This window comes from Pelecanus crispus, chromosome 10, assembly GCF_030463565.1.
Source record: "Pelecanus crispus isolate bPelCri1 chromosome 10, bPelCri1.pri, whole genome shotgun sequence".
Taxonomy (NCBI): domain Eukaryota; kingdom Metazoa; phylum Chordata; class Aves; order Pelecaniformes; family Pelecanidae; genus Pelecanus; species Pelecanus crispus.
The window spans coordinates 20,163,099-20,307,277 of NC_134652.1; the positions used below are offsets into that span (position 1 = coordinate 20,163,099).

Genomic DNA, 144,179 nt, shown 5'->3' on the forward strand with positions numbered 1-144,179 from the left:
GTTCTCTCATATAAAGGTGTGTGGGTGTATTATGATGCTACGAAATGCATAAACGAGGGGCATCTATAAACTCCCTCATTAAAACATTCAGCATCTAAGCGCTGCTACCACCTGAACTGCTGCTTAGGACTGAAATTATCCTGTGAGTCCTACAGGCATTTTAACAGAGGACTTTTAACCTGACAATGATTTAGGTTTTGTGATAAAGGAAAACTAATCAGTTCACAAGGTTACAGCTGAATTTCTGCACCTAACCCACTGGCACAAAAGTCAGATGTTAACCACCCTGGGCAGTGAGGATTACCCAAGTGTGGTGAGATCAGGCTGCCTTGGGAGAGGTTAGACTTTGACACAATGGGATACTGGGGGGAGTATTTGCTACAGGAGAGACAGCATGCTGCTCCATAAACAAGCTAGGGTAGCTTCACCTGGTATGATGAGGTGCTCTGGCATCCATCTTTGAGAAACAGTTTGGGAGACTTTCAACAGTAAAGAGGCACCGATAGGCTGATCAGAGGCTTAATTCAGATGCAATGTTTCCTCTGCTAGGAGAACCTGCTTTGCAATTGTATATCAGATGATGTCAGATATAAGGTGCAGACTGCTTCTGTAAATTGCTGTGTTTCCCCTGTATTTGATAGATTATAGAGTTAAGAAGTATAAAGCTAATTGGTTTACATTACAGATACTCCCCCAAAAGAGTTGATAATTCCTCCAGTGTTCAGGAGAGAGCCAGAATGTGACAGCCTTCCACACCTCAGTCCCACTTGGGCCTTCAGTGGAAGAAGGCACGTCCCCTCCCTGCATGGAAAAGCGTAAGCAGCATGCAGGACGACAGCCATTTCGGACATTCCCTCACTAACAGGAGTCATTGTGCAGACTTTTTGTGCCCTTTAGAGAAAGGTACACAGCAACAGGCTGAAATCCTCAAGGGATCAGTGGAGAAAACACAGAACGAAACCGATAGTATAGGTCTTCTGCAAATCCAAAAGCACTCAATTGACTGGTTGAAGAAGAGGCAACAAAACTGATTTCACACTATGGAGAAAAATCATGCACTGTTTGTGCCTTCAAACTGCCATTCTTTTTGATAAAAAGACTGTCTACCGTTCCTTGCATTTGTGTTTGGTTTGAATTGTGCCTTGTCTGTTTAAATTACATGTGAGGAAAATTTCACTTAATTCTCTGATCCCCATTTCCAACAGCACCAAGACCATGTCAGAGGTAGGGACAACACTAACAAGAAAAATAGAATTTGCAATAGGGCACCATGGAATGAATGAAAGAAGTTTTTTTTCCTTTCCCTGCACATGAACATGTATGATGCTGACAAGACGTTCAAGACTCCTTTGTAACCAGCTTTGGCTAAACACTCCATAGGACAGTGTCCATAGTTCTGACATTAGGGCCAGCAGAAGTCTGCATGAGGAATATCACACCAACGTTCACTTTCTTTCTCTCACAGGGGGAACACTTCTCCTGTGGCAGGTTCAAATCTAATTATTTTCCAGGAAAAAACCCAGTTGTACCGAAATTGTTGACGTAAGGCCAACTCAGTTCCAGGATTCTCAAATTCAGTAGTAAACAGTGAAATACCATAAAATGGGTATTCTAGATGTTACCAAAAAAAAAAAAAAAAGCATTAAGTTTGGAAAGAATCTATAATTTTCAGACTCTTAAAGTAAACTATAACACGTAGTTACAGCCCCTTTCTAATCAGGTATACCTGATTTTGACTTCAGGCTGCTTCTTCCTATCCTCCATGACATAGAGGGAAATTCTCCTGAAGATCTAATTATAGCATATAGTGTAGCAGCTATAATTAAATGAGAGGAAGCTTGATCTGTGCTCCGTGACACTGGGTTATTTAAAAGATTTGTGAGTAATTGGCTTAACTGAGAACAGCTGTAAAATTATGCTAACAAATCAGACAGAGCAAAGGTTTGGCTAGCGTAATAGAATTTTGAGTTTAAAAGTATTTTTCTTCCCCAAAATGTGCACACACATACACTTTAGCTTATTTACCTTTTTTTTTATGCTGAAACATCCCAAAAGGTAAAAAGGAGTTCCATAAAATCTGAATTTAAAGAAAATTCCAATAAATCTTACCCACAAGCTTCCTCAGATTAACTCCTTTCGACACATCAACATTTTCCAAGAATCTTTTCTTCCACTCATTAATGGAAATCAGGACACCAAACTCTGTGAATGAGAAAGTTTAACTAAGAGTTGGGACTCTCCTAGATTTTTCAAAAGTAGCCTCATGTGTTTTTTCTAGGAGTTTTAATTAACACAGTTAAAATAAACCCAAATACTGCCAAAGATAACAAATGATGCTATACTATACCACACTTTTTATCTGTTTTTTGAATCAAAGATAGATTTTTCTCCTGTGTTTTTATAAGTTTTCTAAGAGAAAGATATTTACCAAGGTGTACACCTCAGCACACATCAGATTGTAAGGGAATTCAAGCTAAAAAAATGTTTCACACATAAATTCTGTGAAGATAAAGTAAGCTGCAAATCCTTTACCAGTGCAGGGCTTTGCATCATCATTTTATTTGCATAATTTAACAGAAGCTCCTAAAAGGGAGATCAAATGGGCTAGGATGAAAGCAGAGCCATATGATCTCCTCTGGAGTATTTTTGCTTGCAGAGTTAAGATAAGTGACCAAGGTCCACATTAGGGACAGTTGTTAGATCCACGTGAGTCCTTAATTTAGCATTGTTCCACAAACATTAATATATTTGCCTTTTAAGTCCTCAGCTCAAGTAAACCAGCAACCATCAGTATCTGGGTAGAGTAGACAATCCTTGGCTTAACCTTGGAGTAAGGCTGTAGTAAGGTACTTCAGCTGTCCTTTCCACAGCTCCAGCTACCTGTTGGTACAACTAAGGGGAAGCAAAGCCTGTAACCAGGTAGAAGAAGGGGTATATCTGTATCCCCAAACACTGTAATAGAACAACCGCTCAGCCAAGTGTTATCAGGCAGTGTCAGAAGGAGGTTCCTTGCTTTGCTTACACTTTCAACATACTTCAACTAAAGCAAAAACTGCATTTGAAAGAAAGGCTTTTCTTTGCAGAGTTTAATGCAATTTCTCCCTCCTTCTGTGTGGTCGTGTAAAGGGTAGCTCAGGAGACAGCTCTTGATTTACAGCCAGTATAAATCAAAGAAGGGGCCACCGACGGGCTGCACACAATCTAATTTGTCTGGGATCCCCAGAAGAGTTTGCCAAACACTGGAAGATTAGCAGTTCTCACTTACCCTAGTGACAAGAATGTGCCGTCAGCACTGATAAATATTCAGACTATCAGCTGCTGACTGCTTGCTGTGTTTCCACAGAACTGTGCAGATTAACTCCAGGGGGACTGAGAGGGACACAAGCTTAAGCTATATAAATTTGGAGATTTCAGCATGCTGCAGGGACTGAGCAAGCCACAGGTCTAAGAATTCAGGGAGACTTCTCCTCAAAACAGTTATGAAGGGCAGTACAAATCCTGCGCTCTCACAATAAACTGCCTGAAGAATATTCAGAGTATCCGTTACCACAAACCTACAGTTTTAATTTGTTAATAGTTACATTTCTATGTATATAATGTTTCTGTAGGCCTACGAATATATCAACGTTTACCTGAAGAATGTAAGAACAGATGCTGTTGTCTACCTCCACCTCAGAAACAGTGTTATAGGAGTATCAGCTGTTCCAAGTAAGCCAGGAGCACATTAGCTCTTCAGAAACATTAACTTTATTAACCACTTCAGCACTGAGCACTTTTTAGCATCCAGTTAGAATTCTTGTCCATAATTCCAACCCTCTTCCCATAACTCCTGAGACACCAAGGGCACAACTAGTCATCCACCACCAAGAAATTAACAGGGAAAACTTTTGTTGCCTTTTTTACATGAAACTGTAACTGAAATTCTAGTATGAGTCAATTCAGATATCTAGATAGAGACATACAGGCAGAAAAATAAAACCAGAGCTGAAAAATTAAGCTTAGCTTGGCAAAAAGGGAAAGGGTACAGGTAATAGGCAGATCATATAATAACTTTCCAGGGCAAGGTTATTTCCACTGTCTTTCAACATAGTTAATGCATGCTAAGAAAAGTCTGGTAACACTGCAGAGGGAAGTGTTAGTTTTCACAGAAAACATGACTGGTACAGGGTAATCCCCACATTCCTCCTCCACTCTGGCTTTTTCATTCTCTTTACATTACATACCATTTGCTTCCTCGCCAGACTAGATAGATTTGGCTAGATGTGCCTTTGCTGCTGACTGTAATTGTCTTTGTGAAACTCCAACCTTAACTCAGAAGCAGAGCTCAGTACTGATGAGCAGAAGAAAACACCTTGAGTTTCTTCCCCTGCACTCCTGGCTGTGCCCCTCTCTTCTCTTCTATCACCTGGGGCCCTGTCACCAGCTGATCCTCCTCGCTAAACCAGCAGAAACCCACATCTCATGCAACAGCACCCACAGCAGACTGTTAGTGGAAATGTCTTGTATCTCAGGTGTGACAAATCAAGATTTGCTTTGCAGGAGCACACTACAGCTGCCCAGAAATATCCATAGTGAGCTAGCTATAAGTTCTGTGTTTGAAAGCAGAGACAGCTTGTAATGTTGCTCCATCACTCATCTTCAGCTGATGCTGTTCACTGAGGTGGAATCTTGTAGACCAAGACTGTGACATTAGTAAGACAAGTGACCAGAACTATAATTAATAGAATAACCTTGCTCTGTCCTAGAAGAGTCTGGTGACAACATTTGCTGAGAACTGATCTTTTTTCTAATGAAAAAAAATTACCTAAAGTTTTATCTGCTAATATTGGAAAACTATGCCTGGAACACATCTTGCAACAATTCTTTTTTATTCTCTCTACAGAGGAAAATTATGCTCCGGTTTACACAAAGTAAAAATTCACCTCTTCATCAAGAGAATTTTTATGTTCATTTATAGATTTTATTTACTGTTATGTATCCCTGGAGAGCCTGGAATCTCATAGTTAAAAACAGATGAAAATTACTTTCTTAGCTTTTTTCTCACAAGCACATAAATCTCATTCCGTGTAGCAAACATTTGTCCCTAAAGAAAATACATTTAAACTTCCCCAGAGATTACAAAAGCTCTGCTAAAGCAAGAAGCTATTCTATCACATCCAAAATGGCATCTAAGCCCATCCCAGTCCCCTGTGAAGTGGCCAATGCTTCTCACACCCTCTGAGTTTGGCCAGTGCCCCTGTTGTACCACAGGGCAAGACACTGCCTCGGAGCTGAGATCCCTGCCCCTTCTCCCCCTTTCTAGCCCACAGTGTCAGGCAAGGGATTACAGTCCTCTGAGAAGAAAGATGCTGGCAATCACCTCCAAATCAATCACCAGCGTGTCTGGTCGCAGCAAGAGCCAGTAACAAGCTACCGACTGCTATCACTGTTAAATATTTACGTCAGCTATGCCTGCTGAAGTCCAGGCTGAGAGAAAGCACAGGGTACCTACCATTCATCAGCACAGTTGAGCTGATGGACAGGCTCAAGGTCCCATGGACCACTCCTCCTGCTCCACACAGGCTCTGCACCCAGCCGCATCCTCCCACTCTTCATGCTCCTACTGCAGCTGCAGTAGTTGTCCTCACCAAGCCGGTCCCCCTTCCTCAAACCATAGAAGGATCTATTTGCTTTGTTCCTGGGGCAGTTTTCTGTGGCTCCCCAAATGGTCTGTTGGGTGCTGGTATCAGCACTAGAAATTGGAGCAAAAAAAGGGACAACAGGGGTACAGGACTTCTGTGTCTGACAGCAACAGACCACTAGATCAGCTCATCTTCATCACTGAATCCTACCCTCTAGCACCATCAAGCAGAGTGACCATGAAGCATGCATTGGATCAGCAGAGGAGTTGTACCTCTTTCTCACTCAAGGACTTGTTGTTCAGCCATTAAAGAATGAGAGATGACACCTGGCCAGTGAAGAGACATTTACACTTCTAAGAAAATGTCAGGGACATTCATTCCCATGTCAGGGAAAAACCTACAACCAGTTCCTGAATAATGGAGATTCAGCAACTTCTGGTTTAATTATCATAGAATCATAGAATCGTTTAGGTCTTCCTTTAAGATCATCCAGTCCAACTATTAACCTAACACTACCAAGTCCACCACTAAACCAATTAAGGGTAGAGTAACAATTAATTTCATGTTTTCTGGCTTGGTGGCTGGATTATTTTTTAATGAAAGTAAAAGCTAGGAATCACTAAGGTTGGAAAGGATCTCTAAGATCATCAGTCCAACCGTCAACCCAACACCACCACACCTACTAAACTATGTCCCAAAGTGCCACGTCTACACGTTTTTTGAACACTTCCAGGGATGGGGACTCCACCACCTCTCTAGGCAGCCTGTTCCAATGCTTGACTACTCTTTCAGTAAAGAAATTTCTCCTACTATCCAATCTAAACCTCCTGTGATGCAGCTTGAGGCCATTTCTTCTCATCCTATTACTAGTTACTTGGGAGAAGAGACCAACACCCACCTCACTACAACCTCCTTTCAGGTAGCTGTAGAGAGCGAGGGAGACCTTATCTCCCCTCTGCTTCCTCTTCTCCAGGCTAAACAACCCCAGTTCCCTCAGCCGCTCCTCATAAGATTTGTGCTCCAGACCCTTCACCAGCCTTGTTGCCCTTCTCTGAACACGCTCCAGCAACTCAATGTCTTTCTTGTAGTGAGGGGCCTGAAAGCAAACACAGTATTCCAGGTGCGGCCTCACCAGTGCCGAGTACAGGGGGACAATCACCTCCCTGCTCCTGCTGGCCACACTATTCCTGATACAAGCCAGGATGCTGTTGGCCTTCTTGGCCACCTGGGCACACTGCTGGCTCATGTTCAGCCGGCTGTCTGCCAACACCCCCAGGTCCTTTTCGGCCAGGCAGCTTTCCAGCCACTCTTCCCCAAGCCTGTAGCGCTGCATGGGGTTGTTGTGACCCAAGTGCAGGACCTGGCACTTGGCCTTGTTAAACCTCATACAGTTGGCCTCAGCTCATCAATCCAGCCTGTCCAGGTCCCTCTGCAGGGCCATCCTACCCTCGAGCAGATCGACACTCCCACCCAGTTTGGTGTCACCTGCAAACTTACTGAGGGTGCTCTCAATCCCCTCATCCAGATCACTGATAAAGATATTAAACAAGACTGGCCCCAAAACTGAGCCCTGGGGAACAGCACTTGTGACCAGCTGCCAACTGGATTTAACTCCATTCACCACAACTCTCTGGGCTCAGCCACCCAGCCAGTTTTTTACCCAGTGAAGAGTACACCTGCCTAAGCCATGAGCCACCAGCTTCCCTAGGAGAACGCTGTGGGAGACGGTGTCAAAGGCTTTACTAAAGTCCAGGTAGATGACATCCACAGCCTTTCCTTCATCCACCAGGCAGATCAAGCAGGACCTGCCTTTCATGAACTCATGCTGGCTGGACCTGATCCCCTGGTTGACCTGAACATGCCTCTCAATGTCAAGATGAACAGCTCCATAATCTTCCCTGGTACCAAGGTCAGGCTGACAGGCCTGTAGTTCCCTGGATCCTCCTTTCAGCCCTTCTTGTAGATGGATGTCACACTGGCAAGCCTCCAGTCATCTGGGACCTCCCCTGTTAACCAGGACTGCTAACAGATGATGGAGAGTGGCTTGATAAGTTCCTCCGCCAGCTCCCTCAGTACTCTTGGATGGATCCCATCCAGCCCCATAAACTTCTGAGTGTCCTGGTGGCATAGCATGTTATTAACTGCTTCCTCCTGGATTATGGGGGCTTCATTCTGCTCTCTGCCCCTGTCTTCCAGCTCAGGGGGCTGAATACCCTGGGCATAACTGGTCTGACTATTAAAGGCTGAGGCAAAGAAAGCATTAAGTACCTCAGCCTTTTCCTCATCCTTGGTGGCAAAGGTCTCCCCCACATCCAATAAAGGATGGAGATTCTCCTTGGCTCACTTTTTGTTGATTATGAGTAGGTCAGGCCTGTCTTTTCTATTTTGGATGTCTTATTTACATTTTACCTTAACTTTGCTTGACTTAGTAATTTCAATGCAGCTGAATAACACAAAGCCATTCCCCAACCATGGATCTGATAAATTTATGAAGTGGCCACAATAGGGCACAAAACCTCTAAATTCTCATGCAGGACCAGGATTACAAACAGAAGAGATGTCACTTATTAGACTAACTTGTACAAAGGGAAGAATTAGACAAGTCTTTAAACATGTAAGCCCTCCTTGATCTTATAAGGACAATTACATCCTTAGACCACCATGGCTACCACAAATCTTGTATGTTGGATGGTATATGTGCTATATACATACCTCCATGCCATGATATAGCATGGAAGATAAAAAAAAAAAAAAATTGTTTTATGAAGAGGTAACTAAAAAGTAGGGCCTGAGTCTGTGTGGGCACAAGCTTGTCTGATCTTTCCAGAAATATCTGTCAGTCTAAAAAAATATCTCAAAGGTATTACGTCTATTTGCAGATCTTGTTCTGGCTGTGTCTTAGGTCCTTCATAGCTACAGCAAAATAGCACCAGTTTTAGCACAGGCTCCAGTTCCCCCAGAACATAACACGCTGTGAAGACCTGAAGCAGGTGGAGCTGGGGCACGATGGTGACCAGGAGAGAGAGAGAGAGGCCTCTTGCCCCAAACAGGGATAACCACAGGAGAACACAGGGAACGAGCAGAGATCCAAAAAACATGACCTTTCAAGAAAGGCTGAACATCACAGAACACAAAAGGCCGTCTTTAAATATGGGAAAGTAGTTATAAAAGGGTTATATCCTATGAGGACAGAATAAGGAGTAATGAACTGATATTGCAGCCGGGAGATCTAGAGGGCAGGGAAATCTAAGGGTAAAGAGAATGAGCTCGTGGACTAGAGATTTCCGGAAAGATCTGGACTCCCACTCGGGAGGGCTTTGACACTGGATGGGGCTACTGTCTGTCAGAGATGCAGCAGAGAGCAACCTGATTCTTGGAAAACTCATCCAGTCCAACCTTATTCCAGTCTCTTATTCCTATAGCTTTTTCTTTTGTCTTACTTCTAGTTCGATGTGCTGCCATTCTTCAAGCCATTTTGACTCCACTCAGTAACCCTTTCCCTAACTTTTCATGGAGATAATCCACCCTGTTTTGCCTTAATTTTCTACTGTTAAGTTTACTGAAACACTCAAAATACAAAAACCACATGAAAGGCATTTGAAGTCAGCAAGATGAAAACAAATGTGAAATGTTTATGTTTTCTGAAGTTTGTGTTGTTGAAAAGGGAAAAATAAATTTCACAGAGCTATGCAATGTAGGACATTTTCTGAAAATTGTTTCCTGCAAAGGTTGACTGCAGCTACAGTTAAAGTTAAAAATTAGCTTTTTCCTTTCCAGAGGTATGCTATTCTTTTGTGCTTTTGTTGTACCCCTCTAACAGAGATCACCCCTGAATAGCCTGCAGACACTGCTAATCTCTATTACAGGAAAATTACACCATTGGCTGTAGAAAATCTTGTTGCTGATGGGCAATAGATAATACCACCTCAGATTTTTAGCCTCAAGTTCCTACCTTTCCTAGTTTCATGGATAAATTCCCAGCTTTCAGGTAATGGCTTTGACAGAACACAGATCAGACCAGGGAGAAGTAGGAATTCAGACGTCTGCCACGCTGGCTTTTGTTCTCACTGGCTCCATGATGGAGCTCCATGAGGTTTCTTTGATCCTGTTAGTGCTGACACCATAACTGTGAGCAGGAGAAAGTTGACACGAACTTGTGGAGACAGACTTGTAGACCTGCTTTTTGTCAAGAACTTTGTGATGGTCACTAAAGGCAGGAGGCTAGAAATGCGGCAGTTTTAAGTCATTTGTTTTGCATCCCTTCTTTGTTTGGAGAGCTACAAAGCAGCACTGCAGAGACTAAGCACCCATTGATGAAAGACTATTTAAATCACCTGAGGTGGTCTAACATTTATGCTTCTGCTAATTTTGAGCCTATGCTCTTAGTAGCAGCTGCTAACAGCTTTTCCAGCTCCTCATTTAAACAAAATCAACCTGTCAGCATTTGCCTGTCAATGAATCTCTGATAACACTAGCAAGTAATTCAGTACTTTAGGAGTTTTTGTTTGATCAGTGTCCATGAAATGGTAACTTTTTTTTGTTGTTTTGGTATACTCTAAGCCAGAAATTTCTTTCTTTTCATTCAGAACTCAGAGGTTATAGCTCAAAGTATTTGTTTCTGAATACAGTCCTTCATGAAGCCACAAGGCTAAATTCTGCTTGCAGGCAAATTTCCACGGAAGCCAACACAGTCACATACAAATGCATTTAAGGACAGGTTTTGGTACACTGTAGTTAACAGAGAAGTCAGTCAGGACAGCTTGAATAATGTAGCAGCTAATAGAGACATTTTATTTATCACCAGGCAATTGTTCCAATTCAATTTACAAATTAAATCACCTTCTAAGATGGGATAGGATGCTCTAACAAAAAGGTATGTATGTTCCCAACATAATGACATAGTCTCCTCTTTCTGCTTTCATCCTCAGTGTACACATCTTTGAATCACAGCATTGGAAAGCAAAGCTGTGAGGTATGAAAAAATATTTCTATTATCTGAAGTTTTAAAACTGGTACATTCTCATACCAGTATTCTCTGCAATTCTCTGCAATTCCAGCATGCTAGTTTGTTATCCAAGTACCTGATGTTCTGCAGTGGCTCAGTTCTGAATGTATTTTTAGGGTTTTGTGCATCACTGCACATCATGAGCTCTTCCAAATCATCTGCCATTAGGCTTTCTATTACATGGACTCATGTTTCAAGAGTCTTCAGTTAATGAAAGAAAAACTGACAGTAACTAAGAGAAAACTATGTCAAAAAAGAAAGGTAAAATGAAAGGTAGTTTTGAAATTCTCTGCCCACAGTTTTAATTTAATTCACTGTTGTCTGTGTGGCAATAAATGAATTCATTTTCAGTCATTTGAATGTTGACATTAAAAAAATACTATTTAGTGACTCCTTGCATCTGGAACGCAGTTTTTAATTTAAACAATAAGATTTTGTTAACTAATAGAGTTTACAAAACCTGGAAAATTATACGTTAAAAAGATGTGAGAAGTGTTATTGTGCTTTTCTCTAGCAGTAGGATCTCTGTCAATAAAGTCAAAAACAAAACCCAAATTGATATTTTGGTTCCCTATGTGGGCTGGAAGAAAAAGACAGAAGAAAAAGTGAATTAATGTTACATAAAAAGGGAACTGGAAGTCATCAGCCCATTCCAACTGTAGTAAACAGGACCCTCAAGTGCTGTTTTACTGCAGATGATATTTTATTGAACCACAAAACCAAAATACTGATGAAGAGCATAAATCTTTATAAGAGAACAAAAAGAGCTGTGGAATAATGCCACCTCTACTTCGAAAGCTGAGACATGTTAGGAAAGAGAAAGCAAGGCGGGGAAGAAGGAAGGGTAGAGATATCTACCAAGACACTTCTTTCCTCTCAAGACAGCATGACTTCAGTACTTCATAGGCGTCTTCCCTTCTCCCCGTCTACAAGAGCAGAACAGCTTTAACACTGTGGAATTAGTTAGCCTCTGTGCAGCAATTAAAGATGCTAGTTAAAAAAAACATTAGCCCTGGCTGGGAGCTGTGTTTGGCAAGACACCCACTCCTTAAGGCACAGGACAGGTCAAAAGAGGCAGGGCTCAGCAAATGTAGTTATTCAGGCTGGGCAAGCATATGGGTCTGGGGGCACTGCTGCAGCTCTGAGCAGGCAGTAGGTACCGCTTAGTGACCTAAGTTCATCGGTATAGCTATAGCCTAGTTAAACACGGGCTGACCCCTCTCATAGTCCAAAACCAATCCAGGGACCTCATGAATCAAATATTCAGCTGGCAAAAATACAGGTACTGGCCATGGTGTAGCTACATGAATTTATGTAAGTTGAAGTCCCATGCCCAGGAAAGAGTATAAGTAAAAAGCTGAGATTCAAGGCTAATTCTGGACATTCTTCCCAATGGCTTAAAAGAGAAATGACTAAATGCCTTTACTTGGGGTTTGCATGCACCAAAATAATCTTTTCCAAGTCAACGTCACCACTGAGTAGCATACAGTTTGTAGCGTACTTACTTTAGCAGCTCATAGCACCCTGTCCGTAAAGCTTTCTCTCTCCGTCTCTGCAAGTCATTTGGACTCCTCTTCCTTTTTACTACCCTCCTCCCTGCTCCTCTAAGTTCCTGCTTTAACAGGACTCACGCTTGATTGACTTCTGCCTTCATGCTGTTTTGGTTTCTTCACCACAGAGAGACAGGTCTGTTGCTTCCTTGGCCTTTGCTATGTAATTTACAGAGAAAAGCAGAAAAATAGGTCACACCATCTTCAGCTTTAGATACTTGGGATCAACTTGCCCACCTTTGAAAGGGAGAGCTATTGTCCATTCCCACAGAGTCACCCTCCCCGCACTGATGGCGAGCTGCAACATACTCCAGGGGAGCAGGAGACAACACAGGTGATTTCTTCAAGCCTTAAATCTCATCCTAAACCACCATAGCTCTCCAGTGTTAGCGGAAAAACTAACATTAGAGGTCTGCTATTTAAATTACAATGGGCTGTAAACTGTTAACAGTTTAGGAGCATTTACCAGATCATTCAGCTGCCCCTGCTGCCAGGAAGCAGGCAAGGATGCACAACCAGAACTGGTTTCTGTGTCACCTGTCCTAATTTAACTTGCCATGGACTAATTTTTCAGCAGTTGAACAACTGGTGTCCCCATGGGAAAACCTTGACAAGAGAAGAAACATTCCAATCTCTTCCTCTAACAGTTCGTATGAGCTTAGTGGTACTTCTGTAAAAAAAAAAAAAAACCCACATGTCAGCCAGCAAAGTTGAATAAAGTGCAACCCTAGTACCGGTTCTAAATCCAAGACTGGTCCAGATGAGCGATCTGCAGACAGCATATACAGCAACGCTCTCAGGAAAATTGTCAAAAAAAATGAAATGGGCTTCTTAATGCTGCTCCATCAGCACTTTGGAAATCTGTATTTTATGAATTTCCTCAAATAACACAACTACTATGCATTTCGTTAAAATCTTAATGCAAGAAATGGGCCCTCACTGACGACGCTAAGATAAAGTAACATTCAATAGGAAAAGCTATCTGAAGATCCAGCTCCCAGTATCAGATTGGAAGATAGGCTTCAATCTTACTTCAATTTCTTGCCGATAGAAGCACAATTGCTGATACAAACTCAAGAGCTATTAATATAGTTAAAACCGTAAGTAGTTGCACACTCCCATCAAGCTGTAAAGCAGCACAAAGTATCATTCTTGTGACTAAACCAGGCACCATACCCTTGAATTCCACATAGGAGTTACTCATATGGTCTGGATTATGAGGGAGAATGTGAGAGTAAAACTGCATAAAACCAGTGTACAGCACAGCACTTTTAATCTCTAGGAAATGGAGAACAAATGGAATGATGGACATTAAAAAACATACGTGTAACATCAAGGCTTAACAGGTAACCATAAAAGTGGCATGAGACACAAAACAAAAGTCAGAAGAATGAAAGGCAGAGAGACAGAGGGAAGTATTAATACTTCTGAAAAACATTCAAAAGAGATATATGTAGACAGCATTCAATGCAAAGTATAATCTTTAATACAGCATTCTTATCTAGATTGAAATACCCCATGATTAAGGAGCCCTCTTTTCTCCCTGACTTCAATCTTGTTTGTTGGAGAGGTGAGGGCATCTCTAACCATACCAGGTAGTGTCCATCTTGCTTTTTATCTGTAGAGCATTGACCTATAAACAAAATATTTTCCCTAGTGGCTATAACATCAAAGCAATGCAGAGATGAGAAAGATGAGAAAGGTAGTTTTATACAAGTTTTTGAACTGTTTTTCCCAAAGTAAAAATTAAGTTTCAAAATTCTTTGGGAATGAAATATTATAAGTGTGTTTAAGTCAAGCAAAACATTTCATTTCTCTAAATCACAAATAATAAGCAAACATGGCTTACACATATCTCTATATATCTTGTACAGGACATAGATTTCTGTGTCCCAGAACACTGAAATGTTTAAGTTATGAAGAATTTAGTATTTTGGCAATATCTATATAAGAGAAATTTCCTCTTTCATCAGCTGTATTTATTGCATTAGCAAACAGGAGTCACTCCTTAAATGAAATTCACCTTCAGGGTTTTCCTTTGAAAAGCTGTCATGAGAGTTGGAGAGACTGACTGTACTTGCTATTTCATTTTTTTATTACTCATTTGCATCACTAGAGTCTGACTATGTTTATGACGTTTAATTTACAAGGAAGAGAAAACTTCCTTTGTGTGAAACTGTCCAAGAGATTTCCTGCTGGGAACTTGGTGTTCCAGCTTTACTTAAGCAGTGTCTGCCGGAGCAAGCACTTCACTGGGCCTTTTTGCATAAGCAAGAAGTTTAACAGTCAATATTAGTGATGAGAGCATCTATCTAATCATCTTAGCATTATTAATAGACACTAGAGGAAATTAATGCCATGTGGCATTTCACACATTGATATCATATGCTTAAAAAGATTACCTAAATTAAGCGCAAAGCATTTTCTCCAGAATTTGTTTCAAAATGTTTGAAATTATTCAAATTTATTATTTGGATAATATGTTTTAGCGGGCTAAACTGCTTGGAAAGAAAGATATCCAAAGCATCTTGCATGCAGACTTTCCACAAAGTAATCACTTCCCTAATTTCAGAATTAGTCATCGAACCACTGAAAGCAAACAAACCAAGACTGTTTCTCAGTGGCTGTAGAGTGCTTAGTGCTCCAAAAGCTGCATACGAGGTGATTTATGCTTCATAAGGGTGTGTAATCACTTAAATAGGTGATTGGAGAGTAGACTCTTTCTCCTGACCTCCCATCACAGTTAAGGAAAGACAGAAACACTTTAATGAGAGAGAAGCTGGAATGTATCTGAGTGAAGCATTTCCTGGAATGTTCCTGTTGGTTTTTCCTAAGAGGAATGCACCATATTTAGGTACCCACATGAGCCTCACATTTAATGATACCAGATCAGGGCTAGTGAGCTTCCTCCCCGTCAAGAGAGAAATAAGTGACTTTTTCAAATGCCTGTGAGCACAGAGATGTCTCTGTAAAACCACTTTACTCAAGAATTCATTCATCACCTTTACTTCAACACCTGGCTATGCTCAAAGCATAAGATTGCTTCAAAGCCACTTTTCAAAGACTTCCGTATTACAGAAGCAATGTGCTCCTTCTGTGGGGAGCAAAGGCACAAGCTTTTTCATCTTTTCTCCGAATGTCTCTTCCTCATCAACATCTCAAATCCTGAATGCAAAGATACAGATAAGACATGTCCAAATTGGCATGGGTCATAAAGCCAGATTTTCTCATGGGAGAAAGGGTGGATGCCAACCTGTGCAGCATCTCAGCTGTCACTGAAATCTATTCCCACAGATGATCACAAAGCTTTCTTCCAATAAGGAAACACTTGGATCTGTGATCGTAACATCTATTTCAGAGGAGGAGGTTGTGACCTCATGTGTGTGGAGCAAAGTCTGAGACCTCCAAACGCTTCTGGCATTTAGAACTCAAATCTCAGTTCCATGCAAGTTACTGACGCGGTCTAAATAATTCATTAAAAATGTGAAAAGTAACATCATATTAAATGCTCAGAGGCTGGTGTAGCAGGTAGTAAGTGCAGGTAACCATTCCACTTAAAACTGGGCAATGGGGAGCTCAGAGACTCTGTAGAAACGATAAGCCAGCGAGTTTATCTGTTCCTCAGCTGACCACTACACAGCACCCACGGCCTGGCTCCGGATGACAACACTGTCACATCCCAGAGGGCTGCAGAGAGAGAGGAGCCAGCACTGTCTAGTTTGCTAGGAACATCTGGTAGTAAGAGAGCAGTACTGAAAAGAAGTTCTGTAGTAACAGCGTCTCTTGCCCTCGTCACCTTGCAAAGCCTCAGCTCAGATGGAGCCCACTGACAACACGGTGTCTTAAAAAATTTTCAATAGCTTTGTAAGACAGCCTATTAAGTCACAGCAGTTAAATGTCAGAGGTTGTCAAACTGATAAAACTGCTGTGTTAAATGTTACAGTTAAAAAAAAAAGTGAAGCAATTTATTTTCCCTGCCTGTTGTGCATTATGAAAATGCACACAAATAAGTCTGAGACTCACCAAACACTAAGTGACATTTTATAAAAGGCCAATTTCTTAGCAGCAAAGCAAAAGATCAGTAAAGTATATGCACTACTCTTTTTTTTTTTTTTTTTTTTGGTCAAGTGGAAGCTAGAAAATCCAGCTGTTCTCATGATAAAAATGGTATTTAAAAAAAAAAAATAGTGCTTCTATGATGTAATTGCGTATTATGAAATGTTTGATACAGATGAAAGCTCTGTTAACATCTCTTGTTCCAAGTTGTTCACTCTCACCCCTATGATGCCTTTGCCTCTAATGTCACATGGTCTATAACTTGCAGATTTCAGGAATGAAAATATTTGCTCAAGTAATTTGCAGATTGCAGTTAGAGTTAGCTTCAATGGCCTCACCGATCATTTTAAGCTATAGTGTTTCATTTTGCAAACTGGTCCTGAGGCATTCTGCTGTCTACTGCAAGCATTTGCCCAGGTCTCATTAACACTGGAAGGAAATAACATTTTTTTTATCTGATCAGATTCCTTTTTTCTAGGTGCTTTTGCCTCCCATGTTAATATTAGGGTTTTTTTTCCTTTCCAAAGCTATCCTAAAACCCAAACCAAAATAAGTAACATGGGATAGTTTTAGTACACACATTTCCCTGTGGAGTAAGACATTGCATGCATCCCCTTAGAGTAAGTAGAATAGAACTTTTAAAACCAGTTTCTGCCAAAGTTCAGTGTTGTCTTGTAACTGTTATATGTGGAACAGGTTAAAAAGTAGTAAGGACAATGATTTCAAACACGTCTACTTCTATAAATTCCTTGTTTAGGTGCTTGTGTAGGAGCTGCCTGTCTCTCCTGGGAGTCACAAATGTTGTGTTCCTCTCAAGATCAGTACTAACCTCCACACTGGCATCTACATGCAGAGGTATCTGACTTACACCAAGCAGTTAAGATTCCAAAGTTCAAGTTTTTAATCAGGTAATTAAATATAAACACATAATTTCTGTGATTTTTTTTCACCAATCATTTTCTCCAGAACACAAACCTGGATATCACGAGTCTACAAGCAAGGAAAAAACACATCTGTACAGCAACAAATACTGTGATTCTGTCTTCAGAAAATAAAGCCATATCATTCTATTGCCAGCTGCTTTTAAGGCAATTCACTCCTTTCAAACGCTCTCAAGTACTCACTCATGTCAGCTTCCTTCCACATTTCTATCCTTCAAGCAGTTGAATCCATAGGAACTGCTGGACCTGTGAGATTGCATGGGGACATACTGCCAGCCAAGAACGTTTCAACGGGCTTATCTGACTACATCCAAAGTTTTAAAGGTCACCGAGGGGAGGATTAGTATTTGGAATTTTGCACAGAACCTGTGCAACCATTTTTACTGTTGCTTTGAGGCATTAACACAACAGAGCAGAGATACTATTTAAGGGCTATTGACCACAGATGACAAGGAAAGAACATCTAAATCTTCCTTGAGTAGTCATGCACACAGAAGCATAGCTAGATAGCTTTGTCCAAACACACTCAGTCAGAATTACCTATTTTATATGAGGTCTCCAAGATGATGAAGTATACCTACTCATAAGGTACAATACTTCAAGGAGCTCTAAAACAGACATGCTGTTGAATGTAGAGGTGTTTTATCTACACTTGCTGCCTCTCCTTTATCCAGAGGGGTTTTTTTTAGCCAGAATTTTCTATTTTCTCCAAGCTGACGTGAAACAGCACTAATGCATCAACATTAGCAATTCATCTACGATTAAAAGAACTTCTTTTACAAAGCAAAACACACTTTAAACACTTTGAACTGAAAGAGGTGCAAGCTCTTTTTACCCAATTTTTCTAGTTATTTAATGAATTAAAAAAGCTGGTCTTCCAGTTAAAATAAAAAAAAAAACCCCTGTCTGTTCCCAGATAAGAGTTTCAGAACTTATCTTTCAGCAGCAATTTAAGAGTACATGGACACTTCAGTACACAGCAGGAAAGGTACAATTTGGCATTTTTATGTCATAAAATAAGCTAAAGCTTGCTTCTCAGAAGATTCCTTATTCTCATAGATCATTCAAAAATAAAACGATGTTATAGCACTTACATGAAATGCATTCTAAGTCCCTATAGCAGAACACTGGTTTTGTTTAGTGTCAACACCTCGGGGGGGGGGGGGGGGGGGAAGTCGAACACCAATATAAAAATCTAGAAATATTAAATCCAGCAACTTTAGAAGCAAACTATTCCTTAACGAATCTGATCTCATACTTTTTCTTAAGCCTTGGAGGACCTCTAGTTCTGCCTAATGAATTTTTCAATGGAAATATCTTATCTTTGTTAAAAGTAAAAAGTATAAAACAAACTCCTGTAAAATGTTAGTGTGCAGCAATGGATGAACAGGTTACAGAAGACATTAGTGCATATAAACCAATACTTCAGAGTCCTGACCCAAGAAACAAAATCCTGTATGACAGGGCTGTATGCTGTCTGCTTTTGTGCATAGGTAGTGTCATTGTAGCAGGAAAAAGAAAAAAAAAAATCTGGAGGACTAGGACTTTGCCAAGAGCATATAGTCCAGCAGGGCCCCGCTCTGAAGTTTTAATCCCATTTAGCCAAGCTTCATAAAAAGTGGGTTGGTTTAAAACAAAGTAAAACCTTTCTGCCCCCCCAGCACCTCCCAGCTGAAGTTCTCGGTGTCGAGATTCGAGATCTCAAGCAGTGTCACAGCGCCATCTCCTGGGGATTTTGCTGTGGTAGGCGAGACACTCACATTAACGGGCTCTGTAGAGACCCAAGTAGGCATGCTTTAATAAAGTATTGTTAGTTTTCTTCTCCCACAGCGCTAATCAAGTTTCAAGAACGTTCAAGTACTTGCATTATCCACATAAAGCTACCCTATCGCTGAAAAGTCACCCCAAAAATATTCTGCTGCCTTTTCTCACTTTAACTCCAGAAACACTGTGACTTCATGAACTGTCTGATCAGATGGTGCCACTGTTCCTCCTTGTTTTCTTTTGCTAAAGTGAAAAGCTTGACCTATATGAAGTAGTGTCATCATATTTTCCTTCTAGAAGCCTTCATTATGTCTGTAATTGGAGCGCCATGAGGATGTCAAGAGAAAAAGCGTTCTCCCCAAATGAGCTGAAGTTGAACAAGGAATAGTCTTTTCAAGATGAAGCTTAACCATTGGAAAAGTTGGGGCAGCTTGACAGACAGTTATCCCTCACAGCATGACATGCTCAAAAGGAACTATTCAAAGACAATGGTGTTGCTGTATAAGGCACTTCGCAGAATTCAGGTGTTACACCAGAAATAGAACCCTTTCATACTATGGAAGAGTTTCCTTCCTTGTGTGGTAAAACAAAATGCCAGACAAGCGAGGCCAAGTCTTGAAAGTCTGTTATTAAAGTTATAAGGATCTAAGCTTATTCTTCTGGGAAAGGGAAACTTCATTTTACATATCAGAAGTTTTCAATGCATAGAAAAGAATGATACTGAACTAGGTTGTCCTATTTCAGATAGTTTCAGAAAGTAGATTTACTCAAATTGGGTGGGGGGCGGGGCATGCAAAACAGTGGAAGTCACTGTTGCTACCCCAGGAGACTTCCCTTTGTGGGATTTCAGTTCTCTCAGGACATCAGCACTGCGTGACCCAATTTCATGTACAGAAGCTCTTACTCCCCTCTTCAGTCAATGATGCACACTGATAGATCCATCACACAACATTGTTGGGGTAGAACCTTCCTACAGCCAAGAAAGTTCTGAAGAGACAAAGGGAAATTTAAGTATTACCAGATGTCTTCTCCATGTCAAAATGTAGACCAAATTTCCATTAAAGGGTGCTTATCTTAGTCTTTGCTAGGTAAAGACTTGAGCTCTCCTCCGTTAATGGACTAAAACTATTCTCTTTGCTCTGCAGGCTAATTTATGAACCCTACACTTAAGTAAGAATAAAATAACGAGGAGGCATATTCATGCTCAGCTTTTAGTTAGCTACAGGACTTATCAGGAAGAGTCAGAAGGCAAAAGGGAAATGATGCCCTAAAACACTTTTGCGCTTCATTGTCCAGAAGAGCTGAAAGAGAGGACAATACCAAGCTAGCCTCAGTCTTGACCAGGAAAAAAAGTATTTCCCATTACTTCCAAAGAACTGAAAGTGAACATCTTTACACGTGATAGTACCAAGAAACCTTCTTTCTTGGATTTTCTTTTCCCCTTCATATCACACCCATGTTCTTCCTGCTCAGGAAACAATTGATAATCCTGACATAGACAAAGGAGGTACAGAAAGTATGACCCACTTTCTGGGCTACCAACATACAGGTTCAAACTCCAAGAGCTGTAGGAAGTACAGAAATCACAATCCCTCGACCATATCAAAGGGAGCATGCTTTATTTCTGTATGTATTAAAAATCTGTAACCATGGAGTTTGATAACTAAGCCTACACCTATGAAGCAAGTTAATTCAGTGCAGTTCTTGCAATTGCAAAGGCTTCCTTAGGGACAAAAAACTAGAATAAGTGAAATAGACAAAGTTTTTGGGTATGTATATATAGCTACACTAATGCACAGATTGTATTGAAAACACCCATTCAACTGACTTCCAGAAAAGACAGGTTTTCATATAGCCTCCAGATAGCTCAGCAACACTGATAAAATTTTAGTAAATGCAAGAACTTAGAAAAATTGGCAATACAGAAAGAAGTACGGTAGCATTCCTGAGCATCATAGTGGCTTGACTAAGTTGAGAGATTCTACATCCTAGTTAGTTGCACAGATTGGTAAATTGCAATTTACCAGAGTAATTACAATAAACTGTTAAATGTTTTGTCACTTGTTATTTATCCATGAAATCAGAAAGAAACCTAAGTTATTTGAAACTATGAAATTTTGTATTTGATAGGAAGAACAAACACTATCAGCAATTTCAGATGCATCAAATGGCTGAAAATATTTCTATTACTTTCCACACATTTGAATCAATAAAGAAATCATACATGCAACAATCAAATAATTCAGCATCTTTCCAATCCTGCATTTACCTTGCAAATGTTTTTTGGTTAAATAAGAACTATAAGGCCATTTGATGATTTAATGATAAGCAATCAAACTGTCATTCAAGGCAACATGATGGCATATGAATTTCACTGCAAGTGCAAGGTTATACACAATGAAAGGAACAATCCAGCTAAACAGGCACATGCTGATGGGTTCTAAAATTAGCTGAAACTATTCAGAAAAAAACAAGCTATGGGTCAAGATGAACAGCTGAGAACATCTGCTAAAAATGGAAAAAAACAGACAAATTGTTAAGAGAAAGACAAAGAATAAATATTCCAAGTACTGTCCCATTGCTTAGGACTATTACGTGACTTCAGCTTGTATATTTATTGTCTCCAACTATGAGACTTCTGTAAAGCGAGCAACTTGCACCTATATGAGGTAAGAATCTTCACTGCTGTGCTCTTCCATAGCCCTGAAAGAGATCAACCAGTGTCCTGGTTTTGGCTGGGATAGAGTTAATTTTCTTCCTAGTAGCAGGCATAGTGCTGTGTTTTGGATTTAGTAGGAGAAGAATGCTGATAACACACTGATGTTTTTAGTTGTTGCTAAGGACTGCTTATGCTAGTCAAGGACTTTTCAGCTTCCCATGCTCTGCCAGGTGCACAAGAAACTGGGAGGGGGCACAGCCAGAATAGTTGATCCAAACTGCCCAAAGGGCTATTCCATGCCATATGACGTCATGCTCAGTATATAAACTGGGGGGAGTTGGCCAGGGAGCAGCAATCATTGCTCAGGAGCTGTCTGGGTATGGGTTGGCGGGTGGTGAGCAATTGCATTGTGCATCACTTGCTTTGTATATTATTATTATTATTATTATATTGTTATTATCATCATTACTATTTTACTTTATTTCAATTATTAAACTGTTCTTATCTCAACCCAGGAGTGTTTCTCACTCTTCCTCCTCTGATTCTCTCCCCCATCCCACTGGGGCAAGGGGAGTGAGCAAGCGGCTGCGTGGTGCTTAGTTGCTGGCTGGGGCTAAACCACAACAACCAGATACCTGGACTACAGATAACAGAAAACAGAAGATCTGGGGAAGGACAAAGGGGCTCAAAGTATAAAATCTTACCTGTAAAGAGATATTAAATGACAGTGCATTTATTTTTATTTAGAATTATCTGACCATCACCTGGATTTTACATTTTTCTATTAGAATGAAGAGAGGGAAGAAACAAGATGGCAATACCAAGCATGAACTAATAAAAAGGAAATCTGAGTTCTCATTCATACAGACAGAAGATGAAGCCAAAAAGATGAAGCAATGGAAGAGCTGAACGATTTGTCAGTCAGGTTCACTTTGCCACTTTCAAGTTAGAAAGAACACAACATCAGTCTTTCTTTGTTAAGGACAAGATAAGGAGGAGTATAGGGGTACAACTCTGTCTTACAGTTGGGAAACCAGAGAAGTAACTTAGCATGAGAATCTGATCTTACAAGTCAGGACCTACAGAACTGAACTATGCATTATCCTTATGAAGAGACATTTAATGCTCAGACAATCTACTGGAGAACAGCAGAGAAAACCATATAGGAGTTTGTTGCCACTAAACTGACTCACAGCGTTGTTATCCACATTTAAGCTATAGTCATGTAACAATTCAAGGAAAACTACTTCTCCTAAGAAGTGACTAATGACTATCTTCATATTGATTTGCATTTTTAGCTTTAATAACAAATATGATACCTTTAAACTGCAACAGGCATTTAAAGTCACTTTTTTCTTTCAAGAAAAAAGACAATTTTAATCTCATGTTTGTGTCAGTGAGTCTGATATTTTTTTTCTTCTATCTAACAAAAGACAATACAGAGCAGCAGTCTGAGAAAACAAACATACACTTATAACTGTTACATCATGGAATAATTTCTGAAGGACAGTAAGGTTGCAGCTGTACTATCAAAAATGAGTAGCACTTATCTGGCTGTATAAGCAAACTATCATTGCCTCTACAGACCAACTGGTTGTTGCTGATGAACCAGTATGGTGTGGAGGAAGGGGAAAAAAAAAAATCTCAAACTGGATGTTGACAGAGAACTTCTGAAAAATTTTTGTGGTCAGGCCAAAACTAAACCTCAAAAGGCAATCTTGTAAACAAGATACTCTTCCTATGGTGCTAAACACTACGTATGTGCAAAACAGATTGATAAAGAAATCTTTGAACAAAAAGGTATCATAGAATTGTAGATACAATGGGTGAAACAGACCATAATGAAGTAATAATCAAAATAATCCAATAGTCCAAGTAAAAACAATATATGGTTGGCACTAATTCAAGAAAATAAAAATAAGAAAGCTGCATAAAGCAAGAAGTTAGAGTAAATGATCACTTGCTGGGATTGTCTTGCTTCATCCATGTCAAGAACAGGTCATTGTCAAAGTAATTTCAGCTCTGAAAGACGACCAGTGTTGTTGTTCAAACAATGCAAAATCCTATGAAACACAGTCACTGCCTGTGACTTAGGTAAACGCTACATCGATGAGTAAACACTTAAACCACTTTTGGTTTCAGTCACTGATAAGCTGAAACCTTACTACATAAAATGTAGCTGTTCTAGTTGAGCAAGCTGGATGCTTAGAATAAAATGTCAAATGTCTATCCGAGAGTGGGTCACTTCTAATAGCAGATTTTAATTATTTATGGATATTATAATCCCCAAAGAAAGAATATTATGCTTATAAATTACTTCATTTAGAAGAGTAAATAGAATACAGTTAAAATCACACAAGTGATGAAAATCATCTTATTTCTCCACATAGTGCTAATTCCTTAATTTTGCCCCTTCACAGAATTTTTAAACATCTTTTTAAAGAACTTAAGGACATACAAGTTTTGATATGTACTCTTTTTTTCCACTCCAGTTATGGTAGGTATACTGGCCACCTGAAAAAAGCAACTTAAACCATTCCACACAGGCATAGCTCCTACTGCACAATGGGTAAATTACGAACACTTCCACAGACGCAATTAAAAACCAAAAAATTCAGACACAAGCTTTCTTGAACAGTATTTCAGCTTTAATGGAGTCAGAACTGGAAGCCATCAGAACAATTCTATACATCTATATACAGATTTCGGAGCGCCACTAATCTATTACTTCCTATATACAACCAGCTGAAATTATACAAAGGAAACATGCCCGAACTAGGAAACAAACATGCTTTTGCAAGATTATTTAGCTGTTCTTGATCGTAGACGTCGCTTGATGATTAGATGATCACTTTCCTTCTCTTTTTGTTCTATAAAGATCTGAAAAAAACCAATTATTTCAAGAGTTACTCAGCATTTCTTCAGAGACCAATGACATGCACTTTTAGATCCGTGTAACCAACAATATGTTTTTTCCCAGAAGCTGTTTTCAGAATGAAATTTGCCTATTGTCTTTTAGTCAGAGGTCTCTCCGGGATAGAGACCATTTTAGTGCATCACAATAAGCAACAAATACTGGGAACATACAAAATTATGTTTTTGTTAAACAAATACTGAAACCCACAGAAAAATGTGATCTGAAAGCAGGTCTTGCTTAAAATCTCTAATACTCATTTTGTGAAACAGAAAGTGTTCAGAAAACATATTTTTAGCTTAAATTCCTTTAGCTTTCTCCAATTTTCCTGGGATTCAGTCTTTCACTTTTCCTTTCACTTCCAAGCTTCTTAGCTTCTTTTGCTCTGCATTTCTGTCATTTTCTTCATCCTCCTATGGACAGCATTTTGGTTTCTGCCACATCTGTTCGTACAATTTACAGAAAATTCAACAGGATATCTCAGTATGGGCAAACGCTCACCATAGTGAAGGGAAGAAAGGATTGAACATAATGAAGAGATGTACTTCCAACTGAGCAAGAGTACACTCAGCACTATAGTTACTGTTCAAAGTCATAAAGTTGGATTTCAAAAACAATACATCAAGCCCTGGCCTATAAGACCCTTTATAGGCTGGCTTAGACAGGGCAACACAATTTGAGCACACCCAGAAGGCTATCTAACTGTGCTTTGGAAAAGCATGGATGTATCCACATCCTAAAGTAACCCAAATATCAGCTGGGCATAAATGGAATCGGAAATTACCTTAGGTGCTCACTTGCCCTGCAAAGTTAATCATACATGCAGACCCTTATCTTTCATATTTCAATCATGCTATTCCAAATCTATGGATCCCTTAATGGTCTCTATTTCTATTCTCCCTTTATGCTACACTTAAATGAACACCAACTACTGGAAAAAAAATTACGACTCAATTGCTGTAGTAGAGGAAAAAGGAATCCTCCACATACCACAGCTAAGATATCTATGAATCCAAATTTAAAGATATCTCCATGATTGCTGTATCACCTATACAGTAAGTCAGCAGTCAAACACAGAGAAGATAGGTGAGAAAACGGAGAAAATTAAGTAAAGCAGCAGGAAGACCAAAAGGAATGGTTAGGTAGAATCAAGAAATAAGTCAGTACTTTCAAATCGCTTCTGCAACTTGATCAGACGTTCAGGTTTGTTCCACCCCCTAATAGTTTACTTGAAGCCAAGATTACAGAAATACATTACAGTGGACGGAACAGTAACCTGTAGTCACTTACAGAAGAAGCAGGGATATCCAGAGGGCAAGAAATGTCAGTTGAATACAGCTTTCTCTTAGCTCGTTTTGGCTTGAGCTCATTTTCTTTGATACTTTCTGGTTCTGCAGACTTGGGAGAGCTTATTGTCGCAATCAGCTGCTTTGCTGGAAGAAAAATTTTACCGTAAATCAATGTCTTGCTGGTTTTGTGAGCCTCAAAATTAATGAATAAAGCAAGCTTTATTAAAAACAGTTTAAAAATGAAACAGATGTAGCCCGACATTTAAGTATAAAAATTCAGAAGTGGTATTTGACTACCACTTTTCTATAGCTGGAAGCAGTTTTCTATAGCTTCAGATGCAAAAACTTAAAGGACACATTTAAATAGCACATTAAAAATCAATTAGGATTCAGATTTCACTAGAAGTTTAACACTTCAACAGGAGTTGAACAACAGGCTTCACTTTGTGCTGCCAAAAGTACAGCATAGAGTCAATTTTCTCTATACACTTGTATAGCTTTATCAAACTAGTACTAGATCTATAAAAAGATGAGCACATGCATATTATGAGCTCGAAAGAAAGAAGAAATCCTGAACAATACTAAGTTATAAAAAAGAGGAAAAAAATACAGGACATGTAATAAAGGTTACAAACTAGAACTCATTTGCTCAAATTAAGTATTTTCAGGGTGAAGTTTTGAGTAGTCTGAATTTGGATTCCATTGATAATGATGTGTTGTCCCCATGGAACCAATCTGACAAACCTGGAAAATTTTAAACATTCCACTGTCCTCATCTATATTGTCTTACAGCAGATAAGTAAGATGTACTCTGTAGCACGTTAAGTTTTCAAGTTGGTACAGAGATCTTAATTTTAACTGTCCACAACTGAATAATGACGGACCTTGTTTTAACCAACCAAATCATAGCATCTTTTAGAATTTAATGCTGGTGATTCTTTGTGCTGTCTGCTAATTTTAATCTTTATTTTTAAAAACACAGTAACTCAGAGATCATGCCTTACTGGAGGAAAGAATGAAAATATATTCTTCAGTGGAAAGTCCTAGCAGTTAATCTTCCCAAGGCTAAGCTTAAACTTAATAAAATCCACTAATTGCTTCATAGTCAGTTTATTGAAGTCTTCCAAATATTTTCATGAGACATTGGCTTTTAGATTCTGTAGAACTAATCTTCCCATCCCACATACGTACATCAAAAATCATTAATACAGTTTCCACAGAAACAAAGCAGGGGAGGCGGGGGAGGGAGAAGAGGGATTGCTTATAGAACAAGGTAAGATTTGGAGTTTGGATTCAGCTCTTTTTTTTGGGGGGGTGGGGGGGGTGGGGTGGTTTTTTTTGAGCAGTAGGGCAAGTTTCTGAAGTTGCTTTTAACTGTTTTACTGTAAGCAAGAACTCAGACATTTGGACCTTAACAATTATCATTGCTTTTATGATAAATTTATATGCACATATTCCATACCACGTCCCTTCATTCCACCTGGTTTACTTTTCACACTTAACCTAAACTTTAGAACCATGTGGTCCTTGCAATCAAGACAGCCTTTTCTACTCTGCAAGATTCAATATAGCAGGCCTCAGAGTTCAGACCCCATTATTTCATAAATGAAAGAACAACTTAATGCAGCGAACATGTAATTTAACAACATATATATTAATAGATTACAGTAGAAAAAAAGCCATTCTACAATGCCCAGACAATATGGAATAAACCTTATTTATTCTGTACAAACCTCTAGAGTGAATAATATTAGGAGAACTTTGAAAAAAATCTCCAATTTTTTGTAGTGTTCCATCTTTCTTTTTAGCTGACTTTTTACTTGAAGTAGATTCTTGCTTTCTTAAGGGGTATTCTTTTCTAAATGACCGTGTAGTAGATATCTGTGCAGAAATACAAGATCATTTTGGGGGTTGAAAATTGACTTATCTTCAAGTTTAATTCCTGTTTACTTGGCTTCAGTGTTATTTTCAAGCTGACATTTTGAGCTTTGCTACTGACACCTCTGTTCATTACACTAATGATACTACCACAGCAAGCAATGTAGACAATCTCATTTTATACCCAGAAGAAAAAAAAATTGTCAAAGTTTCACACAATACATTTAAGGGCACAAGTAATATAGAAAACAAATTGGTTTTTTTTGTTTTGTGTTTTTTTTTTTTAAAGTAGATTCAAAGTTGTAGAGTATTCCATTAGACAAGCTGTTCTAGTTATAAATAAAACAGGAGGGAACTGATGGGGAAAATAAATCTAGTACCCACCCTCTGAACCTGTCCAGGTTATTACTAAGGCCAAAAATCATCTTTTCATAATTGTCATATAGATGACAGGAAGCTTAGTTTTACTTCAAAAGTATTGCCTGTAATATCACATATGCTAATAGTATGTTCAAACCAGTCTTCATAACTATTCAATATGCAACATGCTTCCCTTTGAATCATTGTACACCGCAGCTAGTACACATTCTCGGCAAATACAGACTTATTTCTCTTTGCTTAGCTTATAGAGTTTAGTAGGAAGACAACATAAGTACTTAAGAATCCTATTCAAGTACGTAGATAAGGATATGATACTGCTGCATAAGAACATTTGCTCCTTTCACAAGTCCACCTTTACAGAAAAGGCCAAACTAACTTCAAAAATAGAACAAAACCAAACCATTTTCTTGTTGTTTGTAGAAGGTGAATCAGACATAGCAGGTTTTGCATTTTTCTTGTTCTCAGTTTTCACAAAATCCTAAGAAAATAAATATGACAAATTTTAACTAGAATTCTTCTGGAAAGGACAGCAACTATTTATATTACAGAAGCAGCCACTGTTTAAGTGCTATGACTAACAGTACAGAGGCATTGGCTAATGCTGAATAGAGGTAACTATTCAAATGCAAATTAATGCTAAACAAACTTGTGGAAGGGAACTAGAAGTTACCTGTATTCAAACCATTCTGACATTTACTATTTTCTTCCCTCCATTATTTCGTATGCTTTTGGCTTTAAGATATTTGACAAGCAAACACAAAAGTTGAGATTAACTCAATAAATCTAAGTGTAAATTCAGATTTATGGTGACAACTATAAAAACAGGTTGGTAGCATAGTACCATTGTTAAGCTGTCATTAAAAGAAGTCTTCTATTTTGTGAAGCGGTACCAAGAGGTTTCAGATAACTGATAGCCATACCAACTGATAACAGTGTCAGAAAAGGGAAAGAGGATTTTTTTGATTTGTTTAATTAAAAGGGAGTCTCTGCAAAATATTTAGTTTTGCTTGTTTATAAAAAAACAAGGGGGTTTTGTTTTCTTTTTCAAAAATTTGAGATGAGCAGTACGTGTTTTTTTTAGCACCACAGGTTTCCCCTCAGTCCTTAGTTTTAGTGCTGACAATGTGCTTTTCAGTTTCAGGAAATTTAAAAAAACAAATTGTGTCTTCAGTAGACTTGTGGCAGTTAAAGTTACTGAATCATTTCATAATCTATTTCTGTTTGGCATATGTAACATGAAAATAATATTTAAGAGTAACGTTCAGGTGAATAAGAGAGCAATAAGATACTTTTAAATTTAGTTCCTTGTTATTGAAAAGTTACTTAGCTAAATGATATCCCATAAGGGTATGAACATGGACTACTACACTACGAAAGGATTTAAATGGATTGGTAAAACAGTCTTCTCTAAAAACTTGGATAACGATGTTAGATGAAATATATTCATCTGCAGGTAAGGTTCAGTACTTTTTCAGCGCCTTCAAAAGGGTGGTTATTTTTACACCTACTTTTCCAGCAGCCTGAGAGAATACTACTCTAAGAAAATTGCTTCAAGACACAAGAAGTTTAAGTCAACTCTATACGTTATTCCAGAATGAAGTGTTGAATTCCAGATGAATTAACTTACACAGCTTTTAACAGTTACATTTGCAATCCAGGTTTAACAAAATTAGTTTATTGAAGTACTGTTGAACACTAATCACTGAAGTGATTATTTCCCTTAACTATTTTACTAGGACATTTAAAAAAAAAATCACTTGGGAATGCTTGAATGAGAAACACTAGAAAAGCATCAGATATTTCACTCTCCAGCAGAGATAAGCTCACTCACTGAAACACATCACTTACCACCTAGCCAAATCATCCACAGGTCATCTCCCTCATACCCACCTGTCACCTTCAAAAGTCATTATAAGCATAGAGATTCATAAACCCCCTAAGTAGGATTACAAGTATGTAAGTACCACCACAATGTGGTCTTAGCGGTTCACAGCCTTTCCAAGTGTCTTAGAGATAGCTGGTGCTAAGGCTCATAAAAATGCAGAGGAAAGGAAGATGCAGTTCAGATAGGAGCAGTGAAGATTTTTACCACCTTGAACTGCTGTGGTGCCTTAGTCTCACATGTAAACACTACAGCACATTAAGTAGGCTGGAGCATATAACCTAGCACAACTGAAGGGAAGGGAGTAAAGAGGAATTAAGGTCTACAGAAAACAAGGAAGTTCAGGTGCTGGTGCAATTAGTTTTGTATAGTCCCTTTAAGTACAAAGAGATCAAAGAAAACACAGGCTGGAGAAATAGTCAGAGGAAGTGGTCTTGAAACTCTGAAAAGCATTGATTAAGCCCAAGGGCTTAGCTTGTAATTGCCTATTAGAAGAGATTATAACTGATACCAATTATTGCCTAAACCAAAAGCAGCAATTCTATAGAACTGGTCTGTAATCCCACAGATCAGAGCTGGACACAGGAGCAAATGGTACCAGCAGGGAGAGTGAAATGCAAAAGGCAAAGAGAAAGTGCAAATCAGGGGCAAGGAGCCAGAGTCTGGATAAATTGAAGTCTACGTTGTTATTCAACACAGCCCAGAGATCCACCACGGGGGGTGAGGAAGGGGGAAGAGGTTTAAATATACCCTAGATACATCCTGAGGATCTCAGTGAGAATCAGAAGATAAAAAGGATTTTAACAAATTATTAGAGTAATACATTGAAAAACTGCACAACATATTTTGTTGGTTGGTCTAGGTCATACCTCATCCATCTCTTCACTCTTCCTTTTCTTTCTTGGCTTGAGCATTTTAACTGTGACTGGTAAGGTGCTGCCCTGGTGCTTCACCTCCATCTTATTGGGTTGCAGAGGTGTGAACTGGATTTCCATCTCTGGTTTTGGGAACCGACTAGTTTTTCCATTTTCTGTGGACACTTCAGAAGAGTCAAGGACAATTTCTGAATGGTCCTGCAAGCATATGGAAATTTTAAGAAAACAAGTTTTAAAATAATTTGAGTTAAAACAACTATAATACATGTCCCTCCCCAGTGGATTGCAAAGCAAGCATACCATTTTCCAGCTGTTAGCTTTCAGAACACTTAATAGAAGTGAAGAAATCTACTTCAACTATAGTAGAGTTTAACTCTTTTTTTTAAAAACTTTTTTGTTATATTTTAAGAAGTTAACATTTCTATCTATGATCACAGAACTTAAAAGTTTTCCTTGCTGAACTCAGCCTGATATTTTGTTTCCAAGTCATTTTCCTCAAGCGCAGAGACAGCTAGTCACAGCTTTCACAGCTAGCAGTAGTGGAATTGACATGATTTTCTTCATCTTAACTCTGCTGCTCCTTAGGAACTAGGCAGTAATAGGAGCTTTTGAGAGAAAAGTATAATCTTTCTCTTGCTTATATTTAGGGAGCTTTCCCTTCCTCTTCGACACTAGAGAAGTTAATTGTGTAAGTAACAAGGTCCTTCTGGCAAGCTACAAGCCAAATTCAACCTATGAGAGACTTCTACAGCAGTGTCTGTTCTCTAGAGGAAGAGCAGGCATTCAGGCAGCACCATTGCCCACAAGGTGAAGACCTTGTCTTGTACCTGCTTACAGCCAAACCGCAAGAACTGCATAGTGAGAGTGGGATGGAAAGCTCAGTTTGCTTGGTGCAAACTTGCTCTTCTTCCCCAGCAGCACTTACCTTCCACCACCAGCCCAACCCTGTTTTTCTTAGTAAAATCAGCAAGAAAGTCAGAGCTGTGGTCTCCCCAGCTCCTGCATCTCTGTGGCAGCAGTTCGGCTGCTGTCTAGCATACAAAAATTAATTCAGCAGCTGTTTGAATGAAACATGGAAGATGGGCTGCTGGGGTTGGGGGCGAGAAATGTCCCATGGCTGCTACTACTGCTGCTAGTAGGGTCTCAAACAGACTAGCTACTGTTGCTTCTTATGCTGGGTCTCAAAAGGAAAGTGATCAAAGCTCATGGAAAACCAAGATGTAGTCACCTTCTTCAACAGGCTCTGCTGTGATTTTGAGTAGGAATACCAGTACCAATGCATTCCCAAGAATGGAGTTGGCTAATAAAAACATTTTTCTTTATAACTGCAGCTTCATGAAAGATTTAGCAATCAGAAAGTTACATAGGAATGGTTAGCGTCATTAGCTAACAAAGCTACACACAGGAATCCTGCAGTAGAAGAAAGCAAATCCAATTTGCCCTGCTATTGCTCATCCATTTAAAAGGGTTTATGTATATTTTGCAGGTGACTTCAGTTGAAGTCAGATATAGTTATTCACATGATTATGTTATACAGCTTTTATTTCTACAAAAAGCCACTAAACCAGGTAATCTGATCACTAAGAAAGGGATTTGCAGAATAAAACTTTAGAATTCTTCAGGCAACAGGACATATTTGCTTCCCTATTCTGCATTTAGCAAAATCCATACAACTGCATAAAATTTTCAAATTTAAAGTTTTATACCAACCTCACTTAATGAAGAGGCACTGCTAGAACACTGAGATAGTGAATAATTCTCTTTAACTTCATCATATCTTCCTGGAATACTTTGTCCAGCTATAGGATTAGTCTTGCTTTGTTTTTCCATAAACTGTAAATATTTAGAATTAGTAAAGATTATGCTAGCCTGTAAACCTCAAAATATTTTGAGTTTTCTAAAGTTACAACATAAAAGCTCAAGCACATACAGCTAATGGACACCTGGGCTGAAAGACAACACAAGTTTAAGTCAGCAACATCTATTCACGATGTGATCATAAGATGTGCCCTGCTGGGTCTCACTGACAGTCCATCCAGTTCAATATTCTGCCTCCAAAAGTGGCAAAGGGAGATGCTATTTAGGGATAATGTGTGATCCTGGCCACCCTGTCATCTGTTCCCCCCATAATATCCCAGCACTCTCAGCTGTTGCATTAGAAGTGTCAGAAGGCACACTTCTGCCTAATCCTTAGAGTATCCATTTATGAATACGTTTATGGATTTCTACTACAAATTTTTCTAACCCCTGCTGACAGTACCTGTTTCTACCACCTCCAGATCACCAGCTACTAGGAAGAAAATTAACTCCATCCCAGCCAAAACCAGGACAACAGGAAAGAGGTAAAGAGATACATTTTGGTGTTGCAGAACTAAACTGAATACGAGGAGAAGTGCATCTTCTAGCAGACAGGAGAAGGACTGTTAGGAAATCCATGTTCAGTCCTGTTCATTATTAACTAGCAATGGAGCCACATAGCATTAATTCAGTTTAACACGAGAACTACCTCATTAAATACTGTTCAAGTAGCACGCAAGGGTTCAGTTAGAATCAGTAGTCTCAATACCATCCTCAATACCATACTAACCAAACTGAGATGACACCACAAATACTGTGTCTTCAAATCTCTAGAACCTGGATTAGTTCACTACTTTTTCCCTCAGGTATTGAAGTTCTATAATGTAGAGAGAGGTTGTATTCTATTAACTAAAGTACTTTTTTTCTGAGAGTGAGCATGAAAGAGGGAGAGAGAAAGAATGAAGAACTTGGAACCAAAGATAAAGTATAAAGAACTACTAACTTTTGAGAGATTCCCAATGTTGCTGAAATATATACTGAGAAAACAACAGAAGTTATTAACAACATATCATCAGTACAAACTTTCTATAAATATAACAAACATACCTCTTTGTTTACAGACGGATCTATTTTATCTTTTCCTTCAGGTAAAGGTACTTCTGCCAAAGACTGAAGACTCTCATGGTTAATGCGTCGTTTCAATTCCTTTATAAAGTAATCTTTTTCAGCCAGCTGTTTTCTTAGTTCTTCTGTATCAGTTTCCTTATCCTAGTAAACATAGCAAAAATTGCCACAAATTGCAGGATTGGCAAGAGAAATTAACATATACATGAGCATAATCACGATTATGGTAGCATCAGTTTTAGAATTGCAGGCTAAAACAGCTAGCTAGCCAACAAAAAGACAATAGTTTCATGTATGAGTGGCAACTATTTAAAGTGAAGAAAAGTCACATAATAGCCTGGGAAGATGCAATGCAAAATTTTTTATTTTACTCTACTTATGTAGAGTTATAAGAAGTCCACCTCCCATTTGTTCACTAAGTCCTTTGTGCTGTGAAAAAGGCAGCAAATTTGACAGCTGTTTCAGATTTCCAGATTTGTAATCAAAGGATGAAGCAGACTTGAGTGTTTATTTGAACTACTAAGTATTTTGAAACTTCAGTTACTGTTACAAAATCAGTTTCAAAAGAAATAAAGCTTTTTTTAAATTAGCTGCAAACAGTTTCAATACGACAAGTATTTAAGAACAAAAAAATAGAGCCAAAATGCAAAAAGCAAGTATAGTGTTTTGTAGAATTAATGGATAACAACAAGAGAGGAACAACAAGGAACAAGACAGAGGACGAACCTTTACTGAATCCTTTAGTGCAGCCTGTTTCAGTTCCGCTATTTCTTTATCTTTTTGTGTAGTGTTAGAAGCTAAAGTCTTGAGTTGTACTTCTAAAGCTTCTACTAATTTATCTCTTTCTTCACGCCACTTTTGAAGATTGCTGTCCTTTTCTACCAGCTGTGCAGCAAGTCTTTCCTAAATGGGGAAAAAATAGTGTATAGAAGTGGTGTTCAATTCTAACTTATCCGAACTGTTCTGATAGTTTGGTTTCACACAGATAGTACTATTTTATGGCCTTAGTAAACTTGAGAGCCTGTGTACATCTTAAAAAGCTCACACAGAACTAGTTTCACTACAAATATGCAAAAGCAAACCATGCTTCAAGCAAACCACACTTCAATTAGAAAATGTGTATCTATATTCACACTCTTGGTGAAGAGAATTTTTGTTAAGAACTACCAGCTCTGTTTGCTTGCATTCTGATTTTATTACTAACAAGTCTCAGGCAAACAAAGTCACAGACCAAGTGAAAGTAGTCCTAAGACCATAACATCCTCCTGTACTGATTGCAGGCCCAGAAAGTCATTGTTAACTACTTCTAGATGCAAATATAGTTTTAGATTGTACAGATTCATATAATTTCACATGCTTAAGAAATTACAACCTTGATGCAGTCGAGCAAACAGGCAGGGTATCTACCTTATTATCAGTCACTCTACTTTGAAAGTGATATAGGAGCAAAACCACTAACAACTGGTTTTGACCAAGTGTTTTTAATCTATACCTGGAAAGAAGCTTTTTTTTTTGTTAACTTCTGCTTGCTTTTTCTCTTCCTTCTAAAGACTCAAAAGCTTTTTTTTTTTTTTTTTTTTTTTTTTAAGAAAAGCCAAGCAACAAATCTTGTTTTTCAAATAATGCTCATAATTGAGCTGGCCCTGCCCAATCAAAACTTTTACATACTGTAGAAGGAGATAAACTCCCCGTAGTGCAAATAAAAAATATTCTGGGAAAGACAGCCTGGGTTACTTCCCCTTTGGGCAAAGGCAAACTCATTCATGGGATTGCTGTTGCTCAAGGACCTGGGTGCACTTGGTGGGTGATGTGAAAGGATGGGAAAGTCCGATGTGTACCTCAAGGAGATTGATTTTGGGTGAAAATAGCCAATGAACTGAATTGTATGACGTTTAATTGCTATATAATACTGTATGTCATCTCTTTTATGGTTGCTATATGCCACATCAATGGTATTAAAGTAAGAAATTGCCCAGCTTAATGAAGAATGAACTTCGATGAAACTGAGCAAAGTGCAGTAGCGTTGGAACCAGAGCTGGCTTCAGCACACAACAATCTAAGACCGCACACCATCTCTCCTGCTTTGAAAGACTGTGATGACAAATGGAACACAAAGTCATGGGCTAAATGAACTCAATGGACATTTTAGAGGGATGGCCCATAGATAAAGGGAATGATATCTGTGTTTAGATATCAAGACAGGGAAAGTGGTGGTGATTAATTAGAATGCATTGGAAAGGGTAGGACCTGTGCATGACATAGATGGTATAGAATAAGGGGTGGATACTGTCCTGGTTTTGGCTGGGATAGAGTTAATTTTCTTCCTAGTAGCGGGCATAGTGCTGTGTTTTTCATTTAGTATGAGAAGAATGTTAATAACACACTGATATTTCAGTTGTTGCTAAGCAGTGCTTACACTGGTCAAGGACTTTTCAGCTTCCCATGCTCTGCCAGGTGCACAAGAAACTGGGAGGGGGCACAGCCAGAATAGTTGATCCAAACTGCCCAAAGGGCTATTCCATACCATATGACGTCATGCTGTGGGGAGTTGGCCGGGGGGCAGCGATCGCCGCTTGGGAACTGGCTGGGCATCGGTTGGCAAGTGGTGAGCAATTACATTGTGCATCACTTGCTTTGTATATTATTATTACTATTATATTGTTGTTGTTGTTATCATTACTATTTTACTTCATTTTATTTCAATTATTAAACTGTTCTTATCTCAACCCAGGAGTGTTTCTCACTCTTACTCCTCCGATTCTCTCCCCCATCCCATCGGGGTAGGGGGAGCGAGCAAGCAGCTGCACAGTGCTTAGTTGCTGGCTGGGGTTAAACCACAACAGCTTCATTGAGTAGCAATTCATTTAAGTGTAGGTTACTTACTGGTGTTTTACACACAAGATGAAGTTTGAAGAATTCTTAGTGAGGTGGTGATAGGATAGAAAGGAACAGACGTGTTAACTTCTATTATGTACTAAGCTTTTTCATTTTGTGACCCTCCTATTCTTCCCTCTTCATATTGAGAAGATCTCATCTGGGCTTTGCCATGTGATAAAGTGAGGGGACTTTGACAAAGGCCAGCTACCCTCAAATGCCCACACTATTATCACTTGACGTGATATTTGCTCTGTACTAAAGACTTACACTACAGGACTCTGCTGAGAGCTCCAATCACTTACAATTTCTGCTTGTTGCTCTACATGACGTTCTCTCTCCTCCGCAAATTTTCTCATTTCTCTGTTGCGATGGCTCTCAGCTTCTTTTACTTGATTTATGAGTCTCATTTTTTCCTCCAGCCACCTCTTTCTATCAGTTTGATACTTTGCCTCATTTTCCTATTTTAATGAAACCAGAAATAAATCCATAGGTAGAGATTAAGCAAAAAAACCCCCAAACTTAAAATCCAGATGACCATTAAATGAATTCATTTCAAAAAGATAACAAAAATACTAGCACAGCTGTACTCCAGCACATTCCCAACTGTGAGTATTACATTCTTATTTGTTCTTCTCTATTGAAAAAAAATTAATAATTTTCAGCACTTATTCAGACTGCCATGTCTTCATGGAACAGAATTTTTTTTCCTCTACAAATGCTCTGGGTAAGTCACAAACACTATAAAAGTTACACCAAAAGTAATGGTAAAGAGACCCTTTTAACTTAGAAATTCCCAATCTTTTATGCTGCCTTACAGAACATGTTAGAAAACTTACTTCTACTTCAAGACTGAAGGGCAAAGAATGCAGTACAGTTTGAATGGTAGGCAGAGATAGAGTGTACCTAGGAACGCCACTTCAATCTACAGCAACTTTGCCTCCTTTTCTATCACAAATCAAACCTCCTGTCAGACATTCTCCCACACAAGACAGGGCACCTGAAAAGCTGCTTAGAAAAAAGTCTACTTTCTAATCCAAGGAGAATTAGAGGTAAGTCCTCAGCTGAACAGGAAGGGCTTATGGGTCATACAGCAAGCACAAGATCTTGAAAGAGTTTGATTTAGTTGCCCAAGCAACTGACAGGAAAGAGGTTTGGAATGGATATCATGAGTTGGATTAAGACAACTGTAAGAGGAGCCCAGCTACAGAAGCACCGCCCATGGTAGCATAACATAGAGAAGGGTGCACCCCATTATGAGGCATCAGTGATACCATATATTACAAAGACACTGCATCTAGAATTTGCTGCACTGGTGCACTGCAGCTTTTAGAGGAGGTTTCCTTCACCAGTGTAGAAACTTGCCATATCATGCCCTAGCTCTTGAGGATAGCAACACAAGAATATTTAGACTCCTAAATGGAAGTTATGACTTTAAAACTAAGTACGAATTATATCACCGTATTTTACCTTCAGTTCTTTTTGCAGCTTTATTAATTCCTCATTTTCATTTATGTTTTTCTCCTCATTTTTGCTCATCTTTTGCTGCCAGTCACTATCACTCTGGTTACTCAGCGCTCTATATTTCTGCTTCCACGCTTCCAGTTCTAGTCAGCACACAAAATGAGGTCACGTTATCTATAGTTTCAAATGCATATTTGACCACATTCACATCCTTCTACTAAAGTTATTTAGATTTATCAGCTATGACCACAAAGACAAAACAGAAGCCTTTAACTGTTAGAAGTTTATGTACTACATAAAATTAATGCCTAAATAACAGTCAACAAACAAAACCAGAAATTTAAAGCAGCTATCACAATACATCCAAAACCATTTTGTTTCCCTGCTCCCTTTCCATAGAGAGATTACCCAAAACTAATCTGTTGGTCTCTTCTAATTTGGCTTCAAGCACTTGATCTTGTTCAACCTGAGTCTGTTCTTGTTCTTCTAACGTCATCCGCATATCTTCAATTATTTTTTCCTTTGCACACAGATCTGAAGATTTGAAAGTAAATTTACAGATGAGCCCCCTCTTAGTTCCCACCATTCTCTCCCAAAGTACCTTCATTACAAGTCATTTCCCCCATTCTCTGACATCAAGACCTCTATTAGAAAGAAATAGAGCATCTCTACCGAACTATGCAAATCCAAAATTCTTAAGCGATTCTCATCAACTGGATTTAGGTGAGCGTTTCCATGTTAACGTCAGTCAGACTATGGCTTGTATTATATGAGAAACCAGCCATTGTTCAACTGCTAAATGTTTAGAACCTGTTGTGCTAGTTCATGTTTCAGTGTTTGATTTTGTTAAAACGGCCAACTGAAGTGGCAAATAACATTTAATAAGTTACACTGATACAGCAAATCCACACTTTCTCTGGGGCTTATGTTTCTTATTCCGAGACTGTTTATTTGCTTTCAAATACACCTGCTAATAATGATTCAATGAAAATTAGTTCCTGACTAACATTTTAATGTCCAGGTTGGAGTTTCTCAATATATTAAAATGTAACTATACAAGACACTCTGAATTTGTTAACAGCATGACAACTCATTATGTTGTCATTCCACACAAAAAAAATGGAACAATAATGGCTTTTTCTGACCTTTACGTGTTTTCTCGTATTGTTTGGAGATTTCTTCCAGCTTCCCATTATTCAACTGCTCCTAAATATCACATTGAAAGCAAATTAAAGAAAACGTGTTGAAAGAAACAAATATACATGCTAGAAATGAGTAGCTTTTCAATCTGAGGTTTAATAAGTAATGAATAAAGTATTTAAGTCAAACTGTCCAGAATAAATAAGTTTTTCTTATAGTGTAAAGGAGCAATATCTAAGTGTCACTAATCAGAATCAAGGTATCTGCAGGTATTAAGTACGTATTTACTAGGCAAGTTATTCAAAACAATTTGACAATGTCCTGCAGTGAAAAGTTCTTCAAACATCTTTCATTCATCCATTAAAACTGATTTCAGCTGGCTACTCTTATTTTTACCCCAATTTCTGTAAGCTTTCTCCTGCTGCTTGGAAAATTGCCTCACTAATGGATTAGTTAAAAAAATTAAGAGCAAGTAAAATTTAAAAAAATAAAATACCTTTTTAAGTTGCAGGATTGTGCGCTGTTTGATCTCTAAGTCTTCACTAAACTGGTTTTTAATTTTCTGAAGTTCACTAACTTTGTTCCTCAGGGATTCCTCCTCAGATCGCATTGTACACACCTGTAACAATGTACAAAGACAGCAAGCAAAGCTAACATTTAGCTGTAAGCCTTTCACAATCTCCCTAAGTTACCTAAATATCCAAATACTTTAATTAAGAGTCAAATTTTTGCAAGCATCTTAGCTAAATTTCAGGGGCTGGAAGTACATGACACTGTACATCCTTCCTAGGGAAGGATTTTCACCATAGAGTATTACATTTGGTGGGGGGAATAGCCTAATCAAACTACAAATTCAGTTGTCCTTAAAAAAAAAAAAAAAAAAGTTTTCTGACATGCAATCCCATCCAATCCTTGCTACTTCTCAAACAGAGGATTATACACTGAATATTGAGTAGGAAAAGGTCCTCATGTTAGGCTGTTGGGGAAAACAGTAACACTTTTTTTAAGGCTTAACTTTCAAGCCCAAATTCTCACAACAGTCATTCGGATTTTAAGTTCTTATGAGGTTCTAAGAAATCCTACTGCTTGAGAACTAAAGACTAACAATTCACATTAGTAAATGTTATTTCATTTTTTCATTTCTTCTCCCCAACCTTAATAGAAAACATTGCTCAGATTTTTAAAAGTCTCTAGAAGTTAGTGCTTTCCTTTCCTATTAATCCATCTTTTCCTCCCAGAGATCAGCATTTTCCACAAGTCTGAAGTCTGAGGCTTTGAAGTCAGTACAAATAACAATGTAAGGCTACTGTTATTATAAAGATTATTAAGTCCTTCTCCGTAACCAGATTAGCCATAGTTTTCATGAACCTTTTTCAAGTGTATTAATAAAATTTACTTCCCCACTTCAATAACTATACTAGTCTGTGTTTTGACATCTGTTCTTATCTTTAGCTTACATCTTCAATAGCAGAGTAACTTAAGACTCACTGTTACTCTGAATGTATCACTCAAAATAGCCTTATTGTGAATCACTTTTAACATTCGTAGTTTGAGATTTGGGAAAACTGGTTTTAATAACAGAACCCAAAGCCTAAACTTGCAAAAGAAACATTTGGCCTATAGTCACCAACCTCTTTTTGTACTTGTTGAATTTGTTTCTTGGCATCAGCAAATTTCTCTTTCAAATCTGTATATTCTTCCTCTTTCCTCTGCAAATCTTTTTTCAAACTCTGTACAAGGTCAGAGCTCTCCGAAAGATCTTTACGTAGCCTTGCATTAGAAATTATGACACATAAATAACATTAATATTACACATCTCAAAGAAACAGCTTTTACACATTAACTCAGGCACTTTGACTCCTAATTTTATTCATCAATAGAATCTCAGACCTATCAGATCAATTACAATCTTCATAATTTTACTTTTGGATTTCAGCTTCTTATCATATGATCCTGAAGCAACAAACTGCTCAGATTCCCTTCTGAACGCTGCAATTTCTTAAATTTAATTTTTTAAAGTACAGTAGAGCAACCATTTTTACTATTAGATGTCATTACAAGTAACAAAAGGAACAAGATTAATACAAAGTAAATTTAAACTTGATATCTACATCACAGACCTTGTAAGGATCAAAATAAATAAAAATCAAAAGAAAACAGAAAGAACAATAACACTGCAACAAGTACTGCTGTTACAAGTGCTATAGGTTCATGGGTTTATTTTCAAATGGTTGTATTTTTTTAAAAAAAATTTACAGTAAGACATCTTGGACTTTTATTTTAAAACTAATAAAAGTTTTTTTAGATTCTGTAATTGACAATACAAAACAAGACCGCACAAAAGGAAAACCTTTCAAAGCTTTATAAACACAGGGTCAGGGATCCCCAGGCCTTCATGCTAAATTGTACTTTAGAGTGAGTATATGCAGGTACCCACAGATATGGCACTAAAGAAACCCAAGTCAGAAGTAGGTCTACATAGCATATTAAAGCTATTTTTACATGATCGCAATTTCCTTGCCATATAGCAAATATAATCTCTCAGATAAATTTAATCTCTTATTTCTTAAAGATTTAAAACGTAGAGGGGGCTGGGGGAAGTTCTGCCCTCCTACACCCATTATTTCTTCAGGTTCTTATAGTAGACTGTGTTCACCTAGAATAGCTATTACCAAAGCCAGCCGTTTACTCCCTAGGGTTTTTTCTTTTCTTTCTTCTTTTCCTTTTTACCATTCACACTCCTTTCCAAAGAAAACATTGCCTGCTTTTATACAAGTTACAGGATATAACATTAAACTATGTATGTCAGTTTCCTCCAGAAAGGGTACGCAACATAAAACTATTGGAAATCCCCAAATAATTCATTTCCTTGTATGGTACTGTTCTCCCCTACAATAGTTCCACGTGATTTAGATCTATATTTCTGAAAGCATATACAGACAGCTGAGGAAAAACATAGCCAGCAGAATATGCAAATATAAAATTCAAGTAGTGTATTAAAACTTCTTAAAGAAGCAGTTTGGTTAATAAAGTTGATAAACATGCAAATGTGTTATGTAGAAATAAACTGATGTTCACAGAAGGTAGTTTTAACTTGAGTCTATTCGCAAAGGGCTATGAGTTATCTCATTATTTACTTACAATTCTATAGATTGTAATCGCTCATCCTCTTTTTTCTCCTTTTCCTGAAGAGAGTGTTTCATGTTCTCCATGCGGTTCATCAACTGTACAACTTCATCTTTCAGATTTGCTTCTTGATCATTTAATTCTTTCAGTTTTTTGTCAGAATTGGCACATTTCTCTTGCAGAGCTACTGTATTACTTTCTAGATTTAAAATAATAGATTCTTTTTCTTTAAGTACTTCTTCTAACTTTGTTATGCTGTCATCTTTAGCTCTAGAAGCCTCCAAGAGGCATTCAAGCTCTCTTATTTTTCCCTTGTAGCCGGTAACTTCCTCCTCAAACTGTGCAATTAGTCTGTGATCTTCTGCAGCCTGTTTTTCAAAATCCTGAGTTTTCTTCTGGATTTGTTCTTGTAACTGATTCATAAGATCTTTTTCCGTTACTGACTGACAATCTTGATTTGCAATCTCATTTAATTTTATTTTTAGTTGATTATTATAATTCTCAGTGTCATCAAGTCCCTTTTTTAAGTCTTCAACTTGTTGAAGTAGTTCTTGAATCCGCTGACTTTTTTGTGAAGAAGCCTTAATAATATTTTTGCACTCTTCCCAAATGCTTTCAACACTGCAGTGAAAGGAGCTCTCCCGTCTCAGATCTGCTGTAGAAGCAGTTTGGGACTGCATGCATACAGGACTCATTTGCGATCTCTCTGGTTCATCTTTTTGAGAGTCTAAGGAATCCTTTAGATTAACTACATCAATATCCATAGCATAAGACTCTAAGTGACATTTATACAACTCATCTACTTTGGACTGCATTGTTTTAATTTGTGACACTTTATCAATTATATTTTGTTTGGCACTTCCTACTTCATTATTTAGCTGAATAATCTTTTCTTCTTGTTCCCTATTTATAGTTTTCTGTTTGTCCAATTCAGAAACAACCTCCTGATAGTCAGCTCGACACTGCTGAAGTTCTTCACTTAAGCTAGAAGCCCTTTCTTCAGAAGCAGAGAGCTTGAGATGCAAGTTTTTCATCTGCCCGCTGAACTCTTCTTTTTCGTTTTTCTCTCTTCTGCATTGTTCTTCAAGCACAGCTAGCTGACCTTCCAAGGTTTCAGTTCTTTCCTTCAGTGCTAGTATTTCTACATAGTTGTCAGAAGCATTTGTTTTCACGTGTTCAGTTCTCTTTTGCTCTAGATAGTCATCTTCCCAACTCTCCTTCATATTTCCTAAAAAAACAAAACCAACCCCAAAACATACTAGTTAATTAAAATCAATAGTACAAGTCACTAGCAATACCAAATAGCAATTACTATACAAAAAATGGTCACCATCTGAAAGCCACACCCTCATATCATACGGCATTTTTAAGTCCTGAAGTAGTTAAAGCTCCCTGAACAGTTTAACATGCAATAGGTGCCTCTTAGGGTTCTAGACATAGTTTGCAGCAAGAAGTGTTCAGGTGCCTTAAAGAACACTTTGCCACAGCTCTATTCCAGCCTTCTACTGTGCACCACTAGTAGAAAAATCTAGCTAGTTTTACTACTACGTAGTAATACCTATGAGCTAGGTACCATTGACAGTTATATCTAGTTTCCATCTTCACTGGTTCAACAATCCCTTTAATACAGCCAGCAATTATCTATTCAACATTTAGAAGAGCAATGGTATATAATTCTCTGAGAAGTTCCTTTCATACTCAATATCCCCTTACTTTAAAAATAAAGCTAAAAATCCAGCACAAGTTTTTCACTTATCATCTGGGGCCTTCCTCTCTTCTTTTTTCAATTTGTTTCTAAACTAGATATAAAGATAACTATTTATGTCCACACCTAAAGTGTTGCATGTAAAGTTCTCCCAGAAAGATGTAGAACATTCCATTACAACTCCAAATTTCCATAAATATTTTATTAGCTTAAGACTGTTTTTCCCCCTAAGTAACAAGCAATTCTAACTAAAGTCACATGCATTTCACCACCTTCAAAATTGACTCCAGCTGTATTTCAACACAAGTGTTTTAGAATCCAGCTGTGTCCATTTAGTAACATGCATGCTATGCTTTAGTATTTAAAAAAAAAAAAAAAAAATCAAGCCTGACTATCTCTAAGGATTAGGTCATCACAATTACGTACTCCAGGAAGATACTATGGATTCTCATAAGTAGTGTAACTACAGTAAGGTGGAGTTTGGCAGTCATCTTCACTTTGGGAACCTTAAGCCTATGGGTACATGTGTACTACATGAAAACTTGTTGGATCTGTTCAGAGGATGTTTCATAGTTGCTAACTTTGAGTCACTAACAAAAAGTCATACTGAAGCATTAATTAGCAATAGGGTTTTCCACCTCAATTCAGGTTTTGGTTTTTGATTATTTTTAGAGCAATCAAATTCACAGGACACTTTTTTCTTCCTGCTTTTCTGTACCTTTTCTTTTCTGTTTTAATTAGACATATCAAGTGCTCCTGCAAGGCCAGACACAACAGCAGCTTTACTTTGGCTTGTAAAGCCATGCTTCTAAATCCTGCAAGATTAAAATTTTTGGACTGGGAGATGGTTTTCTCCGAAAGCCCTGTTGTGTAGTCCCAAGAAAACATATCAGACAAAATACTACATATTCCTCATACTGGACATGAATTTTACATACTTCACTAAAAGGGAGAGGCACTGAGGCATCTTAAGACATATTTTGTGATCTAAGGTGGCAAGATGAAAAAAGTAGCAGAGCTTAGCCCAACACCTATAGCAAGAAGGGTAAGAGGATTTAGAAGTGATCTAGATACTTTGTACTGACAACCACAATCATACAGCAAAGCAGGATAAATATTAGTGCAAGAAGATACATGATATTCAGTCCAGAAGCTTTTTATGTAAGAAATACTAAGAAAAAGCCACACCCCAAAACGTGGGAGGCAAGTCCTAGAGAAAAGTACAAAACCCTGAACTTCAAGACAAGATAACCTATCTTCTCCCAAAATAAACTTTGGTCATAGGCCACTAGCATATCTAAATTCTACAAGAAAGCCATCACAGTAGCTATGCTCCTTGTTCTCTATTGTGCCAAGTACATTTAATGAGAATGGTTAAATGTAAGTATATGTTAATAAGTTTCATCATTATGGAGCATCTAACTCAGTTTTTAAATCAGATGCTTTATATTCAACACCCACAAAAGAAACATATTTGACATGACTGAATAGCCTGTTCTTCCCAACAACAACAACAAAAAAATCTTAGTGCTGACATTAATTGCCACTGTTAATTATCCACTTTAATTTCTTGTTTGATAAGAGCTATCACTTTTCTATTTTTTGGTTGTTTAAATGAGCTTCAGTCATGAGATTATAACAAACCTACTACTGCCTACTATATCAAGGAGTCTACATCAGCTTAATTTTCCACCCCCTTCCTGTAACATTTATATAGATGGCACCATCAATCCAATATTCATCCCAACCACAGATGGTAGAGACAAATCAGAGATGTGTCTGGTGTGGAGATAGAAGATTGTCTTAAGAAAGACTTCAAACAATGCTTATTTGAACAAGTTGTACAAACATCAGAAATGCCCTACTGGATCACACACCATCAGCTGAGCTAGCCTAGTATTTTACCTCCTTTTGCTACTGTTGCTAGGCTCAGCCACTTCATACAGACCCTTGGTGACAGAGAACCATTTGACAGAGAGCAGCTGGGAACATTGGAGGAATCTGAAACAATACATCCCCGCTTAACAAATTCAGTATCTATGTATGGACCTGTAGGCTGTTAGCTTGCCTAACTACTCCTGGAATCTGAGGATGGTTTGCCCCTCCCACCTTCCAGGGTAGCAAATACTAGAAGTTCACTATCCACTGCATGAAATGCTTTGTTTCATAAACTTAAACTGATCTTGTAAGAGATTGAGCATTCACTCGTTCCTTCACTGCAGAATGTGATGACAGTCCAGCATTCAGCTTATTCACCATATGTATCCTCAGTGTTCTGTGATCATGTGAATTTGACAGGTCTCCTTTTAACAAGTTTTATCGCTCTTTATGGAGATAGATATTTTTCCACTTTCCATTTTCAACCTTATTTCTTTTTCTATCCTATCCTCACCCAAACAATGCCTGGAAGATTTTCTTACTTTCACCTTTTCCACAGGAGTAAGGCAAGAAAGGGACACAAAAGGGAAGACTTTTCATTCCCCTTTCATGTAAGCTTTCCATAGTTCTACAAGAAATGGAAGCCCAGCTGTGTCCTGAAGTCAAGTTAGAGGCAGGCAGATCTTACAAAGACCATTTTGCACTAGTCAGTCCCATATAGCTCAAATCTCACCGATTAATAGACTTTAATGAAATGGATAACATAAGTGGTGGTGTCCTTTAAGTTTCACCCTTACCCTTGAAGGTCTTCAACTGCAGCTAGTTTATTTACCTCATTCTAAAGAGAGTGGTAAGCTCACAGATAAAGCAAAAGAAAGCAAAAAGACTGCAAGTGCAAACATGAAAGCTGCACAAAATATGCCATCTGTGGAGTTAAAATAGTTTTACTTCCATTCAAGTGGAAAGCTTTTCTTCCTTGCCAGCACTGTCATCTTGACCAGAGCTGTGTGTTCACAGCATGCATACAGAATGAAACATCAAGCTTCACAGCGCATAATGCATAACTGAACAATCAGTAGGTCATTGACACCTTTGATGCTTGCTTAGACAGTTTTAGAAGACTTGAGCAGGAGATGCTACTTTCCCAGAAGTCCAGCAACCGCAAGTTTAGTACAAAATAGCTGTTAAGAAATTGCTTAAGAACTACAGCTGAGTCTGCAAGTACATTAACAGATGAGAAAAAAACAGCAGAAAGGAAAGAGTCTAAAAACTAACTTTTATTTTTAGCATTTAGGAGTGAACAGTATAGGACCTGCTGCAAAACAGACGATATTTACATAACAGTTACTTCCATTTACAGTTTAACATAGTAGATTTTCTCTTCATAACATAACGCTTACGCTTCACAACTCTTTGCTTCTGTTCTGGAATAGTTATCAAGTTTTTTTGGAGGACCCCCTGTTGAGTGATGGTAGAAATTGTACCTTTCTTTGGAGGTGGCTCTTCTTCCACAGTAGGCTTATTTTCAAAGCAACGTTTTCTTCCCACTTCCAACACACTTTCCTCACAATCCTTGAATTGGCTGCTTTCAACCACTTTGTTAGAGTTCTTTTCTGCCAATTTTCTTTTAATGGTAGTTACAGTGTTGTCCTGTGTTAAAATAAGATCAATTACTTTGAAGTTTTACAAAGTGAGCACTTAAAAGGCTTAGTAATCTTATATGCAAATATTTTTTACAGAACTATCTGGGTAACATATAGGAATTATCAGAAGAACAAGTCAGTTACAGATCAGTTACTTAAACCAAAAGTAGGTACACCTTCAGATACCAATAAGCACAATGCTTTGCACTGTACAGAAAGCAGAGCAAGAGACTAGGAAACTACAAAATGCAAGCTTGTGCATAAGAGGAGTTTGTTTACCACCTGAAAACAATTTCCAGTGTCAAAAGAGTTGGTGAAATTCCTGATTTGTTCAAAGGGCAAATGGTCAGCTCTAGAAGTCATCACTTTATTGTCATAGTTGGTAGAGTTGGTATAACCACCTTCAGCAAAGCCACAGATCATTTTTATCATGACAGATCTGACGCAATTCGAAAAGTTAGTCAGTTCTGTCATACATACTTTAGACTATATATCTGACTAAGAATAAAGTTTCTTTACTTGCAAGATGACATAAGTGGCAAGCCATGCTGGTTGCCACGGACCAATTACTCATCTTTAAGTACTTCATTTAAAAAAAAAAACCCTATAGAAGAGACTTGAGGTCTGTGGTCATGTTTTAAGTTTCATGCCACACAGTCTCATAGAAGTACTGGACAGAGTTGGAGCCTTGCTCTTGGAAGGAGTAGTAATAGGAAGCATTCATCACAACTCTATCACTCTCAGAGCATTCATACTATTGAAAAAGCTAAGTTGCCGTGGGGCAGAGAGGGGGAATAGAAGATTAAGTATGGTCAAAGCCTTAAGTTTACAGTGGAAGAGAGAAATGGATCAGAGTGCTGACTAAGTTCATTTAAAATGTTCTCAGAACTACTTCAGGTTATGGGACATCAGGCTCAAAGACACACCCACACCCCGCTTAACTGCATGTTTTGATTTTTTAAATGTGTACAGGTTAGCCAAGCTAGTCTTTTGGCATTTAGCAGCTAGCAGTATACTAGCTAGTTGCAAGTTTTATTAATCACATCAAAAGCAGCGATATCCTGGCTATCCACTTGTAGTTCAAACTCTGTTCAATATACTCATATTATTGCTCTTCCTTTGAAAGTGTGTGTGCATGGTGGTGGTAGGTGGAACACACCAGTTTTTGTTGCCAATTTACACAATCACTGTCCTTCTCACATTAACGTCTAACTTCAATTAAATTTGACCTTTTGCTGCAGCAAAGCCTCCTTTCCTTCCTCTTCCATTCAGGCAAAGATAAAGAGACAGTGACGTAATCCCTCTATTCCCACTGCTTAAGTCCTCCCAGTTTGAGGTTGGTTCCCCCCCACTTTAGAGAGGCTCTTCAGGCCCCATCTACAGTTCTCCAATAATAACTACAGATCACTGCTTCTGAAAGTCCCATTTTTCACACACACCCCCTGCACACATTTTGCTGTAACTTTAGTTTCAATGCCAGCTTCACCTGCTACCATTTCAAGCAAGCAGCAATTACTTGCAGAAAATTTCAGCTTTCCAAAATAGTTAAATGCATTATAAGCATAGATTTAGAATTTTTTTTTTTTTGTATAAAGACAATTGAGATGTCTAAAGACTTACATAGTCTTTTACGGTTTCTTCTAAATGGGATATCAAATCTTGTAGTCTCATAATAACATCATCTTTTTGCTCCACAATGTCCATTAGTTCCTGAATCCTTTTATTCTGTATATTCATTTTCTTGGAAAAGAAAGTAGTTCAGTCAGTGTTAAAGTGTTGAACTATACCATGTATTTAGAAGCAAGATCAGTTAAGCTAAGCATGATATAAAAAAAAGCTAGAAGCATACTATAATAGCATTTTAAGCTAATGGAATTTTGTATTAAAGTAAATAATTTTGCACAAGTTTTTCCTTGAGAAAGTTACCTCAGTTGCTTCTTTAAGCTGCTCAGCAGACTCATCCAATTTAGTCATCTGCATTTCAAAGTCTGTAACAGGAAAAGAAGCCATTACATAGTTTACTCAGTAATCCATTTTTCCAGGTCTTCTGGTACTTCAGTAGCTTTTGAATAGATTGATTTATTTTCATGTTGACTTCTACTTATAGGACACATTTCAAAAATTGTTTAGGTTTTTTTGAATAGGAGAATTGGGTCTTGCAACTTGTATAATATCTAGATCATGGCAAAAACCCTCTGTTGAAATTGTATTATGAGGTATGGCTACTTTTTCCTCTACAAATGTTCCACAGGATACCTGAAAACCCTGCATCAGCAAGATGTAAAGAAGTGTGGGGATTACAATATAACCATGAAATCAAGAATCAATACTGTTGACATTTTACCCCACAATTCAGGAGTCTACAACTGACAGTTAAGTTTTGTCTTATTTATATAATTTATATACTTTATATATATAACTTTATTATAATATAATTTATTTATATAATTTATTTAATTATAACCAACGCCTGTGGAATTGTTCAACAGGAACATACACAAAACAATCGGTTGCTACCTCTATACATATGATTTTGTTTCAAACTCCTGCTCAACTGGATTATCATTTCTATTTTACAGTAGTCAGTCATTTCTTTTTTTCTGCCTTTCACATCACACTTACACCCAGCTCACCTTTGGTTTTCTGTGTCAGCTCTTCTTCAGTTTTGATTAGTTCATTGGTTTTCTTCGTCAGTTCTTCTTTGGTCTTAGTTAGTTCAGCAGTAGTTTTCCCCAGTTGTTTTTCAAGCCAGCCTATAGCTTCCTGTGGGTTCTCTAGGGACAGAATGTATCTGTGTGCTGCTTCTGCCTGCTTTTTGATATCAATGACATCATTCTGCAGAGAATCAATAATGCCTTCAAGATCAATGCAGGTGCCTGGCCCTATGCTATATTCTTCATCCTGAAAGGTAATTTATATCTGTTTAGAAATGGCAAATAATTACACAATAGCCATTATTTCTACAGAAAACTTGGAAGACCATTATGAATTCAAACATGTAAGTACAGTTAATTCTGGCTTCAAAGCCATCTTGTGGGTTCATATGCAATTTGATTGCCAGTTTCTGTCTACCTTCACACACAAGTCTCCATTATCAAAAACCAACTACTTTATTTTTATAGCATTTAATGACCCACCATCACATTCCCTTTCATATCACGACAAAAGCATCCCCTCCAAATTTAATATAAAAGCAAGTTTGTTTTTTTTTTTTCTCCCTAGTTGAATGAACATAGCAAGTGAAGAGTTTTAGAAGGAATTAGAAGAATACATCTGAAATTTTCAAATATGAGTAAGGGTTTGTGAGGTGAAGTAAGTTTGTGGATGCTTATCAAATTAAGCTGTACTCTAAACATTGACTTTATATCTTTCCTCTTTGTTTTTAAAAAACAAAGGGTTCTAAACTCACAAGAGCCAGCCTCAAGTTAAGAGTCTAGTTATGGCTTATGTGTATATACAATTCTCATTGCTTCAGTTGTAGCTACAATAGCCTGAAGGAGGAAAAAGTCTCTGGGACCACTCCAGTACAGTCCATATAAGAAGCCTAAGCAGTCAGCTTCAAATAGGCACTTATTGCAACAGTTTATACCATAATTGCAGCTTTTCTCCCCAATTTCTTTGTACAGTAATTTTCACTTTATGTTGCAGAAATGAAAAAAAAACCCCAAAGATTCCTAAATGCATACCCGAGGCTCAGCAACTACTTCTATGAAACGTGGTAAGTGTATCTTGCTGACACTACAGTTACACAGCACACAATTCCTTGAAACCATCCTTCTAATCCTTGAGATATACCATCACCATAACAGGTAATTAGTAAAAGGGATGGGGGAGTAGTAAAAATACCAGAGGTCCAGCTTGTTCTCTACAAGGCCGATCCTTTAATTTATTTTCTTCTTCTGCGTTTTTAGTATAGCCATTTACAAGTTCCTTGAAGATTTCCAGGCGTCTTTCAGAATTTTCTTCAAGCCGTTCTCGTTCATGAGAAAGGCACTCTCTACAATAGGAAAAAATAAGTCAGCTAAAAGCTAGCCAGTATGACCTGCAAAGAAGTTATTAGTACAGCTGCCTATAAACAAAGATGCTTGTTTGTTTATTTTGGCACAAGAGAACAATACACAAAATGTTGATACACCAAACTGGAAGCATATTTCTCCCACACACAACCCTGAAGAATGAGGGGGAGATGATACACACACAGAGATTACGGATAGTACTTAACTACAGTAATTTTTTTCTAAACTTGAGCCAGAACACCTGTTTGGAATATCACTAAGACTGCAGTAACCAAAGAATTTGCACATGTCACTCTTTCTACAGGCATCCTATCAACAAAGTTCTTCTCTTAGGGAGAGCTCTACAGGAACAAACACTGCTTACAGATTCCACACACCCCCTCCCCCCAAAAATCAAAGCCTTTCCTACACAGTATTTTTCCTGAACTCATATCCAAACAGAGGTTGATATATTAACAGAGGCAGTAAGTCTAACAGAAGAGTGTGGTCTCTTATGGCCAAGAGACAGGTTAAAGAAATAAGTTAGTTTACTTGCTTTTTTTTTTTTTAAACCAGTAACTTTACAACCACTTACAGCTAACTTACTTGAAATCTATTTCCCGCTCAGCAAAATATTGGGCAAATTCTTGTGTCACTTCTTCACGAATTTTTAGTTCCAGCAGTAACTTATTCTTCTTTTCAGTAATAAGTTTGTTCTTCAAGTCTTCTATGAGACTCAGCAGCATCTAGAATTACCATTAGTATTAAGTTTTTCATAAAGAAACAGTTTCCCAGAACTGAGATTTTTCCCATTCCTCAAACACTACAACAATTTTACTCTTCCAGCTGGCAAAAGTTCTTCCAGTTCTTTTATTAGCTTATTCATAAACAGGAGGATTCATGAGTAGATTGAAATATCTGTTTGGTACTAGCACAGCAATTTACAAGTTTGCACAGAGGAGGCATTTGCAAAGAACACTAAGTTTGTCACAAGAATTCTTGAAGTTGTCTTAATAAACAGGCTTATGCTCCAGAGCATTTAGCTCTTGTTTTCCCAATGCTCATTTTTGGGCCAATGTTAATGAAACCTCCACAATACAGTCTCTAGTCCCCTGTTCCCTCCTCCTCATCTTTCCTAGAAGTGACTAAAATTGCTGTTCCTTAAGAACAATTTTCAGAGTTTTCCTGTGCATAGAACACAAAGGAAGGGTCTTCTGTATTGCTAGAAACCAGATAATACTTGCTGTGCATTGGTCATAGGTTACCAAAAGGAGAGAAAGCCAAATTTGCAATTCTTACTGCTCAGTCTGTATTTAGACAGATTTCAGTGTTTACCCCACAAAAGGCACTAAGTCATGAGCAATCCCACTTTCAGTTCTTAATGCTGGATTTGGGTAGATAAGGGTGATCAGAAAAAAAAAATAGGTGAGATGGGGGAAACCAGGAAAAGAATACCTTGCTTCAAGACTCCATGCTACACTAATTCTGAAAGTAGCCATGGCACATACCATATATTCTTCTTTTCCAATAAGAACTTTATTTTCTTCCTGTTTCTGCACTGCTTCTTCTCTTGACATACTATGCTGTTCCTCCATCTCATCATCATCATCATCTTCAATCACATCTTCTAAGCTCCTGTCCCATAGGATAGTAGCTCTTTTCCTTGGGATTGGCATTTTAGTGTCACTAAGTAGTGAAGATTCTCTTGCTGATTTCTGGCCAAATGACTGATCTTGAGGAAGAATAGACGCATCCATAACTAAAACCTACCCAGAAAATAAAGAACAAAGTCATCAGTATTTTTTAAACCTCTACTGACACTTCTAAGAAATACCTGTTGCGCTTTCCTATAGGTCTCCTGAGCACAGCACTTACCCAGCCTATCCTCTGTTCAGAGTCACTACTTAGACCAGTTTCCAGCTAGAGTACAAAGGAGTCACTTTATAGTCTAACCTTTCTTTTGATCCCAGGAACATCAAGTTTCACTGGCTCAACAACCTACAAGAGGGTTGCCACCTCATGCACCAACAGATTTCTGTATTTCCTATACTTTTAGTTTCTAGTTGCATTGCACGAATGTCATCCTACAAATTCTATTTCTTGAACAGCTGTATCACCCTTACAGTCTGCTCCTTCTAGTGTTGCACTTAACCTGCTTAGATAAGCCAACATTCAAAAGGCCTGGATCTACTGTCCTTTGAACATACCGAACTGTCAACAGAAGCTTTCCATGACTTTCATTAAGGCTTCAGCACTGATCCCCAATACTTTCATCTTTCAACTTCACCAGCGTTGTATCACTGCACTTACTCCCGCTCATTCTGCTTAACCTCTACCTTCCTACTGAAGCCTCTATGGACATAAAGGCAACCTTTCAAGCTCTCTTTGGTGCTCAACCTCTTTTATCAATATTTCAGGCGAGCAATATTCCAGATTAAGATAGCAGTAGTATGTGTGACAGCTAGAATTGCTCCTAGGTGAGAGCATGTTACGAGTACAGGAGAAAAGTTTACCTCGATCTCAGGGTATTTCTTCCAAATATAGGAAGTGCCTGGTTAGGGTGGACATTTTATAGGAATTATGGATTTTCAGTAGGAGGTGCTCCCACACCGACACTCCAAAGGAAAAAACAAAGTCCCAACAATGCCTTTTTAAAAGCTTTACAAGGAAATAAAGCGTGACTGGGAGCAGTTAGAAAATATGATTGCAACATGAAACAGAAAAATCCAGAAACTAAATTCATATTCTTAGAAGTGAGCAAACCTGCTCTTTAAATGCAAATCGTAAGAACTGACCAACAAGATAAACTACAACACACTTACTTTTTGTGCAATGGCTGAGAACTTTAGCACATTGAGCGTTTCATCATATGCTGAAGCACATTGGCTTATGTTTACTATCATGTATACCTTCCCCTTTCCACTGAAGAATCCTTGAAGAAAATGAGTTAACTTACTTTCCCGAAAGGGTATGTGCTGCTGCAACCTTTAAAGACAAAAGACCAGAAGTTTAATAATTTCCAGTCAGTGTAAGAGCTATCCAGCCTGAAGACTTAAAAATATTTATAAAAGCAGTAGCCTTTAAATCAGTTAAGATTGTTTCGGACTAGATACAGCTGTTTGCCAAGAGACTGCACAGCTGTTGTGACTGCTGCTTTAGCTGTTGTCTCAGATAGGCTATAGCAATACAATCAATGGGACCACTTAAACCAAAAGTGTGTTCAACATTTAGCCTACGGTAGGTCACATAGCCTCATGCTACATCAAACTATACCCCACCTCTCTCTTTTCCTTTCCACATTCATGAAAAGGACGTATCTAGTTCTAGGCATGCAGTAGCCAACATTATCAGAGATCTCTCTCACTCAGTATCCTGCCTCTGAGAATGGACAATAGCAAGAACCTAGGCAAGAAAATAACTATACGCCAAACACGTGGAGATACTTTTCAGAACTTTTTCCCTAATCCCACAGCAGTTTGGCATTTCCTAAGTCAGAAGTTGTGCCCTTGAATTTAACAGCTGGTGATGTAGTTTTTGATGCTTATAGGAAATTTTATGAGAATTCTTAAAACATGACTAAACACACACTTGCCACTGAATAGGTTGCGTGCATTTTGGACACATGACAGCTATTCAGTTACATGAATAGTGCTACAGAACTCAGCAAGATAGTGACACTCCTACCAGAATACATATACAGCTCTTAAGTAGCTTTGCTGCAGGACTGATAAACAAGAATCATTTTAAGCAAGCTGAATAGGAAGCAGTAACTTCCCAGGGCCATCTATTAACACTTTAGGAGATCATGCTGCAGAACATTTCTTCTATATTGTTAAAATTCCAACTTATTAGAATCAGAAAAAGATATTCTGAATACATTAACAGCCCTCTAAGCAGCTGCTAGATTTAATGCATCCTTCCTACCTGGAAAGAACAAGAAAATAAGAGAGACTGTAAATTCACAAAATGTAGGGTTAATCAGGAACACATGCTAGCAAAGCTTTTTCATCTTAAGGTGTGACAGACTTTGAATAGGCTATCAGGAACAGTGTTATGGGGTAAGTGAATTTGGCAAAGTACATCCAGGCACATCAATCAGCAGACTGAGAGTTCATTTAACTTCTGGGATAGAAATAGATCTTCAAATGAGAACCTGTGGAGAAAGCAGTTTCTGGACAGTTACATCCAGCTGTGACTAGATGTTGTACTGTTTTTTAGACAGAAGATTTTTGTATTATTTTACTCTTATTTAGATCCCTGAGCTAGGGCATAAATAGGGGGAAGGCCTTCTTTTATCTGCATATGGTCAGCTAGACCATGAGGAGAGTGTTAAAGTTATATCAAGATTTAGATAAAACGGACAAATTGTCAAAGAGTGCACAGTTATGATAGCACAGCAATATCCTGCTGCTGAAAAATGTTACACTAGAAGCATGTAGAAAATGGAGTTAGTTCAAAAAGGAATAATAAAAGGCTATAAATTTGACTATTACTATGACACTGGTGAAAAGGGGGTTTTAAACTTATTCTAAAGTTTGTTTGGTAAGCCAAGCTCAGAAGAAAAAAGTCAAATTGCTAAAATCTATGATAGCATGTTTACAGGATGTTAGAATTTGCATGATTTAATTAAAGAGCAAAACAAGGCAAATTTAAAGATAACTTTGGTAGATCAACAAGACTTCACAGTAGACTTCACAACTCTATACATCTTTTCTACCAAAAACTTAGTGTTAGCATTGTATATTTTAAACAATAGCTTTTACACGTTGTAGGCAATACCTAAAACACACAACCAATTTGCAATTTGTAAGAGGACTTACTTTGACTGTTGACAGTTCTTGAGTGCATTAATACACTTGCCTAGAATCAGGAGAGAGGTGTTTATATTTCCACTCTCTTTCAATCTATCACCTTCATTGTGGGTCTTGGTACATCTTTCTGAACCAGCAAGATCACACATTGACAATCTGAAAGCAGAAAAGGAAAGTTAACTTTATTTACCTTAGAACATGCACAAGTTATTCACATTTAAAACCGATCACTTTTCTTAGAGGAAGAATTTCTTGATCTTCATCTGCACAAACTCTTCCATCCTTTTCAACATTGCTTCCCCGATCAGATTTCACACTACATCTTGCCAAACCCTTTCCCAACACACTTCCTATTTTGCCCTGCCTCCATCCTCTTCCTTCTGAGGACTTACATGAGTTCAGGAGTACAGCAGGCTAGCAGAACCTTGTGCTGAACAGAGGGGACAAGATATAGAACAGCATTGCAATCTGATGGCTTGAGGTAGAGGGCCAAGTACTGTATGAGTGTAAGAAGTAGGGAAACCACCATACATGTCTGAGGCTCCACCAGGGAGCACTGGGTGTATAGTGCAGTACCAGTACATCAACATGGAAGATAATTGACAATTTCATCACAAAAGAAGGGGGGGTCTCTGTCCTGAACTTACTCATTGACTCGGGTCACTCGTGGTGCTCCTGAATCTTCAATTTTTAGTACCTTAACTGTGAATATGCTGTGACTAAAAGGAGAAGTTTAAGTCAGCAGAGAAGTGATAAAGTAGACCAATACCTTAAAAATATTTTTAGCCTCCACAACATCTGTTCAAAGCATTGTTGAATCTGTCAACATATCTAAGCATATACGCTATCAGATACAAACATTTAAAGAGATATTTACATCGCACTTATTTTGCTTTTTCCTCAGACATTTAGATAGAACAAAGCAAAGTGCTTTTGCTTGAAGGATAGCTTTTGTACGTTCATTTTACTGAAGGACTGAATCCTGTTGGCTTAAAGCGTTGGGTCACATACTGCTAAAGGACACCAAAACTGAAACCTAGATATCTAGACCTTGGTAAAGCTTCTTCCCCTCCTAAAAGCTACAAGCCATATTTCAGTTCCTCCTTCCTCCCACACACCATCCTATGCCCAACGTTACTCCAAAAACATTCCTCACCTTCTGCTGGAGCAAGTATTTAGTTTCGTGCTTGCAATACTCTGATGTTTCAACCCCAGTTTTAGAAGTCTAAAAGCTTCTTTAGAATCAGAAATCGGAACCCACTGCAGATCTTTAGGAAGAACAAGCAACGATTATCTCATAAATATCATTATCAAAAAGAAAGACAGGATTAGGGGATAAAGTACGCACACCAAGAATATTACATTTACTTCAGACATACAAACATTTTATAAGCCTGCTTCAGGCAGAAATTATATGATGACAAATCAAGATTCCTCCTCCCATGGGAAAGGAAGGACAAGTATATTGCATCATTTCATCCTATTAGCACATTAAAATATGTTCCATCCAAATTAAGTCCGCAACCTTAGCCTGAGCACTGAAAAGCCAAAAGGTACAGTCTAATATGAGTATGAAAACCCTATGTTCATATTTATCAAAGCAGAATTCTATCTGGACAGCTTCTCTATTTTAGCCTAAAATTTTGAGAAAAAAGTCATCTGGATATCTTTCAGGGCCATCAACTTAACTGAAAAGCATCAGTGAAGAATTTTGTCTGCAATATGATGACTGTATGTCATCTTGGTAGGTGCTACATTAAATGCCTACCACCCTACTAATAGAAGTTCTAATATGAACATTATGGCCTCTGTTAAACTAGAGGTTACCAAAATAGTACTAGCAAAAATACCAGCTGTGACCAACAAGAAAGTCATTAACTGGTTCTCCTCAATAACATCAGCCTTACACTTCCAAGCTTTATAAAAAAAGATTACACAAACACAGCTCAAAGCAGACTATTTCCTACTTCACACATTTTCTAGTCTTTGAAGAAATGAAGGAATTGGGTTTATTGTCCAATTCAGCTTTTTGAATCTATAGTTTGGCATCTAAAAAGATAAAAGCAGCAGGCCAAACACCTACAAAAAAAGCCTTTAATCTAGAATTGGTATCTTGATTGTCCAAAGAACCTGTAACAAATCAAACAGGTTTAAAACCATATTTTTTCCTATGTCCAGAAACAAACATTGAACTGTTATTTTCAGTTCTGTTAACTCCCTTCCCCCCTCAACCCCAAACAAATTACATTACAGGTTTGGCTAAACTAGAGTACTGTAAAAAGTATTTTGTAGTCAGACTGAACTTTCTCACATATTCTCTGAAGTCTGTTTCTCTACAGAAAATACTAAAAAAAAAAAACCCCAGACCTGCTCAGTCAATTATAACTATGGTTAAGAACTTTTGGAGTCTTTTTTTAAGAAAATGGAAAAAAAAACCCCAAACCACTAAAATTTGTCAGTAGTTTTCAATATTTCTCCCATTTTAAAGAAATATCAAGGCAGTGGAGTGCATGCAGGTTTTTAAGAGGTACAGTCAAGAATAAAGAGAAAAACACTATTAAAGGTATAGATACTTCTATGTATGTAGATTGTTACCTTTCATACTCAAGATAGACATTTCTAGTGCCACAGTGAATACATTTAGGAGTTTTCTGATCTAGAAAGAAACATTACAGGAAGACTGACTTTTCAAATTACATGTTTGGTGATCTGCAATGTATTCTAATCACCTTTTACATAAGAACATCCCTTGATGTCTTGAGCAAGGCGTAGTGTTTTTCTTTTCTTGTCATTTGATATAGGAATCAGTAGATCATAAAAACATTCATTGTAAATCTCGAAAAATGAAACCCAAACAGAAAACTTCATGTAATCTTTTACAGTTGTGCCAGATTGTTCCGAGTCTTTTAAGAGTTCTTCTAAATCTGCCAAGTACAGAATATTACAAGTTAATATAGGCCTAGTAAAGTGAATTTAATTTAAGAAATAAGTGAAAATCGATATTACAGCAGCCTTCTAAAACACACTTACCCCAGACAAAAATCCATTGAGATTTCCCCCCACCTTCCTTAAGTATCTGGAAGTCACATGCTTACCCTACATATTTGCAAGATACACCTACTCTACCACTTCCTTTCCCACTTGCAAATTCTATCAAACACATACAGCTTGGTTAGAATTATTCAAGTCTCTTCAATATCTTTAGAAGACAGAATTAAACTGACAAGTACACTTCATTCTGACTTCTTAAAGCAAGCCTAGTATTTAGGTAGTTTTTAAATGCTAGAATTAGGTTTATGTAATTACATACAGGTACTCTAAAAGCCTGTCAGGATACCACTAAGGCCCATAGCATAGTTAGTACTACTTTTCCTTGCTATAGTTTCATCTCATTTAATGGTCATTCAGGTGTTCTTCTAACCATTTTATCCTTGTGTTTTCTGCCCAGATAACTTGCTTACTATCCAATTCACAGGCACATAGAAATGCCAAGTAGCCATTTTATTATTAACATAGGCCAAAAGTCAGTTATCGATCTTAAGAAAGCTTCTTTGCCAGCTTTATTTGTAATTCTTTAATATAAAACATACCCTTAGAATCAACTGGTGCTTTGTTGTTAGTACTATTTTGATGGTCTACCTACAAAAGAGAACAGAGACTTTAAGATGTATTGTTGACAGCATATCACCAGTACACTACCAGTTACTTTTGTCACAGCTCTATTGTCCTACTAGACAGGAATACAGTGTAGTTGCAATAAGCCAATACAAAGGTCCTGGCTACACATCATGCCAAGTTCAATGCACCTGTACACTCCTATTGAAAAGGGTGTTCTTACCTGAATACTCATTCCTGACACTTCCCTTACATCAGGCCCTATCACAGCATACAGCATTTCTGCTTGCTGAACCAGAACAAAACTAGCCACAGAAAAATAGAGAGGTGGCAGCTCACACAGAAACAGGGTGATTTAACAGGATGATTTGCAGGACCCCAGCTGCAGTTTACACATTACTCCTAACCTGGTGAATCTAGAATCCTAATTTTTTTTTATTATTGTTATTTTGCTAATTCACAATTCCGTATCTTATGGCTTGCTAGGTCAACCCTCAGAAACAGAGGCAAATGTAGAACACTGGTTCACTTAAGAAATTAAGCAAGCAACTTATTGCTTCATGATACAGGCTGTAGAAACCTTTCACAGTTGAAATAAAATCTGGGTTTTAGAAAGAGAAGGAAAATCATCTCCTGCTGAGCTGCTTTTTTTTAAAAAAAAAAAGTAAACCAAATCCCTACAGCTAGAGCTCATAAGTTTCATACACATACACTCTGTTCCCAATCTTAGTTCTGTTTGGTTAGTTCTTTTAGGCACATAACTGCAACTCATCTACCAAAACGAGTATGCTTAAAAGAAGAAACATGGATTAAAAACACAGGTGTGGTTTGTGTTGGGTTTTTTAGTGTTTTGCCAAGAGTATATTTCATGTAAAGCTGGGATGCCATAAAGTGATTCCCAAAATGGCTAAATATTTATGTAATCAAGACTTTCAGGTTTAAGCTTTACACATGCAAAACACCCACACAAACCTGTCTCTGTTGAAGCAGATGCAAACTGCCACCAAATTTATAAGCTGAAGTACTGCTCTTATAACCACAGTTTTAGAAACTAGCAGGGACATATATGTCTATTCAGACACACGTGTGACAGGTTTTTCCAAAATCCTTAAAGACTGCTAGAGCTAGATTTAACATACACCTGTGCTTTTGAAGTGAAGACTTGAATTTTGCTGCCACCTGCCTTCCACGCTGGAGAATTCCAGTTAACTGACTCAGGATAAAAATCAAGGTAACAGATAGATTCCATCCCACAATGGCCACAACACTCCATTATAACCTAGCATACACCACTAGGGAGATGCTTAATTCTTTTCATTAAAAATAAAAAAAATGCACAACAATCCCTTTCTAGTTCCAATTCTAGCATATGCTTAGGTTTTTTTTATATTATTCCATTCATTTCAGAATTAAAAACAGCAAGAAAAAGGTACGTTTATAAAAATTACAAATCCCCCATAACTATAAAGGGATTAAATAGCTTTAGAATTCCAGGCAACTCATAAAACTGAAACGCATTGCTAGACTGCTCAGTGATCTGTTTAAGAATAAAGTCCAACAGAAACCCATTTGAATTCAAATCTTTAGAAGTCCACTGGCTTTATAGCTCTTCTGTTTCAAAAGAGATTTTGGTTCCTTTGAGGATATTTGCCAAACTGGAAGATGGGAACAATCTCAAAATCATAATTTCTTTCAAGTATCCCAAAAGACAGTAAATTGTTTAAAGGAGCAGACCTACTAGCATCCCCACAGATGGAGGGACTATTTGCATTCAGTCCTTATTAAACATCAGTAACCTCAGAGGATAAAATTATCAGGTGCTCAAGCTATAGAAAAAAAAAAACCAATTCATAGAGTTTACATCCTATTAAGTATTCAGCCACAAAGCAGAAATCCACAGGAGAAAAGGGTTCATCAGCTCTATTGCTCACTTTACTGCTAATGTGAATAGCTGGCTGACAGCAGACACATCCATGCTTAAATACAGATAATCTCTTCCCATTGAAAAATGAGCAGAGTAACAGTGAGCGATCTCAAGATGTGTGTACTCATCAGTATAGAAAGAGGTGCTCCTCTACCTCTTTTGTTAAGCGAAGTATTGAATTTTTAATGGCAGTTTCTTCTCTCACTTGGTCTTTAGTCAGCTTTATATAATCTCTACACCGATGGGGTTTGAGATCCATTGCTGTATATAGCTTTCCTTGAATACTTTTAAACAACATATCCATAGTCCTTGGCAGAATACCAACATCATCTTCTGTCCCTGTAAGCAACATACAAAAGAAAGACCTCAATTATTACTGTGAACAAGGTATACATGTAAATGAAGACAGAAAGATAAGCAATTCTAATCTCAAGGCACACATGAGGAATTTGGAGGCCACTTACAGCATGAAGCAGTGGGTTTTTTTTGTATTCTCAGTGTAACAGAAGTGTCAGAGTGTTTTGAAAGGTATTTGGTTTTCAACAACAGCTCATGCTCTCTCTACCCCTTAGACGGTAAGGCGTATAAAATAAAAAACTGCGGGGGTATTCTGCACAAGCTTAGCCTTAAAGAAAAGAAACCAAACCAACCACAGCCAACAGACATTTAATAGAAATTTGCAGTTTTTCAATCGCATTCATAGGCTGCCTTCACTATCTGTCTCTCTCAAGGAGGTAATCTTGAAATGCAACTGATGACTGATCTCAGCTGCAGTCCTGTACTAATTCCAGAGACCCTACAAAAAAGGTTTAGACACCTTGTGAAGACAGACTCGCTCCTTTCCTGTCCCAGACCTTTTTCTCAGAGCATACTACTTTTGCACCTGAAAGGCAAAAAGGAGTCAAATAAAAGCCTCAATGCATACTTGATCTTTCTAAATCCAGATGCAAGTTTAAGTAGTGTTTACTTTACTTTGATTTTTAAACCAGAGAGAAGAAGGGGAGGGAGGGGAGAGTGGAAGAGAAACTACTGTCCTGTCTCAGACTCTGAGAGCGTAATCTTCCAGCCTCTGATAACTTCACCTATTCCCAAGACAGATTGGCTTTTATCAGTTACAGCACTAGCTGTGTTGCCTAAGGCAGATCCTACATAAAATCTGGTTGGCACTCAAACACCAAGCTAGTAGCCAGATAACACGTTAAGTTACAGTACTGTTGCATTATATTTGTTTCTCCTCATCTCCTCTCTTGTCTAATAATTTTTTGTTTATTGTAATGCCACTTGTAATTCAACTTAACATGAACAAACTAACAGTCACTGGCAAACAATGAACAGTCCTAAAAAACTGCTTCATTCTTCACTTAAGTCCTTTGCCATTGACAGAATACAGGCTTCCATGTAATGCCAAAGTGGAAAAGCTATATCGACAATACTGGGAATAACAGAAGAAGAAATCAGGGCACCCAGTAGGCAACATTCTGCCCTGCCAATTCGTATTACAAGTTGATAGTGAAGTCCTAAAAATGTAATACTATGAAAAAGTCTCCAGAGTCTGAAAAGACACGAATCAAAAAATTCTTGAAAAACCACACAACACGATAGACCCCAAACTAGCCAAGCATAGGGGATTGTACACATTAGGAATCTGGGGTTTGTTATTTACCTATTATTTATTAGGACAGGAAAGAGCATCCCATTATCGCCCCAGACTAATGCTAACTGATAGTACTGGCAGTAGTCTTCAGTTACAATCCTAACAGAAGACCAGTTAGAGTACAATGTGACTTCAACAAAGATCAATTTCATATGGCACAAAATTCATTGTCCTCCTTCTACTTCTGTGTATAAAATAAGTAGCATAGCATCTAGAACTGCCATTTCATTAGGAGAAATTGTTTCCATGTGAATCAAATCACTGCAGTTGTTAAAATGTTTTGAAAAATAATTAAAGAATGACATCTTCTGACCAGAAAGGATATTGACCTTTAACAGTACATCAGGAGACAAGGTGTCCTAGCATATTATTGATAAGCTCAGAAACTTGAGTCAAGACAGAACTACTTGGAAATAATCAAACATGTTTCAAAATGTTTATTCTCTGCCTATAATAATTGAAACAGACTCAAGTATTATTCCTTGTTTGAAGACAGTGCATATAAAATGCAGATGACCTTTATAATAATAATAAAAAAATAACGAAATGCTAGTCCGGTGTAGAGTGACTTATATATATCAGGATGTGAAAAGTATGTAAGATGTATTTTCCTAACTCCCCCTCCAAGTATCTAGAATGTCAGGGAAGAGGAGGAAGAGTCACACAAAAGGCTGAAATTATTGCAGCCTTACAAGGCAATACCACTATATATTTATGTCAACTCTGGCAGTGACTGTCTGTTGTCAGTTTAGTGATGCTTGTTATGGAAGGACACTTTCAAAGGCTATTTATTAACATTCAAGAGAAGCCAATGTATAGGGCCTACAGTTTAAATAAAGGAAAAAGTTATAATATTTCTGCTAGAAGCAATTCTCACTTTAAAAAAAAAGGAAGCTCATTCAAGGAGAACACATTTCTACTTATACCTTGGAACGTGTAGGTTTTCCCAGCATTTGTAACACCATATGTAAAAATAAGACGATTATATCCATCTAAGAAATCTTGCACTGGTTGCTTCATGGTACCTTCAAAGAATTCTTCTTGAGTTGTTTCAGGTCCAAACACCTGAGCATTACCAAAAAAAATTGTTATTTTGTTTAAGCAATCATTAGAGACTTTTAAAGAATCTTTTAAATTCTATATGTTTATAATCTTAAAGACTATTGACAGTTATAAAATCTGGTTTGCTTGGTATTAAATAATATAAACAACTTTTTCCAGGAATAAACTAAAAAAAAAAAAACTTTTAAAGACAATTCATTTACTCGTGAAAAAGTAAACTTCTGTATCATCTGTCCACCAGTTTTTTCACTTAATCGACTCAAAGAGTTTTTGGGGGGCTTCAGTATGATGCTTGTTGAGTCTTCAAGTGAAACGCAGTCCTATTAAAAGTAAGCACAAGCAATACAGGCATGAAAAGAGTATAAAGATCTCAGCTTATAGGAAAAAAAAACCCCAAACATTTAAAGTATTTTTAAATTAATGACACACCTGCAATTCATATTCTCTTTCCAACGATGTAAATGGCCTAATACGCAGACAAACTTCTATGTGTCCTTTAGACTCCAAACTGCTCCTCTTAAATTTAAAAAAAAAAAAAAAGATTAAGGAAGTTAGAAATTTTACTAGACTCTTTTTGATAGCTAGGATGTTAAGGCAGTTTCATTTTCATCAGGCTCTTTTGAACAGACTTATTTGATTGCATGGGAAGCAAAAGTAATTCACGACATCAGTTTTTACAAGTGCTTAGGCCCCTGCAGAAGTTTGCTGTGATAACTTAGAGTTAATAATCTTGCAGCACATATATATACACTATATTCAAGCCAACTAGAGATTAAGAATGAAACCCACAAAAACATTCTACGATTAATCTGATCTGAACTAGCAATTAGCCTCATTCACAGGAGACTGATGCACCCAATAAGGAATCAATGCAGTGCCACACAACTTAATCTAATCCTACATATCTCCTCCACATTAAAAACATACTAAAGATGCCTCTTATCTTCTCTGTAATATTCTGATTATTCTTATCGATAAAAGGACTAAGCTTATCTAAAAAAAAAAAATACCCAAACAATGCAAACATTAAAGCTTTCTTACCTGGCTTGTGTCTGAGCTTGAAGAAGCCAAAGAAAATTCAGCAGATAGATCTGCTTTAATATCTTCCACATTTACTGGTCCTGGTTTTTGAGGTGGCTCAACACTAGCAATATAGGATGGTCTGAAAAATTTCTCATCCAAAGTCAGTTCCATCCTGCAAGATAAAATAGAACTATTTTTTGTTCTCTGATCACATAATGTAGAGCTTCTGGAGTCCCTTAAAAGACACGTCAATTTGAGAGTAATAGCTACAATTTCTTTGATGAGAAAGCTTTCTTCATCATACTCATAATTTACACAGCAAGTTTCTGATAGCTGTGGAGAAGGTCTGTAGAGGGGTTCACATCATGATGAAATGAGAACAGTCATTCTTTCAATGAAAAGCAACTGTTTACCAGGGAAAAGCCTTACACATATACCACAGCCTTGCTAAAACCCACATCTGACACGGAAGATACAATTTTAAAAAAAGCAATCATATTGTTCCACATCCACTTCATCATCCCATGATGGTGTCCATTTAGAACAAAGGCTCATTGCAAGAGTAACCCCAACTTCATGGTTATCTCTGCAAGACCTGTTAAATAGTTGGTATTAAGCTACATTACCTCTATAATACAAGACAGAGTTCAGAAACATTCCAAAGACTAATAGATAATTTTAGCTGTTAAGGGGACATTGGAAAATTAGAAGACCTCAGCAGAGTACAAGTATTGCTGTTTAGTCACTTTTTTCTGTCATTTTACAGATCAGTAATTCATTTATTAATCCATAATTCAATTATTTTTGTGCATCTCAGAATCTGGGTAGTGAAAACTTGCTATAGAAAATGAGGGTAAATTGATTCAGTGTTGATAGTAGACAGGTACATTTCAAAATAACCTATAAAAACTGCATTTTATTTAAAAATGCTGGTATATTTTGTCTGCACTTTACTCTCTGTCCTGGTTTCGGGACATTCGGCATTGCTTTTCCTGGGATATTGCAGATATGACTTGGCAGCTTTTGTTACGGATTAAGTTTAAAATAACTCATTGGGCAATTACTCACAGACTATGGCAGCAAGTGTTCTGGCACTTAGACACCTACCACATGGCCTCCTACAGTTTTGAAGCTTTGGACACAATGATTCAATGGTCTTCTAATACTACATTCCCATGTTTATGCTACAGCAATGCATATACATTGTCTTTTTAAATACTAATGGAAAACACGCACTATTCATTAAAACAATGGACAGACCATGGCTGGTTCAAAGCCCTTTTGCTGAGGAAGAGTGTTGCCTATTAAGCAGTCATAACATTTTTGTTCTCCTCAGCATAAAACCCAGAACATATCAGCACTTCAGTGTCAAAATGCTTAACAGCTCAGCCTTCCTATCTAGCCTGTAAAAGGCAGATACAGAACTTCATGAAGCTAGACAAACATCAGCAAGCTGCAAATCAGGTAAAGCTACACATGAGCTAAGCAGCAATGTTTACTTTGTTTCTTCTAGTCTACAGTTTTTATGTTTGTCAGGCAACTGTATGAAAACCAGGAGAAACTTGGCCTGAAATATTATCACAGTTTGAACAAACACTGACCTGCGAGTAAGCTATTACTGGAAAGAAACATACCTGCGCTGTCACGATCTAGAAGTCTTTTTCATTAGCTACACAAAGTCACACTGCAAAACTCTTATCAGGCCTTGACAGGCAACATATTTGTTAGATACCTGACATTTTAGTTGCTTTAAGTAGAGAGCTCATTTTAAAGTGTGATTTGTCAAGACTATGCTCTCATTCTGTGCCTCTTCACAGGGCACAGGGAAGAGACAGATATTAAGCTATGTATGCAAAGCTAGAACTGAAAGTCATCACATGAGCCCAGCACTCGGACCAGCAATGTTCAACCACTAACAGCATGCATACCCCAAGATGTAGACTGTCCATCTGTCTCCACATTGTCATACAGCACTGTAATTACCTTAGATATTCTGGTGTAAACAGCTATATTGTCTGGCTGTAGCCACTAAAAGGTGTTTGTATGCTGGTTAATGTAACTCTGCTTATTGTGACAATAGAGTTTAGAGCTGCAGACACCCTAAGAGAAGGGGATCCAGAGTGGCACACGCAGCAAAGCGCAGTCACAGTACACACGTGGCCTGGAGCACCCTCAGGCGGCACAAGAAAGGGTAGGAAAGGTTCCAAACCAGACGATAAGCCTGTATAAAAGCTTATACAAAACCTAAGGCATCAGCCTTTACACTTCCAAAAATTAAAAAGGAAAGTTTTCCCTCCGCAAATACCAATCTTTCACGTCAAGGCTTTGCACTGGTTTCCCGTTCTTACGGGTCACTGCCGCATAGCTTTGTCGGCATCACGGCCCTCGGCCGGGCGTTGCCCGCGACTTGCGCGCCCCGCAGCAGTACCGAAAAGATTTCACACACCACCCTCCCCCCCCCGCCCCGCTCTCACCTGTAACTTTTCGCCCACCGTAACGCTGGTAACCACCATCGCGGCAGGCAGAAGCGAGGGGAAGAGGCCTCAGCGCCGACCGCCACAAAGGCCACCCACGCTGCTTCCCAGCTCCGCGACCCCTAGGCCGCAACCACCGCCTCCTTCCCTCCCCAAGCAAAAGCCCCACAACCCGCACGGGCTTACCTGAGATCCTACGCCACGCTGGGCGGGCCCAGCCGCCGACCCCGCCGGGTGAAGCCAGCCCCGCTCCGCTCCCCTCACCTGCCCGGGCGGCCGCCACTCACCGGTGCAGCGCAGCCAGCACGGCCGCGGCTTCTTTTCAAATCCGGCCAATGGCAGTGCGCGGCGCCGCGCGGCCTTCTGGGAGGGCGGCCGTTGCTGCGGCGAAAGGCTCGACGGGAAGTGTAGTCTCGGTGGGGTGGCGTGGCGGGAAGCTGCCTCTCAGGTGGCGGCCGGGCTTTGCCGCGGGAGTGGGCTGAGAGGGGGTCTTTACTGAGGCGTCTGTATTGCACGCACCCAGAGCCGTCAGGGCCTGTCCCCTCCGCGGCAGCAGGACCTCGACTGCCACGGGAAGGCGCCCTGGCCTCGCCGGGCCTGCCCCGCGGCCTGCCCTCACCTGCCCGCCTCGCCGTCTGCGGTGCCCGGGGTTTGCCTCGGTCTGGCAGAAAGATGTATGTAAGTTCAAGCTTGTCGATGCTCCGGGTGATTACAGTGATGCTATTTCCACAGGCGTTTTGCAGGCTGAGAGGCAAGCTGAGGCTTTGCAGTCTGTATATAAACAGGTTAATGACTGTTTGCAGGTAGCGAAAGGGAAGAGGCCAGGTGACCTGCTCAAGCTGCAGATGCTCTATATCAGAGCAGGGATCAGCAGAATTGGGAATTCTGGTTTTAAGTTCAGGTTGTGCCTGTTCCTCGCTCTGGGTTACAATAATGACAGAGTGACAGCTGTGGAAAACACTTAATAAGGTATCTTTGTTTAAAACCTTCCCCAGGTGGAAATTATTGTTTGGTACCAGGTTTGCATGACAGGGATTTAATTTCTTAAACATGAAAGAGAGAAATCCTTTGGCTGTATTTTTAAAACAGTGTCATAATGCCAAACAGATCATCCTTTTCTAGAACGTCAGGGTATGGAAATGTACAGGTTTTGGTAACAAAAATCACCATACGTTTCTCTTTAGACTTGGACAGGAATTCTTTGAACTTTAATAAGGAACGTCTGCCTGTTTTAAACTGAAATAAAAGGAGAAGTAACTTGAAAGTAGTCGGTAACTACTAAAGCCAAATGTTTGCCTTTCATTTGAAGGAAAGAATGCTAGCTAGTGCCAGCAATTCTGTAAAAGAATAATTCTACACAGGTCCTGTATCAGCTGCTTTGATGAGGTTGTCTTTAAGATTAAATCCCATCTTTCTTTAAACAGAGGCTATGTCATATCAGTAAAAGATGTGTACTTGATTTCAGTTTGGATGCAGGCCATGTTGCAAGAGTTGGTCTGTTTTAACAGCAGAAAAGGATGCAATGTTGAATTTGAAATCGTTTGCCAAACAAAACTGAAAAGCTCTTGTAGACATTCTTTAAGACTTAGGCTAACTTTTTTAAAAGTGTCTTAGTTTCTATCCTGAACAGAACAGTGAATTCAGACTACTGAACTAACCTAATGCCAAACCACCTTTTTCATACCAGGAGGAGACTGAGAGCGGCTCTCAAAGAAAAGGAAAAATCAGCTCCTGGGAGCAAACGTGAAAGTTGTTGTCTTCCACTTGTTGTAAAGGAAAAAACTGAAGATCTTCTTGGAATATTTTGCGAGGTATATTCCTAAGAAGGGTGGGGGCTATTTCCTGCAGAAAATTGTTTGTGCTAAGTTGGGGCATGACAAAGCTCATGGTACAAGCAATATTTTGATTTTGTTTGAATATTAGATTTCTGAAACTTTATAATACTGCACATGCTGCATAATTTAAACTCGTATCTCAAAGGACTACCATCAGCATACTAAAAAAGCAAAGTAAAACACAATCTAACATGTGCTCCTAACCTCACACAAACCATGAGAAAGCAAACATTAGATCAGCATAACCAACCCAGCCTGTTTTGGAGTGGGAGATGATGAAACTCCATCTATGTAAATAACCTTTATGGCTTTCCACCAATATGTTCTCCTTAAAGTGGATTGTGCAAGGACAGCCAGTTACAACAAAAATATCTGCTGCCAAAACTGTTAACTTATTTGCCCCTGAAATTTGATTATGTTTCTTTTCAAAATCTCTATAACTTGTGGAGCAATGTTGCCACTCCCCAAGGGGAAAAGATTTTTTATAAATTACTTGTTAGAATTCTCACCATTACCCTTAGAAGCTTATGCTCCTTGTATTTGGGACAGGATTCAAAAGTTGTGGATAGTCTACTCATCTGAGTGATGAGAGGATGCCCTATGAGACAGCATATCTCAGCTAGCTTTTACATTGCTGTCAGAAGTAATTAGAGACACAGTCAACACTGCTGGGACTTGGCCCAGCATCCTTCAGCACATCTGAGCAGCAGCCAAACCAGGACTGGCTTCAGCTTCTTTGTGCTCAACCCACCTTCCCCAGGGAATTAACAGAGTATTTCAGTTTCCCCTCGGCACTCCTGGTTCTGCTGTGTTTCCCCATGCCCTGACAGCGCTGCCTTTCCGTCCTGGTTGGAGGCAAAGTCCGTCTTCTGCAGGGTTTGTTTGGAGCCGACTGGCACAGAAAGCTCCCATTCCTTGTCACACAGGTGTCTTGGGAGAAAATGGTGTGCTGTGTTATCTTCTTGGTAGTCTGCCACATCAGCCCCTTTTCACCCCTATCTTTCAGGGCAGTGCTTGTCATTTTTCTTGTTATTTGCACAGTCCTGTGGATACGTTTCACGTTTCCTTTAATTTGAACCTATATAGTGGTACCCTCACTGTCCCGCTCCCATCAGTTGACTTCAGGTGACCTTATTTCTAATGCATATACAGCCGACTTTATGAACTCCTGAGTTTGCAGGCTGTTCATTTGCTTATTTTTCTTTAGTAATGTAGGTACAGTTTCCTTTATCATCTCTTTCAAGCAACAAGCTACTTCTTCAGTCTCCCATTTTCCTGTTCTTTCAATGTCTTTTTTTCTATGGATTACTTTTGATTCTTTACCTATTTGCTTGTTTCCTGCTCAAGACTAGCTTTAAAGGCACAAACGTAAGAGAAAAATGGCTTGGGTCTGTCAGTGTAATCTTTGTGCTTTAGCGTGCATGCGTTCAAGCTCTCCCTTGACCCGGCCAGCATGGAGGCGGTCACCTGAAAGCAAACAAACGTTCACGTTGCCATCATGTGTAAGTTGACGGGCGCAGCGTTTCTTCGTTCAGAGACGTGACCGTACGTCACGTTAAGTACGGGCAGCAAGGTGACGCGGCCGGGGCGCGAGGCGGGCAGCCCTGTCCGCGGCCCCGGCCCCGGCTGCCCGCCCGCAGTGAAGGCGGGCAGCGAAGGGCAGGGGGCCGCAGCGTCGGGGCCCTTTCCCCGGAGGCTGTGGGGGCTTTCTGCCAGGCGCCCGCCTGCAAATGCTACGGCTGTTTTGTGGCTGATCTGGTTAACTGAGTAACTGCGGGATTTCGGGCGGGGTGGGAGGAAACCGTGACTGGAAGGAGCTTGCAGATGGTCGTGAGGCTGCTCCCTTGAGGTGCTCTGGGAGCGTAAAATCCAGTCTGGAAAATGAATCGTTGACCCACCGGCAAAGAGGGGCTCACACGTGCCAGTGTGAGATAGCCAGCCAGGAGCCTGGAGAGGAAGGAGGTGATCACTGATGGGCAGCTGGAGGCAAGCCATAGTGCCTGGTGCCGGACTTGGGCCTTGAAGCTTGGCCTCTGGCTGCTTGCCAGGGCCAGGGCTGGCTGCTCCGGCAAGTAAGGTGTTGGGGTTGCCTGTGCTTTGTGGTCATGGTTGTTGAAAAAGTCATTCACTGAGGACAGAAGAGACAGGAAGCTCACAGCTGGAGACATGGTTGTGTTAAGAAGTCTTGTTTAGGTACCGCCATGTGTGTGCTTCTTGTAGATGCAGTGAGGCCACCTGGTCCCATGCCAGTGTTTTGTGTAATGAAAATGTGCTACATGTGCTCAGCATTTGGTTTTTAAATCTTCATAGCTTCATTTGAAAAACTGTGCATGGCAAACATAGTATTACTCCTTGAGCAGGAGCTGTATTGTCTTACATAGGAGAAGGTTTGAAATGTATTTACTGAGATGTACTTTGTTCAGTTTGCGTAACGCAAGGCTTAGTCTTTGGAAAGTACAACTGAGACAAAAAGCTATTGCTGTTTCTTCCTGCTTCTCTGTCAACCCTCTGGTTATTCCTTCTGTCCCTGTTTGAATTATTGCATAATTCTCTGATGAGCTAAAGAGATCATTTCAGCTGTAACCAACCTTTTAATCCTGTAATTAAACCAGAAAGTTTCAAAATCAATTATTCTCTGTAATACGGTAGTATAAATAATCACTGTTTTGAAGGTAAGATCTAGCATTTTGAAATCAGAACCTTCTACCTCATTATCAGGCTTAAAGCGTACCAGAAGACATAATTGTGTGTCTTAGATCATTATGCTTACCAAGTGTATGAGTGTACTTAAGTTCTCAGGTTATTTTAATTTGAACAGCTCTTTAATAAGCACATGTAATGAAATGCCTCATAGTGATAGTGTTCTATACTGGCTTTAGTGACTAAAGCAAATGAATGGCTTGGATATTTTGAGGAATTAGTAATGCAGTTAATTTTTTTCATTATTTGTGTGCTGTATGTTTTCTCCACCCACTCACCCATATTTAAATCTTGTGTTATTATGAACAGGAGGCTCTTTAAGGCAGGATCATTAGGGTCTTCCATTAGGGCAATTGTACTCATATTTTCCTAATACAGTGGGATTCTTAACCTCACAGGGGCTTTTTAACATCATCACAGCATAAATGATGGTAAAATATGTTTCTTAAATGTTTCTGTGATATACCCTACTCATTTGAACTGCCAGTTTGGAGTAACATTTAACAGGCTGTCAAGACAAATAATAATTGAGAAATATTTTGTGTATGTGTGTATTTATGTATATATTTATATATGTCTTACTACCAAAGGAAACTGAAGCTTCACTAACTGTAGGGCCAAAAAAAATCTACTTTTTTTTTCTTCTGCCTTTTCTAGGGTCTTTCTATAACTCTGGCAGCTGTAAGACCAGTAGTGATGGCTAAGTATTTTGCTTTATTGCTAAAAGGGCCTGAAGCATTTAGACATGAGTCGGCTTGATCAGGCCAAACAACACGATATCATATTAGTCAATATAACAGCAAAAGTGGCCTCCGTTGGAGAAAATGGTAAGAACTGTTTTCGCATTGTGACACAATTATTTGTTCTATAAATATATCAGCTGTTTTGTCTGACTGATTCATAGTCATGTAGCTAATAGTGTAGTTAGTTATCAGGCATTTAAGGTATGTGTTGTGAATAGTAAAACTGTTGTTTAAAAAATACAGAGTCAAAGGTTTTTTTGTGAAAGCGTATTTATACGAGAAATGATGACTCCTCTTAAATTGTGTGCTGTCTTACTATTTTTAAGAACAAGTCAGCATAGGTGGCTTTTCCATAGAACTGGTTGCTAAATACAGTTTCTGGGATATTTGTGATGTGCCCCAGAAAATTAACTCCATCCCAACCAGACCCAGTCTGGTTGTGTCTCACTTTGGATTGTGATCATGCTGAATCATGTAAACCGGGCATTTTTGATCTACTGGTAATCACATAATTGGAAACCTTGACAGAGAATCCACAAGCACGAGGACTGATGGTTGGTATTAGCTAGGTGTGTAATGTTCTTCCCTCTTAGTCAAAATTGTACTGATGTCTCAGGACATACTGTTGGAAATGGCTCTACAGCTGGAATAATAAATTGAATCTTGTACTTAGAGAAGTCAGTATGAGTTTTGCCACTGTTTTCACATAGGCAGGATCTTGCATTTTAGTTTTCTTATGGATTTCAAGTCCTTACATCCTTTGGATATAAAAATAGGGTTTTGTTGTTGATACAGAAGGACAGATAAAGTCCAGGAACATTGGCTACTTCAGGAAGTGTTTTTTATATATATTGCTTGTATTTCATGAACTCTGTATCCAAATTTTGTTTGGTTCTGTGAAATGCCCCCTCTTTTGTCTTTTTTTTTTTTTTTTTCCCCTAATCCTGTGCCTAAGTTCTGCAAATATTTGCATAATGTCCTTTTAGCTCCAAGTCTGGGATTAGGCCTATTGCCACTTTTTGCCATACATGATGTTAATTATTCTCTTTGCAGACAGTGTGTTAGCTTGCAACCTCCAGGTTAAGGTCTGGGGATGAAATCCAAATCTTATTAGTAAAACTTTATTTCTCTCCATGTGTTGTTGATTTTTTTTCAGTCATCCACAGAGCTGTATAAATACCAACACGGGTAACCATAATTTAAAGGTAAAATCTCAGGATTGACTTTCCTAAAATGAAACATATGTTTGAGTTTTATTTCAGTTGAGGTTTCAGAAGTTTTATTTCAGTTCCAGGCTGCTTATGGAAATTCTTCATGGTGTAAGAAATTCAAGCTTTAACCCTTAGGATTACTTTTTTGAGGATACTGTTTCTTCTGTGGTAGTGTTACGTAAAATACAGGCTGTAAATAGCTGTCTAATGGTCCCAGAGCCCTCAGAACAGCTCCAGAAAATTTTACAGAAGACATTCTGTTGATATTTACATTCTCAACTGTTGTTCTGTCATCTTACTAGAAACTTAACAAAAGATAAATAAATTGGAACATGAAGCCAATACCTATCTAGAGTAATGCAATTTTGAAATGGGGAAACTGGCCAAGATGCAAAGATATATATTTAGATATATCAGATGTATAGCTGATAGCTGAAGAAACTGAAAGATTTTCATTAAAGGGGTGTGTGTGTACGTGTGTGTGCGTGTGTATATATATGTAAGTTCTGTGCAGAAGCTGGAAGACTGGACACTTCTGTGTCTTAAAAATATAAGGTGCCTGTCCTGGTTTTGGCTGGGATAGAGTTAATTTTCTTCCTAGTAGCAGGCATAGTGCTGTGTTTTGGATTTAGTAGGAGAAGAATGTTGATAACACGCTGCTGGTTTTAGTTGTTGCTAAGTACTGCTTATGCTAGTCAAGGACTTTTCAGCTTCCCATGCTCTGCCAGGTACACAAGAAACTGGGAGGGGGCACAGCCAGAATAGTTGATCCAAACTGCCCAAAGGGCTATTCCATACCATATGACGTCATGCTCAGTATAGAAACTGGGGGGGGGTTGGCCGGGGAGCAGCAATTGCTGCTTGGGAACTGTCTGGGTATCGGTCAGCGGGTGGTGAGCAATTGCATTGTGCATCACTTGCTTTGTATATTATGTTGTTACTATTATCATTACTATTTTACTTTATTTCAACTATTAAACTGTTCTTATCTCAACCCAGGAGTGTTTCTCACTCTTCCTCCTCTGATTCTCTCCCCCATCCCATCGGGGTAGGGGGAGTGAGCGAGCGGCTGCGTGGCGCTTAGTTGCTGGCTGGGGCTAAACCACAACAGTGCCTCAAAAAGATGTGGTTCAAGAGCAAGAAGCTTACTGCTCATGCAACATGGGCTAAATCCAAGGAGCAGGATATGTTACAGTGTAGCCATTACAGTATTTCAGTGTAGTATTACTCATCTTTCTGGCTCTGACACCCAAGACAGCTTATTTTATTCTTGGCAAGTGTCAACTGTCTGTCTTGACCTCAGAAACTAGTGCCATTCTCTGACATTATGTACCGTTCCTTGGAATGTCATCATGGCTTTGGGCACTGGGGGCTTCTCCTTGAACTCATGTACAGATGCGATTGGAGTGGGGTAGTCATGCCACTGACCTTCAGATGTTTTGACTTGGGCTTCCTGTAGAGCCAGTGGAGAGAAATGCTCAGAATACTTTCAGGCCTAAGTTAAATTCTTGTTCTGGAAGTGCAGTTATGCTACATGGTACAGCTAAGCAATATAACCATAACCCAGATTGCCCTCTGGAGGAACCTTGCTTTCTTCACTAGCCTCTTAGTTTAGATATCAAAATTAATGTCTAGTATTGGGTGACACAGTTATCCTACAGCATAATAAAAGGGCAAGGAATGAACATTTAGAAAACAAATTTCTTAACCAGTGACTTTAAAGGACTTGAAAATAATGGCTCTGACAATAGCACATGGCCCAGGACATTTCTTGTTTCGGTCTAAGCTTGTCTTTTACTTTTTTTTTTCTTTTTTTTTTTTTAAGCTTTTATTTTATTAGTATTTCAGGCTGGCATCGCCCATCCTGCCATCCTGTAGGAAGAACAGAAGGCAGGGAGCTTAATACGTGCTAGACATCTGCCCTGCATGGAATGAAGTCATACTCCTGAAAAGAAGGGCCTGTATTTGTGGACTGCCCTTGCAGTCCTTCAAGAGAAACACAGTCTTTTTCCCTGTAAGTGGACCAGCAGATGAAAGATGAGAAAAACTCATGAAGTCTGAGTTGCTCCTCAAAGAGTAGATTAATGAGCAGCTTATTTTTTTAAACACATTCTTACACCATTATTTTCAGCCAAATCGGCAAGTAGATCTATGTGGCCAAACAGGTGCTGGGACAGCAGAAGAGCAGGCAGAAATTGCTGGTGGGACGAAAGTGCAGGGCTGCTTCTCTTCTGTTAGGCATTCTTAGATTGGCTAAATTCCTTGTGAAGTTGCATCTTTGGCAATTCTTCAGCAAGGAGTCAGATATGCAGATGGCTGGCTGGATTGCAGCCTTTGGGCATATCCAGACTTGCAGAGTTAGAGAGTATTTCCAAACATAGTTCAACATACAGTTCTCAGTTTGATGCTGCCCTGCCCGATATTGTCATAACATGCTGCAGCCCATGAGAAGCAGAGTTTTGAAACAGGCCAGGCTTCCTTACTGGAGGTTTTCTCACAGCTGAAATCTGAAGAACCTGAAAGATTTCCACTGAAACGATGAGTGTTACCAAGCACTGGCTGGTCTGACCCTCTGTAGTCAGAATAAACCCCATTTTGCAAGAACTGAGAGGTAAACGGCAAAATTCCATTGTTAGTAATTCAGTTTTGTGTATCTGAGTTTCCCTTTGCTGTTTCAAGAGATTATAGTATCTGACTGCAGTTTCAGTCAGGTGCTTTTGTATAGTGTTGCCAAGTAGTGTCATGCTACCACGCTTCATCGTGTATGTGGGTGCACTGAAGAATACACACACATTTATAAAGCACCTTGAGACCTTTCTGGGTGAATGGCATTATAAAATGAAGATAATTATTCCAACAATTCATCCAAATATTCTATATAAAGCTGATTTTGGCATTGTGAAAGAACCAAAACATGCAACAATCTAGGGGTAAGGCCGGAATCCTTTTATTTTAAGGATAATATTAGTATAAAGTTAGAAATGAGTCATTCTCTAACTAATTTCTAACTGGGTGAGTCATGTTCTTGGCAAATCAATTATCCAAGACAAGTGACTCAGAAATGGATGCTATAGTTCTACTATTGTTTTAATCAGATGACTATTGCTGTTACAAGTAAACATGAGGCTTGATTTCGGGTATAACAAATGTAGCTCTACCCTGCAAATTGTGCTACAGTGCTGCTTGAGGTTTTGTTACATGTGCCAATTTTTTTATCTGATGTTTTGTTTTCAGTTTTAGGTGGATGGTGTAGCTAGCTACTGGGTGTCTAAAGCAGCCATGGCCAACAAGAATCTCAGCAGTGAACTTGGGCAAGGAAAATCTAATGTGGTATGTATTTCTTTCCATCTAGGAACGGTGATTTATTAAAGCCTCATCACAGGAACATTCCTATGAATAAACTTTTTAGCTCAGAATTCTTAATAAATTGTTTGATGAATATTATTGAGAAAATTGATATGGGGATGACGGGAAGATCCATGCCATCTTTGCTTGGGATGGATATAGTAGCATATTGTTGGCTGTAACCCTCTCTCTGTTTCTTTTTCTCTCCCCGCCTCTCCACCCTCCTCCTTGGCTGCAGTTTCTAAGGTGGTATCACAGTGCAGGTCTGATCTGATGAAACCACAGCTAATGCCAATGCCTGCCTATGATGGGAGGAGAACACAGACTACAAACTTGGGATTGCTGGCCTCTTATTAGGCAAGTCTGTTGCTTGTCTCCCCCTTCCCTACCCCCCAGTTTCCTCTGTTCCTGTCCTTCCTCTGTATCATTAACTCATTGAAGTTCAGTGTCACTGGTTGCTGGGAACCCAGTTTCATTTAGCTATACATGCACGCTTCCCTAAAGAAGTCAGATGTTACTTCCCTGTTGGACATTCATCATGCAATCAAAATATGGAACACAGGTTTATTGTAATAGTTCTGAATGATTTTCAGCTGAAGTAATGAAGAGTCTGGCACATTTTAGTGAGATGGTCATGTTTCTCAACTATGATTCTTAAACTGGGAGTTGAAGTTTCTAATAACATTAGAAATTATTCATGTTCATTGCAGATACCTATACATCCTTGTTCTTAAAAAGTAGGCTATTTGCTAGTATAGCTGAAATTATTCCTGTATTGAGACAGGAGAGTGTCTTCAGAAAACTGCATTGAGTAGTATTTTCTGTTCTCTTTATTTTGTTCAGTTGTAAATATAGTAGACAACAGATCAAATAACTATTGACGTAGAGAATAACACAAATTATGTCAAACAAGGATTTCAAACAGCGTGTTTTGAGGTCAGTAACCTGTGTGCCTAGAACTTTGATCGCACTGGTAACGGCCAAATGACATAACTTATGTGGATGTACATGCAAAGATAAATAGATAGCTTTTCACTGAGTTTTGCAAGCAGAACAGCAAAGTGTCGGTGAAATGAAAATATATGTTTCCAATAGGCTTGAGGAGCTTCAGCAAAGAAGGCTAATTCTGATGAGCTAATTTGTTGAAACTGCAAGCAAGGGGGGGAGTGTGTGTTTGTTTGTTTGTTTTTTAAACTTAAATCGATCCTGTTTTCAATAAGCAGCATGAGGGAGGAGTCTTTCCAGGGCCCTGCCATATCAGGTGGAAGACAGCATTTTCTGTCTGATGAAATGTAAGTTTGACTGCTAATCGGCCAACACAAAGCACTGCTAGATTAATAGCTAATTTTGCTAAGAATACAACTTCTGGGGAACTGAAGCTGTTTCTTGAATCCATGATTGGCTGAGAAAAATGGGAATTCCTTTCAAGAAAATTAAGATATTCTGATGTTTTTCAAACAGAAGTCTTTCTGATTTCCATTTCAGCACTGACCCTGCCTAGGCAAATGAGTTAAAAATCTGAAAATTACTCTGGAATACTGCAACTAAATCTTCCAGCTGGGGGGCATGGGTGTTTTAACTTCCGTGTTGGGTCAAACTGATCCAAATACAGGTTTTAGTTTGGATGTGAGATCTGCCTGCAAGTCCTTTCTCAGCTCTCTCACTACTTTTTGTTTTAGCATTGTTGCTTTTGTGTCTTTAAATGGGAGGTGAGAAGAGCAGTTATTCACAGTTTGTGAAGTGTCTGAAGATCTGTGGGTACAGAGCACTACATAAGTGCAAAGTATTTAAATTCAGAACTATGTTAATGCCGCCTTCTTTTTCCTTATGCCAGTCTGTGCTGTGATTGAAATCAATTTGCTTATAATAAAATCTAAACTTCGTGGGTGAATAAGGGTAGAGAATTGTTGGGGGTTTTGTTGTTTTGTTTTAACCACAGACTTTCTAGTTCACTGAAACTAGGGTTCCAGCCTGATTTCTCTCTGCAGGAAAGAGATCTCTTTTTTTTTCTTTTTTTTTTTAATGTTTTCATTGATTAGATAGTCTTTGCTAATCAGTCATGATGTGTCAATCCAGTGCTGTTTGCATTTGCCTCAAAATGTGGGAATTAATCTGCTCTAAAAATGACTTGGTTTATGTATGCATGGTTCAGTTTATATGTTCTGGGATGATCTAAGCTCTGAAAACTGGCAATGATAAGGAGGTCATAAATCAGACAGCTTTTCTTGGTTTAGGATTTTAGGTCAGGCATATAAATTCCAGCTTATACTAGATTTCACTTGTGCCTGTGAATGGAGTCTAGATAATGTCATGTAATTTGTGGGGATTCTCTTTATTTGCAGTCCTTGACCACTGGTGCCTCATAAACACTGCAGCAGTATTTTCCTCATACCTTCACCTGATGGGGTAGCTGTACCTTCCTTTCTGGCTTGTGTGTTCCCTGTTCGCTCCCTGTTCACTCCCTTCTTTCTAGGAGGAAATGGAATGGAGATAAGATACGTCTCCTTTGGTATTTTCAGTAAACTTTATAAATCGATGAAAAGCAAATCAGTCGCTGCTTGCTACTTTTAGAGCAGTCAGGCAAGAAGTATGAGATTGATGTCTTAGCCCTATCAGTTCTGTTTTCAGTGGATATACAGAGGTTTTGTAAAGAAAAAAGGTATCTTTGCCTCCTGTTTTACAGAAGATACACAATGCTTTAGTTTTGTCTTTCCATGTGTGAAATAGCTGGCACCAAAAGTAACTCTCTAGCTTCTTTATCTGACTTCCATGTCAAGATTAAGGATAAATACAACAAATTTGGTTAGCACTGTTCATGAGATCAAGGAGTCTGATTTACCATTCTGGGTTAAAAATAATAATAAATGTGTATGATTAGGACTTTATATGTGAGTGGTAAAATAATGCTTTGGTCCAAAGGTGTTATGTTATGAGATAATGCAAAGTCTTTTGCGCTCTGTGGTACTTGGCATATGTGTTTCTTAGACCCTTTCAGGTTAATCATTGATTCAAAGAACTTGTTTTGATGACCCAGATGGACTGAGTCTTAAATTCCCATTAGATCAAGTGTGTGTTTGTATTAATTCTGTTTTATTACAAGAAAACAAATATTTTGGTGACACTAAGATTCCTACAGTGAAATGCAAGTTGCCTTCTATGCAGGAGAGACCCTGGAAGTTACTTGCTATGGGGTTTGGATCCACCCACCCCCCCACCCCCCCCCCGCCGCCACAATGTACCTAACTGTATGAGTTTTAACAAGGCCAAGTGCCGGGTCCTGCACTTGGGTCACAACAACCCCATGGCAATGCTACAGGCTTGGGGAAGAGTGGCTGGAAAGCTGCCTGGCCGAAAAGGACCTGGGGGGTGCTGGTTGACAGCCGGCTGAACATGAGCCAGCAGTGTGCCCAGGTGGCCAAGAAGGCCAACAGCATCCTGGCTTGTATCAGGAATAGTGTGGCCAGCAGGAGCAGGGAGGTGATTGTCCCCCTGTACTCGGCACTGGTGAGGCCGCACCTGGAATACTGTGTCCAGTTTTGGGCCCCTCACTACAAGAAAGACATTGAGGTGCTGGAGCGTGTTCAGAGAAAGGCAACAAAGCTGGTGAAGGGTCTGGAGCACAGGCCTTATGAGGAGTGGCTGAGGGAACTGGGGTTGTTTAGCCTGGAGAAGAGGAGGCTGAGGGGAGACCTTATCGCTCTCTACAACTACCTGAGAGGAGGCTGTAGTGAGGTGGGTGTTGGGCTCTTCTCCCATGTAGTTAGCGATAGGATGAGAGGAAATGGGCTCAAGCTGCGCCAGGGGAGGTTTAGGCTGGAAATTAGGAAAAATTTCTTTACGGAAAGGGTAGTCAAGCACTAACAGGCTGCCCAGAGAGGTGGTGGAGTCACCATCCCTGGAAGTGTCCAAAAAATGGGTAGATGTGGCACTTTGGGACATGGTTTAGTCTAGTCTACCCTTAATTGGTTTAGTGTGGACTTGGTAGTGTAGGTTAATGGTTGGACTGGATGATCTTAAAGGTCTTTTCCAACCTAAACGATTCTATGATTCTGTAATGAGGAGACAGAAGTCTGTGATGGTAGTTTTGATTTTCTTTTTTTATTTGTACATAGTTTGTATTGACCTTGTGAAAACCTGAAAGCTCTAAATTGGCCTCTTGAACAAAACAAAATGCGTTGCACAGAACAGACTATTCACTGTAGTACTCTGAAAGGTCACCAGTCCCAGAAATATTAGAGGATGTAACTAGGGCAAACCAACCCAATGTTAGCATAATGTTTGGTTGTTTCCCTTCTTTGTTACTAGGTAGTTGGAGCCTTTAAGAACAAATTTGTCATTTATAGCACAGCCCCTTCCTACACAAGAGACTCATTCTTTGCAAACATGGATAAAAAAGATATTTTTAAAAAGATTACCATTTGAGTTTTATTGTCTGTGGTTTCAGCTTAATCTCACAAGGACATATTAAATGTTTTTTCAGCATCAAAAATCTAAATAAATCTTTGGTTTGTCTATCTGAAAACAAAGTCATATTGTTCAAGTACTAAAGTTTTAACTCCAGATTAGTTGTGGTGTTTGGACTTAACCCTGCGCTTAAATGCTCATTCAGACATACACTGCTACTGAAGGTGGTTGAGAATACCAAAGGTGTGGTGTGTTTCTGTTTTACCTGTGGACTAGTTTGGAAGAAGGAAAATAAAAGCTCTGTGTCCTTTCTACCCTCTGATGGACACTGTGTTCCCTCCTGGGTTAGAGGAGTAAGCCAGTTTTGTCTGCATTGGAGGTGTGTGTGTTTAGCTAGAACAGTTCAGAGAGATGCCTTTTTTTTCCTCTTCTACATACAGGCATAGAAAGTCTGGTTCCCTGTCATTACCTGATTCGTAATCATTAATATCCATGGGAATTTCATGTCAGCATTTAAGCTCTGGGAATACAGACCAAAGCAAGTGAAAAATCTCCATGCAGCTGAGTATTGATAGGAGAACCAGTTTTTCCTCCTCTTCAGCTGTGGCAGTGCTGAGTGAGGGAGAGTGAGCCTTTTGTAATTATCAGCCATTCTGTTGTCTTTCAAAGTGCTTGTTTTGAAACTGCCACTTCCCTCCTGATGGCATTATGAAGGATCATATAAAAATGCTGACTTGAAAAGAAAGTGAAGACATTCAGCCAAACAAAACCAGTATGTATACATACAGGAGGGTAATTGTCTATGGGGGAGCAGTCAGGAGCAAAGGCCATTGTTTTCTCTACCAGACGCTCTGCCACTTGTTGCAATCTTTTTTTTTTTTTTAATGATGATGAGTGGTATTTCTCAATCAGTGGGTTGTGAACTTGCATGTTTTCCAATTACATTTTGTATATTTAAGTTTGATAGTTAACGATAAGCAGCAGTACACTGAGCCAGATATTTAGGTATGAGAGAGAGTGGATGGGGGCAAAGGAGAGTGTATTTGAAAGGAGATTTTTAGGTTTTTTACATACCTAATAGTTTGTATCTGTTACCTGGCTTTTCTTTTTTTATAAACTCTCTGCAGAATAGTAACTATGGCATGGAAAAAAAGATGATTCACCTCCAACACTTACTTTATCTGCACTGGCTTGTACTCCTAAGCAATAATCAAGGACTAGACTTTAAATCTTTGCTGATTTGGGGTGTTTTATTTGGAATGTCTGAACTAAGGCACTGAAGGTTTTTGTTTCCTATAAAAGAAGGGCACCAACAGTTCTGCCAGGGATCATTTAAGTTGTGGAGAGTAAATGCACCTGCAGATTAGTTGTAATTGTGTACTTGGATGCAGAGAAACAGAGATATTGGCAGGGAAGGCTTTAGAATGAAAAGGTTCTCACTGTTTTGTGACTGCTGCATGCTTTTTTTCAGTTGGGATGAAAGACGGCAACCACCATCTCTAACCTAATCTCAGAACTGCCAGAGGATAACTGTAGAAACCACTTAGGCCACTGCGAAGTCTGGCCACAGGGATGGGCATGCTGGTAAGACCAGACTACACCTATGTGTTCTTCTGACTGTTATTCCCTAGTCTTGGCTATTGCTGTTAGATATGTAAGTCATGTCCTAACCCAGGCAACTTTTTCCAGGTAGCATTCATACTGCCTTGCCTGGACACTCAGCTTGGTGCTGGGGTCAGGAGATCTATCTGTACCCTATTTGTCATCAGTGAAGTGAGAGAACATTCCTCCTGATGGCTGTCCAGACTGCCAAAGCTAAGCTGCTGCTTAGACAGAGTGCCTTTCTCCATCTCTCTCTCCCTTGATGAAAGCGAAGGAGAGATGAGCTTCAACTCTGTGCAGGGGAACAGGGCTTTTCTTCATTAAATCAACAGGTTTTGTTTAAGTGTCACAGAAGGCATAATTTAAAGGCGCCTGCACCAGGAGGTGGGTGGGGAGGGAAGGAACTGATGGTCTCAATATAATCTTTCTTGGCCTCAACCTGGCAAAGATTTAGGCATACAACTAAATTTATGCCCTTCACTTCCTCTGTCATCTGCAACCAGTTTCCCCTTTCATATGTGTTGGTGTTAAGGGAAAGCAGAATACTCATGCTAGCTAGCTGTTGTCACAGTAAGCTGTGATCACACTGATAATACTAGAGCCCTTTGGGTCCCCTTTTAAATACTCTGTCATCGCATTTTCCAGATAAGAATTTTACAGTTTTAGAGCTGTTTTGTCCCATTTGATTTACACATCTATCATTTGTCATTTTACAGTTATGTTTGACTGTTGGTCTTCTAGCCCTGCATTTAAAGTAAGGGAAAAAGAGCATTAAAATGTATTTTAAACATGTGTCTACCAAAGGTCCTGCATGTGCCAAAACAGTATGTTTTGGGGTTTTTCCCCCCCCCCCCAATTCTGAAAATAAATTAGGAAGAAATACTGGGCTCCTAGACTTGGCACTTTCCTTTTGATATGTGTGACAGGTGAATATACCTAAACCAAATCAACAGTATCTGATTTTTTGCAAGGAATGTTCTTAGTGTTTTTATGTTAATTTATTAAGCTGTACTGTATTTGCTTTATTTTCAAAGGGATAAAATTGAGTAAGAACTAGTACGACTTCCCTGTAATATAAAAACAGGATAAACATAGAAGTAACCTGAATGGAAATATAAACAGGAATGGCAGAGTGCCAGCAACCCCTTGAACATAAATCTGCAGGCAGCTATGGCAGAAGTCTGTTTCATTACACTCTTTGCATTGCATAATACAGTTTGTGTAATTTGAGAAGATGTGTACATGCTTCTCATTACCACTTCTCTCCAAAATATGACCAAAGCTTTGTAGCTGGCTGGCTTTGAATTAGAGTAACACCACTGGTGCTCTGTAAGATTTTTTTGGTTCTTGGGTAATGGATTTACATGTGGACTGCACCTGTTTGATGCTTATTTTAGCTTAGCCTCAGACCAGGGATATGGGAGCCACACAGAATGAGGGATGGGAGCTAATCCTCATAGGTTCCTAAAAATTTCAGGCCAGGTTGCCTGATGATAACATACCTGAAAGGGTGGGGGTTTTTTGTTTGTTTGGTTGGGTTTTTTTTAGTTCCATTGGTTTTGAAACTGTAAGCGCTGGAGCACAGCACTTTTGATCCTGTGGCAGAGTATCTTAACCACACAGTAGTTGTTAGTTCGCTGAAGCTGACTCATAGACTTAGAGAATTGCAGCCTGGCTCTCTGTGTTTATAAACAAATAGAGGTGACAGAAAGCTGGGTATCTGAAGTGCAGGCAGGTATGGAATAATCCATGAAGTGTTTGCAGTGCAAATGTGTAATATGCAGTGAGTCAGTATAGCAGACTTGTTCGCTGTTCTGAGTCCATTTGTGTCCTGGATTCTTCAGCGTACTGTGTGTTTGTAGTCCTTTTCCCACCAGATTGCTGGCTTATTTAATATTAATTATTTCCTTATTATTAATAGTGTTATTAATAACATTTCCTTATTATTAATAAGGAAAATTGTTTAAAAATAATCAAGTAGCTTCCACCTACTCCTGTTCAGAAGGGGAGACACAAATACTGAGTAAACGTTAATATTGAAAGAACTGTAAGCATCCTTGATTTTGTTTGTCAATATCGCATCTCTACCTGGATTGTTGTCTTGCAAGTTAGACTGAAAACTGAACTGGCTCGCAGGGTTTGTTTAGAAAGTTAGAGTAAGAGGAAAAGGAAGAGGAAAAATTTACTTTGGTTGCACCAAAGTGTTAGAAACTGAACCTGTAATACATGCCATGATTTCATTGATGGATGCTGTACGTTCCACCTAGTTCTTGATTTGCAACAACTTAAATATATATAAAATATACAAAAATTGATATAAAGGGATGTAGAGTAGGCAGTAACACATTGCATGTGTATATGGGGTATGAAGGTACGGGGCAAGAGAGTGCAATACCTCTTAAAAACAGTACCTGCTTTCAGCCAGTTGTGCTGTGACACATTTTCTCGTAAATAGTACAGATAAAAAAACCAGCAGACAGCAGGTCTTGAGCCAACTGTGAGAGTAGCAGGACAGTTTATTTCTACTTTTTGTCCTATTTTGAGGAAGTGACACTATCACTTCTGTCATATTTATTCTGGATTGTGTTTTCTGAGATGTTTCAGATTTTTCAAATACTAACTATAATGTGAGACCAATTTAGTCGTTGTGCAGAATGTTAGAAGAACACAGGCTGTCTACATCACTACATCAGGCAATGACTTCATGCAGTGTGGTACTGTGGTTCTACCTGTGGCTCATAGCTGATGCAGAATAGGATAACAGTTCACCTGCTCCCAGTTTCAACTTTATTAACGCAAAAGGCTCAGGTCTTTTTCCCCTGAATGCTAGGATTGCACTGTAGTTTGCTTGTGCCCAAAATAAACCATGCTATATGCACCTGAGGATGTGTGATTCCTTCATTTTAAACCCTTACAGATGATCACATAATACATTAAACATGCTCTAATTTCATTCCCTTTGTCTTAGTTTACATTGCAGGAGAGCTGAAGAATTCTGAAATCAAAACTGAAGAGGGTATGTAAAACCTTTCTAAAAGCTCATTCCAAAATTAAACAAGTGTAAATATGAAATGTAGTATGAAAAAGATGGTATTTTGCAGTGCAGAAATCAGTTCATGTGATATCACTACAAGGGTCTGAAATTGTTTTGATCAAGCAGTACGTTGGTTTGAAACTTAATGTTTCCACAACTCAAAAAGTTTGGAAAGTGTTTTCATCTATGCTTACTGGAAAGCTTATAAGATCAGGGAAACTTGCACGCTTAGAAGTTAATCTGTCCTTGTACATAAAACATGTCCATTGATTTGGACAGTCTTTAACATTTCTCCATTTTTATATTTTCTCCAGCATTATTTCAGGTGACATTTGTTGTTGTTATATGCCATAGGTCTACACTGCCCCTGAACTTGTCAGTGATTTGGATTGTATCCTAACAGTATTTTCCTGACCTACTACTTCTATTCAGCACAGTCTAGTCCACTTCTATCCTTAGCATAATTGTGCAATATTTACAGCAAAATATTAGGGAAATATTTAATTAGAAATAAAAGATTGGAAAGAAGCTCAGAAAGGTGTCTAGGCCATGCCTTCTCCTTGCTCTAAGTCGGGATCAGCTCTGCTTAGACTGTTCCTCACAGATACTTAACTTTTCCTGAAAACTTGCAGCAATAGACAGTTGAGTCTTCTGGCGCAGTCTAATGCTTGTCTAACTTCGTTCTAGGAAATGTCTGCCTCAAGTCTACAGTGAATTTCCCTTACTGCAGTTAACGCTTATGAATTCTTTGTTTCTCAGCAACTGTGATATATTTCCTTTGCTGTTACCTGTTCCAGAATTGAATATCCCTTCAAATCTTCCATTTCCTAGACTAAAACTTGATGTTTTCATTTAATCCTTTGTTAGTTATTCCAGAAGTTTAGTGCCTAAAATTAGTTACAGTACTTGAAATGGGTGCTGTATTCCATTGCAGAGTCAGTTGTCAGACAGCTGTCCTACCACAAGGATATGTAAGCATGCGATTAAAGGTGGTCTTGCTTTTGTTGGGAGTAAGATTAAAAAGTTGACGCCCTTCAGCTGAGATACAGTAACTGCCCACATGTCTGCTCCCAATTACACTGCAATTGCAGAGAAAAACAGGTTTGCAGGAACGATCGCCTGTTCTGCATCGGGCTGGTTGTATGTGCAGTCAGTTTCTGTGTCAGGGACAGGGAAGGGGCCAACCATCGCCAGCTGGGGACAGTAGCAGCAAGGATTCCTCATGCCCCAAGAGGTCTGAATTAACAAGGAAAGTTCATAAAGCATAAGCAGCCCGCTGCGTAGAACTGCCAAGAAGTGGTATGAAGGTCCCTGCCAGTCCAGGCAGCAGCCTTCTGGTTTTTAGTTTAAACATAATTCAGTAAGTTAGGGAGTGCTCCAAGAATTTCAGTTTTGGAAGCACTACAGCTCCTTCTCGCAGTAGATGTATAGTCTGCCTTCCTTGCTGCCCTCTTCAGGGCAATCGCTTTTGGGCTGGCAATTACAGCAGTTGCTTATGCATTAGGATGTGAGGAAGATTTGGAGTGTTTTAATCATCTTCAGAACATTGGGTACTGGTTTTTAGGAAGAAAATTTTACTTCTTCTTTGTTCTCAAACACTCTTTTCCCCAACTTCATGTGCGTGTTTTTCTGTGGCTTGCTCCCAGTTACCGGAACATAATGTTGTGGTCCCGGCCGAGAAGTGGGGAGAACGTCACGTTACCCCCAGGAAGCAGTTTCTTAGCACAGTATCCCTTTCTGGAGGCAGTGAGAATGGCTCTTCCTTCTCTGTGGGTGTTTTACAGTGGAGGGCCTGTGTCCTGTGCTGATTTGAGGTGTAAGGAGGAGCCGTTACATGACCTGTTTTTTACTTTCAGGACGATCATTCACGTAGCGACTGGCAGTTTGTATAAAGAATCATAGAATCGTCTAGGTTGGAAAAGACCTTTAAGATCATCCAGTCCAACCATTTACCTACACTACCAAGCCCACCTAAACCAATCAAGGGTAGACTAGACTAAACCATGTCCCAAAGTGCCACATCTACCCGTTTTTTGAACACTTCCAGGGATGGGGACTCCACCACCTCTCTGGGCAGCCTGTTAGTGCTTGACTACCCTTTCCATGAAGAAATTTTTCCTAATTTCCAGCCTAAACCTCCCCTGGCGCAGCTTGAGCCCATTTCCTCTCATCCTATCACTAACTACATGGGAGAAGAGCCCAGCACCCACCTCACTACAACCTCCTTTCAGGTAGTTGTAGAGAGCGATAAGGTCTCCCCTCAGCCTCCTCTTCTCCAGGCTAAACAACCCCAGTCCCCTCAGCCGCTCCTCATAAGACTTGTTATGTGAAGTGACCTTCATGTGCAGAGCAAAGTTCAGTGAGCGTTTCTTTTCAAAGTACACGCATGACACTTGATGCCGAAGACGTTTCATTCAGAAAATGTGTCTTTACACCGGGCTGTCTCGGGGGTCAGGCAGTAAGTCACGGTCACAAGGTGCGCAGCGGGCAGCCAAGATGCTGAAAAAGCAGGAGGTGAAAGGCGTTCAAGGGCGCGCGGGGGGAGCACGTGACAAGGCAGACAAAAGCCCGCGCGCCGGCGCTGCTGCTCGGGCCGCTTTGCGGGGGGTGCCCGGCGCGCGGCGGGTCACGCGCGCGGCGGCCTCCGGGACGCAGACACCCGCGTCGCGCGAGCGTGCCTGCGCACGCCCCGACGCCAGAATGGCACCGCGGCCCGTGGCGGGGGCAGGCCCGGCGCCGGCGAGCGGGCTGACGGCAGCCAAGCGGCGCTGGGAGGGCACCGGCCGCCGGCTCCCAGGGTGACCGTGCCCCTGCCGCCCCGCCCCGCCCCGCCCGAGGGGGCCCGCCCCGCCCCGGCGCGCTCCCGCCGCTGCTGGCGGAGCCCCGCAGGTGCCGGGCGCGGCGGGCGGGAGCGCGCCCGTTAGCCGGGGGGGGCCGCCGCGTCCCCGGCGGAGGGCGGCGGCCGCCCCTCTGCAGCGCGCTGCGGGCAGGACGCCTGCGCCGTGCGCCGCCGCCGGCGGGCGCCGCATCCCCAGCGCACGGAGCCGCGGGCGCGGGCGCCGGCAGGAGCCGAGGCTCCGCCGCGCCCAGCCGGGGCTGAGCCGGGAGACAAAGGGGAGCGGCCGCCGCCATGGGGGAGCAGCTCCGCGCCCAGCCCGCCGCCCCGGCGGGGCCGCCGCCGCCCGCCGCCGCCGCCTCCTGCTCGCTGCTCGGCGGGCTGCTGCAGAACGGCTTCCGCCCCCCGAGCCAGCCGCTGAGCAACGGCGGCTGCGGGGAGGCGTCGCACCCGCTGCTGCTCCGCCCGGAGCCGCCGCCGCTCGGCCACGGCTCCCCGGCCAAGAAATGCAGGCTGCGCCGCAGGATGGACTCGGGCCGGCGGCACAGGCCACGTAAGTGACGAGCGCGGCGGGCTCGGCTCGGCTCGGCGGCCCGGTCCCCTCCGTGCGCCGCTGCCGCAGCCCGGCCCGGCGGCCGCCGGCGTGGGCCCGGTGTCAGGCGGCCGCGGCTGCTGCGCCGCCTCCCCTGCAGAGCGCTGCCCGCCCGGGGCTGGCGGCCGCCCGGCTCCCGCGCCGCGGGCCTTCCCCTTCCCCCGCCCCCGCCCCGCCGGCGGGCCCGGGCGGGCGGAGCGAGGGCCCCCGGTGCCGGCCAATGCGGCGGCGGCGCCCGGGCACGGCCCCGCCCTGCGCCAATGGGGCGGCGGCGGGCGGGGAGCGGCGGCCCGGCACAAACGCGGCGAGCGGCGGGCGGCAGCTCCGCTCCGCTCCGCGCCGCGCCGCGCCCAGCCCAGCCGCGCGTCGGGCGCCCGCAGGGTCCCGCCGGCCTCCGCCGCCTCCGGACGCGCCCATGAAGCTCATAGTGCCCAAGCAGCAGTGTAAGTACCGGCGGGGGCGGCTGCGGGCTCTTGGGAAGGCTCTGCGGTCTCGGGGCGCGCTTCTTCCCCGAACCGTGTTAGAATTGGGGAAAAAAAAAGCAGACCTGGGAGCTGAGTGCAGATTGTTCTGACGTGGGGCGGGGGAGTATCGTGCAAACACGGTAAGTTTGTCATACGCTCCTTACGAGCATCACCTCTGGCTTTTGGTTAGTCGGTTTGGGAGCTGTTAGTGAACTGGCTGGCTCCTTCATGTTTTGTTTTAAGGCTACGAGTCCCCGACATCCGTATTTGTAATTAATTGTGTAAGGTTTGCTGATTAATCGTACGTTTTACTCGATCGTAGCTAACTTCTTACATGTAGGTGTGGAGCTATTGAATAATTCCATGGTAAACTCTACAAGTAAAACAATCCGATGGAAGAAGTACTCTGTTTCTTTGCGCTCGTGCTTCACTAGCGCTTCAAATAAAGCCAACAAATGTTTGCTTCTTTGTTAAAAGTTCAGCATGTTCCAGAAGGGTAATCGGGGATAGTCAGGATCACAGCTATCCACTGCCAAAACTTAAAAGATGTTTCTGCTCAGTAGGAAGTAGTGTGCATTCAGGTACTCTGGATTTTTTTTTGTTGTTGTTGTTGTGGTTGTTTCTTTTGAAATGAATACTTCAAAAACTTCTGTGTAAGCAGAACAAAATAGTCTGAAACAGCCTTGAAGAGTTGCAGCTTTCACAAGGCTCCTTATTATTACCCAGTGCCTTCTCCGGCTTTTTAAATGTTTTTGCTGAGCTACACATACCACTTTCCCTTAGAATGTTCTCTGTATCGATTAATCATGTAGTGCTTACAGTACTTGTTGATACTTAAGTTAGTTTTCTACCAAATTTAACATACTGGTGACCAAATCATTCTCTGACACAAACTGGTTTTGTAGTCTTGGTCCAGCTTCCCATTTTCATTCGGGAACAGAAACTGCAGAACTTGGACTAACTTACGTTTTTATTTGGTGTAACTAAGAAGAGTCAGCACTTGCATATCAAACTCTTCATAATAGTAAAAACTATTTTGAAGCAAAGAATAAGGCTTTTAGGGATTCCTGTAATGGCTTGAATAAGAAGGAATGAGGAATTTGGAATTTCCCTCCCATCTTGAGGGGAAAAAGAGCCCATCAGAGTAAAAAGTGTAGGTGACTGTCTATATTGCCTGAGATGTATGACAACTGAGTCTTCAGTTGTGGGGTTTTAATGAAATGAGGCTTTAATGAAAACAGCAGGTGAAGGAAGTGTGTTGTAGAACTATTCTATGGGCAATTTCTTTGCTGAATAAAATACATGAGTTCTTGCGGATCTTACACTTTTTAACTTACATGGTTTATTTTGTACAAGAATAAATTTGCAATTTAGTATTAGTATTGCAGGAAGATATAACAGCAGATTGTCACCAACTTAATTCATTAAATTATACTCAAATTTTCCTGGTACTGCGTAGCTTCCCACTGTATTCATCTCTGGTGAATACTACACAGTCCCATTTTACTGATTTTTGTATTTAATCCTGGCCTTAGCAGATGTTTGTTCTGTGCTTAAGGACACATTGCAAAATGAAGTGCAGTTGCCACATTGCATGTAAGACTTCAGTATTGATTGTGGGGTTTGCTTTGCATGGTGGAAAAGATAATGAGATAATTGGCATTTCCCAATATTTCAACAAATGAAACCTATCTTTCTGCAGCAATCATTCCTTTAAATCCTTATGAATTGTATGTTTCCTTGATTGTTTTTACTTTCTACCAAAGTGAGGTAGACTTCTATATTCCCAAGTCTTTTTCCCCTCTGAGAAGGGAAGATTCCCTGTGAAACCAGTGTGCTTTGGTGATTAGCCTGCGGTGAGAGAGGATCTGGGGACTAACTTAGTCCTTTTGACTTGCCTCCTGCTGCTTCTGCTGAGAAGCTTGTCTTTGCTTTGTTTTCCTTAGTTGAACTAGATGAGTTGTCAGGGGTATTAGTCTTATGTCAGTTTTCTGGTTCAAATCATTAGTGCAGACCCTTTGTGAGACTAGGGTTTGCATTACCTTTCTGTGTCACAGCACTGTGTAATGAATACAGAAAAGTATCTGTTATGCTGCCTTGCATTGTGAAGTGCTCCACAAGAGAATAAGATACTGAAACAGTGTGAATTTTGCAAATTTCAAAAGCCTGCTAAAGTGTCATGTTGTTCAGTTTTAAATGTGGTATTTGAGCAGAGGAAAGAAAAAGAGCAGTTAAGTGCCTTCATCATGCCAGTGAAACAGCATTGTAGCCAAGTAAGGACAAAGATTTCAGCATGGCAGTTAACTAGACAGGTGCTTCACATCATTATTCTACATCAGATATAGGGAAGAAGCCAGCTGGACGTCTTAATTCTATTGCTTTTCTTAATTTAAGATAAAGCTTTGGAGTCCCTATTCCAATCAGCATCTTGCATCTCACCCCAAGTCACTTGGTAGTTGTTAGGGGTCAAAGAATGTGTGTTTTGAGGCAGCGTGACCGTTTACAACTAATGTGCATTATAATTGCCATGGTTAATGTCTAAACACTTCAAGTTGTAGCTTCATGGTAAAGAATGCTTTTTGGCCAATTTTAGATTGATACACCTGTGATGTTTGGCTGCAGCATGGTTATGTAGTACTACTTAAGGCCAGGTGGAAACTGGAAGACCTAGGTTTTTTTCACCTGTGGTGATGTTAAATGTGGAATGCCATGATTATATAGTATATTTTAGTGAAGAATACAGGAGTGAAAATGGTTTTGGTCTTGCTATTGTTTGACACAGTGAATAAGCACGACATTATCGGTTACTGAAATTTTGTCCAAGGCATTGGAATATCCCACAGTCTTTTAATATGCTATGTAAAGTTAGTCTCCAGCTGCTTTTAATGTAGGTGGAGGTGAGGGTTGCCTAAGGAATAGGACTGGTCATAACAAACTGAAGTAGTTAGTGTGTTGTGGTCCAGCATCCTGCGAGTTAAAACCGCCCATCTGCCTTGCCAACAAGATAACGCGTTTCCAACAGTAATGGGAAACTTATGCAAATCACTTCCATCAGGCTGGGTGCTGTTAGATCCAAGAATGAGATTCACAATAGCTAATCGTTGCTTCTTGTCGCTTTGTAAGTTTGGCTTTTATTTGTTAGGGTTTTTTAATGAAGCTATACAGGCTAGGTAATGGCCTAGTCTCCCAGCGCTAGCTTCAGAAATCAGTTTGCGGTAGTATGACTACATATGTGTGAATGGTCACAACTGTTTAACAAACAGCTCTTTGCTTTTGGGTTTGAAGTTTTTTGGTTTGGGTTGTGTTTTTGGTTGTGTGTGGGTGTTGGTTTTTTTTTAAGGGTGTTTTATTTTCTGGTGAAGAGGTAGACATTCAATAAGCCCTTGCTGCTGAAAATGAACTGGAAGGCTTTGCCTAACATATGTGCATGATTTATTTAACTCTAGCTTTGTAAGGTTTAAAGAAACTTCCATTACTAAGCAGATATAATTCATTTTTTAAGCTATATATTCTGTTTTTGTTCAAAGGAAAATGAATGCTTCCATTTTACAACATGTTTGGATTGCTCAAAATAACTGTGCAAAATAGGAAGTAATTGAAAAATATCTCTAAGTGATTATCAGCTTCTTTTTTAATAGAAGGCAGCTTTCAGAAGCTGTGAGAATACTATGCCATCCACCTTATGTGTGACTCCTGTTTTGACACTCACTCACCCCCCTGCCCCCCATTCTTATTTTTCTCTGTCTCTCCCCTCTTCCAGTTCCAATTAAAACAGGAAGTTCTTAGATTATCAAAGCATCAAGCAATGCAAATTAAATGCAAATGAAAAATGTAAATGAAGTAATAGGATTTCATCATATGTGTGTCCAGGAAGAAAAGCAGCTGAACCTAAGATATTTCATCTGAGATATTTATGGCTAAGATATCAGAGTATTGAGACCACCATTCAAATTATTGATAAAAAAATTTGAGATACTGTATAGCTGTGTTCAAGGAAATACAGGTCTTGTAAGAGAGATGTATAAGCTCAAACAGCTTTGGCAAAAGAAACTGCTGCAAATTGGTCATGGGTAAATCTGGGGTCCAGGTAAGGAGAAGAAAGTTCTAACCAGCAGGATTCAGGCACAATCTCTTTCTAAGAGTTGAGGAGTAAAAGGATTAAGCTAACCTTATGTGGTGGTGGTTTAAACAAATGAAAAGGATTACCCTTGGTTATCCTCTTTAATGGGGGGAAATGTTACTTAGTGACCTAGCTAGGAGTTCCCTTTCATTCCTGCTTCCCATGATCTTAACCATGTTGTGATTTCATATTTATGCTCCACACCCCTTCTTTATGCTGTAAGTTAAGCAGAGGATTTTTTAAAATCAGATGTGTTCAATTCTGAATGTAATATGCCTTACAGGAAGAGCTTTATACATATGTTCATACTCTTAAAAGTTTGTGCAGAAACTAGGTAAAATGTATCATGGAATTTCTCATGAGTGAACCTTTCCCCCAGATAGCACAGCTGTTGGTGTGCATCAGGTTACCTAACTATGCAATGCTGTAGATACCTTCTGTTTGCATTGTCACATGCTTCTGCAGCTAAATTTTGGAGTAATGAAGATTTTTATCTCAGGATAGCAAGCCAGTAAGTAGTTGGTGCATTTCAAAATAGAATTAATTTTCTTAAGAAGATAAGTGGAGTCTTTTGATTTATGCTAGGCTTTTAAGAATGCATGAGACATATCGATGTGTTCTGTATCAGTTCTATGGGACCTAGAACGAGATTTTATAGTGTTGTTATTTTTTATGACTTACTGCAGTGTAGCAGTACAGTAGAATAGTTTTATTTTCTCCACAGTAATAGGTCCAATAGGTACATTGCTTACTGACTTTGAGAAGAGAGAAGTCAGCTCCTAACAGTCTTAGTAGTTAAGAATTGCATTTTTTACACTGTGAAAGTGTTTTTGCAACACATCCAGTGTCTTTATTTTTCATAGTAAATCACACAGTTTTGAATAACTGTTATCAGCCTAAGATGCGGATGTGACAGATTTCACTTCTTGCTTTCCTGGCTTTTAGTAATCCAAGAAACTGGACATTTATTCAGGTTATCAATGAAATGCTGGACTTCCAGTTTAAAACAAACAAAAAACTAAACAACCCAAACCAAAAAGGAACACACAATTCCCCCCCCCCCCCCCCCCATTTTCCTTCAGGTCTGTGGAGACTGTATCTACACAAATACTTTCCTTTCTTCATACCCCCTGGTTGCAGCAGTGAGGGCCCTAATAATTTTGGTGGCCTCTGAATAGTCTTCCTCCCTGTATTCAGGGAGGCAGGAAAACACAGGAGCACCTTGCAGTCTGTATGCATGCTCCCATTAGCACCGCATTCAGTGGTGTCAGGAAAGTTGAAATGTATAGGTACCAGCTAAGCTGGGTTATCTAAAGATGCTGAAAAGAACTGATGGTGCTTCAGTGGTGCATTTTGTTTTGGAACATACTGATAGTAAAATCACTGGAATACAGAAGTGTTTCTGCTGTCACTCCAGTTGTATGGAAGTTATATGCATTTCAGTGGGACTTGTCAGGAACTTTTGAGACTTGGTTTTTGTCCTAATTGGTCAACCAGTCAAAATAGTTGTCATCTTTATTGCAAGTGATTCCAGGAGATAGCTGGTATTAGCTGCTGTGAAGAAAAGTAAGCTGCTGTTCTGTGTAACTGAAAAGATCGGATGTTGTGGACTGATCTTGTGCTCTTTAGTTGTGCTGAAGAAAACTGCTGCTGTTCTAAGAGCAAAGTTCTTTCTTCAGCTCTGTTTGGCTCTCAACAAAATGAAAGGAGCTGAGCTTCACAGAAAGAATAAACTAAAAAAAAAAAGTGTCTTGGTATTTCTGCTTGCTTTTTAAATGTGGGCATTATGTGTACCTATCCCAAAAACTATACAGACTTGAAATAACTTCACATTTGTTTTCTACAGTACTTATTCTTTGTTAATGATTTAGTTATGACTCCTCAAAATGTTAAAATATAAAAATAATTGTCTTGGAAATAGTTTATGAGTAACTCTCAGCTTTTAGAACTTAACGCTTTTATTGCTGGACTTGTGTTTGATAGGAGGCTGGAATGCTGCTTCCCTCTCTTAAAGATTAAATCTGCACTATAGCTTTAAAGCAACTGTTGGTGCAGGTAGATTGTAGCAGATTTTATGCCCTTACTGTAAAATATTGGAAGTTGGCTCACACTTAGCTACAGGCTGGTTCTGTATCACACAGTCCAACCATGCTGCTTTTAAAATTCAACTTCCTGCTTGCATATTAAGATGCATCTGAGGAGGAGACTTACTGTTCCTGTGGGACAGGTAATTAAAGTTCTGAGTAGCTTAAATAAAGATTTGTGTAAATCACTAATGAGATTGGCATCCTGAGCTCCATTGCTTTGTTGTACAATGTGGACCAGACCACTTTTGCTTAAATATTTACCTTGTACTTCCAAAAGAGTTTGGGTTACAGGTTAGTGTATGGTAACATTTTTTTCCTCTTTAAAATAAAGCCTATTTTAAAACCGCTTGTTTTCAGATTCTTCCTATTTCAGGGAGCTCTCATGCATCTGCATAGGATGTATCTTCCCAAACCTCGAATTAGACTTCATTTCAGCGTCTTTGTGCCTTGTGGCTTGTAGGGCATGGAAAAAGAAAATTAAGAGTTTACAACAGATAACAGTAGGTGCCCTTAGAAAAACTGAACTTTTAAGGAGGTAATTCATAGGAGTTTATGCATTATGCCTGTCTTGTCCTGAGGGAAAGGGGGGAGAAACTGATGATTCAATTATTTGGCATACAGCAGTGGAGCAAAATAGCAGTTTTGCTAAACATCTGACATTTAAGGATTGGTTTAGGGAGGGAGAGTGTATTAACAATTGTGAAATTTAGACTTTTGAACTATTCAGCTAGACGAGAATGATGCTGAGATCGTTGTGGCAAGAAGTAAAAGACTCTAAGCTGCTTTCAGCCTGAAGTTGAGTACCTTAATACTGATCTGTGATTACATGAGGAAGGAACAGTGTGATCAGTAACTCCTATGCTTAACATCTTTGCCCCAAGTTGTTTATGTCTAGGTTCACTGGCAGAAGAATCAGTAATGCATATGGTGTCTGTGGTTTGGAGCTTGTATCAGCATTAAGTTGCGATGCCCTAGTTGGTAGAATTGCATTTCTAGGCCAGTCTGCCTGATTCTCCCTAAAAGCAGGGAGGTGACTGTGTGACTGCTGTTTTAGAAATGTATCTTAGATGTTAGCCACATACTGAGTACTTTTAATTTTAATTTCTCTAAGAAGCATTACTAGCTGCCGCCTCCTGCACTGCCTGTGTAAAGATTTTGTGTTCTCACTTCTTACCACTTCATAAAGTTACCTGGCTTACTATTTAAAATGTATGCGTGTATATATAAGTAAAGCAGGCAGAGCAACCTGGTTCAGTTAGTATCTTCTGTCTGCGTGTTCTCCACAGCCATTTTCTCTTGCTATTAACAGAACAAAGGCTTTGGTAGACCTAGGCCGGCTGTGGCAAATGCGTATATGCTGAGAAGCAAGCAGTGGCATTTCTTGTATAGTTCTACGATAGGCTAACACATACACCAGCAAAGGGAGTCAATGCTCAAAGAAAAGGACTGCCAGTGGTAAATATTGAACTGAAAACAGCTCATTCTTCTTCTGCTAATATGTGCAGGTGGTGTAGTTCCAGCAGAGCTGCTAGTTCTGGTGGGTTGAAGTCTGGAGACTCCCGGCATAATGAGAGAGTTACGTATTGCTGCTCTTCAGACAGAGCCTTATGACTGGAAATTCCGACTGGTCTTGGAAAGGCAATTGTAGATGTTACGCAGTGGGAACGTGACTTGAGAAATCTCGTTCTCCTGTTTGGTTGTTTGCTCCTCCCCCCCTCTGTAGTCTATTTTAAGAATTGGTGCTGGGAGTCGGACTGGGTGAAATGCAGTAAATGTGCTCTGTCAAGAGGTGCTGACAGAAGAGTAAAATGTTTTCCTGGGAAAAAACATTTTCATTTTATTAAAACCTCCTTCTCCGGAGAAGAGTATTCTCAGTTTTTCTTTATTCTTAACTGAGGTTTTATGAAGTCTTAACTTAGTGAGATGTTTAATACATGTGAATTGGACATGTAAGTGACCATGAGCTTTCAGGAGCAGATGCTGCTACTGTGACTGCGCAGAATTGTCGTTCAGCAAATGTTTTAAGTGATATGGCTAACCTGTATATTTATAGTGACTTTCTTTTTCTTCTTCCCCAACCCCCTTGTCCTTAGCGTTTCCATGGTTTGGAATGGATATCGGTGGAACATTGGTTAAACTGGTCTACTTTGAACCTAAGGACATTACTGCAGAAGAGGAACAGGAGGAGGTGGAAAACCTAAAAAGCATTAGGAAATACTTGACCTCCAACACAGCCTATGGTAAAACTGGCATTCGCGATGTCCATCTTGAACTGAAAAATTTGACTATGTGTGGACGCAAAGGAAACCTGCACTTCATCCGCTTTCCCAGCTGTGCTATGCACAGGTTCATACAGATGGGTAGTGAAAAGAACTTCTCCAGCTTGCACACTACGCTCTGCGCCACAGGAGGTGGAGCTTATAAGTTTGAGGAGGACTTCCGAATGGTATGTGAACAGTTCATATGGGTTCAGCGGGAAGTACTTTGGGAAAACATCATGGGAGTCCTTCTGTTAAAACTTGCAGGGAAAATAACTTTTTTTTTTTTTGGTCCATCCTAACTGGTTAAGAGTAACAGAATCAATTAACGTTTGTTAATTGTTGGAGTCCCTGAGAACATGGAGGGGGCAGGGCAGGGTATTCTACTGAAGTATTACTGTGCAGGATGTCTTCAGTAAATGTTTTTCAGCTGTAGAGTTGAACTGGAAGTTACCTCATGGCTATCGCAGCTCGGCACTTCTCTCCATAGCTTTGGCTTTATCTGGCATGAATATGCAATTTACAGTGAGGGACCAGTCTCTTGTCATCTCAGCTGCAATATAGTCAATGTAGCAACTGAAGCCGGGGCTGTTTTGCTAGCCATTGTACAAAAATATGAGGTCACAGAGCAAATTGCTGGTGGACTTAGGCATGAAATCTCATATTTCTGCAGTGTTAGTTAACATGATTCTGTGTGCTGCAACAGTTGTAGGTAGTTTAAGAAAAACACTATAAAGGCCGGCTGAGGTGTTTTGTAGCATAGAGCCATTGGTGAAGTGCACTCACACATGAGTGCGTGCTTTGGACACCTCTTACGCATATCCACTTCTGCACCTTCCTTTATAGCAAGTATTTCTTGGCTCAAACTGTAATATCCATAGAGTATTACAGAAGCAAAATACTATCCATTACATGAAGGTTTGCTTGCTTAATCTCTCTCAAAGGGCTGAGTGTCCTGGGTACTAGCACTTCAATTGTCACACTTCGTTAGCCATTGTAACAGCAGCTGGCTATCTCAGTGTGTTCTGCTGACTGTAAATTGACATTGGACAACAGCTTCAGGATTGCTCTCTCAAAGCATTGAAATGTCCGTTTCAAACACTTGATCACTGTAATGCACGTGTAGAAGTAGAGAACGTGTGCAAGTCTAATATCCTGCTGTTGCAGGTTTCAGTATTGTCTGATGCCTTACATGGTGATTCTGTGGAGGAGGCTTTAAATGCTTCTAAGTAATGGAAACAGTAACAATGTGGAAAAACTAAAGTTTGTTTGTGAATGTTGTTAATTTCATAACAAAATCTGGCTAAATGCTAGGAAACTCATCAAACTGATATAGTTAACATGCTTTTGTTCTGGCCCTTTATTTCCCTATTGTTGTGGTTTAACCCCAGCCAGCAACTAAGCACCACACAGCCACTCGCTCACTCCCTGTATCCTGGTGGGATGGGGGAGAGAATCGGAAGTGTAAAAGTGAGAAAACTCATGGGTTGAGATAAGAACAGTTTAATAATTGAAATAAAGGAAAATAGTAGTAGTAACAATAACAATATAATAGTAATAATAATATACAAAGCAAGTGATGCATGATGCAATTGCTCACCATCCACTGACTGATGCCCAGCCAGTTCCCGAGCAGCGATCGCTGCCCCCCAGCCAACCCCCCTAGTTTATATACTGAGCATGACGTCATATGGTATGGAATAGCCCTTTGGCCAGTTTGGATCAAATATCCTGCTGTGCCCCCCCCAGCTTCTTGTGCACCTGGCAGAGCATGGGAAGCTGAAAAGGCCTTGACTAGAGTAAGCACTACTTAGGAACTACTAAACCATCAGTGTGTTATCAACATTACTCTCATACTAAATCCGAAACACAGCACTATGCCAGCTACTAGGAAGAAAATTAACTGTATCCCACCCGAAACCAGGACACCTATGTACATGCTTTTAAGTTATTTGTCTTTCGTGGTATTTCTGGATGCTTATGGGACTTCCAGGATTGCGTAGACTTAGGAAAAAAGATCCAACATATTGCAAAACAGCATTCAAATCCCAAAGAAGGACTCCTTCTAAGATTGCAGCAGCTTTTTCTCCTTAAAATAGACAAGCAGACACCCTGTTGTTACTTCCCTGTTCCAGTGTCTAATTCTGAATCCCCAGATGAGTTAAATGGATTTGATCTAGACATCTCTGCTTTTGTGTGTTAACAAATAAAATAAAATTGGGAGGCATCTTCTGTTTACCTTAAGCCTGTCTTCTGTGCCATAGAAAGGCAACTAAATCTACAAAGCTAGCTAGAGAGCTGACCTTCCTCTCACGTGATCCACAGTGTTGGATAGAAGGAGACCTGGAGAAGTCTCCATGGACTGCTTGGTCACTGCTGGCAATAACAATCAGTAACCTGGTAAATCATGTGATTCATTCTTAAGATCTGAATGCTTCCCCTAGAAGTAGGAAAACTGACTCTGTTCATTAAACTAGACTACAGAAATAATTTTACCAACCATGTGGTTAGACTTAATGTTCGTTGAAGAGCCATCAATACCAACCATGTGGTTAGACTTAATGTTCATTGAAGAGCCATCAATAAGTAATTCACTAAAAGGACTGTTTCTAGCTTAGTGTTTTTTCTGGGTTTTGTTTTTTTTGTTCAGGGTTCCCTCCCCCCCACCGCCCCTTCCTGAATGACTGGTCTTATGACTGGCTGACTTTATTTTCGTGTAACGGTGTTAAGGCATGGATAAATCTGTCACCTAATTCTGATAATTCCCCCTCCTTTCCCCAATTACGTGCTGTCACCTCGCATATTCTGTAAATGCTCAAGTAATACCACTTCTGTAAAAGTAAGGAGTACATAGACTTATTTGCTTGTGTACCTGTAATATAAATCTCTTTATACTCTGACTCCTCCATGGTAGCACATGCACATTACTTGCACAAAAGTATGCTGTTAATGTAATGAGGAATACATTTTTAGACTGTCACTCAGTTTTGTAAAGCAAGTCAATGTAAAGGATATATGGGGGAATGAGGGGAGAAAGGACTATTCATACTTTTGTCTAAAACCTGCTCTATTGCAAAATTCCTGCTGATTGCAGTGGCTCCAAGGTGGGATCTTTGTATTCCTTTCCTGAACAGGCACCTACAGAACCTGTCTTGTCTTGATAGGAATTTTACTGCTAGCTTCAGTGGAAGCAGGATCTGGGGCAAAAGCCAATCATGTAATAAAGAACATTTGGAGCAGGGGAGGAAGAAAATCTGTTACAAACACAAACTTAAACTCAGGCCTTGACCCTCTGCATAACCAGTAAGAAAAATGCTTTAAGAGTAAACTTGGACAGTTGGACAGTTATTTTCTTGTGCCAGTTATTAGCTGATTCTAAGGCTTGACTTTGTGGTGTGAACCAAATGCCTGCGGATGACTAGTAGACTGTATTTGTCTTAAAACAAATAAACTCACTGTCCTGTGCTGTAGGATGAGTAAGCTGTGGAACTCTAGGTTAGCCTAAGACAATCAAAGTTAGTGTAAGACACTCAAAAATCTTGTTGCACCTCACTTGCTTGAGGAGGCTGGACACTGCTGGCCTGTAGTGTGTAGACTGGGCTGGAGTTGAAAGTGGCATCCACAGAACAGGTGAAGTAACCATGCTACCTTCTGTTACCACCACTGCAAGAAGCTAGGAGACTCTTTGGAGGGAATGGGGAGAAGCAATGTGCATCTTTTCCCTGCCAAGAGAGGGAAGAGATCCTTACAGCCAGCTGGGTGAGAGGGCAGATCCTCTGCAGAGTATCCCAGACTAGTGCTTTTTTTGCCCAAAGCTAGTGCAGAGTCTATCTTCTCTTCTGTCTCTGCAAATGTTGGGCTTACCCTTTATTTGCATTAGACTCTGTCTTGTTTGAATGTGAGTGGATATTTCCCAGCCTCAGGTATGGAATGACCTGGGGGGAGTACCTCATCTGAGCTCAAAAAGAAGCAGGGTTGGGGGTTCAGGTGAAGATATTCAAAATATATAGGAAGCAAAATTTGTCTTTATGGAAGTGGAGGAGAGGTAATGGGAGGGAGATGGAAGGAAAAGCTAGACTGTAAGCTGTTATAAGAAATAAAAACTGGAGCAATGCCTAGAAGGCATATAAAAGCCACAGTGATATAGTAAATGAGGCTGCTGTTGTTGATAATTAAAAACTTACAAGACGTTGTGTTCCTAACAGTTTCTTACAGAAAAAAATTCGTGCTTCTGATTGAAAGTCCAAGAGACAGATGAACTCGTAACTGCATTTAGGTTTGAATATTCCTGTGCTTGCCAGAACTCCGTAACAGTGTGAAAATTCAAACTGGGTGAAATCTTTCATGAGCTGGAGCTTCATTGAAAAGATGCCTGCACACCAGTGTTGATCCATTAGGCTGCAACCCTGCTGCATATATGTCATGGCTGCCCTAAGCTCACTTCTTGAGGACTGGGCTGTTTCATGTGTTCCTTGCTGAGGTGGAAATACTGATCCATAGAGAAACATGTGACTCAAGCCTTTGACTTCTGTGCTTCCATACTTCAAAGCAGCAGCAAGTTGGTACCATGATTTTTTCCTTTTATATGGTCTGGTACTTGAATACAGCTAAAAATTGATTGACATTATGCATATTATTTTAAAAAAAAAAAAACAAACCACAAACCACCAAACCCAAGCAAACACCAAACCAAAAAAAAACCCCTAAACTTGAACATACAGTACCATTTTCCAGCACTTCTTGCAAGTGTACATCAAGAGGCAGGCTTTCATTGTCCTTTGAGTAGTATCTGTAAGCAGTAACAACAGACCTTTTGTGTATCTTTGAAATCCACTGGGTTTCAGGAGTTTGTTGCTACGGTGTGAACTGTCATGGGGAAGCGTCCCCTACTTCCTTGCTGTGTTGCACCTGCTTGTAAACATGGTTAAAGTCCTGAGTCCCTCCTTTTGATGGTCCTGACGAGTTCCTTGAGGTCCAAAGTGTTTTATTCCCTCCCTCCCCCTGGTATTTAAAAAAAAAGTCTAAAATAAAGAGGAATTTCTACATTTTGGCCGTAATGCAGAAAAATTGTTCTTGTAAAAAATGTACATATGGTTTCCCTGTAACCATCATCAATTTTCCCTCCAGGGCCCTGTATACTACTTTGTCCTGCAGTTCTTCGTCTCATAGCACAACTTCCTGACATGAAACTTCTCTAGAGAGGCACTGCACTGAATATAGAGGAGTGCAGAGCAGGATAAGTTGACCACTATGCTGTCTGCCCTCACATTAGGGATTGTAAAGGGCTGGAAAATATCTGCAAGTACATTTTGTAAATAGTTGTAGGAAAAACGTCCAATTAAAATGTGCTTCTATACACAGCTCCCATTTTTGCTTTGCATTTTTGCACATAAACTTGAGTTCCTGCAAGGAGAAGATGTTTGAACAGCTGAAAGATGAGGACAAGTGGCGTGTGGTAGGTCAGGTGATGGCACCAGAAAAAAAAAAAGTTTGCCTACTCATACATTAGTTAGAACGTTTACAGGTACATCTATTTTGTCATGCACGTTTGCTGCTTGAGTCATTGTGAGCAAAGAAACAAATAGAGAAAAGGCAGTTCTGTATGCAGGGAAAGGGACTGGGGAGTTGTGAACCTGGCTCTATCATGGCTTCTTGTACAAGTCTGGGTTACTAGGTTTCTTGCAGCTGTGCCCTCATTCGTGTTTAGAAACAAGAACAGTGGTGGCTCACTGGGCTCTTTGGAGCCTCAGGACTGGTGGCTGCAGAGCTCAAGGTTCTCTGAATGAAGGCGGATCGAAGTGGAGTACTGATGCCAGTCTTGCTCCTTCCAAAAATGAAAACCAGACTGCTGCAACAACACAGGAAAATAGTTTTTCAGTCTGCTATGAATATCATATGTGAAAGAAAGCAGTAATGTTTTTTTTCTGCTTACAGTATATCAGCTGTTAAATATAGCAGAGAGCTATAAAAAGCAGAGCAAATTCTAGTATGTCTTTTATACATGGAGGGCTGGACCTAATAAAACTCCTATGCTTAGTGGTTGAAAAAGAACCTTTGAATAGTTTCTTTTGTTCTGTCCTTATGAAATTGTTGGGCTTGCTTACTGGAGAGTTTGTAGAAACAAGAATTTTGTCTGTGTTTTTGCACTGATGCCAGAAGTGTTTTACTCTTAATTTGTATTGCTTGCTCATGTCTTGCAAGGTCTCTCGCTGGTGCTTACCTATTTATAAAAGCATAACATGGATGAGACAAAAGCAGCTTGTGGCTGGGTATTTGGCTTGCGGGAGAAGAGAGGTTTTGACAGTGGGGGCCATAAATCTGCTAATGACTTGTCTTCATATAGCAGGGTTCTGGTTTGTAGCATGTTTGTGCATGCTGCATCTGTGTTGGATTGTGTTTGGTCATGCATCTAGCTCATACAGTAAGATGAGGAAATTGAGACTGTACAGCACACAATCTAGAGAAAGATCATGGTTAGTATAGGATCTTTCCTTATTTTGGCTAGCTATGTGCAATGTTAGTTGGGTTTTAACAAAATAAATAAATCCTTTTAGTGGGCTCCTTCCAGTGTCTGTTGTGAGAAAGAGTGCATGAAACATACAATACAAGGCATTAACATAATAAATATCTCTTGATTGGAGCTTTCCTCTCAGTCTAATAACAAGAAATTGCTGAAATCAAAGATACTTGCAAGGTAGCCTTAAGATTTTTGTAACATTTCTTTAAAAACCCTTTCTCCTGATTTGTGTCTGTTCTTTTTATTTGCTGGCTAAATGGTTCAAGTCTTTTATGCTGCATTTCTGTAATTGTAATTTCTGTAGCCATGTGGTAACCAAGAAAAAAATATGAAGGGATTGCAAAAGTTACAGGAGGAAATACTGAAACAGGAAGAAATTGTCTATCTCCTATGTCTCTATTGCCCTGTGAATAACTGGATCTATGTTGAGGTCTTTGAGACTGCTGGTTTGGGGTTTTTTGTCTTATTTCTTTTCTATGGTTCCAGGATTCGAGGACTAGCAAGTATAACAAAAGGGCAGATTCAAAGAGTAGAATGGCTTTCTGTTAAGGCAAGTTAGAGCTATGTACAAGTAGAGAAAAAAACTTAAGGGGAGAGATTTAAATAGCTCAAAAGAATGTAACCTATTGACCATGCCCGTTCCACAGAAATATCTTTTCTCTTTATAGTGACTTAATATAGCTTCCAGAATTAAAAATAGGAGGTAGTTAGCCTCGTAAATCTTCTCCATTAGCTGTTACAAAAACATCCTGCAATATGCAAATGTTTGAGAACCAGCTCTATGCTGTATAACTCCCAATTGTTCCTAATACCCTGTTGCTTTTTCTGCTAGAAAGTGGAGTTAGGTAAGACCTACTTTGCAGGTGTGAGGATGCAAATGACGTCAAGGTTTGGACAGGCAACTTTACTAGTTTTTCTCCCTCTCCTCTCCCTAACACAAGTCTAAGCTCAATGTCATCTGGAAAGGAGACTTTCTACAGATTGTCACTATATCCTATTTCGAGAAAGGGATGTGATTTCCAATTCTAGTAAACAGAAAGCTATGGCAAGTAGATGAGTCTGTTTAAGTACAGTCATGGGTGACCTATGAGATCTCAGACGGAATGTCCTTTTTAAGCTCTTGTAATTCTTTTTCTGCCTTCTGTTGCAGTTATATTTTTATGAACATTTTGCTGGGGGCATGGGCCTGACAATATTTTTGCTTGGGTTTTTTTGTTATTGTTTTTCACCAAACATCGGGAATACCCTATTTTTCATGAGCTGTTTTAAAGTGCTCATCATAATTTAAAGAATTGGTGCTCTCAGATTACTGGTGACATGTACTGAGAATAATGCAAATCTTTGAAGCATAACCCACTGCATATTTAATGCATATTAACATAAGCATGTGCACTTTGTAAGGCTTTAACTGTCTTGTTCTTTAACTGAAGTTTCTTGATCTTAATGCTTCTGTTGAATATTTCATTAAATTGCTGGAAAAGGTAGTTGGATGATGAGTTTAAAGCACACTGCATCCTGAGGAATGCTGCTGTGCAGGCACGTGTCAGATACTGTCCAAAAGATGCAGAATGCAGCTCCTCTTGGGATGGGGGTGAGGGGAAAGATATTTATTGCTTCAGAATACTGAGAGTGGGGAAATGTTTCCTGCTTGCAGAACAGGGAATACGTCAAAGACAAAGGAACTAAAAGAAGTTACTGCACAGCACATTGCTGTTTTGGGAGGTACCTGTTGTCAGGCAGATAGCAAACTCCTTTTATTGCGGGCTTCATGCTTAGACGGATCTTTGTACTGTTTAAATAGTGTAATTTGTTACTATTAAAGTGATCAAAGCGCTTCAGTGGAGCCTTTTGTCCTTCTCAGTGTTGTATTATACTAGGAAATGTTTGTTTATTAATTTCTTGTTGTTCTTTTCCAGATTGCTGATCTACAACTCCATAAACTGGATGAGTTGGACTGTTTGATCCAGGGCCTCCTTTATGTTGATTCTGTTGGTTTCAATGGCCAACCAGAGTGCTATTATTTTGAAAATCCTACAGATCCTGAACAGTGCCAGAAAAAGCCTTACTGCCTTGATAATCCATATCCTATGCTGCTGGTTAACATAGGCTCAGGGGTCAGCATCCTAGCTGTGTATTCTAAGGACAACTATAAGAGAGTCACAGGATCCAGGTAAACTTTAATTCTATGTTCTTTTAATTCTGTTTTCTTTTCTCCTTAATAATTGAACAGATAGAACCAGTGTGACTAGCAGGTGCAGCCCCAAATTGTGCTTGTCTTCCCATTCCTTTTAAAAGCCCACCTGTAGCAAGGCTGGAAATACCCTAGGGTTCCTTCAGAGCAGGGGGTCTATCTCAGGGAAATCGCGGATCCATTCAACTTTGGAGCTGCCTTAGCCTCTTCTTGGTGTTCTTACCTACTTTCTATCTCTTGCTGTGAACTGCCAAAATAAAGCTGTCCCAGTAAATAAATCTTCTCTCCGCTGCTTTGATCTCCCAGAACAGCCAAAGCAGTGAAAGAAAAATGTTTAGGTTAAACAAAAACCTTTTGCTTAGTAGTTAGGATGTATCCAGGATATAGGAAAACTTTGTAGAATTACCTGCTACTACTGGATTTTGGCAGAAGAATCTCACTAGATCTCTTGTTTCTTTACTGATTGTACTAGTCTTTGGACCATGCTGGTAAATTAAGGAATGCCAGTGTGTAAAGACTAGAATCTGATTGTCTGTATTCTTACTTTGTCCTCAGCATGATTTTAGCCTGGGTCAGCTGGTGCTCTCTGAAATGATCTATAGGGTACAGCTGAGTTGAAATGGTCTCTGGCCTGTGTTGAATAAGAGATTAGATGTGACAGCTCTGTTTAGGAATTCAGGAGTTCAGTAGTGTGGATGGAGAATTTTGTTCTCAAGGCCAAAAAACATCCTGAGGCATGTTTAAGTTTACTCTATAGATGTGGCAACAGTGCTTACATACAGGAAACCACTTTAGTTACGAATGTGTCTATCCAGACTAGTAGTAAAAATACGAATAAATCTATCCCACTTTTTTCTTATACATGCAAACTAAATTGATGTACTTCATTTTTAGTAATCTTGTGATCTTAAAAACAAACAAACAAACCACCAAAACAGAAACCTAAAAAAATCCCCTTCCAAAACAACAACCAGAGAAGCTTTTTGGATTTGCTATAGTCCCTTCCAAAGCTGCATTCTGTTCTTCAGTGCATGGTACATATTAATAAAGTTTCTCCTGTATACTGCACATGACTGCATATGTGTCTTCGGTTGCCTTATCTAGGGTATATATTTGCCACAGTAGTAGCCATGAGCCATTTTTCTGTATACAGTACAGATGAACGCAAGTTGAATGGAAGAGGTATTGGTTTTCTTGCAATTCTGGTTGTTTTTCAAGCATAGTCCTTTTGATATCTGTAGGTGTGCTTCAGATCCTTTCTACTACAAAAGGAAAAACATGACTGCAGTGGGTTGCTAACTTGTTATAGATGATGAAATCAATATTGTCTTGTGGATGGTGTGCAGAGCTTCCTACAGTTCAGATACTAAATATATTATGGTGCTACTAGATGTGTTCTGAAAAACTTGCCTGATAATCCAAGAGCACTGACTCGTGTTCCTTTTTGACCTCCTGTGGGTTTTTGTGAAGTGCAAGTATGGTGTCTCACTGATCCTCTTGTTTACAGTGGCTCCGATCAGTGTGACTGCAATCAGTGCAAATAAGTGAACTTTCTCAAGTGTTAAGAAAGAATGAGGAAGGATGTAGAGGTTAGTAGGTTGAAGTTCATGTCTGTTAAGACTGAAGAATCCAAAGTAGAATTTTAATGAAATGAGTTAGCAACCTGTTATGCTCAGTCAAATACTCCCTGCTAAATTTATATAGTCAGTAAATATTATACTTGAGCCCGTGCAAGATATTAAAGTGGCTGCTCCTTGCTCAGAATTCTTTGAAGGGCTGAGGCATTCAGGGCTGATGCTAGCCTTGCTTTGAACAGGAACCAACCAGGCTGCTTCCTGCAACTAGCTAGGGGAACAAGATCTGTCTTGGCTGCCTGTCCCTGCATAGATATTTAGCTTTGATCACTGTTTACTCTTTCATCGCTGACTGAAGTGATCTGCTGGCTAATTATTCTTGCACAAGGAAAACTTGCTGGAGTGCTACAAATAGCAAACTGACATCTGCGGTGTTGGATTGGACCTTATTCTCAGCTAAGCCTTTATTTAGCATCATTTCTCCTATTGAAATATTAAGGACTTAAGAGTGGTTCAGTTAAAACTACGCTGGATGACATTTCTTTTAAATAGAAGCTCAATTTAGGGTGTCTGTCTTCGCTTCTCTGAGGGAGGAGTTGCAAGATATAGTTGGTAGCTGCACAGACCGTGCTGAAAACAGGAGTCTGAAGAGCTGTGGTAAAAGCTGGTTCAAGCTGCTGGTCTGAAGGAACTGTGCTTTTCTAGTCTTGGAGGAGGAACGTTCCTGGGCCTGTGCTGTCTGCTGACTGGCTGTGAGACGTTTGAAGAAGCACTAGAAATGGCCGCAAAAGGAGACAGCACCAATGTGGATAAGCTGGTGAAAGATATTTACGGAGGAGACTATGAGCGGTTTGGCCTTCAAGGGTCTGCTGTAGCCTCAAGGTACATGTTAATTGAGCTGTTTTTAAGGAGTTCCTTGGAAAACTTAACTGTGCATGATGAACTGAGTGCGTAATCCCTGGACTATGCACTATGTCCATGTGAAAATGTCACTCTGAATGTATCATGTGGTTTGTCCTTAGATCTCTCACCTACTTCTTACTCTTTTTTTTTTTTTTTTTTTAAACTGGTATAAGCAATGCTTGATGTAGTTTGCTTCCATTTAAGTTACAGTTATTTTAGCAGAAGTGTCTTTGCTCATTGTTCTGCCTTTCCAATGAGATCCCTTTTCGCATGTTCAAATCTGTCTCAAATCGATGGATATCAAATCCAAGCAAAGCTTATTAAATGATAAAATTTGTAAAGGCTTTTAGCACTCCTAAATAACTCATATTAAAAGGAATAATCTTCCTCACACAGCTTTGGCCATATGATGAGTAAAGAAAAGAGAGATTCCATCAGTAAAGAGGACTTGGCCAGAGCTACTTTGGTCACCATCACCAACAACATAGGTTCTATTGCTCGCATGTGTGCATTGAATGAGGTAAGATGGCATATTTACTATAAGCTTAAAACCTTTAGAAACAACATAGTAAGATTATCAGAATACAAAATGAAAATTGCTGGTATAGGAGGTGTGTAACTGGCCTTGGTAAATATGCATATATTTAACGTTGGGCCCTAACTCTTGTGATTTGTGTTACGTGTTTGCTTAGATGCAAAGTGTAAGGTACTTCAAGTTTCACAAGAAGAGGGGAGAAAAGTTGACTGTAAAGATCTCCTTGAACCGTTGATGCCTTGAGCTGTTCAGTTGATCTCAAGCTGTAATATGTAGACATTAACGCCTTTGTAATCCAAATTAATACTCTCAATTACCTTGTAGTTATTAACAGATCTTACTATATACCATGACAGATTTTTTTTTTTAATCGTATTTTGCTTGGCTTGTTTCTATAGTGTGATGTGTTCAAACTGTGTATTGTGTTAAATGTTTTGATCCATTGCGCTGGGTCAGAGAGAAGAAAAATATAGTTCATTATCCTCCCTCAAACTCCTATCAGATGCTTGTTACATTCTTTTCTTTAGGCATAATAACTATGGATGGATTGTTCCATTCATGCACCTTTCCAGCTTCCAGCAGTTTAAAAAACCCCAAATCCCCAACATTTAGACGCTTGTTTTGAGCTGTAGTTTGCATCCTTTACTATTATGTGGTAACTAATCTCTTTTGTCTGCTTTCAATGAATTTGTCTAATATTTTTTTAATACATTGATGTTTTTAGCTCTACAGCATTCTGTGGTTAGAAAAAAGTACTTTTTTTTAATTTTTTTATCAACAACACATCTCCACCCCCCCAAAAAAAACCCAACAAAACAAACCCAAAAAACTCGCCCAGCTGCCATCTGATTACTTTATTGGGTCATATCTAGCTTTTTGCTTTATGAGAAATAGCAAATAATTCATCACTAGTCCTTTTGGTGGGGGGTGGTTTTTTTGTGGTGTTTTTTTTGGTTGGTTTGTTTTTTTTTTAATAAACCTTAACCACATCTTCCTCTTGGTCTTTCTGAGACAGAAAGTCCTAATACTTAGTCTCCTCTCCTATGGAAGACAGTGTCTCCCTTTTCCACTGTTTCATTTTGTCTTTTTAATCATTTTATGGTTCTAATTTTGAGATTGAATGATCAGATCTTCATGCAGTATTCAGAGTGTGGTTGCATAATTACTTTAGGTGATGGCATATTGATAAATTTTGTGTTCTGAGTTCCTTTACTAACAGTTCTTAATATTTTATTTTTGTGAGCATGGAGGTCATATTTTTCAGAAACCATCCACAGTCTGTCTTGAGCTGTGGTGGCTAATTTGGCTATCATTGTGTCCGAATACTGAAGTCTCTCTGTCTCTTTCCCCTTCTTTACGTGTCATTTCACTCTTTTAATTAAAACTTCATCTGCCATTTTATTCCTCAGTCACTGGGTGTAAATCTCTTCAGCATTGCTATGCTGTTCATTTTTTATTCTGACTCTCCTGAATAACTTTGTATGCCAATAAATGTTATGTTTGTTGCTAATATCCCTTTTTAGAGCACTTTTAAAATGTGTTGGAACAGCACAAGTCTCAGTGTATGCCCCTATCAAATGCCACTGATAACCTCCCTTCATCGTGAAAAGTGGCTACAGACGTTATTTTTTTGGCAGTTTGACTCTTTTCAGTCAGGATGATTCTCTTTCAATGTTCTCTTTGCTTTCAGCTTCTTTACAGTGTTGCCTTGTGGCATGGAGTTCAAGCAGCATTGTACAGGGCTATCAAAGCATGGAGAGTTGCAGCAGGGAGCCACATGCGATGCATTCAGAGGAAGAAATAGGCTATTAATGAAACTAATGCTTCTGAGTCATTGTGAAAAAGTTCCTCATATCTTTGTTTTGTGGGTGGGCTTACTCAAAAACTGGACACGATCCACAGAACTTTGTGGAGGAATGTGGATTGATGTATAAAGCATTCTTCATTTCCCAGACAATGTCAAAGTAGAGTTTCTCCAACAGAACTAAACTTATTCTATAGCTTTAGAGGAGAAACCCTTCATTTAGTAGCTTTACATATTGTTAAAAAAGATTTCAGACATGATTATATTATTGCAAGTCAGCTAATCTCTGGATAGCTTGCTCTCGGGGAGAAAAAAGTAATGCTGTTGTAATCTAGACACCTAAATTGCCTTTGGGAGATACAGCTCTGACTCTCAGTAAACTTGATGAATTAAATGCCCAAATAAGAGCTTAAAAAAAGTTGAATGTGATCTATTCTTTTGTGGAGTTTGTGTGTATTAGATTAGGGTTATGGTGAAGCTCACTTTTAGGTTCTTTGACAAAATCAGTTTATGCCCTGAAGCATGAGTTTTGATAAGTTTGGGTTTTTTTTTTCCTTCTCCCCCCACCCCAAATGATTGCAGCTTTAATATTGGTTGAAAATGACTTGCATATGTGCAGGAAAAAATGAGGCTGGGGAATAAATGAAATATTCTGTCTGAAGGACTTCAAAGCAAAGTTTGCTTGCACAAAGTTGGCAGAAGGGTAGAAAAATTCCATAGTCTGGAACCATTTGGCTACACATCGTTTGAAGCAGTCTGTCCTAGGCACAGCAGAACTGCATAAAGGAAACCAATGTCTCTGGTTTATACTTTTCCTACTAGCAGAACGTGTAACTTGCATCTGAACAAGGCTTCTTGCAAAAATATGCACAGAATTATTTTATTGCATCTTTGATATAGATTCCCTTATGCAATTAAATTGGCAAATATGCATGTATACCATATATATTATATTGAAGCTTTGCTATAGCTTTCTACTGCAGGGTAGTTGAACAATCTAGCAAGACCCCACAGAGTAGAAGAGTGAATGTCTTTTCCAGTATGTTGTAATTTGGTTAGCTTAAGCAAGCATTTCATCACCATCCCTTCATCAGTTTAAGACTTCTGTCTTTCAGTTTTGAATATTTCAGCAGTGAACAATTTAAACTGGCAAGAGTCCCGTAAGAGATAAAAGTAGCATTTCTTCATTTTCCAACTCCTGAAAAATGCTAAAGCTGTTTTTAGTTCAGTTTAAACATCTGGGAAACTTTACATCTTTAACATAATTTTTAACCTGTCAAGTCAAGGAATGTTGGAAAATAAAATTGATATGAAATTTGCATGTTGATATACACTCCGCTATTCTAGTAGATATTACTAGCATTTTTAGATTTTAAATTTTCAGTAATTTTTATACTCGGTGTTAGATACTGTTTGCTTGAATTCCTGGAAACAGTAGCATCATGTGTATATTCAGCAAAAAAAAAAAAGCATGTAAATGAAATTCAAATGTAGATTCTAATCAATTTGATGGTATTGCATTACAGGAAATTAGTTACATATTTGTCCCTCCTTTGTCAGAAATTACTTCAGAGACAAAACTGCCTTGTCAGAGGATGCAAAGTGCTCTTGGCCATGTTTAATAGCAGCCTTTTGAAATTTGAGTAGTTCTTATTTTCAGCCATATAAATTTCTAGGAGCGAGTATGAATGCATCCTGATGTGACTGCAGAGTCTAAGGGGATAGATGACTATCAACCTGAATTATTTAAATAAAGTTTGTATTGATATGTTTGGTTTGAAGACAATCAGACATGTAAGTCACTGGAGACTGGATAGATGAATTATTGCATCTGGGTATCAGCACTCTCCAATACTGAGTATTCAGGTGAGGATGTTCTCTGTGGTACGTCACATGCACGGGTACTGGACACGACAAAACTGCAGTTTGCAGCGAAGTAATTGCTGTAGAACCAAGTGTTGGGCTTTATAGAACTGTATGAATCTAAAGAGGTAACACTTGGTAATTCTAGCTTCTATGCAGATTTTTGCTGGTAATTTTCAGCAGAGGACTCCTGAAGATACCTTTCTAGGGCTCCTTCAAGACTCCTGTAAAAGCTTATATCTCCAGGATTTGGCCTCTTACTGAATCTTCTAGACCGGTTCTAGTGTCTGGTTAACATCATACGGTACACCAATTCAAAACGCAAGCGCATTTTTGTGCATAGCAGGCAAAACTCAGCTTGGTAAGATAGTTATGGGCATTGTTTAAGCACCAGAACTGTTGCTTATGTGCACACAGGTAAGGCTAGTGTGTGGCTTTCTCACTGACAGCGTAGTGCTGATTGTTCAAAAATCAAGCTTCTATATGAAAACTGAGTTCAAGTGAGCTGTGAAACAAAGGAATGCAATACATGTCAAGCATCATGTTGGCCATCTTTTGCTTGCTTTTGAAAATGGAACCACAGTACAGATAACAGATAATGAAAGATACTTCTTCCTGTCTCTCACGTAATCCTTCTCAGATACCCTTCAGAGGTTCTCCATCTGGAATTAATAATCATAGTGATCTCTGAAAAGTTGCTTCGTTTAACAAGCAGGGGGAAAAGAAGTCTTCAGTGCAGCCACATCATCTACAATTAAAAAAAAAACAAAACCAACAGCAAAACACTTGTAATGCTGTTCATGTTGAGAAGGTCTTGGCCTTTTAAGCAAATATTCAATGTCTGTGATAGCAGCCTCTCACTTTCTTTGGAATAAACTTTTTTTTTTCCTTCCTTGCAATATTTCTACTTAGCAGTCAGTAACTGCAATTTTTTTTTGACTTTTCATTCTGAAGAATTTAAATGTAACCCAGAATTCCCATTTAACTGTATAGTGGAGGCAGAAGTACATGCTGAATGAGGCAAATAATGTAGCTGAATATGATTTTTGCTGGTCTGCTTTTTAATTTTACAGAATATTGACAAGGTGGTATTTGTTGGCAACTTTCTCAGAATTAATATGATTTCTATGAAGGTGCTAGCGTATGCTATGGATTATTGGTCCAAGGGACAGCTGAAAGCTCTGTTTTTGGAACATGAGGTAAGGAAATGCATGTTGAACTTACTTTTATTTGTAGGTACAAAAATCTTTTCGTTTTTGACTTGGTGAAGTTAAAAGGGAGAATTTCAATGCCATTGCTTTGAAGTGAATGCACAAACTAAGTTCTGCACAAACACAATTTAATTACAAATTCATTTGAAAATACCCCTTGTTAGCTCCCTGGCTTGATCACTAATCTTGTGGTATTTGTTGCTAAACATTGCACATCTCTTATTTTTGCTTTCTGACCCTAGTACTAACAATGTCCATTTGTGTGATCTGGTATATAAACCTCAAGCAGAATTTATTTTGTAAGCGTAATTTTGCGGTGACCATCGGATGGATGTGTTCATAATGGAAACTGCCCTGCCTCAATACAGCATCATTATAGTGGCTCTGAAATGTCTTTTTTGATGGTTTTGGAGAACTGTGTAAGATTTCTCCTGGTATAAGGGTCCTTTCTTGGACCTAAACAAGATCACATTAAATCATAATTCAGACACAGCAAATACTTGGCACAGCAGGGCTGATCTTACAAGAAAGGTCCTTTTATTGCTTTAACAGAACTGAAGACTTTACATGCTCATGCGTATGCCTTATTTTGGAATTTGATTGGTTTCATTTGCTTTTGCCTTGTTTAAAGGGTTATTTTGGAGCTGTTGGGGCTCTTCTAGAATTGCTTAAAATGACAGATGATCAGTGATGAAGCTGTCTGAAGAGATTCCTACTGTAGATGCTGCTGGATAAGAGTGAAAGCCACTACAAGGACGGAAATGAAGCCATTATGGTAGTTCTACCTGCTGGATTTGTAAATAATTTAAAATCCTTTTAGCTGATCTTTAACTGCTGGGTTTTGAGCTTATACTTCAGAATTCATACTGGGAATAACAAAGATTTTTTTTTTTCTGTACACTGTATTTTTTAGGGGAAAAATGTGCAAAGTGGCCAAACATACAGATTTTATGGATTTATTTTAAAAAGTGGATACTGTTTAATGTAGGACCTGTGATATGAGGCATCTGCTTTTCTTCTGGGGTTTACTGATTAGTGTGGTAATTTTAACTTCATTTAGTAATCACTCTAGGAGATTTTTTTATCTTATTTTCATGACGTTTCATGATTTGTTCTTGGTTTCAAATGAAACTACAAAGCTGATGCATTTTACTGTGAAAACTAGTAATGGATTTTTTTCCTTTCCTCATTAGATGAGACACTTTTTTATTTAACATCCTCCTACCTCCCCACCCCCAAAAAAAAATTTACAAGCTTTCTGTGAGCACATGAGTTTCTTGGCAAGACTGTGAGAAAACTTGGTGGGGGTGAGGAGTTTAAGATTGTAATTTTTCAGTAGTCATGACTTGCAACAGGAACAGACTGCCAACTGGTTTTGCAGGACTAATTCTCTTCTACATTAAAAATTTTAAACAAGATGCAAACTAAAATTTTAATTATTGGCTTAACACTAAAATGAAATCCTGTTTGTTGAAAACCTCTGATCTATATGAAGAGTTCTGTAGTACAGATGTTATTTATATGGTACATACTTGGCGTTAGATGACAAAAGGGAGAAGATTTGTTTTCATTTATTTGAAGACTTTTCTGTAGTCTGCAATTTTTAACTTGATCTTAATTCAGAACAACTGATAACTGCATTATTCAAAGCACAGTTTCTAAAATTAGAAAAATACTAATATATTTTCTGGTTTTAAGTTAATGTTAACTTTCCCTCCAGGACACTAAGATTTGAGTGTTTATTCCAATACAGTATTTTCTACCTTTTTTTGATTTGTGGACCTCTCTAGAATTTTTTTTTTTCCAGCTGACTTGAGACCCCTTTGAAATCTATGTACTTAGGTTGCTGCGTAGCATGTATAAACTTGCTTTTCTTAGACACCATGAGGGCTCACAAATCAGAGGCTGAAAACCAGTCCATAAATTATTTTGTCTTGCAAAACTGTATGTGATGTCACATAATGTAAAGGGCTCATCAGGGGGACAGTATAAAATTCAGATACGTGTGTTATCCAATATATTTTTGGAAGGGGGTTTATTTCACTTTGTTAATAGTCATTAATTTCCGTATCTCCCAAATGTTGAAATAAATTCATATTAACTGACGTGTTAACTTGTCTGATGGAAATAAAGACCACTACTCTTATGACGCCTTTAATGTATCTGTGGAATTCATTTCTTGAAATCAGTTATGTGAAATACATAACACTGTTCTGTGACACACGTGACTAGTTATTTCCATGATAATTCTTTGTTTCTTGACAGTGTTTTACTTTGTTACATTGCTTTGGTCTTTGAAGCTTTTTGCCAGCTTGAAGTTGACTTTTTCATAGACTGTAAGCTACAACATGAGACAATTAGCATGTTGTAGTTGATATTTCATGTAATATTGAGCTTGAAATAAGTGGGGATAGTTCTGCTCAGTGCCTTTTAATTTTTCATTAACAAAACAAAACTTTCATTAAGCTTGTTTGCTAAGTTTTGCGTGCAACTGAAGTTTGGTTTGTATGTTGGGTTTTTTTAAGTAAGCCTTCAGAATGTTCAGAGGTAACTGCGCTTCTTATGATAAACTGCAGAGGGAAGCATAACATCGACAATATCAATACGCTTTGCTAAAGTGGTGTAGCTCAGACCAATTCGTGGGCTTGGTTGGTTTGTTTCAGAGAAGATTTCATCATTTTCTCCCTGGTCAATTTTTGTAGGGAATTTGATATCTATCACTTGGGTGTTCTTGCATTCTTAGCTTTTATAGTGATGTGAAGGAAGAATATAATGTTAAGTAAACAAATATGAAACAGCATTTCTTTTAACATTAAAATCCTCTAGCCGTCAAAAAAAAAAAAAAAAATTGAAAGCCTAGCAAGTCATTCAGTAAAATATATATGGACTATGCAAGATGCAGAAATTGAGGCTGTGTGGCTGAAGGAAAGCACAGTTCTGGTAGCCCTGGCGTTAGCTGTAAGATTCCAGGAACTGTCAGGTAAGTTGATCACAGCAGTTCTAAGAGAAGCACAAAATAAAACTAACTTCAAAATGCTGATTGGAAATTTAAAATGCTTAATAGGTAAGTTGTGGCATTTAAAAGACTGGAAAAAAATACTCTGAAGTGTATACTACACAAATGAGTACATTTGGTTGGGAAAAATATTAGCAAACTAAATTAATAGGGTGGAGAATTATGAGAAGTCCATAGGAGAAATTAGAGGAGCCTGGTGTAAGAGGAAAATGAGGTTGTAAGTTAAATTCTTCCTTTCCTGAGGGAGAAAAGCCTACTGCAAAAGTATTTTTTTTGTTACCTCGAAATGTACAGTTGACTCCTTTCTCCTTCCCCATCATCACCATCATATGAATCTGTTAGTACTGTAATTTGCTTCTTTACCTTTAGGCTTTGCCTGCCTTTGCTAATCCCAGCTTTTCTTTTCCTCCCATTTACCTCCTCCATAATTAAGGTAATGGACGAATGACCATGTAATTGATTTTTAGCACTGTTCCAATATTTTTGCCATAGGGAAGCACTTTGGGGTGTTCTAAGAGCATCATTGTCTTGAATTTTTCTGACTGTGTTTTGTATCCAGCTGCTGTCTACAGTCATCTGATGGGAGGGTTCTTTGCCCCGCTTCATCATCCAGAGGTATCTGAAGAGTCTGAGAAAAGTCTTACTTGACTACATAGGTGAACCTCTACTATAAGTGGTACCAATGGGAAATTTGAGCAAGCAAAGCTCTGTTGCACTACTATCAAAGAGTTCTGTTGAGAACCTAGAAATACCCAGATCCTTGGATCTTTTTGTTTTGGGAATGGTGAGGGTGAAGGAGCAGACTTCCCTAAGGAAGATCAGTGAGTCTGCAGATTTAGTATGTATTCAAAGCACTTTTTTTAGTATAAATTGAGGAGATCTCTTAACAAGCTAGGCTGTGTTAATCTAGCTTCTCTTTCTGAAACATGTTAAGGTAATTATTAAGGTAAGTTGGAGCAGAATGAGTGGGATTCCTTGCTCTCAATTGTGATGGCTTGTGCCAGGGTGTGCTTCTTTTGGACTCAGAACACTTGTTGAAACACACGCTGCTCTCCTCAGTCTGTCCCCCCTACTGAATAACCCCAATTTTTAAGGGTTTTGACAAAAAGTCTAATTATGTCCCATAGGAAGAAGGGTCTATGTTTTAAAGTTAAGTTTTTGGACTAAATTATTGGGGAAAAGTTGCTAATGCTGGCTGAAGAGTGAGAGATGACTAGGAGTATTTACTTGATAGATTTGATAGAGAAGACTGGCATGGGGTGCATGGGGGCAGTACAAGAATGTGACTTCTAGGACAAGTGGGGTGTTTGCAGTGCATTCCAACCTCAGCAAAGCTGTCCTGGTGTTTCACTGTTATCAGCACTTATGTTCCCGTTAGACTGTCACAAGATACTTGCAAGTGATTTTTGGCAGGACACAGCAGAATTTTAGAGATGGGAAAACTATATGGGGTTGAACTGGTGACAAAGTAAACATACATGATTGTTTCCAGTCGGATGAGTTCTTCTACTGGGATCTGTTTTTGAAGTACAAGGTGTCTTTGAATTTGGGATTAAACGAAATACAGGCTATGGAGAAGACCACACAGTCTGTTTTGTGTCTTGCTACCTCTCAGTGCCTGGGAGGTAGAGGACATGGGATCTCTAGGTTGTCCTGGAAAATAAATGCTTGTTTAAACCTAAAAACTGAATCCAGTTTCTGATTCTTTAAGTATTATTGGTGCTGATTGGAACTCACTAGTTGCATGATTATTAGTGTGTTTGGAGAAAAAGAGATGTAGTGACTGTGCAATAAGAGTCTGTTCTTCAAACCTCCCCCTACTGCCTCCCCCCAAAAATCCCAACAAAAAGAAGCAAAATAAAAGTTGTGTTTCTAATTGGAAAAGTTAGGAGAACCTGTCAACTGCCTTGGGAATTGAGATGCACGTAAAGCAAGAGGATGTACTGGCACTCAGAGAGAGAGAGGAGAAATCACCAAGAAAGGCTGAGGCTCACAAGAGGGGAAGCTACTGAGCCTGGGGAGAGGACATGGCAGCAGCATCTCTAGAGGTTTTGGGGGGGGTGACATGGGCAAGGTGGGAAGGACACTGCAGGGTAAGCAATAAACTAGGTCTTTGGTAGTGCAGCCAGCGAGAGATGGGTGGCGGTGGTGGGGGGGCCAGGTGGTTTGACAGAACGGCAGGCAGTGTGTTGTCCTAATTCAGAGGTGAAGGAAGAGTGCGGCTGGGTGGTCATGAGCTAACGCTGTTAATGTTACTGCTTGGGTCAAGCACCCCTGTGTAGAGTGCCCAGCGCCCTGCGCTGGAGCGTTAGGTCTCTTATCTAGATGCAGATGTGCTCTCTAGTGCAGGCTATAGCCTGGTCTCAAACGTTGCTTGTCTCAGTACGTGAGACACGCAGTAGGGGATGTACTGGCCTCCAAATGATGATTTTTTTTTTTTTTTTATACATCAAACCCAGTTGTATTGGCAGAAACACAGCTCTTTTCTGCTGGCCTTCAGCATTTTGCTCTGCTGTGTGCAGCTGTGCAAAGCAGCTGGTTGCAGCGAGGGGTCAGCAGCCTCCAGCAGCTTCCCCTGAGGTAAACCCCAAGCTGCTTACAAATGGCAGGGTGGTGCAGCAGCAGAGACCCCAGAGCAGAGTGCTTTGGTCCCGCCTGTTTTATTTCTAAACACTGTGGACGCATCTATGAAGCTCCAAGTTAAAGGTTTGATGTAAGGCAACGAAGGAGGGCAAACGGCCTGAAATGGCATCATGTACTGCAAACGGCGAATGTGTTGCTCCCTGTTCTCAAGTGGTTTTGCTTATTTTGTTGATGATCAGGGCAATTCCAGCTTCACAAGTGTCTTTCCAAGTTGACAGCTTCACTGTTTTCCAGCTTTTTGGATGGATGACCCATCCACACTTCAAAGTGTGAGCAAATCTGAACGTTGTGTCCGCTACAAAGCAGAAGTTACCCTCTAACAAATGCTATGATGTACCAAAGCAGCCTTGGCAATGAGCGTACAGAGTTGAGTTTACCCCTGTTATTGAGATCTCCATTTATGCCCATCCATGAGGATGTGGCCTTGGCTAACCATGTTACCACTTTCTCACATAATATGTTAGAATATTTTTTTTTTCCCCCAGTGGCATACATGTTTGGTTTAAATTCTTTTGTGAGAGGAACTTAAGCTTGCAAGGGAATACATATTCTCTGCTGCCTTGAAAGCATTGAGGAAAAATGCTTAGAGCAAGACAGAGCCTCATCAAAAACAGCCACTGGTTCGATAATGCAGAAGATCGTCACCACAGGGACATCAGTGCTTCAAGCAACAGGATGGTGTGGCCGCTGGTATGTTGAAACTTGGTTGGGCTTTTTTATTGCTGCTGTTTGGGGATTTTTTTTTTGCATTCATATGTGTTAGCCAATTGCACAAAATAAAATAGCTGGTCTCGGCTTTTAGGAGTTGAGTTCCCAGTGCTAGGCTGGGTGGAGGTGGGGATGCGTGTGCCAGTCAGGGTAAGGAAGCTAATGCCTCAAGCCAGTAATAAAAAAATGTGCTGATCAAAATGTTCTTTCCTACAAGCTTTTATAGCAGTTGCATCAGTTGGGAGACTGCAATCAAAATATTCTTGTGTAAATCAGTAAATCATTACCAACTGGCAGATGTAATACTGTGTTGAGGTGGTATTTTTATCTACTCTGCTGAATCTGCCCCCTCTGTCCTCCCATTGATAGATACCCTGATTGTCAGCGTACCCTTAGACCAGTGTGCAACTAAGGCAGCACAGTAAATGTGGTCTGTGAGCATCTGTTTTGTAAAATGCAGTAGTATAACATGGGTAAGACAACTGACGCTATGAGAAGCTTCTCTGAGAAGGTTGCATAGGCTTCACCTGGAGATTAAAATAAAAAATTATTATTGGAATTGATTTGAACAGTGAAGAATGCTCTCTTGTATTTGAAAGTTATTTTTACTCTTTATATTTTTAAAACTTAACTATAAAATAATGCATTTTAATTAAAAAAAAACCTAAATGAACAAATGAATTTTCCATTTTGAAAGCTGGCTGGCTAAATGAATCACAAAATTCTGAATGTACTTAAAAGAAATTTTAGTTCCTTTTAGGAGAATTGTTTTGGGTTTTGAGCGACCTCACCCCTAGTGTTATTTGAATAAGTAAACAAATACATGCTGTTCTTGTGTCCTAAGCATGGAGCATGCTGTTACCCAGCTAGCGTTCAACATATTGCACTTGGCTACAAAAGGCTGTGCACAAAAAAAATCCAGAAATGTTTACAAGATAAGCCAAAACCACTCCCAAATTTCCCAGTGTTTTAGTCATTTCTTTTTTAGAGTAGAAAGTAAGTTTTCTCTTCAAATATAGGAGGTTTGAAGTCTTCCCTCCAGCAGATTTGCCTGTGCAGTGTGGCAACTCCCTACGCATCACTGGTTTGCCTCTTTTTTGAAGTGGGAAGAGCGGTGCAAGGGAAACTAAAGCTGCTTTCTGGTGATGGCTGCAGCCTGACCTATAACCCATCTCACACTACAGCTGCTCTTTTACAGGTAGAACAGAAAATATTCAGGAACTGAACTTTCGTAAGAGCCTTCTCTCCCCTCCACCCCTTGCTCTCATCACATGAGAAATTGCATCAAAAAAAACTAAGCAGAAGAGGCACCAACACCTGAAAATGAATTCACCTTTTATTCATGGGAAGAATCATCGAGGTCAGCTTAGCTTCTGTCAGGAAGACTTCTTTTTTCAATTTCTGATTTCGCCCCCCCCCCCGCCCCCCCCACTATCAGGAGCTTGATGTTTAACCTGCCGTACAACCTATCTCCCTGTTCTGGTTCTCTTACCTGAAAGGGATATAAAATCTTTTGTGTCAGATTTTCATGCGATTTTTTTGTTTGTTTGTTTCATTTTATACACATTACTATAAAATTCTCAGATACGAACCCTGGAATGCTAAGTGCTTTTATCAGCATAGGAGCAGAAGAGCTGTTACTAATACCACTCTGTGGAGTCCATGATGACTGGTATGAAGACACTGCAGAAGTCTGTCTTTCCTGTGGATGGAGATTGTTAGGCTTGGTGATTGAAATCTCTTTACTCACAAGAGTAAAAGAACTGCCTTTTCCTTTTCTAACCTGTTTGCCTTGCAGACCTGTTAGAGGAAAGAAGATAACTTAAATCAGTTTCCTTTCAGTCCCTGACCTTTCTACCTCCCCTGCTGTGGTAGGAAGGTGATGGTATATGACTGGCAACTCAGTGAGGGGAACTTCTGGCCACCAAAAAAAAAAAAAAAAAGACTGAATACATAAACATCAGAGAACTGCTTTTAAAAGCAAACAAGCAAAACACCTTAATTAGTAAAAAACATCACCCAGGCTTGAATCAGAAATCTATCAATGAAGAAATTAGTTTCTGTCGCCAGTCATAAAATTAGCAGCATTAGTCTTGCAGCAACTAAATGGTAGATAGTACCGTTCCATGTCTCGTTACTGGTTTAAATTTCATGTCTTGAGCAGGAGGCTTGAAGCCTTTATGCAGACATGTATTCATCACCCAAGAGTAGTGAAGGATGCCTCTACCCAGGCCTACCTGAAAGCACTCTTGTGCGCGTGCACGCGTGTGCAGAAGATTGCAGTCCCTTATGCTTGGCAGGTCCACTGCCGCGTCCCAGACTCGCACAGCATCTGGGTGGTCTTACAGCAGGAAAACCTGGTGAGAAGGTGGGTGGGTTGGTTTGTGCTGACCTGCTAGCCCTTGAAGGGACGATGCCTCAGCCCTCCTACCAAATGTTACCAGCGGCACAAAGAAGGGTCGGGCGCCGATGCCGTTTTTCCCACCGCGTGGCATCGCCAGCCCCATTTCAGCCCCGGTCCCTCCGAAGGCAGGTGCCGTACCTGTGCCGGTGAGCACAGCCACAAGCCAGCCTGCACCTGCGCCCCACGGCTCCCTGGGGAAGCCTGGCTCTCAAATGTACTTCTCATTTCAAGGGGCTGCTGAATTTCCATACTAAAAATACCTTGCTGAGAACCCGTGAGGCACCTTGCTTAGCCACTGCTGTGTGGCCAGGGGGCACCGAACCTTCTCAGTGTCAGAATGGGGGCAGTTTGTCCAGCTTTGCAGCATGAGGCCAATACCAGAATGCAAGGCTGCAGAGAGTCAATGTAATATTCACCAAAATATCCGCTATGCGGAGCAGATAGTTTCTGATGTACTTTTAGCTGGCTCTGGTTTAGGTGTCTGTCCACACATGCTTAAGTCGGAGAGAAAAAAGCAAACAAACGGGGGGAAAAATAACCCCACACCTTGACACATGTACAGAGTTAAAAAAGAAGAAAAGAAAATTGGCTGTAAGGTTGCGTGTTGTGTAAGTGCCCCTGGAACTAATCTGGTACGCCTCCAAATAAAACAGACATCTCTGATGCTCGTAACTCTCTCTCTGGTGGAATGACAATAGTTTCTGTGCTTGTTAACTCTAAATGTTTGCTGTAGATATTATCAATGGGCATGTTTTATTTAAAGGAGTATATTAAACTTGAAAGGAAATAAACTCTTTCCCCAGCCTGTGAACACCACAAATACAACAATTAGGTAGTAAAAATTGAATTGAAAGTACTCCTAGCTGTTAAGCTGTGCATTTTACAGGGGAGCTGGAGGGAAAAAAATGTCCGGAGGCACGGCATACCCTGGGACGGGTGAGAGGCTCTCCCTGAAAGCCCCAGCAGCCAGCGAGTGCCAGCCAGAGTTTCGTCTGAGGTACAGCCAGCTCTTGCCAAGTGACTGGTTTTCTGTCTAGTGGAGGTGTGGAGAATCGGTGGTGGCTCGCCATCTTCTACGTGGTACGTGCTGGTTTGGGGAATAGCATAAAGACGACCTGCGCTGCCCTCAGGCTTTGAACCCCAGTTCAGCCTTCTTTAGCTTGTGCTTTTCCCTAAGAGCTGGTACAGGCGACGGTGTTGACGAGCAGGATGAGCTGGTGTTAGCAGCTCTGTAGAAGAGCACAGCAAGCCATACTCGTCATGCAGCAGGGAGAACAAAAACATAACGCCATGAAAAGTTGTAGAGCCACAGAAATGGTTAGCTCTCCTCAGACTACAGCAACATTTCAGGCCCTGTTTGGTGTCAGATTCCTGTCCGGATTGAAATAGCCCGAGCCTCTGGTCCACAGTCAAGTGGATATGGAAGAGAGACTGGAATGGCTGTGCAAAGGCTTGCTTCCAAGTACAACTAATTTAAATTTATTATTCCCATGCTGTGAAGAATTCCGACATGTAATTAAGTTTTTCTTCCGATGTGAAATGAAACTAGACATTTTGAAATTTCCCTTTTTCCACCAAAAAAGCCTGCTAGCAGGAAGCCTAGCAGGCTGCCAAAAGAAAGTCATTTGACAGACAAGATTTTTTTTTTAAAGCTCCTGCCTTTATATAGCTACAGAACCACATTTCTATAGAACATTTGTTTTGGTGAATCTATGTTTTCTAGTGAAAAATTGTTGCACTGGAAAATTCTGACTAGCTGGAGTGCTGATCTTTGTAAAATACATGCATCAGAATGTGTCCAAAAAGCTTAGTGTGTGTGCTCGGACCAAGGATTTCAATGACGGACCAGAAGGAATAGCCCAGATAAACAGCAGCAAGGCAAGAGGTTTGAAATGTGGAAGCTTGTGATCACTAAAAGGAGATGAATCATCCTCTTGTTCAACCAATATTAAGTATTCATCTGCCTATACTTAGTTTATATCAAGAAAGAGAGGATATTTCTGCCAAAATTTCCAAAGATCCTGGAAGATGATACGCTCGATTAGGCAAAATAGGTTGCAAGATGTACCTGTATCTAGTTCTGGGTATCATTAGAAACAAGGCTGTTTTCAAATGCATCTTTTGGTCTGACATCATATGATGGTCTTATGTGCCAGGAACGGCTAATGTTCATGTGAAAAGTGAGGAGGCCATGGAAGAACAATTACACACCTCTCGTTTTCTAACCCAGGTTCCATATAAGACTTACACAGCCACGTGTTTTGAGGAATTCATCAGTCTTTTGATTTTCTGCTGAAGCCCTGTATGTCGGTAAGCAACAGAGCTGGCCTTCACCTTCAGAAAGGAGCCTCCGCTCACAAGTGGTGAGTGAGTACCTTCTCGCCTTGGAGTCAGCAAGGTTTGGAGTGTAGCTGCAGAGGGGGAGCTGAGGGAGGCACAGGGACTACAGTTTCTCCAGCCTGTGATGTCTTTGGCTTAATTCCCAGAGACGCTGGGGAAGTTGTGTCCCCTTGGCTAGAGGATGCCAAAGGTTGTAGATCCAAATGTTAGTGACCAGATCTGAAAATGTTACTCTCAGCATGCTGTTAAGTTATATCCTGTGCCGTTGGCTGGCTGTATCAGGGAAGTAGAAGAAGAGGGCAGTGGAAGGAGGGTAGTGGGGTTTTCAGTTTCCTACAGATAATTGTATATAAAGGTTCAATTAAAGAACATACTTTAAGAACATACGTACATAGGAAGGCCATTCATCAACTGTCCCATGGCACCTAGCTATCCTCCAAACTGTAAAAGCACTTACCTTACCTATTAAATTCCATAGTTTTATAGTTTCTGATTATTTTTGTGGTTTGGAAAGTGTAAAAGAGTGTAAAGATATTATTCTTGTTTGCATAGGGACCAAACCAAAACAACTCCCTTCCTGGATGTGTTGTCTTTGCCTGGTCAGGCATTCCACGTGAGGGAATGTATTCTTTGATATCATGATGACAGTGGTCCTAGAGGAGCAACATGCATAATCCTGCAACCCTGGAGGGATTAAGGTCATTCCAGGTGAGTTATACTGTGTTGCTTGTCAAGCTGCTAGATGGAGCAGTACAATGGATCATTTATCCGGTGTCAGCAGTTGAAACTTGCATGAGAAAAATCTGTCCTAGCAGTGACAAGAGGAAGCCTGTCATGAATGTGTAAAACGTGAAAGTAAACCAAAACCTGTTATTTCTATTAGAGTGTTGCTCCAGGAGCCAAATGAAGTTATGCATATTGTTTTGGTGATACCTAGTTTGTGATGTTACAGTGCTAAGAATGAATTTATGTAAAATTTAAACAGCACAAAAGTGTGTTTTAAAGTTGTTACAGTGCCAATGGCCAGGTCAGCGGAGTATGAGCAGTGTGACTGCCTCTCTGTGTGTTCCTGATGTGTGCAATACACGGTGAGGTTCTGTGGTGCTCTGACCACATCCTTTCCACACCAGAGAGAGGAAAGCATTACCTATTGTTGACCCAGACGTCAAAATGTCAGCAGCCAACATAGATAACTGCTGTCGTTCCCATCGCTGATGGGGAGTTGTCATAGAGATGCTGCCAACCAGACTTGCAGAGGAAGTTTGCTGCGATGCCGAGATCCCCAGCCTCTTGAGCGGTAGCTTAATGCACAGGCCATCTTGTTCAGAGCTGTCTATTATCCGGCAGTGTTACGCCGTACAAATAAAGCCTCTTGCAATTACGTTAGCAGTGTATTTTGGCAAGGAAAATTGTTCAACGTGAAGCAGTTTAATCCAGGTAAGGTTAAAAATCTTCCCAAAACGTTACAGAACTGTAAAGAACGAGGGGGGGGGGGGGGGGATCAAAATCTCTCCAAGACAGTAAGAGCTTCACTTTTTTCATGTTCGAGAACAAGTTTTTGTTACCCACACAGTTGGTGGGGAAAACTTAGCCCCTTTTCTCTCCAGCTGCTGTGAGTCGTCGGAAGGGGAGCACTTGTGCTAGGGAAGCTGCACATAGGTGGTGTGGGCTGCCCAGCACACAGCTTCACCCCACAGCATGCAGGAGGAGGGGGAAGCACTTGTAGACCAGTCTCTCCTAGACACCTCATGCCACTGTCCTGTACAGAGTAGCTCTGTCACCCGGAAAGGGGAGTCTCTTCCAATTAGTAACCCGCCCTGAAGCTGCCATGCTTACCCAAATTGTGCGTACATCCTTACGTTGAAGGATTTTGAACTTACCCTGGAAGAGCAGCGTAGCAAATGCCTCCCAGCCACCCTCTTCTTTGGCTCTGCTGGCGCAAGCCTGGGAGATTTGCACTTGCTCTTTATGGCAGCGCTGAAAGGCAGCAAGGTCCTGGGTAAAAGACAGGAACCAGGCAGCCCTTGTCTGGCGACAGTGTGCTGGAAGGGTAAGAAAAGGTCCCATTTTATCTTTGTTCTCATGGGAAGTGTCACAGGATGTTTAATGTCCCTTCTGAGCAAAGACCTGCTGTTTTTCAGATCTTGTCTGAAAACCCATGCAGTATTCAGCAGGCCACTTAGTTTATCTTCCTTGGATAAACAAAAGGCTGCTGGAATTTGAAACTTGTTCCAAGAGTCTAGGGTCCAAAGCCTGCTGAAATCTGTGTGAGTCCTTCCCCTGGTCTGGGGTTTTGAATTGAGTTTGAAAGTCTAAAGACTGGAGAGCAACGGCAGCACGACTCCTAACGGTGTGTAGGGCACGCGGGGCGGGCGTCCGTGGCAGAGGGCCATCCGTACGCGCGAGGGTTGGTGTTATTACCGCTCTGGAGTGTTGCCCGACTTTGGAACTGTTTAAAAATACCTTCTGAAATGCCTGAGAGCGCTGATCCAGAAATCCCAGTACAGGCTTTGCCTTGATGGGGGGAAAATCAGCCCTCTTAATGCGATGAAAGTACCCGTGGCACTGCTGAGACGCCCTGTTGCTGTCGGGGAAGGTGTCGCGCAAGGAGGGATTCCCGGTCCCTCCGCTGCCAGCTCGACGGAGCCGGAGCCACGGTAAGGGGGAGCGCCCCGCCGAGCCCACGGGTCCCATGCGGCGGCGGGAGGAGGGAGGCGGCTGCCGTGCTCGCCGCCGCCAGCGTTTTGCTTGCCAGCCGACGAGGTGGGCGACCAAGGCGGCCGGGGAAGCTCCCCGGGGTCTCGAGCGCCTTGCGCTGCTTCCCCGCCCCGGGACCCGCGGTGCAAAGCCCCGCTCGCCATGTAAAGCCCGGGCGCAGCGAGGGGCGCAGCTGCAGGTAGGGGCTGCGCGGGGGCCACGCCGCTCGGCCCGCAGGCTGCGACGGGGGAAGGGGCAAGCCCCTGGGTTTGGGGGGCTGGGGGGCGGGCGGCATCGCGGGGGGCGCTGGTTTTGGGGGCGGGGAGGGGGAATGTCTCCGCGGCGGCGATGTGGGCATCGCGGGGCGGCTTTCGTGCTCGGCCGGCATGACGGAGCCTGGAACGGCAGGGACGTTGGAAAAATAAATAAAAATTCACCGTTAAATCAAGGAGCTGTATGTATGCGCATGCATACCTGTAAGCTGTTGTTTAGATGAAACACTAGTCAGAGAGTTAAAGAATAAACGGCGTTTCAGGTTCCTAGACGGTATGAGGAAAACTTAATTATCTTTTTTTCTGTTGTGTAAGCAGAAAAAATATACCTGTTCAGAGACGGCCGAAAGAGATGGCAGAGTGAGGCTCTGCTGCGCGCGCCGCGTCCGTGTGTCTACGGATGCTCCCGGCTGCTGCCTGGACCTCGCTTGCGCAGGCTGCGGCGGCGTCTGTGGAAGTGGCTCCCAAAATTGCTCGGAAAACTGAGGCGCAGGCTGCTCAGCGACGGGCTGGAAGAGCTGGTCTGTGGTCTTCCAAGGAAATAGTTAGCCGTGAAAGTGGCCAATCGCAGTGATCCCTATCCTGAACGGCCCTGATACTTCTTCTGGGATATTAACATAATTAATTTCCAGGAGAATACTTAGCCCCTTGCAGGACTTAACCAGGCGCGTGATAATATACTTAGACATGTGCCTACAACACCACCTGGCCCTACAGGAAATTTTGTGTTCACAGGCAGGCAGAGTTCAGGAAACTGCTCAATGAAAAGAAAAAAAAAATGCTAAAAGATAACAGCGAGTATTATCCTTATTTTGAACTTTCTGATAGTTTGCCACTATCTGATTTATTGAGGTGTTCTGTTTAATACCTCTAGGAGTAAGTTGTTAATTAGGTATTTGGGATGAGTTTGGGTTTGTGTGATAGCCTTTTGACTGAATTGATTTCATTAAGCTAACAAGCAGGTTAGGGTAGCTGAGTCTGTTGTTGTAAGTCCCCTCCTGCGGTGGCAATGAGGAAACATTTCCATTAGCGCTGGGAAATTTGAGGATAGCGTGAAACCTAATGAAGTGAAACAGGATTGCATTTTGCTCAGAGTGATTCTATCATGCCTCAGTTAGGGCCGTATTATTACTCGCCTCAAATCATTAGCTGTTACTGTCTTTTACGTGATTTTTTTTAGCTGTATATTGTTCATCTTTTTAATGTGCTTTTTGTTTTAGATTTTTTTCACTTGCATTATATTTCATTTTTACTTTTCCATCTTTTGCAACAGTGTAACAGAAGCTGTATTTTAATGGAAGGTTTCTCAGGGCTTCCCTTAAAGGTTTCCGTGTTAATGTCCTTAAGATTCAGTCCTTAACTTTTGCCTTAAACGCAAGTTGGAAAGCGATGATGAAAGACAATATAGCACAGTGTGCAACGTTATTTTACAAAGCTTTATCAGAATTGATTTACCTGATATGTAAAGGGGGAAACACTCAGAAACCTGATTTTCCCCCAGCTTGCGTATTCACTATAGCTACATGCTGTATTTCGTTTACCTAACGAGTGGCTTGCTGCACAGATCTCCTCGCTGCCTGGATTTGCTGGGTTGGTTCTTGCCCGTGACTGCACGGAAGGGGACTAAGAGACCCTCAGGGATCCCTTCCAGATCCGTGTTCCCTGGCCAAGATCCTACGGACTGGGCACAGGGAGGGGGGGAAGATTTTTCAGATGTTTTGATGCAAACACAATTATTTCCTCAGGGAGAAATTTGGCATGCATTTCCTTAGAGTGCCGTGCTTGCGTAAGCAGCCCCCTGCCACCCTCTGAGCTGTACTAGCACAACCATTTGTGGGGCTGGTGGTGAACCACGTCGGGGAACCGCCACGCGTTCAAAAGCGCCTTGTCTTCTTTGGTTATCGATTGCTTTTAGCTCTAATCTGTCTGACTGTGTGGCTGCTGCGTCAGGGCTGAGAAGGTGGCCTGGGAGGAGGGAACGTGTGGCAGGGAGCAGGAGGTAAGGGCTGTTTCTGCCGGCATTGCTGCTGCTGAAAGAAGTGATTTCTTATCAGGTTGGGGTCAGTAGTAGATGACGTGGTTATGGCAGTTGCTTGGAAAATGTAGCTGAATGCTCAGGTACCTCAATGCAGTTGTGTGCACATGCAGTTAGCTCTATACATGAAGAACTGATTCTGTATTTCTGTTGTAATTCTGAGTTTTCACCTAATGATTTTACTTTTGTGATGTATAGCTATGCGTTTGCATAACTTCAGGATACGTTTCCTATACTGCGCTCTCTTGCAGTGTGAGGGTTTCAGAAGCCCATTTTTCTGGAAAATAGACTTAGGCATCATAAGGGTATGAATTTTATTAATCAGATTATATGCAGCTGGATAGGTGGATGCCTAAAATTCTAAAAGGAAAGATTAAACCACCCCTGAGAGGGTGTCTGTAATCGTAGAGAGCATAATTGTCACCTGCATGCAATTTACTCTCTTTTACATGCATGTATAATGTTAAATATACTTTTGACTGTAGCATAGACCTGCTGTTAAGTTCTGAATGGCAGAGGTGATTAGGCAAATAGGACTGTTTTAATTGGCATGGTGAGACTGAAAAGTCAGTGGAGCATAAGCTTTCTATAATCTGCTATAACTTATTTCAGTCTGGAGACCATTGATGCTTTTGTGCATAGTTTTAGGACTTGTTCTCATTCTTACTTTAGACACTTTGTTTCTCTGTCATGATCCTGTTGTAGCCAGTGAGAAAACACGTCCAGCACATCAACTTGTGTATAGTGTGTGTGCATTTAGAGAATGATGGTACACTTTCTTGTTCACAGAACTCGGAGTAATTACTTGCTATTACAGTCTTTATTCAACAGAGAAAAATCACAGAGTTTTTTCTTCTAACCTAAACCAAGAAACTGTATTAGAGTTAAGAAAAATGTTACCTTTACTGTTTTTCCTGTGGTGGGTCACTACAACTGCACTTTGGATTATCTTCTTAGAGTCTCATGTAGATTTTAAAGCAGATTTAAAAAAACAAAAAAACCTTCATTTTATCCATTCTTTCTAAAAGGAAGGAGGTTTCTTTCTAGCAGCCTTATGAGAGCCAAATACATATTTCATACGCTATATTGTTGCCTGTATTAATAGACATATATTGATGTGTATGTGAGCAGTAAAACTGCAAGCTACAGTTTGCCTGCCGGCGGTAGGCTCCCAGCCTGTGGAATGGAGAAATTTGGAAAGGTGTAATCCTTTAAAACCAAATCGAAGGCATCCAGGCTAATCACTCAATTTTTCTTCACTGAAAATGAAGGTGTGTTCAGTTTATGGAACTGCAAAGATAGTTTTGCGTTCCTCTCTGGAAGCTGCCTGCACTTGCTATGATGTGGTAAGCGGAAGAGCTGTTGCCAATAGAATTATAGAATTGTTTAGGTTGGAAAAGACCTTTAAGATCATCCAGTCCAAAATAGGACCGGATACCAATTCAGCTGCTCCGAATGAAGATACCTGGATGGAGACTTGTCTTTTTCTGGATTATCTCCTTGTGTCTCTTAGGCTTGTAGGACGCTGGATGTAACTACATGAGGGGGAAGGTATGATCTCCCGAATACAAAATCTTTGGAGTTAAGGTCCCTCCTCCTTCTGCTTTTGGAAGAAGTGTTCTCCGTTTTCAGGCAGGGTGGTGCTTTATGCCCAGCTGCTCAGATGTCACCTGGCTGGCACGGTCATAGGCACCGTGGTAGTACAGATCAGGATCCCACAGGATGCAGGTGTAGCCAGGAGGCACATACAGTGTCTTTACTTTCACTGTAAAGGCAAAATCCGTCACTTTTGTCTCTGCAGCAGTTTAAGCTGTGCAGGCCCCTGAGGCAACGGATCATCGCTTCGGCAGCAAGATAACTTATTCAGTGGTAAGATTAGCCAGCAATTTGTGGCAGACCTTCCCCAGAGCCTGCGGCAGCTGGGAACTGTGGAACTGGCTTGAGGGAATGAGACAATATATTTTATTAGTGAGTTGGGATGAACTTAGTCTTCATCAGTAAAACTCTATCAGTTGCTCTGCATACAATACAAAAGCCATTGGGTAGTTGGTTATCAGCTGCAGTTCAGTGTTGGAGAATTGCAGGTTATCCACAAAGCAGGATATTCTTGCTGCTTTTCCTTGGGACTGAAAACAAATGAAGCAGCACTTTTTGTTGTTGTTTGTGTGTCATATTTATCAGTTTCTGCTTGTTTCATTTGATGGGATAACAAAGTGAGAAGGCAGTACCTGAAGTGGTCTTCAGTGTTTGCTTTTGGACAACGTTACCTGTTTTCACTGAAGGATTGTTGGTCTCTTTTTTTCCTTTTCTGGTGTTTTATTGTAAGATGATTTTCTGGGCTTTGGTGTGAATGCTGTCTCAGAGTGTTAGGTAAATAACAGAGAAGAATGAAGCAACCGTCTTTTTTATGTGTTGTATGTCTGGTCTGTGTTGGGATATACCTCCACACACGTATGCACCAGGAAACATGTTTGCAAGTTGATGCAAAGTGTGAGTTGGGTAATGCTACTTAAGTTAATAGAGTTAAAATTAAAGTAAAACCGATACATCTGAGATAAACAGGGCTCCTTTTACTATTAAATATTATTTTCTTTAACTGTTCTGATTGTCACAAGAATCTATTCTGTTTCTGGGGAATATTGTCCTTGAATGCTTTTTGAATGGTAAGTACATTAGTTGCTGTCAGAGGATCATCATAACAGTGTCTAGAAATAATGGCCATGTACAGCCCTAGGCTATATGTGGGTATTCAGTTATAACGTACGTTATTGTTAACTCACTGGTAAGTTATTTATGGAGAACTGATTTGTCACCCTTTTCTTTCCAACTCTCCCAAGTTTTTTGTGCAATCTGGGAGGGAATGGGAATTATAAATTTTTCTTCTGCTAGATGAGAGCTGGCCTGTTCTTGTCAAGAGGAATGTCTCTTCTGGTCTTGACACTTGGTGATACCATCAAAATGATATCCATAGCTTGCGAAGAGATATGACCAAACTTCTAGGATTCCTCAGCTGTCTCAGTTTGCCAGTGTCCTTGCATACGCACACCGTTTATACTTCGTTTCTCCTGGGGTAAGAGTGTACCTAATGTTTGGAAGCTTCTCTTGAATTAATTTTAAGCATTAGGTAAGAGTGCTGATGAAAATATGGTAAAAGAAATTTCAGTTCTTGATTTTAAAGTTGGAAGCAAAGTTTCAGATAGGAGGCAAATAGAAGAAGAAAACATTGTCTTTGGATATTTCAAAAATGAAAGGTGTTTCCCAGCCATTGCAGAAGATCCTATAGGCAAGTTTTGAGTACAAAAACTGAGAAGATGTTTTAGCTAACAACCACCAAACTTCTGCATCCCCTTTTCTGAATAGGACCTGAAAGTAGTTTTGAAGTTGGGAATTAAACTCTTCATCCTCAGCAGGACAGTGCTGAGCTCTTTCTTTCCCTTTGTTCAAGATGGAAACAGTCTCCTGTCTTTCACTTTTTTTTTTTTTTTTTTTTTTTTAAATTTCAAAGCTTGCTTCCTTCCTGCCTGCAGTTTCTGGATTTCTCCCAATGTGGATGTGATGAATCACATTTCCCAGATGTGAAATGCAAATGTGGGAAGTGGGGTCTTTCCCCTGCCTCTCTAGGGGTTTCTTGGAGTCTGTGGTGCTGTTGAGTTTCTTAATTAATATGTCCCTCCTCATTCAAATGAGGCTTGCCAAATTTCCTGCTGGCCACAGTGGTTTTGGGGCTGTTACAGTACTTAATAAGTCATGTCTTAGAGTGTTCATTGTACACGCATCTTAAACTTGGTTGCCTTTGAGAGCTTCTTGAAGACCACACAAAACTACTTAAGTTAGTCCATTGACATAGGCAAATACTTCCTCCTCCTGCCCATTTTAGGCCTTATCTCATCAAGTTGTTGTATCTGACAATTTCAAGCTCCTTCAACAGAGGAGTGTTTGGAGCTTGTTCAGGCAGCCTGCTGGTTGGTGCACAGCTGAGGCAACGGCTGTGCGCTGCTTGCCTGTGGTCACTGTCCCGGCTCCTCTCTGCTCTGTCTTCATTTGCTGATACTATGATGGACTATGTGATCCCACACAAAATTATATGCATTACTTGTATGCTTTCCCCAAGGTACCGGGGTATTTGGATTGGTAATTTCTTGGCTTTGTGTTTGTTCCTCTCCTTTGGAGGCCCCTGTAATCAGCCCTTCAAGCTCATCCCCTTTATTTCCCCATAAAAGTCACTAAAAGAACAGGGAAAGGAAGAGCTGAAGTAAGAAAAGTCAAAACCAAAATGGTTCCACTTTCAAGGCATGTGCCAGCTTCACCTTTCTGTCAATGAAATGCTGCATCCAGTTTCTTGGCTACTGAGGTTGAAATTTCCCGGGCCAGGGGCATCACACCCAGCCTTGCCTATGCAGGCATGGCTCAGCATCAGCATTCAATAAATATCCATAGTTGGTTTTCAAATGCATTGCAGCACTGAACTTGGTGGGAGCATAGGGGCTGCCTTTTTCATCATATGGGCTAACTTTTGAGTTTGTAACCTAATGTTTTGAGTTGGTGTTTAAGGAATTGATTTGATGTGATATTCCCATTTGAATGTGCTGATATTGTTATGTTTCTCATTAGAAGCAGATTAGAAGCAGCTTTTAATTTTTTAGAGAAAAAAACATTTCTGGTGGTTCACTTTTTTTTTTTTTTAAGCATTGCAGCCTTCCAGATGAGATCCCAACAGTTTGGATAACAAACCACTGCCTATCTCTTCTCAGCATGATCACATCTTGTGCTGCAACGTATTCCTGGAGAGTTCTCCCCCTATTGACTGTATCTGTTGGCAACCCTGCTTCACCCAAATATCCCCTTAAATTACACTTTCTTCCATAAAGGCTTGAAAGTTACACTATCTGACCTGCTTGATCTAACAAACCAACAATACGTGTTTTGGATAAAGCAAATAGGCATTTGGAAAGCTTCTTCATAAAGCACTCTCTGCCTGTTGACTCCCTTTTTCTCTCATTGCCAAACTGCTGTAATAGTGTTTCTTTAATTAGTCTGAATGGTCCTTGGGGCAGCTATAGCATGATACCAGCAGTAACAAGCAAAAGTGCTTTTTTTGAAGGGACTGAAAAAAGTCCTCCTGTGGGCAGAGAGAATATTGAAATCAGCTGAGCAAGAAGAACCAGCTGAGAGGAGCAGCACTTCCCCTCTTGAAGGGGCTGAGTTAATACAAAGACCAGGTAATTTCTCCACTTGAGCGATATTAGTGCTGTGCTCCAGTAGCATCTGGGGCTTTTTGTATAAAAGCTGTTTTCATTATTGTGTTAAAAAATGAGTATTTTCTGTTTCCTCATCTAAAACAGTTCAGACTATTTCTCTGTGCATCTGATATTTTGTATTAAAAGTGGCCCAAATATTTAATTTGGGAAATGCAGCTGCCATAAAATACAACTTGATGACAGCAGAGAAACTGGCATTGGATGAAGAATCTACTGAATGCAGCATCACAGCGGATCACAAAGGGCCCTCAAACTCGCAGCAAAAGTATGCAATTTGTGTCATTATGTATTGAAGGACCTGGCTTCCACCCTAAATATGTGAAAATCTCAGCAGTCAAACCAGGGTGTAATTGGAGAACAATTAAATTGGTCAGATTTCATTTTCTTTTTTGTAAGTTGACATGTGGCTGCAATGCTAATTGGCAGGGCAAAAAAGTTTTGTAGCAGAGACATCCCTGTGCATCCCAGCCAGAGCCAGCTTCCTGTAGAAAGCAAACACTGTTATTTCTATACCCCGTTCTTTAGCTCAGTGGTGCACAGCACAGATCCCAAGCTTTGAACGGTTACCATTTTGGTTTGCTTAGGGATCCAGATGCAGAGTATGTAGGGCAGTAGAGCAAGGCAGTGCAAAAGAGAACGGGAAATTTAGGATGAACTGTGACTCATCCCTGCCTGATCCAGCATCCTCTGCTCTTCATGAAGCCAGTGTTTCACCTCTTTCACGTTTGTGGTCAGAGCTCATTCTGTCAGTGCCCATTTAATTTAGCCTGATAGAGTGGCAAGTTGGAAAGAATAAATAGAATTATCCCACACAGCTAGTTTATTCTTAATGAAGTTAATGGAGTGGAGAGTAATCTCCGGGGAGTTGCAACCCACATGACATAACTCAGCATTTTGCCTATGGTGCAGGCTACATAGAAACAGCCCACACATGACTGATGGTAAAATGACACTTGTCAGAGTTTCCAAGTTCTACTTGTTTGCCAGAAAGGATGGGATAACAAAATACTTCAAGTAAGAGCTCTTGCATGGGCACCTCGGGCACAACAGCAGAGGTATTTTGCAGAGGACTCCTTCAGTAGGCAACTTTACTCTTTTACTTTTATCCAAATGAGAAAGTAAATCTTGGGAGACAGTTGTGAAAACCTGGTACGCAAAGCTACTCCTTGGACAAACTCCTTGAAAATTAAAAAATTTAGGTTTATTGCTCCTAGAGAATATAGCAAGTATGTAATGATGTCAATGTATCAATGCCTCCTGACAGGGAAGGACTATGCAGTTGGGACTGAAGCACTAAATAAAAACTGTGTGGGGAAAAAATGAAAAAGAACCCAGAGGATGTGAAGGTGGTAACAGGCAGGATAATGTGTGAAACAAGTGGAGTGTGTTTTACGGTGGCTGTGAAGGAGGAAAAGGAAATCAGCTGGCATTTGAGGACTGATTAAAAGTTGATTGGGATTTTTTTTTTTCTTCAGGTGAATTTGGAAGTTTGTAGTAATTTAAAATTTATCAAATGCAACCTACCCTAATGTGAGATGCCTGCTCAAGAAGAAAAATGATCTAACAATGCAGGATTTGGAGCATGCAACAGAGCTTTGTTCAGGAAGGTTCATAGGTAGACATTGCTAGCAACATCTTTGAGCTGTTTTTCATGCTACCAACATACATAGGTGTTACTTAACTGGAAATGGAAACTTAGCTCAGTGAGAGATCTCAGCTGAGAAATAGGTATTAATTTAATTTGACCTTAATTTTTGTTTATCAGTTTTAATGTGAGATCAAGATTATCCTTTTGTTATCATGGTGTCGATGAACTTATGGGTGAACCAACAGTTCCCTGTAACAACTGTTCTTTGGGATACTCCAGGTTATTCTTTCAGGTAATTCAGACAATGCAATTTAAATAATGCTATCATAATAGTTATAGTTTATTCCTTAGATGGGGTGAATTTCCATTGTAAATAGAAGATGTTCTTGAAAAAAATCACTATGGCCTGTTCTCTTTCGTGGAAAAAACTTAATTTCACCTAGAGAAGATTTTAAGGAATATCATCTTCTGTGTATCAAGATATAAACATTGGTTTTACACGTGATTTTTGTTGTCTGATCATTCCTGAGTTATTTTTTGCTTCTTCTGTCATCCATGTAATAAGCTGTTTAATGTGAAATTGATCCCACTAAAAGGATTATTGATAATGGGATCTAGTTAAGGGACAATTAACAAGGTTGGCTGGAATAACAGGATAAGAGGATAACTGTTGAGTCCTCCTTTTAAGTGCTTGGTTTTTGGTTCCCAAGTTGACATGTGGTGAAACTTTGACCAAACGATACTCATATGACTGTCCAATCTGAACAGCTAGCAAATGCATTTCTTCATGATGGTTCCTTGACGAGTAATGTCAATAAGGAAGGTGAGATAGAGGAGCCAGGACTACATTTTTTTTTTTTTTTCAGCTTCCTCAGAACTCCTATGGGGAGCCTGGTACCAGGTTGAAAGCCTATACTTATTTCTACAATCTTTTCCTGAATTTCTTAGCCAGGTCTTTGTTTTTACAAACTTTCTGATGTAGTGGTTTAAGCTGCTGTGATAAATGGCCTGCAGTTGGTCTGTAGGATCACATGAAGCAGCGGAGCCTGCATAGTTTGCTTCTGAAGTGTTTCCATTTGAGAGTTTGCTGATAGGAGTGTTCTATGGGAGATTTGGCAGGCTGGGCTGGTTCTGTGGTTGTAAATGCTCTGCTGCCCTCAGCTGCTATAATTAGGACTGGGTTTAATAGGAAGAAGAGATGGAGCATTTTTATTAATTCTTTTATGACAAATTCTTAGATAAATTTCTATTTTTTTTCCTTAGATAGCATCAGTCTCCTTCTCTCTTTTTTTCCTTTTCAAGTCCTTTAAAATTTCACCTTTTATGGGCTCTCTTATCATTGCTGTCTGACATTTAACAAGGTGACTCCCTAATGTTTTGTCTTGCTGCTCCATATGGGCTCTTTTCCTCTTTCTTGTATAGCTATCTGCCTTTTCAGTGTAGCTGTTGAAGAGAAGACAAACATGATACAATCTGGGGAAAGTGGTTTCCTGTGTTTCTACGTACTGTCTCATTACTCCTAATGTAATGCAAACTTCTCTTCTGTAAAATTTCTGCCATCCCTTACAGGTTAGTTTTCCTGCCAGAGGCACCCTTGGGTCCTTTGCTGCAGAGTCCTTGGTCTTGTGCTGTTTATGAGTTAAGCTAATCCCATGCTTCTTGTGGTCAGCATTTTTCAAGCGTTCTCTCCAATTATGTCTCCATTCCTTAAATGCAAACATAGGCATGTTTGAACACTTACTGTAATATTCTGCTTGCTGACGGTTCTGTGTGTCTATGGAGCCAAGAGGATACAAGCTGAGCAGCTGTATGGGAACACCAGAGAAAATGGAAATTAACTTCTAAAGAATTAAAATAGACAGAAATCTGGAGAGCAAAGGTAAAACATACTTAATAGGACAGGTAGATTTTTTTTTTCATGTTTCACTTACCAAAAAAACCCCCATTCTCTATGGAGAGAAATGTTTTTAACATAAAATTGAGAAACTGTATTTCTGGGCTGCAATACTAATTAGCAGAAGTACACCATTAAGTAGCATGGAAAGTTCCTGCTAATCATTCCTGAAAATAATGTAATTGAGCAGCTGCACCAGTATTCACTCAGCAGAGGGAACTTGAGGAGCTTTTGTCGTGGTTTAACCCCAGATGGCAACCAAGCACCATGCAGCCGCTCACTTGGGATGGGAGAGAGAATTGAAAGGGTAAAAGTGAGAAAACTTGTGTTTGAGATCAAGACAGTTAATAGGTAAAGCAAAAGCCACGCACACAAGCAAAGCAAAACAAGGAATTCATTCCCTACTTCCCATCAGCAGGCAGGCGTTCAGCCGTCTCCAGGAAAGCAGGGCTCCACCATGCATAATGGATACCTGGGAAGACAAATGCCATCACTCCGGACGTCCCCCGCTTCCTTCTTCCCCCAGCTTTATATGCTGAGCATGATGTCATATGGTGTGGGATATCCCTTGGGTCAGCTGGGGTCAGCTGTCTCGGCCATGTCCCCTCCCAGCTTTTTGTGCACCCCCAGCCTACTCGCTGGTGGGGTGGGGTGAGAAGCAGGAAAAGCCTTGACTCTGTGTAAGCACTGCTCAGCAGTAACTAAACCATCCCTGTGTTATCAACACTGTTTCCAGCACAAATCCAAACCAGCCCCATACTAGCTACTATGAAGGAAATTAACTCTATCCCAGCCAAAACCAGCACAGCTTTAAAGATTTCCTAAAAGCTAAAATAAGCTATTAAGCAAGGATCTGGTTGAAATATGGAAGGCTTGGTGAGGCTGAATGGAAGACTGAGCATGAAGAATGTGCTGATCTGCCCAAGACGTGTCGGTTGTTTGTTAACTTTCAGTTTGTGATTTCACTAAGACAAACTGTTACTTGTGAGTAGATGCATGTTTTCATGATGTGCCTGCTGTCAAATATGTTCTTCCCGATCTGAGGTTTTTTGGGTTGTTTTTTTTTTTTTTTATGGCATGCAAAGAGTTTTTCCTCTTGACTTCCATCTGTTTCCTTGCCTTTCATTTTGATATTTGATATTTCCTTCCAAGCTTAGCAGCTTCCCTGTTGTTATTTTCTGAAGTTTGTGTGCAGTGACACGCATATAAGCCTTCTTGTATGGAGATGTGTTCATTGGCATGTACCTATGGTTATATTATTTTTATATATAATATATTATGTTATGCTTTTTTTTTTTAATAGATTAAATGTGATCTGTGCAATGACTTCTCAGAAATACCAAACCCTGTAAAGCAACATTCATCAGTAGTTGCTGTTGGAAGCCTGTTTCAGGAAACAGCAGGCGTCCTGTTTTTTGTCTTAAGCTGTTGTCTTTCCAGTATTTAGAGATTTTTCTTCCATTCCTGCTGGGGATTGTATTAATGCATCATTGTATATAAAATAATATATTATCATTATTAAAGGGAAAATTAATAGTGGCTTTGAAATGATAGTAGGGCTAACTTAATTTTGCAGAGTTCAAGGTTTCAGCTTGAAAACCTCCCAAGAAAAATACTGGTCACAGTGACAGTTTTCTATCATATGGTGCGTGTTGTCCATTAGAAAAGCACGTATGGCATTAAGTATCCTAATAGCTTTGTTTCAGAACATAAACTTGTGTGAATGAAAGGAAATAACCTGCCTTGCCTTTTCACACCTGATTAGTTTTTGCAAACAAATCTTGCATATTGAAGGAGAAGATGATGAATTGACACTAACAGCAGCCCTAGAACATCAGATAAAAAGAGGCAATCTTCAGGATAGCTTGTTCTGGAAGTACAGAATTTGTTTTCTAAAACAGTTTTCTCCTTTCCCTTTAGAAAGCACTTGTGTAAGAGTCACATCTTGAAAATTAACAGTGAAAATGCTCTTTAGGTTCTGAACACTTCACGAACAGGGGAAAAAGATGTCTTCGTTTAAGTGCAGTCCCTCATTTTACTAAAACCCAGCCAGGAACCTCAAGGACATTATAAACCAAATTAGTTTTGCAAAACTTGAGTAAGGCTTTTCCATAGAACGGAAGGGCTGCAAAGATGACAACTGCGAAAGAGCGCAAAGTACAAGTACATTTTCTGTAAGTACATCACTGAGATTTCTAGGTGAGGACATACAGTTTCCCACGGTCTGTCTCCTGCTTTCTTGGCTTCCCCTCTGCCGAGGAGCGTCTGAGCGCTGGGTGGCAGCTCCCCCAGGACCCCGCAGAGTGGTTGCCAGCACTTCCCCAGGCTGTGACCCCCCACCAGGGATGTATGCTGGAACTGGTGTCCATCTGCATTGATTTCTTGCCAGAGATGAGACATAAAAGCTGGCAGCAACCACAGCTTTTGGGTGGCCTTTGGCACTTCCAGGTGTGTGCAGGAAGATGTGTCTCCATAGTCTTCAGCCCCTTGGTTTTATCCAGACATAGCTGCACTGTGGGGGGCCTGATAACATCCTAATTTTCTCTGGAGGGATCAGAATAGCATTTGCTTGGTATCTCCTTTGCCTGGTCATCTCCAGCTAACCTAAGAGAGGTTGATTTTTGGGTCCTTATCACCAAAGTAGAATCTGGGGTGTAGAATCTGTAAAAGAAGGGGAGAGTAGTGATTTCCACAGACTGACTGAGTAATGGTCTAAGAAAAAAGTTCCTATTCCCATGTTACATGGCAGCTTTGCAGGGGTATTCTTTCCCAGGGGAAGACTTTCCTGAAGATGGAAAAATTAATATACCACATGCAGGAAAAGTGTCAGCTGAAGACCACTTTGAATAAAAACCTTTTTCAGCATGTCCAAATGATTATGGTTGTATGCTAACATTTCTTTAAGGATATAATGGGATATTAATAAGTGCCTGATGATTCAGAAAATGATTGGACTGTCACATACTTAAGATTAACCATAAACAAGAATTGCTTGACAAAATGTTTAGTCATCATTAATATGTCATAAACCTCAAAAGTAACAGATAAATGCAATGTAATTATAAATCAATAAACATATAGGTATCTCTGTAAAACAAAAAAGACCTTCCGCAACTGTTGCCTACCCACAATGTGTTAAAAGTAATTATTAGAAATAAATATTAGAAATATTAGGAAAATGTGGAAATATTTAAAGATGTAGAGATACTAGAAAAACAATAAGCATCTGACATTATCTTATGCTCTCAATATATACCGATATGTCATCAGCAACCCCTCAACACTAAAAATTCCAAAACATTGTCTTAGAAGTCTCTTCATATAATTGCAGTTATTGGACAGCAGAGACTGATTGGTTCCTCCTGAAAAG

The 144,179-nt window shown here is 40.0% G+C and overlaps 2 protein-coding genes across 4 annotated transcripts; one reads left to right on the top strand and one right to left on the bottom strand.

The window, feature by feature from the left end:
* Positions 1-24,347: 24,347 nt before the first annotated feature.
* KIF20B (kinesin family member 20B) lies at positions 24,348-65,822 on the bottom strand. The gene is made up of 33 exons (XM_075717586.1): positions 65,670-65,822; positions 65,058-65,144; positions 64,832-64,948; positions 64,493-64,631; positions 62,067-62,251; positions 59,964-60,012; positions 59,103-59,297; positions 57,530-57,641; positions 57,021-57,092; positions 56,383-56,529; positions 54,385-54,547; positions 53,071-53,328; positions 52,169-52,308; positions 51,414-51,564; positions 50,201-50,468; positions 49,494-49,555; positions 49,188-49,307; positions 47,409-47,574; positions 42,357-43,569; positions 40,847-40,985; positions 39,712-39,834; positions 39,221-39,281; positions 38,484-38,609; positions 38,082-38,218; positions 36,917-37,072; positions 34,470-34,640; positions 33,720-33,875; positions 32,526-32,648; positions 30,810-31,013; positions 28,459-28,536; positions 27,533-27,680; positions 25,801-25,943; positions 24,348-24,476 (listed from the first exon to the last, which is right to left on the bottom strand). The coding sequence occupies exons 1-33, from the start codon at positions 65,820-65,822 to the stop codon at positions 24,399-24,401; spliced, it is 5,640 nt and encodes a 1,879-aa protein (XP_075573701.1). The 3' UTR covers positions 24,348-24,398.
* A 24,307-nt stretch (positions 65,823-90,129) lies between these two features.
* On the top strand, positions 90,130-116,883 carry PANK1 (pantothenate kinase 1). 3 transcript variants are annotated; one of them, XM_075717454.1, is made up of 7 exons: positions 90,130-90,388; positions 99,192-99,544; positions 107,790-108,043; positions 110,344-110,520; positions 110,938-111,061; positions 115,817-115,942; positions 116,586-116,883. In XM_075717454.1, the coding sequence occupies exons 1-7, from the start codon at positions 90,130-90,132 to the stop codon at positions 116,643-116,645; spliced, it is 1,353 nt and encodes a 450-aa protein (XP_075573569.1). In that variant the 3' UTR covers positions 116,646-116,883. The 3 variants fall into 3 exon arrangements, with proteins under 3 accessions (XP_075573569.1, XP_075573570.1, XP_075573571.1); XM_075717455.1 differs by lacking the exon at positions 90,130-90,388 and adding an exon at positions 90,843-90,870; XM_075717456.1 differs by lacking the exons at positions 90,130-90,388; positions 110,344-110,520 and adding an exon at positions 90,843-90,870.
* The last annotated feature ends 27,296 nt before the right edge of the window (positions 116,884-144,179 follow it).

What these genes read in the sequence shown, in the direction of transcription:
- KIF20B (XM_075717586.1), bottom strand. Translation starts at nt 65,822, where the DNA reads ATGGAACTGACTTTGGATGAGAAATTTTTCAGACCATCCTATATTGCT. An exon ending in AATACTTGCTCCAGCAGAAG is followed by an intron (nt 57,093 to 57,529) that starts GTGAGGAATGTT and finishes TTCTCCTTTTAG; the next exon opens with TCACAGCATATTCACAGTTA. An exon ending in TGGATATCCCTGCTTCTTCT is followed by an intron (nt 24,477 to 25,800) that starts GTAAGTGACTAC and finishes GGTTTTTTTCAG; the next exon opens with ATCTTTATAGAACAAAAAGA.
- PANK1 (XM_075717454.1), top strand. Translation starts at nt 90,130, where the DNA reads ATGGGGGAGCAGCTCCGCGCCCAGCCCGCCGCCCCGGCGGGGCCGCCG. An exon ending in GGGTCTGCTGTAGCCTCAAG is followed by an intron (nt 110,521 to 110,937) that starts GTACATGTTAAT and finishes TTCCTCACACAG; the next exon opens with CTTTGGCCATATGATGAGTA. An exon ending in CTCTGTTTTTGGAACATGAG is followed by an intron (nt 115,943 to 116,585) that starts GTAAGGAAATGC and finishes CCTTGTTTAAAG; the next exon opens with GGTTATTTTGGAGCTGTTGG.